The sequence below is a fragment of the Numenius arquata genome, chromosome 12 (genome assembly GCF_964106895.1).
Source record: "Numenius arquata chromosome 12, bNumArq3.hap1.1, whole genome shotgun sequence".
Lineage (NCBI taxonomy): Eukaryota > Metazoa > Chordata > Aves > Charadriiformes > Scolopacidae > Numenius > Numenius arquata.
In genome coordinates, this window is record NC_133587.1 from 44,668,905 (window position 1) to 44,806,381 (window position 137,477).

General features: G+C 57.1%; 7 protein-coding genes across 9 annotated transcripts in view; 1 reads left to right on the plus strand and 6 right to left on the minus strand.

Moving 5' to 3' along the window:
• The window catches only part of MAP4 (microtubule associated protein 4), a 157,172-nt gene extending 142,607 nt beyond the window's left edge, over nt 1–14,565 (minus strand). Inside the window, exon 1 of the mRNA XM_074157655.1 lies at nt 14,450–14,565. The gene's annotated coding sequence lies outside the window, so the exon portion shown is untranslated. The remainder of the gene's footprint in view (nt 1–14,449) is intronic.
• Nucleotides 14,566–39,964: 25,399 nt separating this feature from the next.
• Nucleotides 39,965–54,895, minus strand: CDC25A (cell division cycle 25A). Of its 2 annotated transcripts, none has more exons than XM_074157268.1 (16): nt 54,741–54,895; nt 52,016–52,101; nt 49,970–50,024; nt 49,571–49,606; nt 49,408–49,444; nt 48,940–49,041; nt 48,061–48,174; nt 46,270–46,389; nt 45,544–45,618; nt 44,762–44,914; nt 44,556–44,648; nt 44,123–44,185; nt 43,920–44,018; nt 43,099–43,229; nt 42,602–42,713; nt 39,965–40,105 (listed from the first exon to the last, which is right to left on the minus strand). In XM_074157268.1, the coding sequence occupies exons 1-16, from the start codon at nt 54,893–54,895 to the stop codon at nt 39,965–39,967; spliced, it is 1,572 nt and encodes a 523-aa protein (XP_074013369.1). The 2 variants fall into 2 exon arrangements, with proteins under 2 accessions (XP_074013369.1, XP_074013368.1); XM_074157267.1 differs by having other exon boundaries at nt 48,040–48,174.
• Nucleotides 54,896–56,579: 1,684 nt separating this feature from the next.
• On the minus strand, nt 56,580–61,774 carry LOC141471023 (E3 ubiquitin-protein ligase TRIM7-like). The gene is made up of 7 exons (XM_074157385.1): nt 61,367–61,774; nt 59,837–59,923; nt 59,226–59,456; nt 59,084–59,106; nt 58,706–58,821; nt 58,358–58,390; nt 56,580–57,276 (listed from the first exon to the last, which is right to left on the minus strand). The coding sequence occupies exons 1-7, from the start codon at nt 61,772–61,774 to the stop codon at nt 56,765–56,767; spliced, it is 1,410 nt and encodes a 469-aa protein (XP_074013486.1). The 3' UTR covers nt 56,580–56,764.
• A 3,763-nt stretch (nt 61,775–65,537) lies between these two features.
• Nucleotides 65,538–103,598, minus strand: LOC141471233 (uncharacterized). Its single transcript, XM_074157656.1, has 9 exons — nt 103,044–103,598; nt 102,812–102,944; nt 102,297–102,410; nt 101,338–101,442; nt 101,095–101,214; nt 100,280–100,953; nt 80,794–81,126; nt 66,192–66,377; nt 65,538–66,131 (listed from the first exon to the last, which is right to left on the minus strand). The coding sequence occupies exons 1-9, from the start codon at nt 103,596–103,598 to the stop codon at nt 65,538–65,540; spliced, it is 2,814 nt and encodes a 937-aa protein (XP_074013757.1).
• Nucleotides 103,599–110,964: 7,366 nt separating this feature from the next.
• LOC141471146 (uncharacterized) lies at nt 110,965–116,816 on the minus strand. The gene is made up of 5 exons (XM_074157561.1): nt 116,751–116,816; nt 115,132–115,783; nt 113,933–114,053; nt 112,075–112,143; nt 110,965–111,820 (listed from the first exon to the last, which is right to left on the minus strand). The coding sequence occupies exons 2-5, from the start codon at nt 115,495–115,497 to the stop codon at nt 111,288–111,290; spliced, it is 1,089 nt and encodes a 362-aa protein (XP_074013662.1). The 5' UTR covers nt 115,498–115,783; nt 116,751–116,816; the 3' UTR covers nt 110,965–111,287.
• A 2,261-nt stretch (nt 116,817–119,077) lies between these two features.
• LOC141471143 (uncharacterized) lies at nt 119,078–123,784 on the minus strand. The gene is made up of 6 exons (XM_074157556.1): nt 123,433–123,784; nt 123,204–123,317; nt 122,263–122,358; nt 121,275–121,391; nt 121,003–121,116; nt 119,078–120,123 (listed from the first exon to the last, which is right to left on the minus strand). The coding sequence occupies exons 1-6, from the start codon at nt 123,782–123,784 to the stop codon at nt 119,078–119,080; spliced, it is 1,839 nt and encodes a 612-aa protein (XP_074013657.1).
• A 1,560-nt stretch (nt 123,785–125,344) lies between these two features.
• Nucleotides 125,345–131,170, plus strand: LOC141471145 (zinc finger protein 777-like). 2 transcript variants are annotated; one of them, XM_074157560.1, is made up of 6 exons: nt 125,345–125,509; nt 126,155–126,281; nt 127,771–127,884; nt 128,193–128,306; nt 129,000–129,131; nt 129,650–131,170. In XM_074157560.1, the coding sequence occupies exons 1-6, from the start codon at nt 125,393–125,395 to the stop codon at nt 130,561–130,563; spliced, it is 1,518 nt and encodes a 505-aa protein (XP_074013661.1). In that variant the 5' UTR covers nt 125,345–125,392; the 3' UTR covers nt 130,564–131,170. The 2 variants fall into 2 exon arrangements, with proteins under 2 accessions (XP_074013661.1, XP_074013659.1); XM_074157558.1 differs by having other exon boundaries at nt 129,647–131,164.
• Nucleotides 131,171–137,477: the final 6,307 nt, after the last annotated feature.

Genomic DNA, 137,477 nt, shown 5'->3' on the forward strand with positions numbered 1-137,477 from the left:
GCTACTGCACAAACCCACAGAGATGATGCTTTTGCCTGACCTGTTGGAGGAGGTTTGATTTTTATTCATATGCTATGAAAGTGAAGAGTAATAAAGAATCAAAATAGCTAGTAGTGACTTCACCCTTGTTCTCTGCTGTTCATGCTAAAATATCTCCTTTTATTCCCCTCCATATATTCCATGTATTCCTCTGATCTAGGTTTATTTTTTCCTACCCCTAATCCCACTAAAAGCTTTAGGCTTGAACCTAAAGCGTTAACTGAAAAGAGAACTGCTGTGAAAGAGTCCAATATCAGTAAAGGAGAAGTGTAGTTTGTGGATACACAGCTTCCCTTCCCAGTCTGACTTCTCTTAATAACCCAGTACCTTCTTTCAATGGAATCCAAAGCTTCGGTTGCATAAATGATTAGATCTAACCATCTTTAATTTGAAACTTAAAATAATTTAAGGACAAAGCATCGTAAAGGACTTGTAGGGCATACAAAGCTACCTTTCAATTCTAATTCAATAGTATTAAAGAGTCAATATTACATATATTGTATATAAAAATACAATATACTTTCAATATATATAATTCAATATATACACTCATAAGAACTCCAGGTTATCTGTATGTGCTAAATAAGACATTAAAAATCAGAGGCTACCTCTATTTTGCTTTTCTCTGAGAATTGTTCGTATTTTATTCCTCAATCTACAAATGGTGACATTTCTTTTAAGTGATACTACATGGGTTTGCAGTTCTACAATCAGGATGCTCTAACACATGTCAACTGAGATTTCCTATTTTCCTGTACTCATTGTGTTACCCCCTTCACATTTGCAAAATTAGCTCAGCACAACGTTTGATTATTAGAATGGAGTTGTAAAAATAACTCCCAGTGAAATTTTGATTATATGTTCAAGATACGTAACTCAGACTTAATTCCCCCCCACCCCATTTCAGCATTCAATGAATTGACATCCCTTCAATTAAAAAAACCAAATAAATCAAAAGTTAAATAACTGAATACCACAAATGCTTACTGTAATAAAAAATAAAAAGAACAAACGTATTTTATTTCCATACATATTTTAAGAGCACGTTTTGCACTGTATTATTTCCTCTTCGGTTCACGTTCAACTATTTGATTACATCAGCACCTCAAAATGATGTTAGAAGAGGTGAAGCTTGCCAGAGAACTTCACTTGGGAAACATAAAGGCACAGTCAGCATATTTGGCTGCTGAAAAATAAGGCTACAGACAAATGACATACTAGAGAAAATAAACATACCCCAGACTGGAAGGAAGAAAAAGGTTTCATTTTGATCCATCTTGGGCATTTTCAGCGTTTCTACAGGAATACCACAGACAAAAAGCAGCGGAGGGTCCTTTCAAAACAAACCTGGGTTAACACAGACATTAATACATTTTGCTTTTTCCCCACAGGAAAGAACCCAGGCTGTGGGATCCAGGGAAAACACGGGGGATCTGGTCTTGGTGGAGTTTGAGGATGATCCATGGGATTTAGGTCCTACCAGCACGGGATGGAGAGCATGGCTTTCCTTAAGTCAGCCAAGCAGAACCTTTCTCTCAGTCTGTGCTCCCCCCACTCCCCACTTGCAATTTCTTTACTAGAAAGCTGACAAAGAAAAGGATTTTAGAAGACAGAGGGATGGTCTCAGCTAATGATTCCATAATGATTCCACCACTCCCCTCCCTGATCCAGAGTCCCTCCCCAGCTTTCCTGGAGCCCCTTGAGGGGAAAACAAATCAGAAACAAAATGAGCCAGAAGATAGAAAAATATCTCATTACACACCAAGACATGAATATCTGGAGTTAATAAATCTTAAATTTCTTTAAAAGGGCCTTGTACCAAAAAAACCCACAAGCAATATTCCAGTTTAAAACCAAAAAATGACAACCAATATTCCATTTTAGAATTTTAGACCCATAGGAACATCAGACTTGGAAGAGCCAGTCACAGGATGAAGTGTAAGGGGGAGAGAAAATGCAGGTGCAAGAAAGGAATTCCCTGGTCTGGGATTACTGGGAGGGGGAGGAACCACAAAACCGCATGCACAAATTAAAAAAATAACCTATTTTCACATCTTCATAAATCAAATAAGCAAAACCCATCATGGCTCTTTGAGTTTCAAACTTGGAGACACATTATGCAGCAGTTTATTGAGGAGATTCAAAGTAGTTTGGAAAGAGTTAAATCTTTTCAGAGGAATCCTAGATGCGAACTGTAAAACTTTTGTCCCTTCCGCTGCTCCGACCTGCTCCCTCCCTCACTTCATTCCTCACACTAATTCCTCTCACTTTCCAACGAGAATCCAAGTTCCTAATAGGCTCCTGAGCATATTTTCTATTCTCTGGTCTAACAGTCTGTTACCAAAATAACTTTTCTTTTCTTCCAGTGTCACTTTTGGACCATTTCCTACTCTCATTATATAAACCACAGACTTCTACTTTAAAAGGGAATCTCGTTTTTTATCACAGGAAGTCGATTCCCCGGGGGAAAAAAAAAACCAAAACATCAAGAAGTCTGCAGTGTGTTTAAATAAGACCCAGCATCAGCTGATGCCAGGCAGAGTTTGGATTTTTAGGAGCACTGTACGAAATTATGTGTGGCAATCCACCCTCAAACGGCCTTTTTAAAAGGTTTTTAATGCAAAAAGGAAAAGCACCCCACATATAATACCTCCAGAGGGGCTATAAATGGGATTTGGGGGGCAAGAAACACAAATAAGGGAGGAAAACAGCAGCACGGGTTGGATGCAAGTTCAGAGAGAAGGTCGGAGGAGCGCAGGAGGGCAGCAGAGTAGAACCTGTACCACAAACAGCTCATGGTAATGAAAAAAAAAGCCCCAAAATCAGCACTTTAGAACTAAAGGCCTTTGTCAAAGGCGTAAGGAGATTTAACATACAACGCGGCTATCGGCTGCGAGTTGACAAATTCAGCTTTTCTTGTTTAGTGCATCACAACCATTTCCTAATCCATCCTTACCTGACCGTGACTGCAGGGGATTCTGCTGGCAAAGAGGAGTTAATAAACTCCGCAGGCTGGATTAAACCGGAAAATCCTAGGGAAGTTACCATCCCCAGCAATAACCAGTACTGGATGCAGAGGAGCCTGCCAGAGTCCTGTTTAGAGACCAGTATGGACGGATGTGCCCACAGGGTGAGTCCCTTAGCAATAGCAGTGATTACTGGTAATTTGCCAAATTAAAAATATTAGCCAGGAAAAATTAATCTTGAGAGAATGACAGAATGGTTTGGGTGGGAAGGGACCTTAAAGACCACCCAGTGCCACCCCCTGCCCTGGGCAGGGACACCTCCCACCAGAACAGGTTGCTCCAAGCCCCCTCCAACCTGGCCTTGAACCCCTCCAGGGATGGGGCAGCCACAGCTTCTCTGGGCAACCTGGGCCAGGCTCTCACCACCCTCACAGCAAAGAAGTTCTGCCCCAGATCTCAGCTCAATCTCCCCTCTGCCAGTGTCAAACCCTTCCCCCTCCTCCTATGGCTCCCCTCCCTGATCCAGAGTCCCTCCCCAGCTTTCCTGGAGCCCCCTTTAGGGACTGGAAGGGGCTCTAAGGTCTCCCTGGAGCCTTCTCTTCTCCAGGCTGAACCCCCCAACTCTCTCAGTCTGTCCTCCCAGCAGAGGGGCTCCAGCCCTCCCAGCATCTCCGTGGCCTCCTCTGTCCCCACTCCAACAGTTCCACATCCTTCTGCTGTTGGTGGCCCCAGAGCTGGAGGCAGCAGCTAGATGTGGGGGAGCTTTCTGGGCTGCCAGCACACATTGTCACCTCACGTCCAATTTTTCACTCACCAGTATTCCCAAGTCATTCTCCACAGGGCTGCTCCCAATCCATTCATCCCCCAGCCTGTACCAATATTGGGGATTGCCCCGACCCAGGTACAAGACCTTGAACTTTACAAGGTTCACACAGGCAAACATTAGACACGACATTAACATCTGCCCACAGAGAAAAATTAAGAGAGGTTCGAGATCATTCTCTGCCCCTGTTCTTAACTGCCCAGGCACAAGCCAGGTCTGGTCCGGACATCATACACTCATACTAACCTGTGCTTGGGACATCAGGTCCTTTAGGGAAATCAAGCCTTATTTCGGTGTTTACCGGCTCACGGGTCACACACTCCCAATACAGGGACCAATGCAGATCAATAACTGGGCATCATCGCAAAGCGTGGGCAACGGACTGTGTTTGCCTGCACCCACCAACACAGACATGCATAAGACCTCCCAAGTTTCTTTATGTTCCCCAACTCTTTCAAAATCATATTTATTCATTCCAGGAGAGGGAAGTCTCACAGAAGCTGCCAGCAAAGGAATACAACGCATCAAAATAATAGAGAATACCATGAGTTACAAAGTTGTTATAGTTTTAAGAACAAGACGATGACTACTGATGCAAGTAAAGAACAATTTATGAATTTTTTTTTAAACACCATTAATGTTCACAGGCCTCAAGTGAATATACAGCTTCCTTTGGTTTTCAGGAACCAGACAATGCCCTGCGATACTCTTCTATATTAATATACAGGACTATTACTCCTAGGAAAACCACCATTACTTCTAAGGGGAAAACACAAGCCTAAAAATGCTAGTTTGAGGCATCTTATAGGATCTCTCCTTAAAAGTGAATTCCCAAGGTGGAAACAGTTTGGACTAAAAGCAAATAAGGTCAAGTTCCATGGGAGCAGTGCTAATGCAGATATACATCCCTATAAATCCAGGCAGTCATTCACCAATTACACCAATGCAAGCTACTAAGAGGGTCACTCCAGGACAAATATGTAATCCCCAATGTGACACTTGATCCTATTGCCCTACATGCTCTGTCCAAATCCCAACGCGCAAAAAAAAAAAAAACCAACCCAAAAAACCCCATTTTACCTAAATACCAATTAAAAAAAAAATCCAGTCCTCAGAACACAAGATGGATATATCCTTTAATTCTCATGCCGTAAACGCTTAAATAGCTTAAAATACAGTCTGAGAAAAAATACTATATATACTTTAAGCATAAAGTTATCCTGGAATAAAAGTAACACCGCAGATTATATACATTGTCGCTTCATATGTAAATGCAAATTTGTCATATAAAATATAGCTTGAGCCACCCACAGCATCCTCCAGAGCTCCCATCATCGCGGTGTCACAGAATTACCACCTGATACGTGTATTGGGTGACAAACGTTACGACATGTCATCCCAACAGCATTTAATGCCAGACTGAAACCTCCACAATGATTACTAGTTTTACAGATGCCCCGGTGATCCCCTCCCATCATTTCATCCAGGTGCGCTGGTGTAGGTGGAAGTAATCAAAGTAATCCTCCTGAAGCTGTGCATCAATAACTCACTTTATGACCTGTTACTGGATTCCTAACAAATATATTTATGTTACTACTGCATATCTAAATCACTTTAAAATCCACGACTCCTGTTAAGTGAGAAGTCCAAATTACCTAGCTCTTAATATCTAGAGCCTTTTTTTTCTTAATTGCTTTAATTCCTGACCAAGAAGAGAAAGGATTCGCTCCCACCACAGAAGTCAAAAGGAAGGAAGAGCCGATGACTCAGTTCTTTGTCTCATTCTTTGCCTCTTAAATCTGCAGAGTCTAATTCAAAGCCTCTGCTGGAACTGGCTCATAGATTTTTGTCTTCGCTTTTCCACAGTTTTGAAGTGCCCAATTACTTTCACTACTATTAATTAGTTGTCTGTGGACAGCAGGAAAAACTTTTCCGGAATTCCTTAAGACCAGTGCAGATAAGTGTAGGAGCCTCTTTAAAAAGAGCTCTGCACTTAGTAAAACTGCGATAGAGAAACAGCTCTGACAGTCAGAAGACAGAGAGAAGTAGAATCCTCAAGGCTAAAAAAAATAAATAAAACACACACAAACAAGAGGCCTGAAAAGCGATGGGGGGAACCAACAAACAAAGAAAAAAACCACAGAAGCCACCAAACCCCAAATCAACAACAACAAAAAGGAAAGTTCCAAACTGGAGATTCAGGTGTTTGGTGTTAACACCATTTCAGTCCCCTAGAAAGGGACTGAAGTGAGGACAATAATCAGGTTACAGGCAAGATTAAGCACTTGGAACTGACCTGAGCAGCGCTAACTACGCTGAAAGGTGCCTTCTGTAACTGCTGTTTGCAATAGAGTTTTCCCTCCATATTTCTAACAGATCTGGCATCATTAATAATGTCACGGAACTGCTCAAGCATCCATCAAGCCATACGTACCTACACAGGAACATGAGAACTTCCCAAGTGGATGTTGTGAGGCACTGCCAAGAGCACCTACGGGCCCAGGTGGACCTTTAGCCTAACCCATGAAGAACAGCCTTGTACCCAACAGGAGAGCTCTTCCTCTCAGTGTGCCTGAAACACACTCAAATTTAAATTACCAATAGAATTATAGAATGGTTCAGGTTGGAAGGGACCTTAAAGACCATCCAGTGCCACCCCCCTGCCCTGGGCAGGGACACCTCCCACCAGACCAGGCTGCTCCAAGCCCCCTCCAACCTGGCCTTGAACCCCTCCAGGGATGGGGCAGCCACAGCTTCTCTGGGCAACCTGGGCCAGGCTCTCACCACCCTCACAGCAAAGAAGTTCTGCCCCACATCTCAGCTCAATCTCCCCTCTTTCAGTGTCAAACCCTTCTCCCTCCTCCTATGGCTCCCCTCCCTGATCCAGAGTCCCTCCCTGTCTCTCCTGGAGCCCCTTGAGGGACTGGAAGGGGCTCCAAGGTCTCCCCGGAGCCTTCTCTTCTCCAGGCTGAACGCCCCCCAACTCTCTCAGCCTGTCCTCCCAGCAGAGGGGCTCCAGCCCTCCCAGCATCTCTGTGGTCTCCTCTGGCCCCGCTCCAACAGCTCCATGTCCTTCTGATGTTGGGGACTCCAGGGCTAGACACAGTACTCCAGGCGGGGTAAATAAAATGGTGCCAAAATTACACCACCGTTCAAGAGTACCCCACATCCTGGAGCCCACCACACATCCGAGCTCTGCCAAAAATCCAGCTTCTCAGGACAACCTGGGCCTGTGTCTCACCACCCTCACACTAAAGAATTTCTTCCTGATATCCTGATAGTAGTTAGGATCTTAGAGAATGCCTGGTACTTTCCAGAGGGCAATTAAAGGAAAACGGTCAGTAACGCACAGCTTTCAGATTTGCAGTAAGATTCCAGCACGCCTGGCAGTTCAAGCTGTTCCGATGGAAGGTACGGGGGGCTTGGGGTTGCATTTTCCACCCCAAACCTTAATCCTTTGCACTGCTTTTATCCAGCCGTGCCACCGACAGCGCTCCTCCATCCCATTCCCGCCCCCGCCGAGAAAGCCAGTTGGATGCGTGTTCTTGGCATCCCCTCTTCCAACTACTTGATTCGAACTTCCCCTTTAATAGAATGGATGCGAGTCCTAAAAATAGTTCTAGAAATCCCACCTGATCACGGACCGTTTTTCCAGCCAGGAGTTATGTTGGCATAACAGCGCGATAAAAAAAAAAAAAAAGTAATGTGAAAGAAGGCTGGAATCCAGAGCTGGTTTTGTTATAGAGGGAAAAAAAAAAAAAACCAACAGCCATAACATGGAAACAAACTCGCAGTATCACACTTTTAGAAGGACAAAAACTGCCAGATTATCTACAGCGAAGAATTCCAAGTACCACAACAAGTGACCAGCTGCGGGGGGGGGGGGGGGGAAGGAAGTAAGAACAACTAAAGCACATGCATGTTTTTCTGCCCCTTTCAGAGAATTTTAAGCATTTCACAAACATCAGTTAAACTACACGAATAAATTTGCTACAATCCTCAGTTTTGCCAGCCGAGGATTCAAAACCCCGGGAGGAGGGGTGGTGGGGGTTGAAACCCAGCACCCCCAGCACCAGAGGGTTTTCACCAACAAATCTGAATTGATCTTATATTCTAGCACTTCAGGAGCCCTAACTCAAAAGCATGTAAACATACTTTGAAATTCAGCTGATAAACACTCCCAGAGTTTTACTTTGTTTAAAGCAACTGTCAACACCCCTAAATTCGGCTGAAAAACAGCTTTTCGGGATGATGTAGCCCTAATGCAATTTTACAAAAGGAACAATGACTCACTCCCAGGCGGGAATGTGTTGGAGGGGGATGACCTCATGCTCAGAAAGAAGCTGGCTTTTTCAAAAAGATCCAACTTTATTATGTACAGTATCTCCCCAACAAGTAAAGTTTGAAAGAGGGAGAGTTTTTGCACAACAGAATTCACAGCAACCTCCCTTTTTTAGCCCTTTTTTTTTTTCCCACTTCTTATTAGTTCTTGCCAAATGCAAGCAGCCTCCTTGCAAGCAGTTCCCCCAGCCTTAATTTCAGCCTAAACCCAGTCATCCTCCCATCAAATTACCCCTCCTCCAGCCCATTTTAGCCCTGGCCCTTAAGAGGCAAGGACAGCACGGACCCAACATGCCACCCAACACGAAGAGATCATCATCAAATGCAGATGGGGGCGTTAAAATTAAAACCTTGGTAGGCACTAGATCTGAAACATTAGTGAGCTATGAGCACTCGACTGACTCGCAGGACAAGCCTACTTCATGTTCAACTGGATTCCAGACAATCTTGCTAAGGATCCTCTATCTGCGAAGGGCTGATTTTTTAAGATTTTATGTTCAGACAGCAGCTGCACGGCTTATCAAAGAACTTGCCTGTTATGACAATATAGAGCCAAGAACTGTTTGATTATATTTAAAAGCCCAGTGAGCATCCCTTAGGTCCGAGCCTGCCTTGTTCTCGGTCCGTCTTCTGCTCATACTTGCAAATACTCGGGGGAAAAAGGGGCGAAGTGTAGGTGGAGAATGGGAGTGAGTGACACAGGCTAATCAGGATTTTAATCATGCTAATGGATGTGATTAACTGCATACTTCTCCCAGAAGCTTCCTGCAGCTACACGAGTAGCTTGATAGCCAGAAAGCAGCATGAGCGAACTGCTCATCCCATTTTAATCTCCAGCTACACCATGCGTGTCACGTCATCCAGTGTGCAATGGTATACCTAATACTTAACCTCATTTCCACCCACATCACAAATCTGCCACCATCATTTTGGGCAGGGTACAAAGGCTCCAGACCTCTGTTTGTCTACGCTGAAGTCTCTTTACAAAAAAAAAAAAAAAAAAAAAAAAAAAGAAGTTACAGATCCAAGACACTGGAAATCCAACCTTGGCAAAGGAAAGCTAATCCAGAGCCTATTGCGTTACACAAACCTGCCTGAATTACACGGCTACCACTGATTTGGGTTGTTTTGAGGGTGGGTTGGGTTTTTTTGTTGCTAGCCCAAATTGCAGGGACATTGTTAGCTTTATCTCAAAGTTAGTATCTCGCTAGTCCTTGAGAGAAGTACTAATTCAGCAGCTGCCACCCTGTCGGAGGAAAATTCCTAAGAGGCCAGGCAAGGATTAAAAGAGTAATAAGAAACAGCCTTTTCTATTAGCGAGGAGGGCGGGCAGGCAGGAGAGAAATCAGACCCTTCCCTCCCCACTTCTAGGGGAGGATGCACATAAAGCAATGGATAAATAACCCACGTCATCCCCCTACCTTCCCACAGATATTCCAAGGGAAGAATGTGCATTACGGAGTTCAAATATACTGTAATTTACATATACATCCATTTTTTCATCTAGGTTGTAGACCTAACACAGTATCTCCAGTGTTTTTAGAGCAACAACTGCAGACATTCTACTCTCAAGCAAACCAAAGTTTACAAAATATGGGCTTGTCTGACAACACTCAGAGTTTAACAGCTTACTCAGAGGAGTCTAACACTAATCTTGTTTGGGAACAGATTCCAACCCATCCCACCAAACCCTTAGCACTACCCCGATATATTTTTTTAAGAGTGCTAAAACTTAAATACTAGTTAAGCAGCAGGCTAATGTCTGTCCATAACCTTCTGGGGCTAGAATTCCGAATAATTTTAAATAATTTTAATATTTAATATTTTCTAACATTTAAATTTAAGAAACTTTATTAAAAAGCCTCCCCAAAAGCAACATAAGACACTAGTGTGAGCCAGAAGTATTTCATTCTTATTGTTACCAAGTTAAAAATCTGCATAACTTCTACAGCAACCGATTTCACTGACCTTTTCTTCCCACAAGAAATTCTTTTACGTGTGCAAAATACTAAGTCACGGAGCCGGCTTCTGAGTTGTAGGAGGCTGGAGAAATTAATTCCCCACAAGGGAAACAGGGGTTCGCCTGCTGTGTGAGCCTACCTGGATGCATTATTCACAAGGGCTGTACTTTGTTCAACCCAGCTTTTACACCACCTCCTCGAGAACCTGATCCAAAGTACATCTGCCCTTGCTTCTGGGAGATGAACCCTCTGTAGATGACGGCAGCGACGATGGCTCAGGCTCGAGCTGTTCTGCCACCCATCCCGTCTGCTCTAATCACAGACCCCTGCATTTCTCTGATCTACAGGCGAGTGTAATTTAATTTGCCTTCGAGGAAAAAAAAAAAAAAAAAACTACAAGAAAATCAGTTCTACTGCACTGTTAAGACACGAGGAAGCCAGATACACAGACATTTGACTAAGCAAGAGATGGATCTATTTTAGTTGAGACAGGAAGTGTAAACACGAAGCTACAGGAAATAACTATCAGCCTTTCAGAACAATATTCACTTCAAGTTTGCCTTTGAAACTCCAGAAGCACATACACAAAACACAATTTTGCTGCCTACAATCAGACCGGCAACAACACGATGAGTAATGTGCCTTGAACTCCTCATTCGCAGAGAAGGAGACTGGAATTTTATCTCCCAATCTATGTCTGGACTAGCAAAATAAATTATTTGGGATTTTTCTGGACCAAACCAAGGTCTAGTTATACATTATTTGGCTTTTAAGTAACCATCACTTTCATTTGAATTGCAAGTAGCTCAAATTCATCTTGACAGACTTGCACCCCGTCTGACCAGTGGTTTCCCTTAGTCATAAGTTTGGCATATGTACAGACATCCAAATTCTGCTATCAGTGCTATGTGCATAGAGACTAGTGCAGTCTAAGTACCGAGCTATTAGCTGAAGATCTCAGAAGAGAGTTTAGTAAACAGGAGGGAAGCTTAAGAACGGTACACAAGAGCAAGAACAGTGCCGACAGTGATGGGTCCAAACTAGACCTGAACTCTGCAGGAATCCAAATCTCATTTAATGGCTCAGATTCATTTATTTCTAGGGAAGAGAGGTAACCACTAAAATACTACAGGGGTTGGGACCTCAAATATAATTATAGCTCCATTCGCTAGAATTAAGGCTGCGTCAGCCCTTTTACGAGCACCAGAAAGAATACGTAATTCATTTGTTTAAACTGAGTATTCATCAGACTTTGTAAAATGAGCTTCAGACTGGAAATCGAGTCATGTCCCACCTTCCACACAGCCCTACCTACTGCCCCTTCAAAAAACCAAGTTGCTTCTATTTTCATTGTATTTCTGTTGATCGGGTTGTCTTGTGCTTATGTCGTTGGGGGGAGTGGGGGGGGTGTTTAATATCATGATTGAAAGAACAGATTAAGCAATATTTTGGTATTTGAAACCTGGACTGAACTGTCAAGTGTCCCCGGGAAGGGAAACGAACGAGCACTCTAAACCCAAGTGCTTCAGAAGTAGCACTGCCATCTCTAACTGACGCTTACCAGTGCTGCAAGGCTTGGCAGACACAGATCCCAGAACTTGCTTTCAACAGTTTATGGGAACCTGTCCTGTGATTATTCACCTCCTGGTCTCCTTGCTCCGCTCTCTACGGTGCCCACAGCCAACTCCGTACAAAGCAGCGGGCCAAGGGCTAAAGCGATGCATTTGCCCACAACGCCACACCACTCACAACCTTCAAAGTTTCCCACAGACAAATTAGGCAACTTGTTAAAACAGATCTCCAGATATCCTGCAAGGGTGAGGTTCCGCCGTTCCCAGAGCCGAGCTGTGGTGTTCACCACTCCTCGGAGCCTGCCCCGGGATCGCTGGCCAGCAACATGCAAACTGACTGACAGTCATTAGCTTTTAAGAAACCATCTGATAAAGTCAGATATTAAAGCTCCAACGAGGATCCGCTGGCATAAGCATGCTACCAACAGCCTTCCCATTTGTTCTTTAAGGACAAGAGTGACTTAATCCTCTCCTAATATCATCTGAGGACTCGGGGGGGAACGAGGGGTGACCCACAAAACTGTACCCATGGCAACACTGCGCTCTAGCTGAACTTGCAGGGCTGTGATCTTCTAAACCACTGACACTTCTTTGTATTATTTGAAATTTCCCTGATGTCATCTCTGCAGAGACACATAATACAGATTTAATAATATCCACGTCCTTCAGTTTCAGAGTCAACAATCACATTCACAAACAGATCAACTATTCTGCTGTCAAGCTCATTATTTGTCACTAACGTGTAATTATTACCAAACAAAACAAAGGACACAGGATATTGCTGCTGTTGCAAAAGCAAGTCAGTTAAGCTCGATTTACAACCGAAAAACCCCATCTCTTCTAGTGTGAGAAGGGCAGAAAAAAAGATAAAAGTTAAAAAATAAAAAAGGAGTTCATGAATCCTCCAAAACACAAAAGTTTCACCAGTTCTTGTAAGGAAAAACAAACAAACAAAAAATTAAGGCACTTTTAAGATAGGCAGCTCTTTCCAGCCAGTATCACTTTTATCACAATTGTTGAATATTTTTAAGTCATGATTTATTTTTCTTTCTCAAATAAAGGAAAAGTTAATCAAGCTACAACAGTGCCTTATATGTATAATAACAGTAAAACATACACTACCAGATGGAATAATCAAGCCCTGGCAAAGAGGAAATAAGCCTTCCAGTTTTAAGGCTCCAACACAGTCCTGTCCTTTCATTTTAAAAAACAAAGCTACAGTAGCATCACCCAGAGCCCTGCGGAAAGGGGGCATGGGGAGGCACCCAGCTATTCCACAAGCTGAAACACAGACAGTGCTATTATGTTGTTCAAGAAGCTTTTCAGATACCCTGCTGAAATTGTAAGCTGGGAAGAACATGGTTCATTAAATATGGGAGTCCAGCTCTAAAAAAAAGAAAAAAAAACTTTAAAAAAAAGCTAAAATAAATGAGTTTATTTGTTAAATCCATATAGGAATCAGGAGAAAGAAATAAGAGGGAGCGACCAAGTAAGAGTTATCAAGAAGCTCAAAAAAACCCCAAAAACAAACAAAACCCCAGCATCTAAATTCGGGTTTAGTATGTTCACAGATCGTGCATTTAACACACCCCTGCAAGAGAAGTAGATTTTACAACAAAGCAGTGAGAGACACTCAGAAATAGCTTTTGGCAGCAGAACAGCATCTTCAGAACGAGAAAACTTCACCGTCCCCAGTTTAAACTTACGGGCAGCAATCCTCCATCACGCTGCAGCAAGCGCTTGTTTGACACGCTTAAAACTACAAACCCTTCCTCTTAAATCAAGTTGGCTCGTCTGGAAAGCGGGGCCAACCTACATAAACGCAGAGGGCTGCCGGAACCGCACCGATGGCGGGGAGACACTGCCATGGAGGCCTGGAGCGCGGGCATCCCACCCCGCTCGCCACACCCACGGCACCCAAGAGCCAGCCGACAACTCCGCCAGGGCTCACCCATCCCTTCCACGCTCCCCACTTACAGCACGAAGATCTTTCCCCCCCCCCCGCTCCCCGCCACACAAAGCGACGCCACCCGCCAGCCTTATAAAGCTGGGACGGAGAGCGGCCCAACACGAAGGATGGCGGGGAAGGACGGAGGAAATCACCTCATGCAAAGTTTTGAGAGGTCCCAAGAGAAGTGACGAGTCACTGCGTCGCCCTTGGCCAAAAAAACCCCCACGTTTCCTATGCGTTTTTTTTTTTGGGGGAGGGAGCCAGCTCTAAAAGAGCTCTGTTTAAAATAAAACACAAGCTGCAGCCCTCCCCAGGACCACCGCGGCCTCTTCCCCTCCCTCCCCTCCGCCCCCAATGCAACAAAGCCGCTCCCCGGCGGCTCCCCCTTGCTCCGGGATCCCCCAGGCGCAAACTCCTCCAGGCAGATGCTCTCCCGGTGCCCCGGGCCCTTCCTCCATCCCACACACACACACCCTCCCCCCCTGCCCCGCAGCTCCCCTGTCACCCACCGCGCCGCAGCCCGGCCCGCACCGGCTCCAACCGCCCCCCCGCCCCCTCCCGCTTCCCCCTCGCCCCTCACAAAAGACCCGGCAGCGCTGCCGGCCCGCTCGGCCTCCCCCCGCACCCCTCAGGCCGCCCGCCATCCCCACAAGGGCGAGGCCGGAGCCCCCCGCGCCCGGCCCGGCGCGGGCCGCCCCTCCATCGCCTCAGAGGGCGCCGCGCCCTCTCCCCGCTCCGAGCGGGGTATCCCCGCACCCTCTCCACACCCGCTGCCCCCCGCGCCCGGCGGCCCTTACCGGAGGCGGAGGGGGGCGCGGGGGGCTGCCGCCGGGACGGAGCCGCCTGCCGAGTGCCGCTCTCCCCTGCGGGCCCGGCCGGGGGAGAAGGAGGGAACGGAGCCGCCGCTGGCCTCACGCCGAGCGCACTACCCTGCTAGCGCCGCGGGCGGGCCCTCGGCCGCTCGGCCAATGGGAACGCGCCGCGCCCGCCACCCGCCAATCCCCGGCAGGGCGGGCGGTGCAGGGGCGGGGCGAGCGGCGGGAGGGACTGAGGCGGCGCTGCAGTGACAGGGCAGCGGGGTAGGGTGCGGCGCGGAGCGGAGGGGGCCATGGCGCTGGGTGGGGTGGGGCGGGGCGGGGCTGAGGGGAGGGGGCGCTGCGAGGGGAAGGGGCACGACTGAGGGGCGGTGGGGCTGAGGGGAAGGGGCTGAGGGGGAGCAGAGAAAGGTGGGGGAGTTTGGGCTGAGGGGGAGAGGGGCGTGGGGGGACATGGCTGAGGAGAGAGGAGGCTGAGGGGGCACGGCTGAGGAGAGAGGAGGCTGAGGGGTCATGGCTGAGGGGAAGCACAGAGGGGGCTGAGGGGATGTGGCTGAGGAGAGAAGGGGCCAAGGGAACATGGCCGAGGGGGATAGGGGCATGGGGGGATGTGGCTGAGGAGAGAGGGAGCTGAGGGAGCATGGCTGAGGAAAGAGGAGTCTGAGGGGATGTGGCTGAGGGGAAGCAGAGAGGGGGCTGAGGAGAGAGGGGGCCAAGAGAACATGTCTGAGGGGGATAGGGGCCTGGGGGGGACATGGATGAGGAGACGGGACCAGGGGAACATGGCTGAGGGGAAGCGGAGAGGGGAGATGGCAGCAAGGGCACTTGGAGGTGACAGGGAAGGGCCCGAGGGGATACCGTGAGGGAACATGGGGCTGAGGGAACGTGGGGCTGGGCTGGGGAGGGTGCTGGTGGGGGTGCAGGGTGCCCTTGCAGCAGTGCTTGGGAGTTGGTGCAGTCTCTGGGGGGTGGTAAGAGCAGGTCCCCTCCCCGGGCAGGGGGAGCAACGCCAGAATTAGCGTGTGTACAGCGCCGACACACAATGACGAAGGGCAAGTGGCACATTTCGGTTCCTGGCAGCAGAGCTTTGCCATCTCACCTTTGGGGACCAAGATGGTTGTTCATGTCTGTCCTGTGGTGAGGCAGCACTGCAGGGGTGTCTCCCCAGAGCAGAGGGGCAGAATCCCCCCCCCTTGCCCTGCTGGCCATGCTGCTGGGGATGCAGCCCAGGGTGCAGGGGGCTTTCTGAGCTGCCAGCACACATTGCCAGCCCATGGCCAGCTTTTTCCCTCCCCCAGTACCCCCAAGTCCTTCTCCTCAGGGCTGCTCTCCACCCCTCCATCCCCAGCCTGTGCTGGGACCGGGGGCTGCCGCCACCCTGGACCACAAGGACCCTGCACTTGGCCTGGTTGAACCTCATGAGCTTCACATGAACCCTCTTCTCCAGCCTGTCCAGGTCCCTCTGGATGGCATCCCGTCCCTCCAGAGTGTCAACCACACCACTCAGCTTGGTGGTGTTGGCAAACTTGCTGAGGGTGCACTCAATCCCCCCAACAAAGATGTTACTGGTGCCAGTATGGACCCCTGAGAGATCCCACTTGTCACTGATCTCCACCCTGACATCGAGCCGTTGACCACAACTCTTTGAGCGTGACCATCCAGCCAATTCCTCATCCACCAACTGGTCCACCCGTCAAATCCATGTTTTTTCCCTTTTAGAGACAAAGATGTTGTGTGGGACAGCATCAAGTTCTTCGCACAAGTCCGGGTAGGTGACAGCAGTCACTTTTCCCTTATCCACCAACGCCGTAACCCCATCATAGGTGGCCACCAGATTTGTCGGGCACAATTTGAAGCTGTAGCGAAGCCACGTAGCGCTCATGGCTGAAACTCCCTCAGACAGGAGAAAGGTGAGACCATCCGGTGGTGGCACAGTGACAACAACCACGCAGAAGGAATATTCAGCCTAATTTTTCACGGTTTAAACAATTACAACCCATTATGCGAATTAATCCGCGTGGGAGGGAGATCATCCCCTGCCTGTTGACAGCAAGGTCCCTGTGTGTCCCCAAGGGGCGTGTGTGTCACTCATCTGACCAGAGGGAGCTGCAGAGCTACTAAATCTCGTGAAAGTATGCGACACGTTGGCCTGCTAGATAAGAAAATCAAAGTGTGGTGACTAAATGAAAACAAAAATAGGTGTGTCTCCTATGTCTGGTCACTGGAGGGAGGAACCACCCTTTGCATCAGGCTGTGGAAGGGGGCACACCCCATCCATGGAGAGTTTAGGTTGCGGCTCCTGTCTGCCCCCCATGTCCTCCCAAACTCGAGAGTGTGGGTACGTTTCCAGGCCCAGAGCTCATAAGGGGAAGACGGGGGGGAAATCCCGTGTCCTGATGAAAGGCACATACATAACAACTGCTGGTACCATGTGCTATTTTTAAGCTCCAAGATAAAATAGCATCCTAATGGCTCTCTTCGGGAGGAGCGGGCGACGGTTTGTATTTCAGGGCTGTCCCAGCCTACCCTGGGCTTCAGATCATCATAGGCTTAAAGATTTCTCTCTTCTTGGTAACTCCCCCTCTCTTCTCCTCTGGAGCCTTTCTACCAGGTGCTTTCGAGACGGGGTAGACCCTGGTTCTGGTGCAGGACAGTAATTCCTGTGTCTGTGGAGCAGACATAGTAACGCAACAAAAAGTTGTGGGTTACACTGGTGCCGTGTTAGGGAGTGAGTCTGACCACTGGGCTGACCTGATTTTGGCTTCAAAAAGAACCTCTGGTTGTTCACCGAGCCCTGAATTTATTCCCCGAAAAGAAAAACTTAAGGGTCCAAAGCTTAACCTTTAACGACAGTGGTCACACAGGAGCAAACTCTCGGTGTTTTAAGGAGACAGAAGTGTCCGGGCTTCACGCTGTCAAGCGACAGCTTCGATAACTTGCCCTAGTCCCAGCCAGGCACACCTAACTACCCTAAATCAGAGCCCTTTAATGCCATAGGTGTGTCCATTATAAACTATATGTTGCAGCAGGCAACTCCACCATAATCCAAACATCCTTATTTCATTGCACAAGGGGCTTCCTACGCTACGAAACCTGAATTTGTAAGCCCTGGGAGTTGGGCTACCACCAGCCCAAAAGCTGTGGGTTTTTCCTTCCGCTGAAACGAAGTAAATCTGTTTCTACAGCACGTGTAGCATCACAGTCTGCCTCCCGTCACTGTCCTTCCACGCACAGATTCTTCTGGTTCTCTCGTCCCCATCTACAGCTTCCTCTTTGTAATACGTGGCATGCTCCTTGCCCATCTTCAGCTGTTATGGTTTTTTACCCTATTATGCATAACTTCTCGGTACACTGATTTCCTTTGATCCCGCCTCGCTTCAGCTGAAGCCAGCCGAATTTTTATCGCTGGCATTGGAAGGAGCAGGATGGAAGAGAGTGTTTCATAGCTCGGCTTACATCTGAAGAACAGAATAACTTGTTCCTGACTAGAAGGAAGGAAGGAAGGCAATATATAACACAAGCTGCACCTCTAGCCCCCACACAGGTGAATTCCTGTAACTCTTCAGAAACCAGGATAGAATCCCGACTGGGCTAGTTCCGAGGTGAACAACTGACTGACATGTTCTCTTAGCTGTTACTGTGCTTACAAGCTTGCCCAGAAAAAAGCGATGGCTGCTTTATTATTCTACCTGAGCTTACCATGGCTTGTGTGGGGCACTGATTAATACAAAACTTCCTTGCTTTAGTTCAAAAGCTGAAGCCTGCTCTTTGCTTTATGGGAGCAACTTTAGGCCAGACTCCGTTTGTTGCCTCCCCGCGTACTTCCCCTATGCAAAAATTCAGAGCATCTCATTTGTCTTTGTTTATCCCTCAAAAGAATATAACCTACTTCTCCACTTGCTTTTCCAGCTGCCTTTTGAGGCTCCTCGAGTCTTCTCTCACCTACATTTGGCCTGGAAGAGAGAGCAGCACGAGCCCCTCTCCTCGATTGTACGGTGGGCAAAAATCTGTGAGATGCTACAGGTGTGTCCTTGGAACAGCAAGGGGGGATTATTCTTTTTTTGGGGGGGAGGTGGAGGGAGAGAAGGTGTGTAGGCGATGGCTCTGCCCGTTCGTCAAGCCAGACAGTGAAAGTGGATGGGGGAAAGGGAAGGGGACCAGCTCATCTCCCTAACGAGGCCCATTAGCCCAGCAGGGCAGGTAAAGCAGGCCAGCAGTTGGGCTGCTCCCAGTGCAGGGCTGACTCCTATCATGTGAGTCACTTGTGAGCACCGAGAGGGAGCTGGAAAGGGAGAGCTCATTTCTGGCAAACGCTCCTTCATGGCCACTTTGATGGGAGGCAGCGCAAATTAGGGACGCTCAATAATGTGGCAGGGTTTGGCTTTGCTGATTCCAGGGCATTGACAGCAAAAGGCTTGGAGAGAAGCAGCAATGAACTGCGCAGCTTTCTTGCCCGTTTATCAACAGCTTGTCGTTCTCTCCTCGGAGCACATGACGTGATAGCCGTAAGGCGAACGCTCAACAGGAGAAGCGCTTGGGGTTTGTCCTGACCCCGCGGGGACGCTGCTCTAAGAGCTGCTTCTTGCTGAGGGGTTCGCTGTCATTCCTCTCATCTCTCACTTCAGACATGCGGCAGGGCCTTTGGAGGGGTCATTTCCAAAAACGAGTGCTCAGCGGTGGCAGCTGGTTGAACCTGAACCCTCTATAAAGAAAAAAAAACATTGAACTAGATCTGTGCAGCGTTTGAGTGGAGCAGAGAATTGCCTCAGCACTTATAGCAGCACCCACCAGACTCTCACTGCCAGGGAATTTAGGTTTCTGAATGCTTTTGAAAGTGAATGCCTGTAAGGATCTCGGAGAATTTGAATACTTTTGCAAAACTACCCTGTGACTTTCACTCCCATGCCGCGGTCTTTGTTTCACCTCCACTCCCCTATCATGAATGAGGCATGCGAGTAGGAGCCAACTAGCCAGAGTGAGACAGGACGCCGCTCCGGCGACAACAAAATCATTGTGGGTCACTGGCAGATATCCGCCAGGCAGGCAGGGCTGTTATCCTCATCAAAGCTGACTCCAGCGCAATGGAAGGCATGGAATTTTGGCCAGGGATCCCTTGCCATCCCGGAGACCTGTCAAGTCTCTCTGAGCGGTCATGGGATTTGCCTTGCAGCTGGCACACCCCGTCATCTCCTGATCTGGGATCTGGGTCCACCAGCTCTAACCTGGTGTGAGGAGGAGGAGGAGGGTGGCTGCGGTGCTGCCCTGAGGCTGGGGGAGCCACCCTCCATCGTAGGTCCTACTGTGAGCGACCCAGCGTGAGGGACGCTTCCCACCCCACAGCACATGACCCAGAGCGTGGGCTTTCTCACCCACGAAGAGGTGAACCTGCAGAGAGGCTTCTCATGACGTAGCGGCTGATATTCGCATCGGTCTTTCCCTAAGCAGAGCCTTGTCCTGGGAAATGCAGGACAACCTGACCTTCTCGAGGGCTTAACCCCGCTCCTCTGCGCCGGAGGGGGCTTTGAGGTTGGCAGAGCCGATCTCTCCTCTAGCCTGGGCCTTTGTAAACCAAGCCCAATTATTCTGAGGCGGAAAAATCGAGTCTGCGCTGTAATGACAGCATGAAATGCCCTCAGGAGTTTGCGTGTAGCCTTGAGTTACCTTTTATAAATAGGTTAACAGCTGGAGGGCCCGTGTTTGTTTAAAGGGAAAAGACATGTGTGGTACATGCCCTGTATGATATGCTCTGTCCTAAGCAATTCTGCCATTCTGTTGATTTATATCTAGAGATTAAAGGATTTGCCTTGCAATCAAATTATTCTCCTCAAACCACCAAGCGGGGCAGGGAGAGGGGGTTCTGATCGCGTTCTCCGCTCCGTGCAGCTACCCCTGCTGAAGCCACAGCCGCTTTCTCCCTTGCTGTGCGAAACACGCGGCTCACAAATTACTCCTGATGGCTTTGACGGTGATTTGCTATTTCTGTCCCGCTTCTGGTGCACAGGACACTCGGGGGACAAGAGTGGGTGAGAGGTCTTGGGGCCCCAAGGAGCTTCCAGCCCCAACTAGACGGAGCATGTAACCGGGACTGACAAAAGCCGCGTGATGAGACAGAAAACCGCTGTCCTGGGGAAAAGCGATCTGCAAAGAGTCTGGCTCCAAAAGGCCCTGCAGGTCTGCAAGAAGTTTCACGCAAGTCAGATCCCTCACCGACAAGGAGAGCGTCTCAGGGGTCAGGGCCTAGTTTATTTTCATTTTACCGTTCTCTTCCTTCCTCATATGATCAGGTAGAAGATAAGGCAGAGAGAGCAGCAGAGAGGAAAGTCCGGATCGCTCATCTAGAGGCTGGAAGGAGCAGATCTGAGGGTGGTGAGATGAAGGACGTGGGTCTCTGGAGGACTGCCGTCCCTCTGTTACGAGACGTGCCATCGTTCCTCGGGCAGGAGGAGGGAATTGTGAAAGGCGACCAAACCTCACGCCTTGGTAGCGTGGTACCTCGTCTCTGATGGGAGCTGGTGCCCGGCAATTTCCCAGGCCAAAATGGGGGTTCTCTCCCCACATTGGATCTCCTCCTGCGCTGTGATTGCTGGACTGGCTGAGGCTCTGGGACGGGAGGTTTAGTATCCTTTCCACACCACTCATTATGACTGTTCTCGGCATTCCCGGGACCCAACGGTCCACTCCCTTTCTGAGTCCTAATAAGCCGGTGGCAACACTTTCTTGTGGGAACAAGTTACACAGGGGTGATGGTACCTGTGCAAATGAATGGTTTGGAATGTGCTGCTTTCTAATTCCTTTGTTTTTGTGTGACAACAAAAAAAAAGAAGTGAAAGGTTCCTGCTGTACCTTCTCTTGGCCACTCAGTATTTTCTCTGGTTCCATCACATAATTTCTGATCTTCCTTTCTTTTTTTTTTTTTTTTTTTTTTTCTGAGGTGGCTGAGTTCTCCGGGTCTCCTCACGTGCTCTTCCCTCTTTTGGTGAATTCTCTGGAATTCTCCAACTTCCTTGCTGTGGTGGGATGAGACAGTTTTCAGTTGGGGCAGCCAGTCCGTTTGCATGAGCCCGATGAAGGACACGTGGGATGGAAAGACCGTGTGCGTGATGCTCACCCCCAGCTGTGCAGCCGCTGCTGGTCCCATTTTTGCACACTCATCAGTTCAGACGTGCAAATGAAGGGTGTGTAGCTTTCACTTATATGCTTTAGCTTTAAATATGGGCCGCACATGAAAATTGCATGAAAAAAAAATCTTTTCAGGCTAGAAGCCAGCCCTCTGTATGGATTAAAGGCGGTGTCACATTAGCATCAAGGACAGAGCTCAGCCCTTCCTAATCAAAACCTTCCTTCCCCTGCGGTTTGAACCAGTGGGGGCAGCAGAATAGTATAGAAATTACTCAGACACAGTCCAGCAGAAGGCAGAGATCTTCCTGTGCGTGACACCCAGCTCACCGCAGTGTCGCCTGGAAGCCTCCTGAGAAGTCTTTTGATGAGCCAATGGTCCACTGTCCCTGCAGCCCCTCAGCGCTAGCCAGTCGTGCTGGACTGATCAGGCAGCACAGTCATTAGCCTTTACCAGCTAACGAAGCCCGCCCAGCTTAGCAGATGTGGAGCACCGGGCTGTGGAAGATGGACCTTCCAGAACGTTCAAATGTGTGACCTCACCGAGACGAGTTTTTCAGGCGTGGGATTGGAGAGGTTTTCTGAATCTGCTCCCAAACCCTGGCTGCCAAAACAGAGTGGAGTATGTGAACCAGAGAAAATTAGCTAACTCCCGAGGCTGGGGTCAGAGAGGTGATCTCCGGGGAATTATCTCATATCCAAAACTCTATTAGGAAAAAAAAGGATGGGATGAGGGCGTAACTGCTCGAAACTGGCCCAGAGGAGAAAAGTGAAAGCTCATCACTGTGCTGCATGACACGGCTGCAGCAGAGAGCTCCTTGAATTATATATAAAGCAGAGGATGACATTAGAATTAAAAGTTGCCTGAAAATGCTGAAGGATGAAGCTCAGTCTCTCATCTAAAAATTTAATTACCATGTTGTTAAACCCGAGCTTTCTGGAAGAGACAAAGTAAACACAGTTTCTAGAAGGCTGTTTCTTCCCTTGGGCCTCCCATCACAGACCTGGAGACCCGATTGCGAAATTTCATCATCGCCAGTAGGAAAAAAAAAAAAAAAAAAAGCAAACAATATCCAAAGCTCATGCTCAAAGGCCACAAACTGCAAGATTTTTTTTCTACATGTCTTTCTGCTCTCGCTTTAAAAAGAAATGAGAACCGGGGGAAATGACAGCAGCTCTCATTACTATGGTGAGAATTCCCATTTAAATTCTTATTCATCTTCCAAAAATGAGAGACTTCAAGGAAGGGGGGGGAGGGGGGAGGGGGGAGGGAACGCACTCCAGTTGCTTGGAATAGAAATACAACTCGTTCATACAAAGCATGGAAAATAATGATAATCCGATGAAAAAAAAAAAAATCTTGGCAGACTACGAAATTCAGAAAAGGAAAGAGAGGAGAGAAAAGGCAGAAAAAGCTGTAGAAAGTCTGAACAATTGTAGAAGTGAAACCCAGCAAGAAGCCTGCAAGACACCCCCCCCCCCAATGGCATTTCATGAGAGTCATTGGGTAAAACATGCTTTAGAAGGGGGGGAGCAGGCAGGTATTTAGGGCCCAGCCCAGGACGGCTGGTGAGGACTGATTTTAAGTATTATTTTGGCATTTAATTTTTGCAGTCAAGAGGAATTATCACAGAAAAATAAATAGCATGGCAGCAGACAGGCGGTAATTAAGGAAAATTTAGACACACCTCTGTGAATCGAATGTAATTGGAAGCATTTCCCAGACAAGGATTCAGGCAACCAAATCGCCCAACTCGACTATTTTCAAGTTTTTGATAAGCTGAACAAATCACTATTAGCAGCACTTCACCGTGAAGTGGCACCGGTATTAAAGACTGCCTTTTAAGGGGAAAAAACAAACTCTGAAGAAATCAAACACACATACCTCCCTCATCTCAACTACTCCCAAATTATTTGATTTGAAGAAGGTTTGCGGCAGCTGGGAAAATTATGGGCATGAAACGCCGCAAAATAAGTGATAAAGAAATAAGCGATAAAAACTTCTATAAATAGAAGCCTTCGGTGCCAGCGTCGGTCAATAAACAGAGAATCGGACAGATAGAGTGAGCTTGGGAAAAAATGAATCCTAGAGAAGGAGGGAAAAAGATTACAAGAGAGTCGTGAAGACAGAAGATCAGAAAGCTGTGTCGCAATTAACTCGTTTAGGAGTACAGTCGAATACGTTGGCGACAGACGCCGCCAAGCAAACCTTCAGGAACATAAAGATGCCATATGAAAGTGAAGAAGATACTGGCTTGAAAGCCTGACGTGACTCAAGAGTACTTTCCTAAATTAAAAACAATCCCCAAAGGTCATTACGCGTCATCGTGAAATTCACGCTACTGTTGCCGCTTAATGTAAAATCCTCTAGTCCTCAAGTAGCCCACGTCCTGGAATCAGTGGAGCAGATCTGCAAGAAGCTGAGGAGCTGAAAATACATGGTTTTGGTTAAAGCTGAAATTTTAGGTAACAGGAGAAACTCTAGAGGCAACAGAGTTTGAGAAGCTCTGTCAGAGTAACCAGGCAAATGTCACAAGGTATTTAAGGTGTTCCACATCCCCGAGGGGTGACGTTCAGGCCATCCCCTTCAAGAGGAACGTCCACAGTCCATGAAGGAAACTACTGCGGTTGTTCTCCTGGTGGGAGGAGCCTTTGCCCTGCGCCGCGCTCAGGGACCCGTATCGTTACTCAATCGCTGCTTAAACATCTTAGCAGAAATGCTACCTAGTGAACTGCAGAGCGTGCGTGTGGTTTGTATAAACCCCAAATGAAACTGGATGAAGCAAGGACAATGTTCAGATCCTGCAAACAGAGCATTTGGAACCCTCCACAGCACTTGCTTTTAGCCAGCAGAGAACCTTCTCGTTTTAGCTGTACAAATCTCTCCTTGTAGAGGAGCTCCCTGGTTGGAATCGCGTCCCACGTGGCCATCCCTCCCATACTTTGTTAATGGGCAACTTCTGTCAGTGTCAGCCCCAAAACAGTTTTAAAACTCAATGGATTCATTTTCCTCTGTCTGAGAACAAGCTCTGCTGTCTATTGTCTCCTCCACTTGGCCACGGAGTCTTTGGAAGCGACCACAAGGGATAATGAGTTTGTCCCAACTGTCAGGAACGCACTCTGCAGAGCTTTACGTGCTGATGGAGTAGGGCTGGTCGTAACCAGCCCAAACACCTCCCTAAAACTAGTATCTAAATAAACCCATTGCTTTGGGAAAGCATCTGCTTTTGAAATAAATTATTCCAGATCCGACTATTAGCAATATTTTTGCTAAACTTGAGCTGTCGCCCTCCCAGAGCGCGATTCAATATTAGTCTGCAACAAACTCCTCGGGAAACCTGAGAAGTAAAACGTGAAGCCGCTGAGAAGAGCCAAACGACTTAAAAGTCAAATTTGCTGCCTCAGCAAATGGGAGCGGGTTTGGAGCACTGGGGGAACACGCAATTTCTTGGTTGAGAAGATGAGCCACAGCCATAATGAATGTTTTGCCAAGCCTGTATCTGGTTTCAAAATCTTCCCACAGTCATCCCAAATAAGCACTGGTGAGAGCGCAATGTTATTAGAAAAGGGAGAGAGTAAGAACAGCCTGAACATTAATGAATGAATGTAGATTTGCAAGAGAGGCTCGTTAAATCGGGGGAACTGGCTCAAAGGCTTTAAAACGGGGTCATGTCTCTTGCAAAAGCGGGGATGGGGAAAGCAGAGTGTACCCTGAGCTGGGGCTCTGTGGGTCCTCACCAGAGCTCCAAAAGCAGAGTCCTGCAGCCTCACCACTGCCACTTCCAACCTCTCCTCCTCCTGATCATAGAATCATGGAAGGGTTTGGGTGGGAAGGGACCTTAAAGACCACCCAGTGCCACCCCCTGCCCTGGGCAGGGACACCTCCCACCAGACCAGGTTGCTCCAAGCCCCCTCCAACCTGGCCTTGAACCCCTCCAGGGATGGGGCAGCCACAGCTTCTCTGGGCAACCTGGGCCAGGCTCTCACCACCCTCACAGCAAAGAAGTTCTTCCCCACATCTCAGCTCAATCTCCCCTCTTTCGGTGTCAAACCCTTCCCCCTCCTCCTATGGCTCCCCTCCCTGATCACAAGTCCCTCCCCAGCTTTCCTGGAGCCCCTTGAGGGACTGGAAGGGGCTCCAAGGTCTCCCCGGAGCCTTCTCTTCTCCAGGCTGAACCTCCCCAACTCTCTCAGCCTGTCCTCCCAGCAGAGGGGCTCCAGCCCTCCCAGCATCTCCGTGGCTTCCTCTGTCCCCACTCCAACAGGTCCATGTCCTTCTGATGTTGAGAACTCCAGACGTTGAGGACTCCAAAGCTGGACACAGTACTCCAGATGGGGTCCCATTAGAGTGTAGAGAGGTGGGATCCCCCCCTTGCCCTGCTGGCCATGCTTCAACGCACTGCTGCGCCCACCGAGCACATGGCAGCACCAGGATGTTCTTCCACGCTTCTCCGTCCATCCTGCAGCCCCCAGAGGAGACCTGCATTCCTTTTTCACAAGTGTGAGGTCTGCTCCATCTGGCATACGTCCCTCTGTCCCTGTTTGCACGTTGGGGATCTCCGGGGTTCCCACCCAGCGGGCTGATCCCTGCGGTGATGCTGGACCTGTGCCACCACCTCCAGCAGAGTCCAGAGCTACCACAGCCACAGGGGAGGGGAAACCCTCGGGGGCAGCTCTGACTCCTCCACATCAGCTGCACGGAGGCGGGAGAGGAAATTAAAATGGCAGTGAAGCGGGATACAGCATGGATGAGGAGAAGAAAAGGGCCGGTTTGGATGGAGAGCTGCTGGACTGGCTCTTCCAGGTCCTGTGGGATGGCACCGAGGCCGTGGGCTCAAAGGGAAAGCGGACAGAGGGGCCGGAGTGTGCCTGATTTCCCCTCTTTACTGGGCAAAAAAGCTGTGAGTGCAGTTATTGCACTGCCCTGTGGTAATTAAAGAAAAGAATCACTGCCTCCAAAAATGCATTCATATATTTTAGCAGAGGTTACTCTTTTTGTTTTTCTCTTTTTTCTTTTTCTTTTTCTTTTTCTTTTTCTTTTTCTTTTTCTTTTTCTTTTTCTTTTTCTTTTTCTTTTTCTTTTTCTTTTTCTTCTTTTTCTTTTTTCTTTTTCTTTTTCTTTTTCTTTTTCTTTTTCTTTTTCTTTTTCTTTTTCTTTTTCTTTTTCTTTTTCTTTTCCTTTTCCTTTTCCTTTTTTTCTTTTTCTTTTTCTTTTTCTTTTTCTTTTTCTTTTTTTAATTTTCTCTTTCTTTTCCTTTACCTTTTTTTTGTCTGGGACAGAAGCAGGCAGGCATTGCTTTTTCTCACCAGTTTTAAACCTTAATCACGAAATAGCACTGGGAAAGCAAAGGAATACTTAAAATTGGCCGGTTGGTTGCTAAAAAAAAAATTTCCTGACTTATTCACCAGCTGAAACAAACTCTGCTAGGCTTCTGGGGGGTCATATTCAGGCAGCAAACACCTCCCAGCTCCCCGTAATGTGTGTTACTGGTTTGCTGTGGGCCACTGGAACCGAGAGGAAGGGCTGGCGCTGGGGCGATGAGGGGAATGGGGACCACCTGAGCCCCCGTCCCTTCAAAACCCTGTCTTTTCATTGCAGAGACGGCGCCTGCCCAGCGAGGAAAAGCTGCAAGCAAAATATATAGTTTTTTCCTTCACTGACAAGGTCGTGTGGCAAACTCCCCGTGCGCTGCCGCGGTCGGGCTTTAGCCTGGGAGAAGAGAATCGACAACTTCACTTGGCAGCACGATGAAAGAACATCGACGTACGTACCATTTCTAAGGTTCCTCATGGGGTTAGATTAAAAGATAGGTCGGAAGAAATCTTGGAGGGATTGGGATGAAAGTGAAATTTTGTGTTTGTATGGTAAACGCGCCCAGTTATTAAAGAGTATTAGGATGCGATTTGTAACCAAATATTACAAATATGGCTATTTATTACCAAATGATCCTGTGGTAATCCCTTGGGGCTTCCCAGCCAGAATGCTCAGGCACGAAGAGTGGAGAGATAATCTCTCTTCTAGCAGTCGACGACAGACAGCCGCTTGTTCAGAGAGGAAAATCGGGCCAAAACTGAAAGAACGGTTCAAAAAAAAGGAAATCTATTGTTAAGGCACGGCTGGTGTATCAGCGACCGACTGCACAGAACCAGAAAGCGCACGGATGGGGTGCTGAGCTGTTTCGTGGCCGTTTATTTATTACTGAAAATACACTTAGCTGAAAACAATCAGCATATTTTTAAACACTAGTGTCTGTTAAAAAAAAAAATATCTTCTTTCCTGCCAGGACAGCTGAGGGGAGCTTAATAAAATATCAGAAATGACATCCTGATGTTGCGCAGAGGCAAGATCCGCAGCCTCCCCAATAGAGCTCTTTCAGCCGAGTCTTGCAGTGATTGTGTCTGGTTCTAATATTTACAGGCCATTAATTTTAAAGCGTTTAAAGTTGCTAAACAAAGAGGCAGGCATAAAATAGCTATTTTGTGCACATACATATGTATAACGATGTGCCGTGTAGGGTTGCTGCTATTGTTTCCTCATAAGGCCTTCTTGAAAACGAGCAGATGACGTTGCTCTCTGTCACCAACAAAGACCTGCGGGTGCCTGCGGCAGGTCACCGCTCCCCGCCGGCTCGGCTCGGTGTGCCGCGGGGAGGCGAGCAGCTAAAGGAACAACGAGGGGGTAAAGGGGAAGGGATTCAGGATGCTGCCAAACCCCACAGGTCTGAAAAAAGGCCAGGGCTTTCACGCCTGTGTCTATCGTCCCCACTTTGAACATCCCATATCTGGAAGTAGGGCTCAGAGTTTGCTGAAAAGTACTTTTTGCCCCCTGTGTCCAGCCAGAAATATCAAAAACATCGAGGATCATGAGTACTACCATTTTGTACAAATCATTTGTGCAAGGGGAGACCTTCTCGCTCTCTACAACTCCCTGAAAGGAGGGGGTAGCCGGGGGGGGGGTCGGTCTCTTCTCCCAAGGAACAGGCGATGGGACAAGAGGAAACGGCCTCAAGTTGCACCAGGGGGGGTTTAGGATGGAGAATGGGAAAAATTCTTACAGTGAAAGGGTTATTACACATTGGAACGGGCTGCCGAGGGAAGCAGTGGAGTCACCATCCCTGGAGGGATTGAAAAGCCGGGCAGACGTGATGCTCAGAGATATGGTTTAGTGATGGTTTTGTCAGCGTGAGGTTGATGGTTGGACTCGATGATCCGAAAGGTCCCTTCCAACCCGGACAATTCTATGATTCTATGATCTCGGCTGCTGTTATTTGAATATAGAAATTCTTCTCGGTGGAAGTTTAGTGAAACAGGAAAGTGGCCCAGGGCTTTGGTCACGGTGGGGAGAGAGAATACGGGAAATCTCTGTGTCCCTTGGACTCTTGAAGTGCTACGTACTGAAAGTCCCTGTGTCCGCAGCTCAAGCGTTTTGTTCTTTTCAACTGGAGCAGCTTCTCCTCCTCGGCTGATTAAAATGTCTCGTAATGGATGCTTCCAGCAACCTGATACCGTGACTCAACTGAAATCCAGCCCCGGATGAGCCAGCTGCCTGGAGATCTGCTGCAGAGGCAAGTTCTTGACAGGCCTGATCCGCTGGAGAGTGGAACAATGCTCGCCGCAGCGCAGAGGCAGCCCCATTGCACGGGGGACCGCAGGAAATTATGGCAAAGACCATCTCTGTTTGGAAATAACTGAGTTATTTATGAGTGGGTGGGTGCCTACATACTTTAGTCAATAGCAACAGCGTTTGAGAGAAAGAAAAGTCTATTCCGGCTGTGGCGAGGGAGGAGGGAGAGCCTCGCTTACTGCGCAGGCATCTCCCCATCACTTCCAGGAGGAAGAAAAAGCATCTGAACCCAAATTTTGCCATCAAAGTATCCAGCAAGGCAGAGAAGTTTCTGCTCGGTTCTAGCCAAAAAGCAGAGCGCGAGTGCCCAGCTGCAGAAATGGGGGAGGAAGCTGCTTTAAGGCCCGTTAACCTAATGTTTTTTTGTTTTTCTTCTCCGGCTTTCTTGTTGCATCCCCGCTAACACGCAGGAGGGTGTGAATGCGTGCCGCAGCCAGCGTTTCCTGCCGCCCGCCAGCTGCCCGTGTCTGTGAATGTTCCCTCTGCAGCCCTGGGTCAGAGCCCAGGCTCCAATCCAGCCTCGCTGGCTCTCGACGCTGCGCAAACACGCTTCTGACAAAAAGGGCTCGTGCGCCCATCTGGGGAAGAACAAGAGGCGGCACAAGAGCGTCTGGCTCCAAGTTCGGCTCAGTCTTCGTGGATATGAAAAGTCCAGGTTGCCGCAAATTCCCTGCTGGGTTCAGCTGGGCTCCGGCTCCGTGCTGCTCCGCTCGGCTCTGCCGCACCAGCCCGTGCTAAAAGGGGTCGGGGAAAGATGCTCTGTCAGGCGGAAAGAGCGCTGTCTCCACAAAGCGGCGCGTTTGAGAAGGTGAACGAGACACGGGATGAGGAGGTGAACAAGACCCGGAGGCTCGATGACTCAACCCAAGCGGCATGGTGCATCCAGACGGCTGCGCGGCGATACCCGAGGCCGGTGGTGCCAGAGCTGCTCGGGAGCTGCCGCGTGGTCTCAGCCCGTCTCAGCCCGAGCTCTGCAGGGTCCGCACACACCTCGGGGCTCCCTGCAGCCCATCCTCTCCCTCGTGCAGGCTGGAGACATCCCAAGGGCAGACCTGAGCATCCCCAGGCACAGCGTGGAGGCTTTGAGCTCGCGCGGCAGCTCAGCAGGCGGCCCGCGATGAGGACAGGGAGCGTGGAGAGATACGGCCTTCGGCTTAGGTACGGCTGCTCCGCATCTCGCGGGGCCTGAGCGTCGGCGCAGCCCGGGGTCAGCAGCTCTGCCGGCATCCAGCAAAGCCCACGCGGAAATTCCCTATGAAGCTGTTATGGTTTGAGAGAACCCGTAACAATCTATTGTCGTTAGACAATTATTCTATCACCCGATGACCCCTCCCCACCCGGAAAGGGGAATCGGGGAACACAAAGAAAACACAAGGGTTGAAATATAAATAGATTTAATAGACTAAGACTAAATAATTAACAATAATACTAAAGAACCAGTATTAATCCCGACACTGATGTAAGATAGACAGGAATGATACTCAGCCAATTCTCTCAGCAGAAGCTGTGCACTCCCAGCAGGGACAGCAAATGTGGGACACTGGGAGCGCAATGGCTTCAGGAGGAAGGGAAGGGGCAAGGAGTTATCTGGACCCGCCGCCATCAAGGGAGAGAGAAGAGCTACGCAGCAAACTCTTCTAATTTATATTGGATGTGACGTTCATGGTATGAAATACTCCTGTTGGCCAGCCCGGGTCAAATGCCCAGGCCTTGCTCCTCCTCATCCCTGCACCTGGCAAGGCTCGAAAACACTAAAACCTTGAATCCCACAGAGCCTGGCTGGCTATAAAGTAAATATTTTCACAAATTCAGACACTAGAGTCTTCTAAAAGTGCAATTTTCCCCAGCGTTAGAAGAAAAGTTAGTCCTGTGTCTCTCAACCCAGGACAGAAGTGCTGCTGGTTGTTCCTCTTCCAGTCCCACCACCCCATGAGCCAGACCCTGCACCTTCTCCCTCCTCCAGGATCCCCCCGAAACCTTCCCCTCCCAGCAGCCGCGGGGCTGCTGTCCCCGTTACGGTCCCCAACGCCGGCGTGGGCACTGCCAGCCAGCCAGCCTCAGCGCTTGGGACCGGGTCCCAGCTGCCAGGAGTTTCCCAACTTGGAGAGGGGCATCGGGGAATTGTTTTCCGTGAGCTCCAGCTGCTGTTTAACAGCCTGAAACAACAGCGCCCGAGCCCTCCAGGACTCGGCGTCTCCGCCGCAGCCTCCGTGCACGACGGCCACTTGCCCCTCTGAGCCCCGGCCATGCCGGGGCAATAACAATTGTGCCTTTGTCTCCTGGGTCTGAACGTCTTTATTTCAACCGTCGGCTGCCCCGGGCGAGAGACGGTCTCCCAGGCCACGGACACACGTTCGTTTTGCAAACAGCTGCCGCAGTTTAAGATAATACCCCGCTTCTGCCGTCCCCTTTCCGAGCGGTTGTTGCGGCTCCTGCTGCTGGTGGAGCTGGAGCTGAGAACGGTCCCATCTCTGCTTCGAACCCCACGGTGGGGCTCGTCGACGCAGCCACAAAAGGCGGGTTGAAACGACGGATCGGATCTTGCCTTGCCGTGAGTTTGGGGTGAAATCCCCTAGGAACAGGCCCCGGCTGCGGCGTGAGGTCACAGCAGGGGAGGAGCAGGGCCTTAGTGAGTGGAGAGAGCCCCAGTCCCCCCGCTCGCTGCCCCCAGGACCCCCACGGCCTCTGGTGCAGAGCTCTTGACGAAAAGCGGCTTGTGAAGGACTCCCACGGTCCCACCAGCGCAGCAGCCAGCCAGAGGGGCAGCTGGGAGCAGCTGGGAGCAGTAATACATTAAACGGCCTCAGCAGGACCCGAAAGACATCTGTGCACAGCCGTGGTGCGTGCGTGTGCGTGTGTGCACGTATGGCCCCTAGCACAAGGCTGTGATCTCCAGCGATGCTGCTGCTGCCGCTAATCAGAGAGCGACTCCGGGCAATCCTTGAAGCAGGTGATGCTGTAAGTGATGGCTCTGACCCCGAAATCTCTCCTTCCCCAGCCGAGGGAGGAACGGGTCCTGCTGGTTTCCTCCGGGAGAAGACGGAGGCGAGGAGAGAACCTCCGAGGGGTGGGAGGTGAAGCTGGAGAGGGGCTCCCTGCACCCCCTTCCCTGCAGCCGTACCCCAGTGGGCTCGGGCTGAGCCTGGCCAGACCCCAGGAAGAAGATCCTGGCCGTGCCCTTGGCATTTCACCGAAAGCCCCCCCAGCCCCCGCGCGAGGCCATCGCGGCGTGTTCTTGCTCTCACCCCCGGAGCGGTGCAGCCAGGGGAGGGCAAGGGGAGACGGCAGCGAGATGTCAGCTCCCCGCTGCCGCCAGGTTTCCCAAAATAATCCAGCAGGGCAGGGTAAGTCACCGTGGGCCGTAAGTCACTGTAAGTCACCCCAGCAGTGAGAGACGGTGCGGTCCTTCAGAAAGGATGGGCAGCTTGTCATCGGGAACATCTTGGTCTCACTGCTGTCCACAGCGGTCCTCGGAGATGGTCTGAAAGCCAAGCAGAGAGCTGAGGGGGTCTGCAGAGGGGCTGGGAGGGAGCTTGGAGGTGTGAAACGGGGATTCCTGAATGTGCTGGAGCCAGCGAGGGTGGGGAGAAGGGGAGATCCTCCACCCGTCCGTGCAGAGCACAGGCAGCTGTGGGCTCCAGGACCTGCGTGACGCCTCGTGCCGGATGCACGGAGGCTGAGCATCTTCCAGATGTAACCGGCGCAGCGCAGGGCTTTAGGGACTGGTTTCACCCCGAGGGGAGAAAGGGACAGTGAGAAGCTCTGCCAAGCTAACGCGCCCGTTCCTGCGGCCAGCCAGGCTTGCACAGGCTGAAGAGACCGCGCCGCTTCTCATTAAAAGCTCGTTATCTTCCACGGCAATTGTTTGAGAGCTCAGGGGATCCTCCGGCTGCAGGAGAGGGTGGGTTTCACGGCACGGGCCCGTTTTGGCACAGCCATTACCAGCTCAGCCGCGATGATGGACAGAACCGGGACCACCTTTTGGAGGAAGAGCTTCTCGGTGGCGTGCCGTCTCCGCACTGCGGCCAAGCCCACCGCCCCGGTTCTTTCAGGGCTCGTCCCGACCAAGGGCAGCATCTCCAGGTTGGAGCAGAAGCTCATGAGCCAGCACCACGGTGGGCAGCGGTCGGTGTCCTACGCGCTCCCTGCATTGCAGCTCCCGTTGGGATCGAGGAGGTCCGTGGTGCTTCCTTCCAAGTCCTGCCTTGATTTTTGGCCGGGTTTGCTGGGGCTAACGAGGCTGAGCAGCAGCTGTGTGCGTGGAGCTGCCTTGCACAACAGATTTCAGACTCCTTACCCAATTCCAACCGGATTTGATGGAGGGAAGAGCGAGCAGCCGGCTGGGCCGCAGATCTGGGGGACTGATGGGGATGTCACCAGTTGCTCCCAGTGTGGAGCTCGGGGCAACGCTCCTCCTTCTGCAGCAACAGGGTAACAGCCAGGGCCAAACTCAGCCCCTCTGCACCCAAACCACCTACTCTGCACCCAGGAAAGCCCCAAATGCACTTGGGGTTGCTCTGCATGGGCAGATCCCGCATCTCCTGGGACCGTGGTGGTCCCCGGGGAGTTCCTGTGAGCAGCGGGGTCCCCCCCGCCAGACCTCGCCGCACATCAAAGTGGTTAATTTGGCGGTGAGGGATGAATCCTTCTTACTGCTGCCTCCCAAAGCGTGGCTCTGCTCTCCCACCTGCGCGGGAAGGGCTGTGGTGGGTGGTGGCTGCAGCCAGAGACCTGCGTGAGCCCGGGGAGGAGGAGGCAGAGGCGAAGCCGGGCTCAACCCGGGACGAACCCGCAGCAGCACTGGCACCTGCTAATTAACAGCGTTGCTCAGTGTCACGCACGGCCGGGATTGCAGCAGCGCTGCTGTGATGATGCCGGATCATCCCTCATTAGCGCGCGGCCCCGGGGCTGTTCCCAGGGTATACACCCACAAACCCCGCGCTCCCACCGCCCCGCTGCCCTCTCCCAGGGTGAGACCCACGGCCTGGCCATCTCCTGGGACGCGGCGCCTGTGCCCAGGAAGGGGCTGCAGCTCCTTGGGGAGCCTCCACGCGGCATCAAGCCAGGGCAGCTGATCCGTGGTGGGTGGCATGGAGGCCTGAGGCCACACGGGTCGCCCTGCGGGGCTACTGCCAGCATCCCTCCAGGTGCCAGCTGCGCTTCCCAACCCACCACCAACACCGGGACTGGTTTGTGTGGGATTTGATGAGCCGTGGCACTGGGAAACCCGGTGAGGGGGTGGCGGGGATGAGCCAGGGTTGCACCTTCACGTGCAAGAGGCTTTTGCAACCACCACGGAGCTGCTTTTTAGGGCCTGATCTCGTCACCGTGGAGTAGCCGCTGTCTCCTTCCCCACCCTGCCTAATTCCTTCGGCGGAGACACCCGGGATCCAGCCACAGGGCTCCTCTGCCAGCACACACGTCCCCCGTGGGGACCAACCTTCCTGTCCCACCGCACGTGATGGCAGAAGCCACCCCACACGGCCATCACCCCAGCTCCTTCCCTGGGTCCCTCTCCTCCGGCTGAGCTTCCCCCCGTTCCCTGCCCTTCCCGGGACCCCTGAGCCGCCGTCGGGGACCCTCCTGCTCGCGTGGCGCCACGATGGCAGGGCCCTGCGGGGTCGGGGCCATGTCTCGCCTGGCACAGGGATGCGACACAGCCCACAGTCCTGGGGATTTCCCGCAGAGAGCGAAAGAGAAAGGAGGAGAGGGCCCTTGGCCGCGTTCCTCTTGGCCTCCTTCCACTTTCCTCTTTTGATGCGATTCTCCCTTTTTATGGCTCCTCGCTTGAGCCTTAAGCCCCAGCAAACATCGCCGGGGAGTTCATCCAAGAGAAACAAACCGGGGACGTGTCTCCTGCAGGGGGAAAGCAGCAACCGCCAACCGCCCCCCCCTCCCCGGGGCCAGCACGTCCTGTCTGCGGCCGCCGGGGCTGTGCCCCCAAAAGCAGAGAAAACCCCCAAAGCCGGGGATAAAGCCCCACGCCGGAGGGGAAATCTCCTCGTTCCTTAACGCTGAGCAGACGCGCTGCGCCGCCCGGCCGGGAGCCCCGGGGTGCCGCTGGCCAGGCAGGTTGGCAGCCGATTCATCAGCCCAGGGCAGCCTTAAAAGGCAGCAGCCGCTCGGGGACCTCTGCTCCGGCGTGGGCCACCAAGGAGCACGGAGGGATCCAGTGGCCCCCGGCACCGATGGCTCAGAGCCGTGGACGTGGCCGGCGACAGCAGGGACACGCAGGGTGCATCCATTGTGGTGGCCGTGCCTGGTTCCCCGTGCCCCGGGGCGGCGGCGCGGTGCCAGCCCGGCTTGCCATGGGCACGGGGAGGTGGCCACGCTGCCAGGCCGAGGGCTGGCACCCGCCCGGGGAGTTTTCTCCAGCCGACCCGACGCTTGGCGCGACAGCAGGAGATTAGCTTCGTTTCCAGCTCCGCCTGGATTTGGTGACCTCTAACAAGGACCTTCCACCCTGCGCCCCGGCTGGCAGCCTCCGCTCCTCGCTCCCACGGGAGGGAGGGTGACGGGTACCGCTTCCCGGGCCAGAGCTGCCCCGTTTGTCACCCTTACTGGGGAAACGGAGGCACTGGAAAAGAGCCGGGAGCTGGGACTGTCCCCTCACCCTCCCCACGATGCGCCCAAAGCGGAGCAGGGACCACGGGGCTTTCCACGGCAGGGTGACCCCGTGGAGCCACGGTGGCCACAAGCGAAGGCAGGGACACGACGCAGCGGGGTCACCCCACGAAGCAGAGGGTTTAGGGGACACTGGGTTGCGCTGCAGCCCCAGGAGCTCCCGTGGGAGCAGCCGCTGCCCAGCTCCGGTTCAAAGGAAAGCCAAAGGCAGCCTGGCCACGTCCCGGTACCAGCGTTTCCAGGAATTATGTGGCACTGCCACCTGTGCCCCGGCTCTCCAGGGGACAGCTCAGTCACACACATCACCAAGAACCATTGGCAAGATGAGAAGTTAATGGTTTTTTCTTAACGAAGCGGCTTCAGCCCAGCGAAGGCGTGTGAATCTCCTTGGAAAAGCTTTGCCCGCGTCAAGGTACAGCTGAGATTGTCATCAGAGGTGGCTCCTTCTGTCACGTTTGGTCCCCCAAACCCTCCAGTTTTGGGGACACAGCATCCCCCAGCCGTGGTTTATTAGGGAATTTTAGATTTGAACCGCGGCGCCCCGGCCCTCGCCAGAGCATCCTCCTTCATCCTTTCACCACGCCGAGGAGCAGGCTGAGCCATCGCACACCTCACCACGAGCCGCGATGGTTCCTCCCGGCCCCGCAGAGCCCCCCCCTGTTTTGGGGGCACAAATAACTAGAGAAAAATCCCAAAGTGGGGTTTGACGGCGGCCGGGGCTGCTGAGCGCAGGGAAGGGAGCGCAGCCGGGAACCTGCCATCGTCGGCTGGAGCAGGGACGCAGGAACAGGCTCCCAGAGGCCGGGGAAGAGTCACCCACAGAAAAGAGCGAAAGCAAAAAGAGGCGAAGACAGAGGGTTTGTTTGAAAAGCTGCAAAAGGATTTCCAGACAGGGATTTTGTCCCGGTATCACGGTATATTAGCTGTAGCTAAAAAGACCTTTTCCCTCTCGATAAAGCAGGTGGAAAGCCACGGTGAGGCAGCGCTGGAGGGACGTCCGACCCCGGATTCCCCGCTGAAGGAGCTGCCGGCCCCTTCGCCGCTCGCCTTTCCATCAGCCGCAAACCTCGCGAGACAGAAAGATCGCGCGCAGCATCCTTTTAGGCCCCGAAAGGTAAAGCAAGATGAAAGGAAAGGCGAAGCTTTGCGGCGCTCGGGAGCCGATGAAGCCGTAAGCTGCTTTCCACAGCAGTTTTACGGATGGCAGATGGAGGCAAGGAAAGAAAAAAAATAACTCCCTGGTTCCCCGCTTCGGCCTCCGGTGGATTTGAAGTCACATCGCCGTGTTTTAAAGGGAAGGTTTTAATGCTCAGCCCGTTGTTGGCCACCTGCTCCTCAACCCTCACGCTCCCTGGTGAAGGAGCCCCCTTATTGTTAACCCCCTGAACAAAAGCGGGGTGCTCCGCTGGGAAAGCGCCCGGTCCCAGCCGGGATCTTCCTCCCAAAAGGGAGCTGCAGCCCCCTGCAGCATCACCCGTGCGATGGAAGGCAATAGAAACACACTGCTTGGAAATTCAGAGGGCTGCAGCCCTGCTATTCCCAAATTAGGGAAGGGGAAAATTACAGACCCAAATCCCCACCAGCCTGGAAACAGCCCGGACTGGGATATACTGGGTTTTCCCAGTTCCGTCCACCTCTGCGTGAGGCCGTGAGCGGTTCCCACCCAGCCCCAAAAAACCAGCCTTCTTCCAACCTCCCCAACTCCTGCAGGAGCCCAACAGGAAAGTATGGCGCTTTTTTTTTTTATGGTTTAAAGTTGTCCTGGAAGCAAGGAGCAAAGGAGGCAACAGGAAAAGCAGCGATGGCCACCGTGGGTTTCTTCTGGAGCCGCGGCGGGCGATGCCGAGTTCCCCAGCGCCGAGTTGGCCAAACTGCTGGGATTTAAAGGACTTTATTCTCTGGGTCGGCAGATTTCTACGGGGGTTGGGGGCTGAGAGGGTACGGATCCTGCTTGGGAACGTCTCCCAGCCTCCACCTTCCCACCCCCAGGACTCCAACGCAGCCCCAGGTAGGAGTAAAGCCGGGGAGCCCAGTCCCATCTCTGGGGGGTGACAGGGGTATCCGAACCCCACGACGCCCTCACCATGGTCCCTTTCCTGAATATCAGGAAGTTCAGGATAACAAGGGGATTTAGGGGAGCTGTAAAGGGTTTGCTCCAGGTGAGCGACCTCAGAAGAGCATCATGGATCCACCAACAACCTCCAGCTGCTTTTTTGGAAGGTGCCGGTGAATTAAACTTTAACATAAAGCAACGATTTGCTTTACAAAGTTGCACCAAGAGACCTCCTGCGGCCGTTCCTGTCGCCAAACCCATTATTTACCGCTTGGGTTTGACTCAAGAGCTCTTTGGGTGTCACTGCCCGTCTCAGGTCTTCTCCTCCCACCTCCTGGGCACCTCCCCAGAGCTCAGACCTGCCCCCCGAGCTGGGGGAGCTTTGGTAACAGCCGTTTCCAATTTAGCATCTCATCACCTTCCCATTCAAGGTATTCAGTTTTGATGAAAACCAGCAAAACTCTGATTTATTTCTTTTTTTTCCCCTAAAGTGAGAAATAGTTCAAAGTTTAACCTTTCAATTCTGGAGAGGATTAACAACAGGTTTTAACAAACAGTTTAAAAAAAAAAAAACCAAAAAATAAACAAAAACACAAAAGACCAAAAAATCAAGTTAAAATTCCACATAAGGCAACTCCATTTTGGTATTTTTTTTTGACACAGACACGACGGCGCCCGGGTCCCGCTCGCAGGGAGCCAGCCCAGCCCTGCCAAGTGTGGGATTTCTGCTGAAGAGCCCAGAGTTCCCAACCCGTGGGGCTGTTCCCAGGCCCGGGGAGCATTAATTTCACCCAGAAATTCCTGCATGAGGAAGATGAGCTACAGCCATCATCACAGCGTCGCCGCGGCCTTACCCCCAACTCACTGGCCTTCCGTAAACTTCGTTAGTTGGGCCTTTAGTGACATCAAAATCAGCAGCAAAGCAGGTGTAGGACTGATGCTGTCGTGCCACGGAACCACGAAGGCGTAGGGCTCAGTTACAGGGTACGACTCCGGCTGAGGATGTTCCTCTTCCTTCAGGAATTAATTCCGTTCCCTGCCTTTTTCCGGCAGGAGGAGTTTCTGCTGCTTGGAGAAGTGGCCGCAGTCCGAGCCCCGGCAGCGGGAGCCGTGGCAGAACGGCCTCCCGGGAGCAGCCGGGCGATTCCCCGCAGCCGGGGGCTTTTCCAGACACATTGGGTGACAACACGACGCAGCCTCGGAGGGAGCAGGGCAGTAAATTGCTGCTTTGTCACCCGCAACCGCTGGGATCACCCCAGACGGCCTGATTCTGAATTACCCTCCGCTCCCAGTTCTCCCTACTTCCATACACCAACTCCCCGAGAGCTAAAGCAGCAGCTAAATTCAAATTATTACGGAACGAAGCAACCTAGATTAAGTGAACGAGGTGAACATGATATCTACGTACAAGAAACAATTTCCCCTTGGCTTTTCCTCTAGAGGCTTCCCACGGCCGAACACCGGAGTTGGGCGAGGTGGGAACCTCTAGCTGCAATGAGTTATTTCCCATTTTACTTCCCCACGAGGCGTTTTGCTTCCAAAACACAGGATAGGATCCAAGCTACAGCCCGAGAAAAAGAATGGATCCGCAACACCCCTTCCCCCCAACAGCAGGCTGCCCTTCAGCAGAAACAAAACTTAAGTACAACCCGGATGATTCGACCGCAGTGGTATGAGCTTCGTTTGACTGTATTTAAATAAAATAAAGCATTTAAAAAAAATAAAAATAATAATAACAGGCACTAAAATACCCTCGCACTGCTTACACCACGTACCAGCCAAGCCCCATGGAAACGGCAGCCTCTCCCCACCCTCCCCAGGCGGTTTTTGGGTGTCATGGAAGAGGAGAAGCCGTTTCCCCCGAAGCGGCAGAAGGAGAGGATGGAGAAGAGGCAGCTCCCAGGTTGCTCGGTTCCAGTTCCACACTGTTCCCAGTAAAAAAAAAAAAAACACAAAAACAAAAAACAACAGACAGGGAGAACCGGTACCCGATAACCACAAGCGAGGAAGAGGCACGGCCTTCCTCCCACTGCAGCCTCCCCCTGCACCACGGGCAGTTTCTGTGCGTTCCCTTCAATCCTCAGAGCTTCTTCAGGCGACTGTAGAGTTCCCGTTTGCTCTTCTCGCCGGCCCAGGTCCGGCTCTTGGTGCGGAACCTTTTCAAGTCTTCTTTAAAGTCCTCGTGGTGCATGGGGCGATAGCTCTGGGGCTCGCAGAAACTCTGGGGGAAGAGGAGGTGGTTTAACTTCTACACGGTAAATTCCAACAAATCCAGGCTGGGCAGAGAACAGCTGGAGAGAAGGACTTGGGGGTGCTGGGGGGGTGAAAAGCTGGGCCAGCAACATGTGCTGGAAGCCCAGAAAGCCCCCCACACCCTGGGCTGCATCCCCAGCAGGATGGGGCATGGGGGGGGCGGGGATTCTGCCCCTCTGCTCCGCTCTGGGGAGACACCCCCACACACACCCCCCGCCAGTGTTGTCTCCAGCTCTGGGGCCACCAACAGGAGAAGGACATGGAGCTGTTGGAGTGGGGCCAGAGGAGGCCACAGAGATGCTGGGAGGGCTGGAGCCCCTCTGCTGGGAGGACAGGCTGAGAGAGTTGGGGGGGTTCAGCCTGGAGAAGAGAAGGCTCCGGGGAGACCTTGGAGCCCCTTCCAGTCCCTCAAGGGGCTCCAGGAAAGCTGGGGAGGGACTCTGGATCAGGGAGGGGAGCCAGAGGAGGAGGGGGAAGGGTTTGACACTGAAAGAGGGGAGATTGAGCTGAGATCTGGGGCAGAACTTCTTTGCTGTGAGGGTGGTGAGAGCCTGGCCCAGGTTGCCCAGAGAAGCTGTGGCTGCCCCATCCCTGGAGGGGTTCAAGGCCAGGTTGGAGGGGGCTTGGAGCAACCTGCTCTGGTGGGAGGTGTCCCTGCCCAGGGCAGGGGGTGGCACTGGGTGGCCATTAAGGTCCCTTCCCACCCAAACCATCCTGTGATTCTACGAAGACAAGCAATATTCCAATTACAGCTCCTTCAGAAGCAATAACTGTTAAACAAAGTACTTTCAGCCCCGCGCACGGAGCTCTCACCCCAAACTTCCTGCCAGGCATCACCACACACAGTCAGTCCGTGCAGCGTTCAGCTGGAAACAGCACGGATGTGCAGAAATGCAGAAATACTCGTCTCTGGGGACTGGGCAGCCCCGGGCTCACACTGGAGCACTAAGAGCTGCCATCGCCTGTTCCATGCTGCCACCTTGAGGATCTCGGTCCTCCCACCTCGGCAGAGGACGGATACCCATGGCCCAAAAAAAAAAAAAACAAACCAGGCCACACAGGACCACAGAGGAGCCAGCAGGTCGGAGGGAGAGCCAAAAACCAGGACAGCATCCCCCACAGCAGCCCAAACGCTGGGACACCCCACATCCCACTGGGAGACAGCACACAGCCCCGGCCAGCAAGGGCAAATCTCCCCCATCGCTCTGAAAACACACCAAGGGACAGCACAGGAAGGTCACTGAAGAGGTACCTACTGCGCGAGGGCCTGAGGGGGACCAAAGTGATCAAAGGATCAGAGAAACACCATCCTCACACTCCAGGAATTGTTGCTGGGCAGGTTTGAGTTTCCTTTTCCAAATTAGATGCCGAAAACTCAAAGCTGGATTTTTTTCAATGTTGCTATTTTTAGTGCCGTTTGAGACTTCAGGTTCCCGTTTGTTACACGGCAATTACTGTCGAGTCTCCCCCTCTCCCAGTCCTCGCAGGCTTAAACTCCTCCAAATAACATTTTGAACTCCTGCTTGTTATAAAAGGGCAGAAAATAGTTTTATATTTTACTCACGACAGCAGAAAAGCTTTTGAGCTACAGCAGCAAGACTGCTCGGAAGCATGGAATAGGCTTAGAGAAAGGAAGGAAACCTCACTGCCGAGTTTTAACTGCTCTCAGAGAACACCATGGAATAGAGCAGGAAAAGCTACCCCAGAAAAAAATACCAAACCCCACTCTATCATTGCTTCTGAGTGTGAAAGCGCCGAGTTTAAGAGAACGTTAAGCTGGAGAGCAGCTCTGAGGGGAAAGACCTGGGAGTCCTGGGGGACAACAGGATGCCCATGAGCCAGCAATGTGCCCTGGTGGCCAAGAAGGCCAAGGGCATCCTGGGGGGCATCAAGAAGAGCGTGGCCAGCAGGTGGAGGGAGGTCATCCTGCCCTCTGCTCTGCCCTGGGGAGGCCCCATTGGAGCAGTGGGACCAGTTCTGGGCTCCCCAGTTGCAGAAGGACAGGGAACTGCTGGAGAGGGTCCAGCAAAGGGCTACAAAGGTGATGAGGGGCCTGGAGCATCTCTCTGCTGAGGAAAGGCTGAGGGAGTTGGGTCTTTTTAGTCTGGAGAAGAGAAGACTGAGGGGGATCTGATCAACGCCTATAAATACTCAAAGGGTGGGTGTCAGGAGGATGGGGCCAGTCTTTTTTCAGTGGTGCCCAGGGACAGGACAAGAGGGAATGGGCACAAACCAGAACATAAGTGCCATGTAAACATGAGGAGGAACTTCTTTGCTGTGAGGGTGGCAGAGCCCTGGAAGAGGCTGCCCAGAGAGGTGGTGGAGTCTCCTTCTCTGGAGACATTCCAAACCCGCCTGGATTTGTTCCTGTGGGACCTGCTCTGGCAGGGGGTTGGACTAGATGATCTCCAGAGGTCCCTTCCAACCTCATATCATTCTGGGATTCTGTGATTCTGTTACTTACACGGCATCTCAAGAAGAAGTCTCTGTAACCCCCCTTCAGGACGTAGAGCTCTGGGTAGTGGAGGTTGGGGTACTCATTGCCCAGCCTGTCCCGCTCCCTCACGAACCGGCACCTGGAAAGGGAAAAGATCCTCCGTTAAACCTCACATTCAACAAATAGCACTTTAAATAGCACTCACCCAAAACTTCCCATTCCTTGGATTATGGAATTAAGGCATTTCCCATCAGGAAGAGGTGGACAAGCCACACTGGCCACCAAACTGTGGCAAACTGGTTTTTCCTTGCCATCTCTAAGCATCCCAACACATCAGCCCAACTTCAGCATCGCCATTTATTGTGTCCCCTTCCCCACCAGAGGTGACAACCAATATCTCCTCATGATAAGCCAGTTATGAAGCAGGAAACCAGCACAGTAACTGGTGCCGCCCTGAAGGCTCTGCCCTCAACTGACACGGCAGCAAGTTCTTATCCCGGGGTGGGGAGCGTGGGGTGACTCACATTCGAGGCCCCCGCTCTGAAGAAAACTCGCAGTGGAAGACGATTATCACGCGTTTGTTCTCCGACGGCTGGATCGGCTTCTTCAGCAAATAGTCCTCCACATCCTCTTCCATGTGCAGGTTTACGGCGCCCTGTGAAGGCCGAGCGGCGCCCAAGCACACGGGGTGAGCAAAGGAGAGCAGTGACAAACCCTTCCAACTTCCTCACAAGCCCTTTCCTCATCTTAGTTTCCTACGGGAGCTCTGGGAACCCTCTCCAGCCGCTGGGAACGCAGCTTCAGACCCAACAGCACGTTGCAGATGGTCTAACACTGACTCTGGGTGACCCAGACCTGTCCCAGATACCACTTCAACAGCTCTAAGTCGGGGCTCCCTGGATTTCCCTCCCCATCTCGCTGTGTTAACGGGGGCGACCAGCTTGCTCAAGCAGCAAACTTCAAAATCAGTTCTATTTTGCACAGTTCTTGGAAGTCTGTGGTTTAAATGGGGTTTAATATTCTAATTTTAGCTTCCCTAGATATCAGGATGCTGGACACCCAGTGTCTTGTGTCCTCCTCTGGAACCATCTCCCTGCTTGTCCCCCAGGCCACCTCCTCTGCTTAAGGAAAAGTTCCCTCCTTTGAAGGAAAAGTCACTTTATGACACAAATGTGAGCTCAGTGTCCCAAAATTCCCCTAGTGCGTTGGTGTGACAGGATCCCAGACCCCAGTGGGACACCTCAGCAATAGCAAACCCACAGGCTCTGGGGTACACGCCAGTGAAGAGCAGCCCCACACGGTGCCCGGTGACCCCCAACTTCAGACAACTCCACACTCCTCTTACCTTGATGTGTCCCCCTTCGTACTCGTACGGGTATCTGCAATCAATTATCACGCATTCCTTGATGAAGCTCGCAAACTTCCCAGTCAGCACAGACACAATCTAAGGCGAAAAAAGAGTAATTTTCAGTCATTTCAGGATGTTTTTCTGTTGTTTCCCCCCCCTTTCCTCCCCCCTCCAGTAAAGAATTTCCCCAGAGCACGTACCATTTCGGAGTCGATGTATTTTAAATCTTGATGCTTCCCGTCAACGGTGTGGAATAAATAACCCTGTGAGACAGAGAGCGTTTAATTGAGAAAATTCCAAACACGAGCCGAGGGGGCGATAGCACAGAGTCGGGCGGTGAATTCTGTAACACAGACGCTTTGTTGACAAGAACTTCTTCAGCAAAGGCCAAGAGCTAAAACTCGGGATTCTAAAATTCAGGGACAGAGTTTTAATTGTGGCTCCTCTACTGAAGGGATTTTGTAGATCTTTTTGAGTAACCACGAATGAATTGCTTTTGTTTAACCCATGACAGCACCCTGACCACCGACACCTTTCCTGCCCATGAATATGTACTTTAGCAGTAGGAAGTGCTTTAATGGGGCTGGTTTGAGACGTATCTACCAAGAGAGGCCATCAAATCGCTTGAATTACCTTTGAGAAGTCACCAATAAGGTCTCTCTGGTCACTGTCCAAAATGCTCTCGATCTCTGCGGTGGAGGATCGTGTCTTTACCATTTTCAGGCTCTGGAGGAGCAGAGGTTAGAGATCAACGACAGCAGAGACCCTTTTCCTTTCATAAACCAGTTGCCTCTATTAGCTCCCTCTCCTGTTAGGAAATCAGATGCCAAACCACCAACCGTTGAGTCCTCAGTGGGTGTTCCAGGCAGGCTTTTCCTCTTCTTGCTTTTCCCCGGAGAATTCTCTTCCTGGGATCTCTCTATCCTTTTCTGGGGGGTTCTTCCTACGCCCCCGGGCAGAGACGAAGAGCCAAACAACCGGCAGCGTTTGGCCTATGAGGAAGGAGAGGAGTTACGAGTCGTCTAGCAAAGATTTGGAGTCTTGCTTAGTTTCTGATCTAAATTTCAGACGTATTTACACGGCACCAGCAGGACATGAATATGGTCGTCTAAATTCAGGACCCACGTTTCCAGTAACACATGTTTCTTGCTGGGCAGACCGGGTGAGCTCGGAGCACCATAAGCAAAAGGATGTGCTGGCAGAGGGCTTTATACCAATTAGCAGACAATCTATCAGCACGTTAAGGAGCTTTTGGCTGGAGTTTGAACTCCCTTCGCAGCCTGTTATCAGAAGATTGGGCTAGAGGCACTCCAGGTAGGGCTGTGCAGAAGGTATTCCAGATATGCCAAGTATCTGATAAGGGAGGTCAAGATCTTCTTGCATTTAAGAAATGTTTTTGTAAAAACAAAGCTGATGTCAATATAACAAGCATTTTTCCACCCTGACAAAGTCTTCCAGGTAAAGAGGCTCCAGAGGTAACAGAATACTGAGGGGGTGTTATGCTGTATCTTGTTTTGCTGTTGTTATGAGGGATGCAGGATCGGGGACAGTGGGATCGCTTGTCCCAGAAGTGAAAGCAGCCGCCAGAACAAAGTCCCCATCTCTCTCCCAGAACACTCACCCGATTGTCTGTCCTCCTCATGACCAGCGGTGCGGTCCAGAGGCTCGCCACATCAGATGGCATCTCCTCATCGTTCTGAGAAAAAAAAAAAAGAAATTTCATTCTCCTTTATTTCACCGTGGACAGAGACTGTAAAAATCACAGTCAGGCAAACATTCCGGTTGGATTCAGCTGTCGGAGCAGTTTGAGGAATTTAACTCAATGACAAGTCCCACACTCAATGAAATAACGGAACAAAGTCGAGCCACATTGGAGAAGACGAGTTCTATCAACTCACTGACTGATCAACAATGATGTTCCTCTGAAGCTTCAAGCATTTCAAGTTCAGTTAGAAACAGCGGCTCAAAAGCAGACATCACCTCTGGCTCTCAGAGCAAGTTTAAAACAAATAAATAAATGCCAACTGGTCAAATAATTCTAATAACACAATTCTCCTCCGCCAACAGGAACAGCGGCAATTCTTGAACTGCTGCTCGCACCTCAAGTAAATCCCGCTGTCTGCGCTCAGAAACAGCCCAGACAGACACCGAAATGCACGAGTTGACAAAGATGACCATAACTCGTCTCCCAGGATTCCCTAATACTAAACTTTTTGTGGTTTGACTCACCACGCTGACCTCTGCTACAGCTAGAACACACGTGCATCACAGACACACGTAGCTGGCAGACTATTAACATTAGACTGAGCTGATTTTGAGATGCCCATCGTATTTCCTTTGTACGTACCTTCAAATCTTGCTCGTCCAACAGCTCTAGGAATCCATCATCATCCTCACTTTCAGAGGAAGCCAGAGCAGAGTGCTGCAGGAAAGCCGGCCTCTGGTTTTCCTGTTCACCCATGGGCAACTGAGACAAGAGAGTGAGTTTTAACAACATTCCATCTCTTTGGTGGGCGCTGTAGCCACAGAGATGCTGCTGCTCCCTGCGCTGCAGAAAACACGGGGGTTGTTCCGCCACTGACTTAAGCAAACCCCAAACTGAGTCCCAGTAATTCTATCTGATCCCCACGACAGCAGAATTCTTCACCTATTTGATGCCTACAACTGCAGAGTTCTTCGTCAGCCTCGTTAAGCAATAACCCCCTCCTGTGGAGGAAGATCTCCAGCAAAGGTGCAAAGGAGAGAAATGGGTGTTGTCAACAGGAACGAGAACGGATATGAACTCTGCAGCTGAGAAGCCCATGATCAGGGGTACCAGCAGGATGAAGAACTACCAGATTCAGAGAGTGAAGTCAAGACTTGCCTCCACCCCCCAGTTCTGCTTCTGTGCAAGGACCCATCACGTTTTTTTCAGTTGTTTTTTCTAAGCAGTAGAACGTGAATAAGGTATGTGTTTTCTTCCGGAATGTCACATCTGGGCATGAAAAAAAAAACCCAGTTGCACCTACACACTTGGCTCCATTGTTCCAAATGCCTCTGCCCCCATATAAGTATCTACATTATCGATAGTGAAACTAATTTCAAAGCAGCTTCCTCTGTTCCACATCGATGCAGCATAACCTCAGCTCTGCAGTGACTCATCTTTCACACCCTACACAACGACCCATGGGTCAAACTTCTACTCGTCTCACCAGTCAAAGGTGAGGAGAGCTTTCTTATCTGGTATCTTTCTTATCTTTTTTTATTTGGCACACAAGTAAAGGTGATGAACAGCACTTCCTCAGAACCCTGATGCCATTTTTCCTCCTCCCACACGGCAGGTAAATGGAGGATTAGGAGGGCAAGTGTAGGGTCCTGCACCTGGGGAGGAATAACCCCCTGCACCAGGACAGGTTGGGGCTGACCTGCTGGAGAGCAGCTCTGAGGAGAAAGACCTGGGAGTCCTGGGGGACAACAGGATGCCCACGAGCCAGCAATGTGCCCTGGTGGCCAAGAAGGCCAATGGCATCCTGGGGGGCATCAAGAAGAGTGTGGCCAGCAGGTGGAAGGAGGTCATCCTGCCCTCTGCTCTGCCCTGGGGAGGCCACAGCTGGAGCACTGGGACCAGTTCTGGGCTCCCCAGTTGCAGAAGGACAGGGAACTGCTGGAGAGCGTCCAGCAAAGGGCTACAAAGGTGATGAGGGGCCTGGAGCATCTCTCTGCTGAGGAAAGGCTGAGGAACTTGGGTCCCTTTAGTCTGGAGAAGAGAAGACTGAGGGGGGATCTGATCAACGCCTAGAAATACTCAAAGGGTGGGTGTCAGGAGGATGGGGCCAGTCTTTTTTCAGTGGTGCCCAGGGACAGGACAAGAGGGAATGGGCACAAACCAGAACATAAGTTCCATCTCAACATGAGGAGGAACTTCTTTGCTGTGAGGGTGGCAGAGCCCCGGAAGAGGCTGCCCAGAGAGGTGGTGGAGTCTCCTTCTCTGGAGACATTCAAACCTGCCTGGACACGTTCCTGCGGGACCTGCTCTGGGTGGACCCACTCTGGCAGGGGGTTGGAGGAAATGATCTCCAGAGGTCTCTGCCAACTCCGTATCATTCTGGGATTCTGTGATTAGGTGAGAATTTGTCACAGAGAACGCTGTAGCACTTACTGGCTGAGCTGGAGATAAAGTCTGCCTTGGTCCAGGAACACCTTTTCCATCACGGGACTGGGCGTGCGCAGAACGAGAGGCTGGTTTGGTTGGCTTCTTAAACTCAAATGATTCCTGAATTAAAGAGGAGCAAAGCGATCGTTTCACCAAAATTACAAACTGCCTAAGTTACTAGGACTATTTCATAGAATCATCTAGGTTGGAAAAGACCCTTGGGATCATCGAGTCCAACCATCTACCCTACTCTACAAAGTTCTTCCCTAATTTCATCTGTTTCTTTTTTTTTTTTTTTTGAAACTACCTGACACTTTGGATTTAAGTTCTTTTGTCAGTCAACTTCTCCACAAAATAAATAATTTTTAAGGCAGCAGCTTGGCCACCTGAATTCCATCTGCTGCTCAGTGATGAGCATCTATCTCCTCCCAACACCCACCCAGAGTCCTTCCGATGGGATTTCCAGCAGCGAGACCTTTCAGACCCAGCAGGACTTTTGTGCTGCCAAGGAACCAGAGCTCCTCACGCCGGCAGTGGGGCGAGATGAGGTGGTCTATCTGAAGAGCTTTCTGGAGACACCCCTCATAGCAATCTAAAGCCGGCAGCGTGAATACAGCATCACTGCCACAGCCTAAAGGAGCCAGGTTCGGTAGCACGAAGGTCAAGCTGCACAATCAAACTCTTTCAAATTTTTATTAACCTATAATCAATTTGCAGTCTCCATAATCACTGCGGTCACACTTCCCTGCGAGTTCCCATAAGATAAGCCACATAAAACTTTATTATATCTGACCTACAGCCTGACAGAGAGTAAAAGAAGCCTTTTCCTCCCCTTCCGCTGCTGAAGAAAGGTGTTAATTCGGCAACAGAAAAGCCAACACTTACATTCTCCTTATTTTCATCCTGTTCCAACGGCTGAAAAGCATCGCCGTCCAGAGAATCACAATGGCTTCTCTTCAGAGCAGGACTGCACCCCAGGAGGCTTTGCTACAAGGGTCACACAGACGTGACAGTTCAGTATCCAGCAGTAAAGTCCTTCCACAATGACATTTTGAGCAAAACAGGGGTTAATAAAGAAGGTCTCCAACTTCAAAATTGGGGCAAACTACGTGCAGGAGTCTCTGATGTCTCAGTACAGATACCAAAACGCTTCTTCGGGACAAAGCCCCAGCACCGAAATTTCACACCAACTCAAATGAGATTTCAGGTTCACGAGCTGTAATTTTGAGAGCTTTCATTAAGTACCACAGCAGCTGCTCTTGAGGACCAAAAATTAACAGTTGTGGAATGTAGCAAACTAAAAACGACTAAATCCTTTAATATTTATATAATATCAACACCAGCCTCACTTACCGGCAGCGAATGGATTCTTCTGAAAGGCATCCGAAAGCTATAATGGAAAAGAACCAAGATTTATTTCAACAGTAACATGAGTAGAACTCACTGTTCCCTCCCAATAAAACTCCATGAGCTATGACAGTCACCAACAAAGAAATTAAAATAGAATTCTACTTACTTCAGTCTGCTGGATTCGAGAATTGCTTTCTCAAACCTAAAAGCGAGTGAGATGCCCCATAGTTAGCACCGAAGGATAATAAATACAAGGTTGATTTTTAGCGTAACTCATGAAGAGTTACGTTAAGCAAAAGCCTATGTGCTTCTTGATGACACTTGTCTGTCTTAAAAGCTATTTATAGGCAGCTTAACCCATCCTAATTTTTTAAATACTGGCTAGACGACTCCTCCCCTCCTTTCCTTAAATTCTTTTCAGCATTATTTAGACAAGAAAAGGTCGGTAAATCAGGGGTCAAGGGCATCTTGGGGATCCTTCTATCCCTGGGGATAGAAGATTAGGAAAAAAAAAAAACACAAAACATGAAATGCCCGGCATCAGGCTTAGCACATGGTTACATACGTTTCCTCCATGATATCATTTGAGGCCACGGGACCAGGTGAATCCAAGGCACAACCTGCAGAGAAGAAACAGCGTTTTTCTACCCAGTAATACCCAGGAAGCGCCAAGTATTGGCCACTGGTACCGATTTCCTCAGCAAGACCCTGAGCTCAGACAGGAAACTACTGTAGAAAATCCCATCTGCAGCCTCACCTCAGTGTAGAAGTAAATAACAATTGCAGATACTCCATACCCTTGGGTTTGGCCATAATCGTTAGTGCTTGGGGAAAAACAAGAGTAATTAAAAGAAGCATCCCTAGCCCTGCCTAGAACTTCATAAGGAACATGTTCTGCTCCCACAGGACATGAAATACTCTCAGCTTATTCTCTCACACGCACATCTCAAATAGTCCTTTCGGGTTTTTAAGCCAGGTTTTTAGTTACACCTCTTCCCAGGAAGAAATTTTGGGCTCATTAAAGAAAAACAGTAGTCAAAAGGCCTTTCTTACTGCATGTTAGTGTCTGGAAATAACAGCAAGGGCTCCATAAGCACAAACCAAGCGAAACATTCCAGCAACTCAGCATTTAAATACAGTCAAATACCAAGTTTACTGAAACACAGATTCCCTGAAGAGGTTGGGGGTTTTTTTTGGGGGGGTTGGTTGTTTTTTTTTGTGTATTATGATGGTATTCACAAGCCCCAGTGCCAGGCCAAGAGCTTACTAGAATGTTCTCTACAGCATCACGACAAGACTTGTTGCTGTTTCCGTGACTGTGATCGAAACAAACACAACTACAAAGAATTTAATTTGACTAAGGTGACGGGCAGTGGTCTCGGCAGCGCAGAAACCTGACTCAGGAGTGTTTTGTAAGCACTGAAGGGCTCCTTCAGAGATGAGAAAAAAGGGAAAAAGCCAAGAAGAAAGCAAAGATTTCGCAAGCTTGGTTATTCTATCCCGCTCTGCGGTGTCTGTGTTTGTGTTTTAGCAGTTCCTTTGAAGGTTGGAAGTCCCACGCACAGTCAGGCCAGTGCTTAAATTCAGGTGGAGACACTGATTTCCATCACTGGGCTGGAAGTATCAGAAACTTCCCTAATTCTACAAAGTTTTGGAGTAAAAGCTTATTTCATTTTCACTGATAGAGCATCTTGTCTGAAAAAAAGAAAAAAAAAAAAAAAAAAAAAAAAGAGACACTCCTGGGCATGTATCAGTACTAAGAAGCAGCTCCCCAGGTTTCAGGTAAACAATCAGCTCATTTTAACAAAAAGCCACAAAAAAACCCCTTGAAGCCATAAGATAAACCCTGCTCAAAGGCGTCGATTCGAGCGTGTGGAGCAGGTTAGCACAGTTTGGGTTAAAAGAGAGAAAACCACCCGGTGACAACTGGCTTTCATCAAAGTTATCACCCTCCAAAGGGCAGAAACTCACAGAGCTGAGGGCAGATAGGCAGCGGACCCTAACAATGAAGAATTAAACACTATCTCCCCGTTTTCCAGCCCCGACACGTAACCATAAATTCTCACAAGCCAATATCCACAAGACACCACAGAGAGGGGACGGCAGGAGCTCGATTGACCAGGGAAGCCTATCTTGGGCTATCTTTAGCAGCCTTCATCTTCAGCCCTCTCTGCTGCCAGAAAGGCTGAGATGCTCACGATAAGGCGAGCAGAACATCAAGGCAATCAGAAAAGGGCAGTGATAACCATCACACCGGGGTACAAAGCACGACAGGTCAGCAACCACATCCATCCCAAGGGAAAAGGGAAAAGTCAGCTCTGTCAGGAGTCCCCCTGTAGGAACAGAACCAGTTTTTCCTCCGTGCGAACTGCTAACATACTCCAGGACAATTAAAGCAAAATAAAAAAGAACACCCACCCAGCACCCAAACCACGAACTGCAGAGGTTTGCTGAGGGAGGGTTTGCCTGTCTCCCTCCTTTCGAGGGCGTAACGACAAGAGGTGGCTGCAGGGATTGCAGGGAGGCAGCGATAGTTCCCCATCCAAACCCTGGAAGCTAAGGATACGATGCTTTTCATTTCTTACTTATTTATCACTCAAGAAAGCCATACCTGAGTCTGTCGATTCCGATGACACCGTTCTTTGTAAACCATTAGCGTTCTTGTTTCCCAGGTCTTGCTCCGCGTTTTCATGCTGACTGTAAAGGAAGTTCAAGATTTGTTTTTTTGAACACTCGTTGAAGTGAGAAATACAATATAAGGGCGCCTGAACGTATATTAACAGCACGGGTAATCACAACCCGAAACCTCTAGCACTGGCCAAGTGGAAGGATTCCAGCCTGGCCAACCCTGGGCGCTGTTGAGCACACGGACAATCCCACCACCAGATTCCCACATTTACAAACATCCTCAGATCTAACACCTCCAGGGACTTTTGGTTTTGCTTTTTAAACCTGCACGTGCAGCGCTGATAAATTTACAAGTCAGGCTTCCAAAACAGAAAGACAGGGAGAGGGTCATTTAAGACAATAATTATCCCAGTTGTCTTTCTGGTCACCTTGCAAATTACCAAGCTTTTCTCTGTGACAAGCTTAACTGCGAGGGCTTTTTTTGAATTTTTTTTGAAATTATGATTTAGAGCCTGTCCTGAGCTTGTGCCTTCACAAATGAAGGTCCCAATAAAACAAAGTGACAGACTTTGCCATAAAACTTTAGGACTAAAACCAATTAAAATGTGCAATAGGTTACTGGTGCCTGGAATCACATTGGCACTTCCCAAACCATTCTCCAGAAAGACCTGTAACCCAGCCCTATTATCCTTCTTGGGATCCCAACTCTCCCTTTGGCAGCCACTCATTTAACTATTGTTTTGCACAGAAAAAATACCGAACTTTTAACTCAAATTCGTTTTTCTAATTAGTCAGCTCTCAAATTTTGTCTTATCAACTAAGGGGAAGGGGCTCGAGGGTAACGCCAGCCCCTGATGTGTGCGCGCAAGTACAAACACCACTCTGCGAGTGGGCAGGGACCCTCGAGGCAAGCTCTCCTGCGCGGCTACTGAGCCACATCAGACACACGCTCGTTCCATACGTGGGCAGGGATCGCAGCAGCTTCAAGACAGAGACTTATGTGTATTATGTAGCCTTACTCTAAATTACCTTAAATAAGGGGAAAACTACTTGAGAGCGGCTCCTCTGGGTTAATTAAAAAAAAACCCCACCCATGTGCAAGGTAGGGCTACAAACTCAAAGGACAGAATAATGAACACAGAAGGGACTGGTGTGGATCATTTACAGGAGTTCCAGGAATCTGAAGGAGGGAAGGATCATAAAGAAATGAGGTGATTACAGAAATGAAAATGATATAAAAGCAGCAAGCATAGGGCAAATGCCAGGAGGGCCATCAAGACCAGGGCAGGGCAAAACAGGAACTGTACAAGAGACAAACTGTAGAGGTAAGAATAATGTGATTAAAGGAGTCAGAGACGGCAAAATTGGATTGAGCAACTGCATGGCTGGAGTTACAGGGAGAGAGGAGGGGCAGAGCCCAGAGACTGGGGCACTTCCCAAATGCAAAAGAGAGGAGAGGAGCGGGGTACAAGAAGGTTAAAGGAGTTGGGTCACAGGAGACAGGCAAAGGGTGGCAGCGGGGAGCGAGAATGGAGCCAAGACGATGCAGCTAAAGTGGGATGGAAGGATGGACACAAAGGTACCAGCATGAATTTGTGGGAGAAAGCACCCAGTCCTGGGGCCAGGCAGGAAGGGGTGAGGGAGGGAGACAGATGTCCCAGAGCAGAATCAGGGGAAGATGGTGGCACAACGTGGTAGGACACCACAGGGGGGAAGATGGCCCACAGTGCAGGAGCCACCACCACATGTGGGCAGGGGACGGGGGGTGGTCTAATCTCAGGGCTCCCTAGGGAGAAAGGGACAGGAGGGAAGGGGGATATTTGGTTGGACGGGGTGAAGAGAGGGAAGCAGAGCTCTGCAAGGGTGGAGGCATCAGGAAAGGGGGGGGCTTTAGAGTCGTGGAGGCCTCAGATTTGGAAGGGCAGCATGGAGGGAGGGGGCACAGGAAGGAGTTGGGGGGGGCAGGGAGAAACAGCTCCTCGAGGCCTCACTTTTAGGGGGGAGGGTTAGAAGAGGTCCTGGAGGCTCAGTTTTAAGGGGTGGGGGGTATTTGGAAGGAAAGCATGTGGGATGAGGTCCTCAAGGCCTCATTTCGGGCTGGGGGGGAGAAGGAGATTAAGAGCTCCTCGAGGCATCAATTCGGGGCGGGGGGGGGGGGGCAGATCCACGAGGCCTCAATTTTTTTTTTTTGGGGGGGGGGGTAGATGAGGTCCCCAAGGCCTTTCTTCTGGAAGGCGCCGGGGCGGGGGGCAGGGAAGAGTTCCTCGAGGCCTTACAGTTGGGGGGCTGAGGAGGGGTGGGGTAGTAAAAGACCTCCTTGAGGCCTTGCTGGGGATGAGGGGAGAGGAACAGTTCCTCAATGCCTCACTGCGGGGGGCAGGGAGGAAAGGAGAGGAACAACTCCTCGAGGACTTGCCTTTTTTTTTTTTTTTACGGGGGGGGCGGGGAGAAAAGCTCCCCCAGGCCTCACTTGGGGTCCACGGTGGCGGGGGGAAGATGCCCTCGAAGCCTCACATGGGGAGGAGGGGGGGGTCCCGTAGGCCTCGCTTGGGGTCCGGGGTTGGGGGGAAGAGGCCCTCAAGGCCGCACACGGCGGAGGGGTCCCGTAGGCCTCGCTTGGGGTCCGGGAGCGGGGGGGAAAGGCGGAGAATGGGCCCTCTAGGCCCTTAGGAGGAAGGGGGGGAGATGCCCGGGGGCAGAAGACTGACCCTCGTCCCAGCTGCTCCATGGTGAGGCGGAGGTTGGAAACCGGCGAGAGGTCGTCGGGAAAGAGAGACTTGACGACGGCGGGTGAAGCGGGAGAAGCCGGGGAGAGAAGGAGGAGGCGACGGCGGCGGTAAGAACCGCACGGTGTGGGATCCATGGAGCCGAGCCCGCCCGCCGTCCTCCTGTCAGCGCCGCCCGCACCGTTCTGACCCCGGCCGCTACCCGTCGCCCCGCTCCGAAGCTGGCGCCAAACCCCCCCTCGGCCAATCAAAACAGGGGGCGGGCGCTTTTCCTCAACTCTCCCCGCCCACCCCACTCGTCCCGACCAGTAGGAACGGCGGCGGGCGCCTCACGCCCCGCCTCCGGCTGTTGCTAGACGTGGCTCCTGGCCAATAGAGAAGCCAGCCAATGGAGTGCCTTAGGTAGCATGGGCCCTCCGCGTTGCATGCTGGGAAATGTAGTCCCCGCCTCACAGAATCACCCCCTTTACTGCCCTAGGCCTGAGGGGAAAAAGGTAAAAACTGATAAAGGTAAAAGGGCACGAACTCAGCGGGTAACCGCGCCTCGGAGCCCTTCCCGTGTCACGTCTCCTCTAACGAGGTCTTGGTGAGAAGAAGGAATGACCAGCACCACCGGGGAAGCAGTGGCTGCTTTTGTGAGGTGGGTGACGAAGAAGGGAGCTGCACGTATCCCGGTGGCACTGGGACAGGGCTCACGGAGTGATGGCATTTATGAAATTGGAGTAGGAGAGCGACCTGAATGGGTCGCATGGTTGCGTCAGCGTGTGAGGTGCAGAAAGCAGTGCTATTAGGCCGCTCCAAATAACCTCTGCTCATGTCCTCTGCCTTCAAGAGACTGTGATATTCACCCAGGCGCTGCTATTTGCCTTAAAAATGGACACACATCCATCTTTTCAAAGGACCCATCGCCTTGCCTTCGCCCTGCCCTGTCCCCTGCCTACGGTCCAGGACAGAGGCAGCAATGGTGGTACTGGGGAAAGGAGGGGACTCCCTTGCGTGGGTCGTCCCTTGGGCCTGCACGGTTGTGGACACAGAAGGTGCAGGGAGAGAATTCCCAGCTCCAAAACACACGGTCCCATTTTACAAGTGGAAAAACAGAGTGACACAGTGAAGTGCTCGGGACAAGCAGCGTGGCTCCAGCAGGTCGTGCATCTTCTCCTCCTGACAGGGTTTGCAGATCTCTCCTGTGGAGCCCAGTACCTGGCAGATGCGCTCTGACCAACCTCCCTGTGGTGGCTTCAGAGGCCACTGTCTCCAGCTGCTCTTGGATCCAGTGTCCTCAGCCTGACGTAAAGACCTGGTCAGGGGATCCCACACCTCCAGAGCGTGAAGCATGAGCCGTGTCCCTCTGCCTGGGCCCTGCCACCCACCAGATTCACATGACACTCCCGGTTCCTGGAGTAGACAAGGTGGTGTTCGCTCCCTCTCTGACCACCCAGGATCCCCATTCACATCCTCATCACTCTTCCAGCCTGGAGAGGCTCAGGCTGTGCCCCCACTCCAGCTCTCCCTGTCCCCTCCCTGCACATTTTCCTTTCAAGCAACAGTTTTTACAGTTTTAGGTGAGCAGTTAGCACCTCTGTGGCTCCACCCTGAGCTCCTGGGTGCGGGGGTGGCTGTATCCCCACACTGCCCACAACACAGCACACCACACCCAGCCAAAGCAAAGCCGTGCAGTGCTGCTGAGGACCAGCATGGGCAACCATAGCATCTTCCCTGCCTCTCTCCTGCTTATTTGTGCGTGTCCTCAGTGCCTGCAGAGACAGGAGGGACATTGTCACTGTGAGATCTGGCCAGGATACCAGCATGCAGACACCCCCAGGCAAGGCAACACATCTTTAATGCTCCAAAGGACTCAGCAGGAGGAGATGCAGCAGAGTTCAGAGGGGATCCAGCCCAGGCAGTGCTGCAGTGAGTTCGCAACGCGATGCTGCGTCATTCCCATGCTTCTTGCCTGCTCAACTAGCCATGGGCACGGACAGGGGACTGGGAGGCAACCAACCCCATCAGGCACAGAGCTGGATGTAGGATTCTTGTGACCAGAGCCAAAAGTATGGGAAGACCTTCTCAGTGAAGGACACCTTGAACTGCAAGATCTGCATCATGTTCTCCGCATTGTAGAAGGTCACCTGGCCTGCTTCGTAGTCCAGGTGGACCCTGATTCTCCGGGGCTCTTCCTTCAGAGCCAGCGGGGTGGGGGGCATGTGGAGCACTGTGTACTGGCGATTCCAGTCCCGCCGCAGGGCCCAGATCTTCCCCATGGCCATGGTGAGCGAGTTCTTCCTCTGCACGGACTCCAAGGCCACCCCTACGGCCCAGCTGTCCCCGTCCCCTACCTCCAGCTCCCAGTAATGCCTCCCGGCCGTGAAGCCCTGGCAGCCCAGGATGCTGGGGCTGCCCGTGAATCTCTTGGGGGTGTCGAGGAGTTTTCCCCGTCCGTCTCCCAGCCGCAGAGTTTTGCGGTCCTTCGAGACGATCAGGTATGGGTTCGCGGTCTCTGGGTCCAGCGTCACCTTCACTGATGAAGGAGAGAGAAACGTCAGTCTGTCACCCACTGAGGAGTGAACCAGCACGTCTCCCTCCTCTCCCATGGGGCCGGGACGTGTCCTACAAGCACAGCAGGCACTCGTGCCCCACGAGCGCACACAAGCAGCACCCACAGCCCCCTCGGTTGCAAGGGACATGGGGCACGGGTTCTTCACTGCCACCAGGACCCATGAGCGAAGCAACGCTCCCTTGCAGCAGGACCGAGCCAGGCAGTGTCCCCACACGCAGGGGACAGACGCAATGGACTTTGCTAAACCTGCTTTGCTGCTCCTGCGCTGGGTATCACTGGGTCTAAGTGTGACGGGGCTGCAGCCAGGCTGGGTGTGGGGGAGCAACGTACCCCCTGGGTGCAAGGCAGCAGTGGTGGCAGGCCAGTCCCCGCTCCAGTGACAAGGGGGACAAGTGTCACCAGAAGGAAAAACAGCGCCGCTGAGTAGTCTCACTGCAGAGCCCCAGCCGTCAGCTCATGTGGGATGTTCTGCTGCCATCCCGCGGCCGTCCCACAAGGTCACAGAGGTGTCACCATGCAGTGCCACTACCCCAGGCTGTCTGCTAAGCCCACTCCTCCAGAGGCCCTGGCTCATGGTGGGGGAAACTGAGGCACGCTCATCCTGTGCATCAGGTCCCTCATCCCGAAAAGTGAGAGGGCAGAGACTGGGAGACCAGCCTCAGCCCAAATGGTGCCAACCAACCCCCAGCCCTGCCATGCTGCCAGGACTGCAAGGACCCCGGGCATCTGCAAAAGGATTTCTGATCTTTGCCAGCTCAAAACGTGTACGAACCCTTTGCTTAACTAGTCACAGTCTTACACATCTCAAAGAAAGAAAATAAAGTCTCCAGGGACAGGGAAGCCAAGGGCCTCGCGCTGTCCCGGCCCTCGTTTGTTGCCTGGCATGGGGACAGACCTGGATTTTTATAGCAGGCCCAGTCAAAACAAAGGCACCCGGATTTAGATATTGTGGTGCGAGTCCATCTCTACCCCAAGGACATAAGGAAAATCGTTCTGGAAAGCTTTTCTCCCTCGTTTGTGCCCAGCAGCTGCAGAAACTTACCCCTTTCCCTGTCTGCCTCTCTCAGCAGGTTCACTAGAGGAAGGAAAGGAAGACCCATCAGTCTCTGTCCTTTTGTGGCACCTTTCCTGCTCCCCATCAGGGCAACAAGCCAGACACGGAGCCTGTTCCTCAGCTCCTGGGCTCCAGCAAAGCCCATCTCGGAGACGGGTCATGTCTGGAGCAGGAAAGTTTTGCTCCCAAACCCCGAGCAGAAGCAGCAGGCTCCCAAACTCCGGTTGCAGCCGAGCCCAGGGGATGGACAGCACAGGGACAGCAGTGCCCAGAGTCCATCTGGAGCCCGGACACCAACTACACAGCAAGGTATCGCTCACCGCTTCTTTGCTTTACCTTTGAATTTGCCCACTGCACCCACCACCAACTGGCTCATCTCAGAGAGGTTCTTAACGGTCCTCTGCAGCTCCGGGGACACCGGCTCCGGGATCGGGACCTTCGCCGCCTCGCAGCTGTGGGGGGAAACAACACGGAGAGAAGCACTGACCCCAGCAGCCAGGAGGGAAACGGGAGGACAACCCCCTACAGCAACTTGGGGGAGCTGCGTCCCAGCTATTGGCATGGGAACCCCATCTTTAATGGGGGTGCAACAACCTCTGCCTCCAGAGAAATTCCAAATACTCAGCAGGGCAAAGCCACCTCCCCCGGGGCTGCTGCTGAGCATTTCCAAACCTCTGCCCATGGGAGGAGAGCAATGCCGAGCCCGTTCCGTACCTGCTCAGGGTTTTGTCAATGTCCTGGAAGAGAGAAAACACCCGGTCAGCTCTGGGACCCCCGAGAAGGACCCGCGGTCCCCAGGGCAGTGAGTCACAGTCACTCCCACTCACAGCACCCGGGTGGGTGACGCAGCCCTCACCATAAGGAATTCCACCACTGGCTGGTCACGTTTCTTCTCTATCTCCACAACCAGCGTGTCCAGCAGCGATTTCCTCTCCGAAATGCTGGAGATGTATTGGCTGCGCTCCTTGGTGAGGTCCCTGTGTGCCCGGTCGAGCTGGGCCAGCAGGAGACCCTCCTGCTCCTGCAGGAACTGCCGCAGCTCCTTGAAGGTGTCCCTCAGCCTCTGCTGCTCCGAGGCCACCTTCTCCTGCAAGGTACCCGTGCGGGGGCCACTGAGCCAGCCCATCCTCTGGGCACGGGGACCCGGCACTGGGGAGAGGCGGGGGGGCAAGGATGGTGGGGAAAAGGAGGAGAGCTTTTAGGGAGGAAAATCTGGAAGAGCGGAGGTGGGGGGAGAGAGGGCTGGCAAGTCTGGATGTTGACGGAGCCAGGATGACAGTGGAGTCTGAATGAGAGCAGGGTGGAAAAAGGAAAGACGGGATGGAGAGAGAAAGAGAGAGAGAACTGTGTTGTTACGGGAAAGGAGATAAATATATATGGGGAGAGGGAAATACAGGACGCGCCCATGAAGACGGGGGGTCAGTGGAGAGGGGGGCACGGCGTGCGCACGGGGAGGGAACCACACACCAGCAGGCCATCGCTCTGCTTTTCTCCTTGGGGCTTAAACTCTTCTTTCTCTTTTTGTAGAAAAACCAGGCTGGCCTGGAGTGTCTCCTGGGGGGGGAGGAAAAAAAAAAAAAAAGAAAAAAAAAGCATATTTGGTGATTTTGGAGCTACATTAGTGAAAAGATGTTCCAAAGAGCCCCTGTGGGGACAATACTGCTGTGCGGGGTCACTGGGGGGGGGGTTGAGCCAGCATCCACCTCCCTCCACGTGCAGCTGCTTTGGCCAGAAACATTTCTGGAATAGCTTCGTGTGGAAACCCTGAACTTTGTGGTTTGGGTTTGGTTTTCTTTTTCTTTTTTTTTTTTTTTTTTTTTTTTCTTTTTTTAATTAGGAAAAACAACTTTTGGGGTTGGAAGTGGGATTTGTGGGAAGAGGTTTGCCGTGACAGCAGCGCTGTGTCTCAGACGCACTCCATAAATTTGCTGAAGTATTAAAAAAGCCCCCCCCCGGCTCCTCCAAGCCATACCCTGCGGCAGAGCGAGCTGCTGGAGGGGGGGGACCCCAGCCTGCATCTTTTTGGGGGACACCGTGTCCCCTGCTGCCCCATCCCCGTTCCTGACTGGGGACGTTTGGGGCACCAGGGACCTTGCAGGGCCACAGAGGGGTGAGCGGCTAGACGTGGGACCCTAATCTGCAGCCAGATGGGGACCCCAAGCCATGGCCAGATTGGGACCCCCCAAGCCATGGTCAGATGAGGACCCCAAACCCGTACCCAGATGGGGACCCCACCCAGCAGCTGGATGGGGACCCAGATCTGTGGTTGGACAGGGACCCCAACCTGTGCCCCAAGGGGACCCCTGCCCATGTGCAGAGGGGACGCAGATCCTTGCCGAGAGGGGACCCCAAACTGTGTCTGGGAGGGCCCCCAGATCCATGCTCAGAGAGGACCCTGCCCTGTGCCCTGAGGGGACCCCAGCCTGAGCCCTGAGGGGACTCAGTCCCGTTCCTGGAAGGGACCCCCACATCTGTGCCCAGTGGGGACCCCAGCCCATGCCTGAAGGGAACTCCAACCTGTGCCCCAGGGGGACCCCAGTCCACGAACGGAGGAGAACCCCAACCCATGTTCAGAGGGGACACAGATCCATGCCTAGAGGGGACCCCGACCTGTGTCTGGGAGAGACCTCAGGTTTGTGCCCTGAGGGGACCCCAGCCCATGCCTGGAGGGGGCTTGGATCCACTCCCAGAGGGGATCCCAGCCCGTACCTAGAGGGAACCCCAACCTGTGCCCCGAGGGGACCCCCAAATCTGTGCCCAGAGGGGATCCAGACCTTTTCCTGGAGGGGACCCCAGCCCATACCCTGAGGGAACCCCAACCTGTGCCGGGGGGGGACCCCAGCCCATACCCGGAGGGAACCCCAACCTGTCCCTGGAGGGGAGCCCAGCCCATACCCGGCAGGTGCCCTGCCCCGTGCCCGGAGCGGGGGGACCGCAGCCGCGTCCCCACCGCACCCCCGGGATGCCCCCCAGTCCGTTCCCCGGCTCCCCCCTTACCCGGAGCTGCCGGGCGGCCTCCTCGGCGGGGCGGACGCGGTGGTCCCGGTGCGGGGCCCCCTCCCGGCACAGCGGGCACAGCGGCCGCCGGCAGCTCTCGCAGAAGAGGCCCAGCGCCTCCCCGTGGGTCGGGCAACGGGGCTGCCGGGCCTCGTCGCCCAAGGCCTCCGCCAGCCCGGCCACCGCCGCCAGCGAGTGGTTGGGCCGCAGGGAGCCGGGGGCCACGGTGGCGCGACACTGGGGACAGGCGGCGGGGCGCGGGGGGGTCCCCAGCACCGCCAGCAGGCAGGGCCGGCAGAAGCTGTGGCCGCACTCGGTGAGGACGGGCTGGGAGAAGAGCTCCAGGCAGATGGGGCAAGTGGCCTCGGCCTGCAGGTTGTCGCCCAGGGCCAGCAGGGCCCGCGCCATGCTGCCGGGGAGCGGCGTTTCCCGGAACCGGGCGGGGGGGGGGTGAAGGGGGGGGGGTGTGTTTGTGTGTGTGACTGTGCGCGGCTGTCACACAGCCGGGGAATAGAAACCACGGAAGGGTTTGGGTGGGAAGGGACCTTAAAGACCACCCAGTGCCACCCCCTGCCCTGGGCAGGGACACCTCCCACCAGACCACGTTGCTCCAAGCCCCCTCCAACCTGGCCTTGAACCCCTCCAGGGATGGGGCAGCCACAGCTTCTCTGGGCAACCTGGGCCAGGCTCTCACCACCCTCACAGCAAAGAAGTTCTGCCCCAGATCTCAGCTCAATCTCCCCTCTTTCAGTGTCAAACCCTTCTCCCTCCTCCTCTGGCTCCCCTCCCTGATCCAGAGTCCCTCCCCAGCTTTCCTGGAGCCCCTTGAGGGACTGGAAGGGGCTCTAAGGTCTCCCTGGAGCCTCCTCTTCTCCAGGCTGAACCCCCACAACTCTCTCAGCCTGTCCTCACATCAACTGTGTGCACAGGGGGTGTTGTGTGCACATGTGCAAGCGCGTGTGTACATGTAGAGCTGTGCATGTGCGTGTACATGTACCTGTGCGTGTGTTTTGGCACGTTTGTGCGGGTGTGCATCGGTGCGGGTGTGCTTTGTTGACACATGCTTGTGTGTTGACACGTGCATGTATGTGGGTATGAGTCTATGTGTGTTTGGGGTGTGCATGTCCGTGTACCTATGTGGCTGTGCACACGTCTGCACACGTGTAGCATGTGCACACAGGCACATCTGGGTGTACATGTGTCTGTGTGTGGTGCGTGGTGTGTACATGTGTGTTCGCGTGTGCAAGTGTGAGCGGTTTTGCACACGTGTGCCTGCATGTGGGTGCACATTTGTGTCTGCGTGTACATGTATGTGTATACATGTGTATGTATGTGCACGTATGGGCACGTGTGTCTGTGCAGGAGTGGGGAAGATTCCGTCAGCCGCAGCCCGGGGAGGGACAGTGTGAGTGAGTGTGAGCTCAAGTGAGCAGTTTCAGGGATTGTGTCACTGCGGCAGCTGGGACACACAGGAGCCGAGTGTAATCCAGTCCCTGAGCCGCTTCCCAGGGGCCAGTTGCCTCCCCATGTGAAATCCCACCAAGCCCAGTGGCCACGCCGGAGCAGGGGGGCTCTGGCTTCCACCCCGTCACCACCGTCAGCTCTCCCAAGATCTCCTTTGCCTTCATCCCAGCCCCAAACCACCCGGAGGGCTTTGGATGCTTAGCAAAGTGCTGCTTTGTCCCCACAAAAAGCCCCTGCTTCCCCATGGGTCTCCAGACTCCATCCCAGCGGCTGCCGTGGGGTGGGCACGATGCTTTCAGCCCACCTCACACCCAAGTGGGGATGATGGTGGCTTCTGCTCATCCCCTGTCCCCAGGGCTGCTGCCTATCGCTCTCTACAACTCCCTGAAAGGAGGGGGTAGCCAGGGGGGGTCGGTCTCTTCTCCCAAGGAACAGGCGATGGGACAAGAGGAAACGGCCTCAAGTTGCACCAGGGGTGATTTAGGATGGATATTGGGAAAAATTCCCTCCTGGAAAGGGTTGTGAAGCGTTGGAAGAGGCTGCCCAGAGCAGTGGCAGAGTTGCCATCCCTGGAGGGATTGAAAAGCCGGGCAGACGTGGTGCTGAGGGACATGGGTCAGTGGTGGGTTTGGCAGTGTTGGGCTGATGGTTGGACTCAACGATCTTAAGGGTCTTCTCCAACTTCAATGATTCTATGAGTCTATGATGTGAGCCCTCAGAGAGTCAGTCCTGCGGCAGGACGGTGCTGGGACCCCCCCAGTTAAGCGGTGTTTTAGCATTCAGCATTCCCCAAACGAACCTGCCTGCAATTAATTGGAGGGTGCCGAGAACCTGCAGACAACTTGGGGGTGGCGGTGCCGCTCATAGCACGTGCCACCCCCACATTCGTGCCCTGCGGCGCCACCACCTCTGCCGTTTTTTCGGTGCCACTGCCTCCCAGGACACCAGCCCCGTGACAGCACATTTAACCCCCGTCGGACTGCACGCTGCCAGCTGGAACCCCAAACTGCTCCCAGGGATGTTCAAGCAGCACCCCAACATCGGGAACCTCGGCTGGAGCCTGCCCTGGCAGCCCCAAAACGCTCCTCTCCATGGTGGTGACCGACTGGCAGCTCTCGGCACCCCAGCACCTTGTCTAGCACAGAAAATGCTTCAAATCACAAATTTTGGAGAGGTTCATACGCACAGAAAGCCCTGCAGCCAGGACTTTGGTTCTGCAAAGGCATTAAAGGGTCCCGACAACTTCTCCCATCATTGCTCTGTTTATTGATGCCACCGTCCAACGCGAGATCTGCCACTGCCATCCCCACAGCACCCCTCAGCCAGGGACCCCGGTGTGTGCCGGGGGGCTGGTGTCACTGCTCCGGCATCTCACCCAGCAGGAGCTGCAAGGAGGACGAGCTGGGAACGCGGAGAACCAGAGCTGCTGGAGACGGGAGCTCAAACCCACAGCGAGGAGATGGACCCGTGTCCCACCCACTGTGGGGCAAGGGACCCCAGCAGCCTGGGAGCCGGGTGGTCTCCCACGGGCGACCCCAAGCTGGCCAGGGGTTTTCTTGGAACCATCCTGGGACCGGAGTCCTGCTGTTCACACCACCCGGAAGTGTGTGGTGGATGCCACCTTCTCTCTTCAAAGAGAGAAGAACAGTTAAACCACGGCGAGGTCTTGTGCATGGGGATGTTGTGACCCCACCGCGGTGAGACCCCCCCGCGTCTCACACCGATGCCTCCGGTGCCAGCTCTTCGTGGCACCCAGGGGTGGCCGCTCGCCCGAAAGGCATTTGCCGCTGCGGGAAGGATGAAGCGCTAGAAATGAGTGTTTGGAGGAGCCTCGCTGATGGGGTCCTACCAGAAAAAGGTTCTTTTTACTGCAACTAGTATTTTATTCTATTTTATAATTCATGAGTGCATCACAGGCCCCCAGAGCCGGGCAGGCACCTACCAGCGCTTCCAATCTAGACACACACGGAGAATTTCCTCCTCATCTGGATCTATTTTATTACTCACCTCCCCCTGGCCGCCAGCTCCTTGTCCCCACGCGCTGCTGAGCGACTGTCGCCTACAGCCCGCAGAGCTGGGACGAGGCAGCATCTCTGCAGAGCTCCTGGACAAAAGAGCGACCGTGCCAGAATCAAATCAGCCTGAAGAGCAATTTTTTTTTTTTTAAAACAACAACAACAACAAAAAAAAAGCATCTTGGCAATCCTAAGTTTTGCTTATCAAATAAAAAGTTCCTCCACATTTATTAAAAAAAAATGAACAGTAGATTTTAAAAAGCAGTTAAGAGTCCTACGCCGGCAAAACACCCTGCACAGGTTTCTTTTGTTGTTGTTTGCTTTTTTTTTTGTTTTGTTTTGTTTTTTCTCCTTTCTGATGGTGAGGATTCCCCCTAAATCAGCTGCTGCTGTTAATTTTATATATATATTTAATCTTTTAATTTTGCCGCGCGTTGCTTGCTTTAATTAATTAATTTATTTCCAATCAGCCTAGCCGTCTCCACCAGACCAGCGGCGCTACCACACAAAGCTTCCTTGATGTCCATGCCCTGAGCCGGGGGTGGGGAAAGGGGATGGAGGGAGGGTGGGAGAGATGAGCGGAGGAGGAAGAGGAGGAGGAGGAGGAGGAAGAAGGCTGGAGGGAGGGATGGATGGATGGATGGATGGATGGAGGGAGGGGAGGGAGGGAGAGGAAGCCGTCGGGCAGCCCCTCACTCTCCCATGTGCGTCCTCAGGTGGTACTTGAGGGACTGCTTGTAGCGGAAGCACTTGGTGCACTCGGTGCAGGGGTAGGGCCGCTCGCCGGTGTGCGCCCGCTGGTGCTCCAGGAGGTGGTGCTTCTGGGTGAAGTTCTTGCCGCACTCGGTGCAGTGGTAGGGCCGCTCGCCCGTGTGGATGCGCTGGTGCTCCAGGAGATGGTGCTTGCGGATGAAACCCTTCCCGCAGACGGCGCAGGCGTGCGGGCGCTCCCGGGTGTGGATGCGGTAATGGTTGGTGAGCTTGGACTTCTCGCTGAAGGTCTTCTCGCACTGGCTGCACTGGTAGGGCCGCTCGCCGGTGTGAGTCCGCTGGTGCCGCAGGAGGTGGGAGGGCCGGGTGAAGTTCTTGCCGCACTGGGGGCAGAGGAAAGCCATCTCGCTCTTGCCGGCGTGGATCCTCTGGTGCATGATGAGGCTGATCTGCAAGCGGAAGCTCCTCCGGCACTCGCCGCAGGTGAAGGGCCGCTCCCCGACGTGGGTGATCTGGTGCTTGCTGAGGCTCGACTTGTGGCTGAAGCTGCTCTCGCACTCGGAGCACTTGTAGGGCTTCCCCGGAGGCGGGGGTCGTGGCTGTGGCTTGAGGCCGTGCTCGGGGCGCCGGGGGACCCCCACTCCCCGGCGCGTGTGGCTGCGCTGGTGCAGCAAGAACTGCTGCTTGTTGCGGAAGCTGAGGTCGCAGTCGTGGCACTCGTAGGGCCCTTCCTTGAGGTGGTTGCGCTGGTGGATCATGAAGTTGATCTTGAGCATGAAGCTCTTCCCGCACTCGGGGCAGATGTAGGGTCTCTCCCTCGTCCGGTTCCGCTGCTGGGCGATGGCCGGCTTCATCTCCCCGGAGTCTCTCTCGCAGGCGGGGGGTTTCCTCACCCGGGCGGCCGCCAGGCTCCTGGGCTGCGTTTTGGAGCTGCACTGTGCCTCGCAGCCCAGCCCGGCCTCGTGGCTGGGGAACGCCGGCGGCTCGGTCCTGCCCGAGAACATGGCGCACGGCTCCAGGGTGTCGGGGTCGTCCTCCTCCTCCTCTTCCTCCTCCGTCTTGATCACGATCCCGTCCTCTGGGGGGGGTGGGGTGGGGAGGGAAACCAGAACAGCATTAGGGTCACTGGGTGGGATGGGATGGGCTTTTATACACCTGGGGGTTGCTAAAGAAATATCTACATGGGCTTCTGCCGCTGATTGTCCCTGCTCTGCCTGGCCACGAGCTGGCTCTAGCCCGGAGCCCTGGGATGTGGCACGTCCCCTCGCATGGGCAAAGCGAACCCCGCACACCCCCAGACAGGGAGGACAGACAAACCGCCTCCCGGACAGGCTCCTTCGGAGGGTGCGGTGAGACCTGGCTGCCAAAAGGTTTTGCAATTTCACGATGCTGCGAGACAAGAGGGGAGGATAAAAGCACCACGGATTTGCGAGGACTCGAGCAGCCGAGTGATTTCAGAGCAGCTCCATCTGCTGTTGTTTCGCTGGGCTACAACAACGCTCCCCACACCCGGCACCGCTCGAAGGAAACACGGCATGGGGCTGCCAGGCTCCAGCTCCACTCCTGAGAAAACATGTCCAGCCTGGGACTGTCCTCTCCTTCGACCTCCACGTGACGGGGCACCGGGAGAGACCCCCCCCTCTCCTTCCCAGAAGCAACCGGTGGTGGGATGGACAGCTGCACGACAGGCTCCCCCCTTGCGTCACCCACGCCGGAGGTGACCCAGTGGTTTTGTTTGGCCAGACCAGCCCTACTGGCGACAGAGGAGGTAGGACATCGAGGAACGGCCCGTGGTGGATCCCTCGCACGTCACCCCACGCTGGACTTTGAGCCAGGCCTATGTACTTTTCTCGGAAGAGCAGCCAGGCTTTCCCTAGAAGAGGCAGCTGATGGGAGCAGGATGGATCAAAGCCCTGTCCCTCTCCCCTCCAGAGGAAGGGTCAGTGGGGAAAACCCCCATTCCCAGGTCCTCCTTCCCACCTCCTTGAAGCAAGGAAAACCCGGGGGCTATCACTGCTTGAGCACCAGCCGCCAACATCCGCACCCAGGTCAGAGGTTTCCCGCAGCTCCTGTTCATTCCCACCAGCTCCGCACGTTGGCAGAGGTGCTGGACAAGGATTGGATCCAACCCCACTGGTGGCTTGGCTGGTTTTCCTTGGAAAACCATGAGGAGACCACAGGACCCACGAGAGGAGACCACAGGACCCACCTCAAGAGCCCAAATCCATCTTTGAGAAGACCACAAGACTCAGGAGATGGAGTTGAGGAGGACCTCAAGAGCCCAACTCCATCTTTCTTGGTGTGCGTTACACCATCGCAAAGCCGTCAGAAGGCAGGGAACCCACCGCTCACAACAGTCCATCTCCCCGCTTTCCCATCTCCACCCTCAAAGCAGGTCTGGAGGACCTGGCCCATATCTGCCACCCAACCAGCAAACTTCTTCACATGAAGAACCAGTGCCATCTTCTTGTCTCTCCACTAAATAACCTTACCACACCTTTCCCTCCTGGCAGCTCCCACCCCACAGATCTCCAGCCACCCTTGTCCCCATCTCTGGACCTGCCCCGAGTGACCCTCAAGCTGGTTGATGTGTTCCTCCAGCAGAGTTGGAGAGTTCCTCCAGCAGCATGTTCCTCCAGCAGAGTCCTGAGAAGCTTACACCATTCCTCCACGACTAACACCAGGGCAGGAGTCCTCAACCAACATCCTGCCCTCTCCAACGGTGGGATTTTGGCAGTGGGGGCCCACTTGGGGCTGTCAGAAAATGCTGCCTGGGACACGTCTTCCCTTGTTCTTGTAAAACAAGGGCTTTTCCCACCCATGGAGGACTGAGCTGCTGCTTACTCCACTCTGGAGCAGGTCAGGTGCCCTCAGAGACCACGCTCTGATGTCCACCACGTGAGTGCTGCCTCCTCCTCTTGGCCTGAGGTCTCACCACAGCTGCTCTTGAGGTTTTCTGCAGCCAGAAACTCTCCTTCTGGTGCTGGTTCTGGGGGAATTTAACACTTCTCTTTCATCCAACCCTTTCACCGACCCACCACAGCCCCTCCTGAGTCCCCACAACGTGCCGCGGAGCTGTGCGCCGAGCGTCTCACCTGTGCAGCTCCCGTGGTGAACGATGACCCTCTGGATCTCGTTGAAGTCGGCTACGTATTCAGAGGAGTCACCCAGGCTGGTTCCCGGGAGGTCCCTCGGTGGGGAGACGGAGCCGTAGGGGCTCTCACAGGCTGCCTCCTCGTCCGGGCTCTGGAAGCTCCCCTCCGATTGCCCCGACATCCCATGCAGCTCAGGGTTTTCAGGACTGTCTTCAGGAAGGAGCTCCTCCGTTTTGATCACAACCCTTATACCAGCTGAAGCAAAGAGAGATTCCCACCCGCCATCATTCCCGGGAGCCAGGAGGAAGAAACCGTCAGCTCCGGATGCCGATCCCACAAGAGGGGTTTCGGTTGCTCGGCCACTTCTTCTCTCCCTTCAACCCCTGCCCTTCAGCCATCCCTGGGATCCTCCACAGGCACAGGGGTCCCTTCCAACCCAGACGATTCTCTGATTCTATGACCAGCAGAGGAGCTGGCACCGTCTCTTCCAGGACATCTCCTTATCAGCCTCCCTTAACTCAGAGCAGGAGTCTCTCTGGGACTCGGGGTCCCTGGTGCCCCAGCCCAGACCTGTCCTTGGAGAACCCCCTCCAGTACCCCAGGTCCCCACACGCAGGATGAGAACAGCCTTCCCTGCCCCAGGGGGATGCTCCAAGGATAAACCCAGGCACCAGGAGAGGCTGGAGAGGACTTTTGGAGGTGGACAGCTGACACCATCTCTTCTGGGACACCTCCTTATCAGCCCCCCTTATCTGAGAGCAGGAGTCACTCTGGGACTCGGGGTCCCCGGTGCCCCACTCCCAGCCCAGCCCTGCCCTTGTAGAACCCGCTCAATACCCCAGGTCCTCACACACAGGATGGGAACAGCCTTCCCTGCACCAGGGGGATGCCCCAAGGATAAACCCAAGCACCAGGAGAGGCTGGAGAGGACTTTTTTGGGGTGGATGGGTTGTGCTAATGGGACCTGATTCTCCTTTCCTGCCAGGCACCCCTCTGAGGACCTGCTCTGGACACAGACGTTTCCCTGGCTGATGGCCCCCAACTCACTGGGCTCCGCTTGCCCTGGTTTATCCGTTAAGCCGTACCTGGAGATCAAATCTCTCATCAGCAGCTCCTCTGAACCCAACCTACGGCTCACCTGCGGTGGCATCGGTAATGATCTCGCTCTCCTCCAAGTCCTGCTCATTCCTGACCCGCGATTCCTCCCCTTGCTCGATCTGAGACAAAACACCGGGTTTGGAAATTGCATAGTCTGTTGAGAGACAGAGGGATGGAGGGAAGGGATTACTGCACGGGGAATCCCAATATCGGCTTCCACCTCGCCCCAGCGCCCGGGGAGGGGACACGTCAAGACACTCGGGAACATCCACAAAAGATCTGCAGGTGGAAGAGCCTGGTGCTGAGCAGGGCAGGCTCCCTGGATGGCCAGAGGAGATTCCACACACAGAGGAACTACCTTGGAGCAAAAAACCCAACCCACATGTTGTTCTGGCAGGGTTTTAGAACTTCTCCGGCAAATTCCTGTCTCTCCCAAAGCCAAAAGCATTTCACCTCTGGTCCCGGCAGGGCCAGAAATTCTCCTGTGGCTTCAGGAGGAAATGCCCCAAAGGAGCGTAGGTCTGATGGCATCAGACAACTGTTCACTCTGCAAAAGTTTCCTCTAAAGGGAAAAGTTTCTTCTCAAGGTACCAGCATGGGCTGGTACCCGCTGCTGACCCAGAAGATGAAGGGAAACCCTTCCATCAGCCACAGGGAAGGTGCTGGCTTTTCACTGAGTAACTCTGGCTGGAAGGGGCCTCAGGAGGTCTCCAGCCCACCCACCCATGGGTGGCCCCCACCCAGCCAGGACAGCACTGTGCCCCAAACCCGGCCATTGCTGGAAGGATGCCCTCGCCAAGACTAGAAGCATCCTCCTGAGCTTTTAAATCTCCATTTAAAATGGGACATTTGGGTCTCCAGGGGATCCAAGAGGATGTCCAAGGAGGACTTGAAGGACGCCCATGCCTGCAGGGAGCCAGGAACCCCAGAGAACCTGCCCTTCACCAGGGCGAAGACACCCCAATATTTACCCAGGGAGATCAGCGACTCGTAGTTCCCCTTCATCACATTCTTGTACAGCTCCTTCTGCCACTCCTCCAGCTTCTCCCACTCCTTGTTGTTGAAATACACGGACACGTCGTCAAACGTCACCGGCACCTGCAACCACAAGCAGCACGGGGGGGCTCAGGTAGCCACATGGCTTCCCCGGGAGCCCAACGCCTTATCTCCGGCCACCGGCAGCGGCACCTCGCTCCCGCGGGGACACGGCCCGGCTTCAGCCATTCCACAGCCACCAACGGGTTGGTTTTTGTATTTAAAACAACTCCTGGACGGGTATTTCTATGAGATTAAAGGTCTCAGCCCAACGGCTGAATTCCCAGCGTCATTTCCTCAAACGAGCCCAAATTCCTCCTCTGATGGCATCAGACATCCCCCTTCACAGAGGAGACGGGGCTGGAGGGAGCGTAAAGGAGATAAAAATCGGGCAGCGGGGCCGGACCTCATCTCTATTGATGAGCTGACGTAAAAACCCAGCTTCAGTTACCCCAGAACTCCAGGGAAAACTCTCCCCGGGCCTGAAGGTGAGAATTTCTAAGGAGAAATTCAGGATGCGGGAGCCAGGCTGCTGCTCCCCGACTGCGCTAAGGGGGTGTCGGGGTGTGAACCTCCCCCCCCCCCCCTCCCAGCCCTCCCCAGCCACATTCCCTTTGCCGTGTCCCGCACGCTCCCACCTGCAAACTTTCTTTCAACGAGAGGGTGGCGAAGAATATCGGCGGCGGCTCCTTCCGATGATCGGCTGAGCCCGGCTGCGAGCGCAGGGAGCTCCTTCCCTCGAATCCCAGAGATTCCCCCTTCCCTGTGTCAGCCACTCCCCCCTGCACCCCCCCCGGGTCCCAAGCGGGTTCCGACCGCAGCGCCAAGGTGGGAAAAGAAACGGTGAGTGAAAAAAAGAACCACCAAATCTGCTGGGTTTCTCCCAAATGGTGGTAAAAAAAATAAATTAAAATTAAAGGAGTAGATGGCTCCTGGGTGAAGCGGAGCTGAAACCTCCGGCCTGAGCGTGGGTGGACATTCCATACGGGGGGGGACACACCGGGAAGTATCGAGGGGCAGGTCCGGGTCCTGAGCCGTCCCCGCTCACCCACCACCTCTCCCCCCCCCCCACCCCGGTCCACAAGTGTTTGGGGAGCATTTTGGGCACAGAGACCCCCCGCTCCCCCAACCCCAGGACACCGTTACCTTGGGGACCTCCCCCTTCCTGCCGGGTGGCAGCCGCAGGATCCAGAAGTTCCTGTTCTTCAGCAGGTTCTCCATGTTCTCCAGGCGCCGCTGGAGCAGCCCGTACTCCTGGATGAGGGTGCCCAGCGCCGCGCACTTGCTCTCCAGCTGGTTCCCCAGCTCCGCCGCCGTCTTCTCGCAGTCGATCAGCTTCTTCTCCGCCATCCCCGTCCGCCCTTCCAGGTCCAGCAGGCGGGTGGAATGGGAGTCCACCTTCCTCTCCACCGCCTGCACGGCCGCCACCACCGTCAGGGACAGCTCGGCCGTCTGCGTCTCCCGCTCCGAGGTACGCTCGGGGCCGGCCGCCGGCCGCCGGGGCGAGGGGCAGCGGGGCTGCAGCACCGGCTCCTGCGGGGAGAGGGGTGGGTGTCACGGCGGGGGGGACGGGGGACACCCCCGGGGCGATGGGGACCCGGGGTGGCGGCGGGGACTCGCATCCCCATGTCCCCGAAGAGCGCTGACCCCGCTAAGCCGCTTACGGTGGCGGCCCCGGGTCCCACGGGACGGGAGGTGACGCTGGGGGGGGGGGGGTGGGGTGGGGGGGTGACACGGGACAGCCGAGCCCCGTTGCCATGGGCACGGCGAGGGGACACCCGGGGCGCTGTCAGGGGCCGGGCGGTGACAAGGGGGAGGGTGGCCTGTCACCGGGGGGTGGTTGGCGAGCCGGGGGGGGGGCTGCCGAAGCCGCTCCCCGATCCGCAGGGCCCGGCCGCCGGCACGGGCAGGCCCGGGCCCTCGACGGCAGCTCGGGCGCCGCCGCCGGCGGAGGCCCGGCCCGTGCTCGCCGCGCCCCCGGGGGCCGCCCGTCCCTGCCCGTCCCGTCTCGTCCCCCCCGGGGGTGCGGCGGCCCCGTACGCTGACAGTCCCCCTCCCTTCCGCCGCCCTCCCCGCCGCGGCCCCGACGGCGCGGCCCGCCCCGACGTGCGGCCCGCGGGGCGCCGGGCCGGGCCGGACCCGCGGCGGGGAGGGAAGGGGGGGTGAGGGTGGGGGGCCTTACCTGAGCGGGAGCCCCCTCGGCCATGGCCCTTTGTTCCCTGCCCGGGGCCCCGGGGGCCGCGGCCGGGGAGGATCCAGCGCCCGTTCGCTCCTTCACCTCCGCCCGCCGCCGGGCATCGGGCTGGGCCCGGGGCGGCGCGGCGCGGCGGGGGCGGCGGCGGGGCGGGGGCGGCGGCGGCGGGGCGGGGCGCGGCCCGACCCCACCGGGGGGAAAGCGGCGGCGGGGGTGCGGGGTGTGTGTGCGTGGGGGGTGTGTGTGTGTGTGTGTGTGTGCGTGCGTGTGTGTGGCGGCGGCGGCGGCGGCGGCGGCGGCGGGGGGGGGGGGGCGGAGCGGGCGGCGAGAGACCGAGCGCGGCTGCGGGTCCCGGCTCCGCCGCTCCGCGCTCCGGCCCCGCCGCTGCCCCGCCGAGCCGGCAGGGGGCGGCCCGCCCGCCGCCGCCGCGCGCCAGCCGCCCCGGGGGCCGCGCCGGGCGGGGCCGAGCGGGGACGGAGCCGCCGCCGCAGCGCCCCCTGTCGCACCGACGGCATCACCGCCCCGCCAGCCGGCACCGTCGGGGCCCCCCCCCCCCCCCGCGGCATCCCCCCCACACCGCCCCCTTAACCGGGAACCGGGGGGAATGGGGAGGGGCTGGGGGAACTGGGGGGGCTGGGGGGGACTGGGGAGTGTCTGGGGGGACTGGGGGAACTGGAGGGGCTGGGGGGGACTGGGAGGAACTGGGGGGACTGGGGGAACTGGAGGGGCTGGGGGGGACTGGGAGGAACTGGAGGGAACTGGGGGGACTGAGGGGAACTGGAGGGGCTGGGGGGGACTGGGGAGTGTCTGGGGGAAACTGGGGGGGCTGGGGGGGACTGAGTGACTGGGAGGAACTGGAGGGAACTGGGGGGACTGGGGGAACTGGAAGGGCTCGGGGGGACTGGGGGAACTGGAAGGGCTGGGGGGGACTGAGCAGTGTCTGGGGGAAACTGGGGGGGACTGGGGGAACTGGAGGGGCTGGGGGGGACTGAGGAGTGACTGTGAGGAACTGGAGGGAACTGGGGGGACTGGGGGAACTGGAAGGGCTCGGGGGGACTGGGGGAACTGGGGGAACTGGAGGGGCTGGGGGGGACTGAGCAGTGTCTGGGGGAAACTGGGGGGGACTGGGGGAACTGGAGGAGCTGGGGGGGGACTGAGGAGTGACTGTGAGGAACTGGAGGGAACTGGGGGAACTGGCGGGGCTGGGAGGGACTGGGGAGTGTCTGGGGGAAACTGGGGGGGACTGGAGGGGCTGGGGGGGACTGAGGAGTGACTGGGAGGAACTGGAGGGAACTGGGGGAACTGGGGGGGACTGGGAGGAACTGGGGGGACTGGGGGAACTGGAGGGGCTGGGGGGACTGGGGAGTGTCTGGGGGAAACTGGGGGGGACTGGGAGAACTGGAGGGGCTGGGGGGGACTGGGAGGAACTGGAGGGAACTGGGGGAACTGGAGGGGCTGGGGGGACTGGGGAGTGTCTGGGGGAAACTGGGGGGGACTGGGGGAACTGGAGGGAACTGGGGGGACTGGGGGAACTGGAAGGGCTCGGGGGGACTGGGGGAACTGGAGGGGCTGGGGGGGACTGAGGAGTGACTGGGAGGAACTGGAGGGAACTGGGGGAACTGGCGGGGCTGGGAGGGACTGGGGAGTGTCTGGGGGAAACTGGGGGGGACTGGAGGGGCTGGGGGGGACTGAGGAGTGTCTGGGGGAAACTGGGGGGGACTGGAGGGGCTGGGGGGGACTGAGGAGGGGCTGGGAGGAACTGGAGGGAACTGGGGGAACTGGAGGGGCTGGGGGGACTGGGGAGTGTCTGGGGGAAACTTAGGGGGACTGGGGGAACTGGAGGGGCTGGAGGGGACTGGGGGGGACTGGGGGAACTGGGGGGGCTGGGGGAACTAGGGGGGACTGGAGAGCGACTGGGAGGAACTGGAGGGAACTGGGGGGACTGGGAAGGGGTGGGAGAACTGGAGGGGCTTGGGGGGACTAGGGAGTGTCTGGGGGAAACTGGGGGGGTCCGGGGGAACTGGAGGGGCTGGAGGGAACTGGGGGAACTAGGGGGGACTGGGGAGTCTCTGGGGAAAACTAGGGGTAACTGGAGGGAACTGGGGGGAGCTAGGGGGGGCTGGAGGGACGATTGGGGGGAACTGGAGGGGTTGGGGGGGACTAGGGGGGACTGGGGGTAACTGGAGGGAACTGGGGGGGACTGGGGGAACTGGAGGGAACTGTGGGTAACTAGAGGGGACTCGGGAGTGTCTGGGGGAAACTGGGGGGAAGTGGAACTGGGGGCGGGACTGGGAGAACTGGAGAGGCTGGGGGAACTGGGGGGACAACTGGGGGGACTGGGGAGAGACAGAGAACTGGAGGGGCTGGCGGTAACTGGAGGGGACTGGGGAGTGTCTAGGGGAAAGTGGGGGAACTGGAGAGGGTGGGGGGAGCTAGGGGCGACTGGAGGGGCTGGGGGAAACTGGGGGTAACTGGAGGGAACTGGGAGTGACTAGAGGGGACTGGGAAATGTCTGGGGGAAACTGGGGGAACTAGAGGGGACTGGGGAGTGTCTGGGGGAAACTGGGTGGGACTGGGGGAGCTGAAGAGGCTGAGGGAGTGAGGGGGGACTGGAGAGGGGCTGGGGGGAACTAGGGAGGACTGGGGGGACACCGGGGGGGACTGGGGAGGGACAGGGAGCTGGAGGGGCTGGGGGAACTGGAGGGGACTGGGGGAACTGGAGGGGCTGGGGCCACTGGGGGGAACTGGGGTTAACTGGGGGGGACTGGAGAGGGACTAGCGGGAACCGGGAAGGGGCTGGGGAGGAACCGGGGGGAACTGGGGAGGGGCTGAGGGAACTGGAGAGGGACTGGGGGTAACTGGAGGGGCTGGGGGGACTGAGGAGAGACTGGGGGGAACTGGGGAGGGGCTGAAGGTGACTGGGGGGAACTGGGGAAAGACTAGGGGAAACTGGGGAGAGTCTGGGGGAAACTGGAGGGGCTTGGGGCGACTGGGGGGAACGGGAGGAGACGGGGAAGGGTTGAGCGGGGGGGGGGGGGGAGGTGATGGAACGGGGAGGGGCTGCGGGGAACTGGGGTGGCCCCCGGGGTAACTGGGCCGACAGGGAGGACTGGGAAGAGACTGGGGGGAACCGGGGCTGTTGTCGGGGTAACTGCTCGGACGGGGAGGGCTGAGGGGTGCCCCGGGGGGGTGTCCCCCGGCCGCACCGTCGGGCGCCGCCATTGCCGGGGAGGGGGGGGGGGGGGGCGGAGCTGGCGCGGGCGCCCCCTGGCGGCCCCCCCCGACACCATCCCCCCCCCTCCCCTAGCGCCCGGCGGCCTCGCGCCCCGCGGGCCTTGAAATGGCGGCCGAGGACGGTGTCGCCATGGAAACCGACGGGCATCCCCCCCATGCCGCCCCCCCACCGGGCCGAACCCCCCCCCCCCCCGAAACCACGGGCACCGGGAGGGGAGGAGTCCGGGGGGGCGGCACTGCCCGCCGGAACGGACCGTCCCCTCCTGTTCCATCCCCATCCCATCCCCATCCCATCATACCCCCATCCCATCCCTATCCCCTCCCCGTCCCCATCCCATCCCATTCCCGTCCCCCATCCCATCATATCCCCATCCCATCCCCATCCCATTCCCGTCCCCATCCCATCATATCCCCATCCCATCCCCGTCCCCCATCCCATCCCCATCCCATCCCTGTCCCCATCCCATCACATCCCCATCCCATCCCCATCACATCCCATTCCCGTCCCCATCCCCGTCCACCATCCCCATCCCCGTCTCCATCCCATCCCATCCCTTTCCCCATCACATCCCCATCCCATCCCCATCCCATTCCCGTCCCCCATCCCATCCCCATCCCATCCCTGTCCCCATCCCATCACATCCCCATCCCATCCCCATCACATCCCATTCCCGTCCCCATCCCCGTCCCCCATCCCCATCCCATCCCATCCCATCCCTTTCCCCATCACATCCCCATCCCATCCCCATCCCATTCCCGTCCCCATCCCATCGCAATCCCCGTCCCCCATCCCCATCCCTGTCTCCATCCCATCCCATCCCTTTCCCCATCCCATCCCCATCCACATCTCCATCCTGTCCATCCCCATCCCCATCCTATCTCCATTCCCATCCCCACCCCATCCCATCCCATTCCCATCCCACCCCAGCAGGCCCCCCTGGGTGGCAGGACCCCCCTGGCACATGGCCTCCCCCCCCGCCCCCGGTCATGACCTCAGGGACCCCCTGCACGGGGTGACAATGGGGGGAAGTTGGTGACACCACACACAGGGAAGGGCAGGAAACCCTTTGGATTGCGGAAAAAGGGAGGGGAAGAGGGGGGACACGGGGACGAGGCCACATCCCGTCACCGCCGTGATGCCAGAAAGGGGGGGGGGGGAGTCCCCACAAGCACAGGGGTGCGACAGCAGGCGGGGACCCAAATTAGGGACCCCCGGTGGGGGTGACACCCACGGGGGAGGGGACACGGGAGCAGCTCTGGGATGGGGGGTGTCACCGTCCCAGTGCTCATAGATCCTGGTGAAACTGGGGAGACTGGGATCCAGGGCCAGCTACTGGGATGTGTGGAGATGTGTATCCACGTGAGTGTATTTATCACCTGCGTTTATTTCCCACTAGAGGCATCGGCATCAGCCGGAGCGGGATCGGGATGCGGCCCCTGGTGCTGTTCCTGTGAGGCCGGAGTTGTATCCACATATGTATGTATTTATCCTGCCCCGTCACCCCTTTGCCCCCCTCCCGTCAGCCCCCCAGGGCCACCCGGTTGAGCCCTGCCAGCCCCATGTCCCCAGGGCCACCCGGTTGAGCCCTGCCAGCCCCCCAGGGCCACCTGGGCCAGCCCCATGTCCCCAAGACCACCCGGACCAGCCCTGCCAGCCCCCCAGGGCCACCCGGGCCAGTTCCACAGCCCCAGGGCCACCCGATTGAGCCCTGCCAGCCCCCCAGGGCCACCCAGTTGAGCCCTACAAGCCCCTCAGGGTCACCCAGGCCAGCCCCATGTCCCCAGGGCCACCTGGCTGAGCCCTACCAGCCCCCCAGGGCCACCTGGGCCAGCTCCATGTCCCCAGGGCCACCCAGTTGAGCCCTGCCAGCCCCCCAGGGCTACCTGGGCCAGCCCCATATCCCCAAGACCACCCGGACCAGCCCTGCCAGCCCCCCAGGGCCACCCGGGCCAGTCCCACAGCCCCAGGGCCACCCAGTTCAGCCCTGCCAGGCCCCCAGGGTCACCTGGGCCAGCTCCATGTCCCCAGGGCCACCCAGTTGAGCCCTGCCAGCCCCCCAGGGCCACCCAGGCCAGCCCCATGTCCCCAGGGCCACCTGGTTGAGCCCTGCCAGCCCTCTAGGGCCACCTGGGCCAGCTCCATGTCCCCAGGGCCACCCAGTTCAGTCTTACCAGCCCCCCAGGGCCACCTGGTTGAGCCCTGCCAGCCCCCCAGGGCCACCCGGGCCAGCCCCATGTCCCCAGGGCCACCTGGTTGAGCCCTGCCAGCCGCCCAGGGCCACCTGGGCCAGCCCCATATCCCCAAGACCACCTGGACCAGCCCTGCCAGCCCCCCAGGGCCACCCCGTTGAACCCCGCCAGCCGTCACTGCCGTCCCCGGGACGCAGGGAGACAAAAGGCCGCGCTGCCCTTGTGGGGCCAGGACCTGGCAGCAAGAGTTTTTATTTGGCAGCCCCGGTACAAAGAGCTCGGCTACGTGTGAAGCGAGGAAGCGGCGAGTCAAATCCTCCCGGGGGCAACGGGCACCAAACGAGCCCGGCCCCGTCCGCTGGGTCACCGTGGGGCCGGGCCACCCTCTCCTGGGTGACACAGGAGAGGCGAATGCACACCGGGACCCTCGGCAGAGCACACCGGGACCCTTCTCGCCCGCAGTCGGTGCCGGGGGGCGAGTCCACCACGTCCCAGCTTCTCCCAGCACGGGACTGTCCCGGATTTACCCCACAGCGGAGCCCGGCAACCCCTGGGCGGTCGCTGCAGCTCTATTTCGGAACGTGACATTATTCTCCCATAAAACCCACGTTTCTCCAGCCGCAGCGGAGAAAAAGCATAAAAACACGAATCCCCACGGCCGGACACCGGCTGAGCAGCCTCGTTTGCCGGACCCGGCTCCCCGGCACGGACTTGAGCAGAGCCCGCTGGGTTTGTGGGCTTCACCAGTTCTGCAAATTACCTGGAAAAGGCTAATTAACCACCAGGCGGGTGCGTCACAGCGGGGAGAGGGGGGGACGAGCAAGGACGAAAGAGGGCGAAGGGGAGCGGGGCTGCCATCACTCACCCGACACGGGCTTTTCGGAATGGAAAACACTGTATTGACGGACTTTACAAAAAAAAAAAAATATATATATAATAATATAATAATTATTACAAAACACGATCACGAACCAGCAGCCGACGATAAAAACACAGCGGAAGAGACACCACTTAAAACAGCCACCTCAGGAACAACACCGATTAGCGCCGAGAAGTCAATCCAATATTTACACAGACGGCTGAAAAAACCTCCGGTCAGTTATCTCAGACATTTAAAGTGTTTTAGATCAACTGGTGGAATATAGTGCCACACGTTTCCTTGTAGTATAATAATAATAATAATTAATAATTAATAATAATAATATAATACTACTTCTAGATTAACTAAAAACCAAACAGCTCTTTACAGGGGTTAGGAGAAGTTGCTTTCACTCGTCTGACTTACCTGAGTGTGAGACCGAACCCAGTTAAAAAAAAATGATAATAAAATCGCCTTCATTGACAGGAGTTGGTGTGACGGACCAGCGGCTCCGTTCCCTCGGGCCACAGGGAAAACCACGGCCCGACTGGTGCCAGTAACGTCCTTCCAAGGAATAAAGACGCGTCCTCCTCGGGTGAGCGACCCGACCGCGTCTCCACGCGCTGCCCTTCCCCGACTCCTCCTGCTCCAATGTCCTCAGCCCTTTCCTTTTCCTCCTGCACCTACTTTTTCTCACCTCGCTCTTCGCTGCTCTCTCTCCTCTCTGCTTTTTCTTTTTGCCTTCCATAAATCCTGCGCCGTGCCCCTAAACCACACGGCCTCGCCTCAATCTTCCCTTCATCCCAGCCCCGGCCTCGCGGCACCGAGGAGGGGGTTTTGCCGTCGGAAGGTGCGGCAACGCGAGGGGATTATCCGGGAATGGCACCTTCCTCCCTTCCCTCCCTCGTGCTTCCAGCCTCCTCGTCGGGTGAAAGGAGTTGGGGGAAAACAAAAAAGAAAAGCGAAAGCTCGTCACTCCTGAATATGCACAAAGATTGGTGGGGAAATGCCTGCTAAATACGGCCCCCCCCCGCCCCCGCCCCCTGGAGAATCGCTGGGGATTACTCTCTACAGGCAAAATCCAAACCTGCGTAGGGGGGACGATGAGTACAAGGCCCTACGCCGCTCCGTAGAAGTCTCACGTCACCCCGCGGGGGTCGAAGAGGTGGCCTGGGCCGTCCCACCAAGAGTTTTTGTTTTGTTTGTTTGTTGTTTTGTTGGTTTTTGTTTGTTTTTTTTTTTTTTTAAGAGGAAATTTCCTTTGATGCTTCAACAAAGCGGGGCTTCGTAGCATGACCGCGTGGGATTAGCTTGCCATGACACGAGTTCACCTCCCGTCGCGCTGCACGTCCAACCTGCTCGACCCTCACCGTCGCCGCCAGCCCTTTCCGTCCCCCCCGGCCTTTCCCCCCTCATCACGCCCCCGGGGGGCAGCGCTACTGCTTAGTTTCTTTTTTCACGCAGAAATGGCCGGTTTGAGTTGCCGACTCCAGGTTGTGCTGCGACTCCTCCATGGGCCGGGGGTTGCGGGAGTGGATTTTCTGGTGGCAATTGAGCGACTCCTTGTAGCGGAAGTGCTTGCCGCAGACGGGACACTGGTAAGGGGTCTCTCCGGTGTGGACCCGCCAGTGTTTGAGGAGGTGGTCCCGTCGGATGAAGCTCTTCCCGCACTCGGTGCACTGGTAGGGCCTCTCGCCGGTGTGGATGCGCTGGTGGCGGATGGCTTTGGAGAGGTCTCGGAAGTCCTTCCCGCAGTAGGTGCAGGTCAGGGGCCCGTCACCTTTCCCCGTGTGGAGCTTCTGGTGGAGGATAAGGCTGACCTCCAGGCTGAAGCTCTCCTTGCACTGGGAGCAGGTGTAGGGTCTCTCCACCATGTTGTTCACCTGCCTGACGAAGCCGTACTTGAAAGCGGAGCTTTTCTCCCCGTCGGGGCGCTTGGAGCCCGGTTTGGAGCGAGAGGACCCTTGGCCTTTCGCAGAGCTGCTTTTGGATTTCTGCCTGAAGCTTTCTGCGTGCTCCAGGGAAGTGCAGGCCTCCTCGCTGGCGTGCGCTTTCTGATGGGCGGCGAAGAGCTCCTTGTCCAGGAAGCTCTCCCCACACTCGCAGCAGATGTAGGGCCCCTCTACCGCCGCCACGTCCTCGGGAACGTCCTTCTTGGCCAAGTCTCTCCCGCGGCGAGAGGAACGCCTCAGCCCGTTGCCCGTGGGGGTTCTCTGCTGCGAGGTGGATCCGCTCCGGCTCTTGCCGCTTGGCTTCATCTCTTCCTCTGGGCTGGAGAAAACCTCTTCCCACTTGCCTGCCAAAGAGCCAGGAAGCTCCAGGCTTTCGGGACCTTCCTCATCACACTGCTGTTCATCTGGCGGAGCAGAGACAGTCATGTCATTTCTCTGAGAAAAGAAACTGCCTCGTTAATTTTAGACTGCAGTTCTCTGGGGTCTCTGCTTTGCGCGCTCAAGAGACTCTACAGGACGGCAAGTCCCGTCTGGGAGCTGCACACGCAGTACTGGGGTATCAACAAAGCCAGGGTAATTTGACTTAGAATCACAGGATCATTGAGGTTGGAAAAGGCCTTTCAGATCATCCAGTCCAACCATCAGCCCAGCACTGCCAAGACCCACCACTGACCCATGTCCCTCAGCACCACGTCTGCCCGGCTTTTCAATCCCTCCAGGGATGGTGACTTCACCACTGCCCTGGGCAGCCTCTTCCAATCCCTTCAACCCTTTCCAGGAAGGAATTTTTCCCAATATCCATCCTGAACCTCCCCTGGTGCAACTTGAGGCCATTTCCTCTTGTCCCATCGCCTGTTCCTTGGGAGAAGAGACCGACCCCCCCTGGCTACACCCTCCTTTCAGGGAGTTGTAGAGAGCGAGAAGGTCTCCCCTCAGCCTCCTTTTCTCCAGGCTGAACGCCCCCAGCTCCCTCAGCCGCTCCTCACAAGTTCTCCAGACCCTTCTCCTTGGTCTCCAGACCCCTCGCCAGCTCCATTGCTCCTCTCTGGACACGCTCCAGCCCCTCAAAGTCCTTCCTCTAGTGAGGGACCCAAAACTGGACACAGCACTTGAGGTGGGGCCTCATCAGTGCCAAGTACAGGGGGACCATCACTGCCCCAGTCCTGCTGGCCACACTGTTCCTGATACAGGCCAGGATGCTGTTGGCCTTCTTGGCCACCTGGGCACACTGCTGGCTCGTATTCCACCAGTTGTTGACCAACACCCCCAGGTCCTTTTCCACCAGGCAGCTCCAGCCACTCTTCCCCCAGCCTGGAGCATCCATGGGGTTGGAGTGACCTAAGGGCAGGACCCAGCACTTGTCCCTGTTGAACCTCAGACCATTGTCCTTGTCCCATCGATCCAGCCTGTCCAGATCCCTCTGCAGAGCCTTCCTACCCTCCAGCAGATCCAACGCTCCCGCCCAACCTGGTGTTGTCTACAAACTTACTGAGGCTGCACTCGATCCCCTCGTCCAGATCATTGATAAAGGCTTCTTGGGAAACCTCAGACAGTACAATGGTGAGATCTCTACATACAGCTAGACAAAGGGAAAAAGTGGCTTCCTTAGCAGGAGGTGAAGCAGAACAGGTCTTTGAGAACATGTGGTTTAGGATAAAGGCAAAAAAACCCCAAAAAAAACCTGAAGGAAGGGGAATAAAACCTCTTTTCCTTCTGCGCTCGTACAGTGCCTGGGGCTGAAGGGTCTCCCGTGGAATAACGGGTAACTCAAAGCAACCACCAAGGACCCCGGCAAAGGGAGGATGAAAAGAGCTCAGAGGATGTGGGGATATGGAGAAAAGGGCTGAAAAACCGCAGGTTTCTGCAGAGTGCGAAGAGGTAACGCTGCGCTGAGCACCTGCGTGCCCAGAGAAGACGGCTCGGCGCTCCCTGTCACATCTGCTTGTCACCCTGTCACACATCTCAACGCGGGGCTTGAAAAGGGGCCGCTGTGTTTGCATCAGGCTGGAATTCTGCAAAAAGCATCAGCCAGAAGAGTTGAGCTGGTTCTGGGCATGAAGGCAGAAAAGCCAAAGGCACATCCCAGCAAGGGATGCTTTACGTGTCCCCAAGACTTCAGAGCAGGGAGGTGACAAGGACACGCTCTGTGCTGCCCCACGAGAAGCCTCGCATTTGGCTGACGGAGAAAGCTGTGAAAAATACCGCTTTACGTGTTCGTCAAAGAGACTTTTAAGGACGTTGCTGCTCACGCCAGGGAAGTTTTCCTGCGCTACACACGCTCTCACTCATCTCCGCTTCAAGGCTGACCAAACACGCTGCCTCACCGAGCGATGCCACACCGCAGAGGTGATCTGCGCCACCCCCTACCCAGCCCCGAGCTGCTTTTCCTGCCCGCTGCTCGCCCACTGCGGCTGCTTCTGCACGCGGGCCGTCCATCTGCCTCGGCTGCCCTCCAGCTCCCACGCTGGCCCTTCAGGCGAGCCTGGCAGAGTCCTCCGCGGAGGCAGGACCTCACCCCGGGCAATCTTGGCAACCCCAGCAAGTGCCAAGAGCCCAGAGCTGGCCTCTCTCTCCCCCTCTGCGCTTCTAACTCACATGTACTAGGGACCTCCATGCTTTCCTCTTCTTCAGAGCCCTCGTGGCTTTCAGCCAGAGTCTCTTCGTATTTACTCCAGGAGCTGTCATCCGGACCAGGAAAGGAAAATTCTGCACAGGAGAAAGAAGGAGAGGAGTTGACGCTCACTCCTTCCAGCTGCTTCACGGAGGATTTCGGGAGAGATGGCTGCATCAGGTAAGAGCCAATTCGGGAGGCAACGTCACCCCTGTCCCCAAGGACAGAGCGGCAAAACTCAGCAGGAGAGGCAGGTGGAAGAACGCAGGCGGGCGGTGGCAGCCATGCATCTGCTTTCCACCTCCCCACCCAGCCCTAGGAACCTCGAGGCTCACCGGTGCTGGGGTCTGTAGGGGTTTCTCCTCCCTCAGAGTCCTCCTGATCCTCCGCGTTGGGGTCCTCTCCTTGCTCGATCCGCGACAGGAGGTCAGGCTTCGAAATGGCAGCATCTGGGCGTTAAAAAAAACAGAGGATCAGAACCTTTCCTTCGCCCTCGCAGGGGGGGAGAGAGAGAGACTCTCAAACCTTCGCCCACCAACCTTCCTTTCGCTGCTGGGGATGACGGGTAACGGAAAGAGAGGCTTAGGAAGATGCTCTCACACATCTGCACCGCTCACCTTGTCTGGGCCCTTGGGGACATGAGCGGACTGCAGGAGCACACTCTGCTCAGGTGAGGAGCACCTCCCAGCCTGCAGCGTGAGGAGGAGAATAAGAAAATGCATCTGTGCTTACCTCCGGGGCTTCCTTTCTTCTCCTCTCTGCTAAGGTCCGCGGATCCATTACAAATGGGGACTTCAGCCTCGGGGACAGCACCAGAGCTGTCACAGCCAGCGGCAGAGCAGGGGAAGTGCCCTCCCCATGCGGTTCCCTCCAGCCAGGACCGCTCCATCCTACTCGTCCGAGTCACAGGCTGCTCGCGGGTTTTGGTGGGGGAAAGGGGGGACAATCACAATCTCTCCTCGGGTGGAGAGCGGTAAAACTTCATTTCCAAACAAGTGTGAGCCTCTGGGTATCAATTTCCACCGCTGCCCTAGTGGATCCATTTTGCCTTATACGAGGGCCAAACCCCTAAAAACCTCATTACTCAAAGGAAACCTTCAGATGAAGCACAGATACATTTTTCTAAGCTCCAGGCTCAGATCCACAGATCCCTTCAGACTATGTTCCTGCGCCTCTAGTGTAGGGCACAGGATTGGTTTTTAACCAGGAGAATGGCGGGGCAGTATTTATCCTTCACCTTTTTCCCTTGCAGGCGGGGACTGCAGAAGACCTCTGTCCAAAAAAGAAAAATAAATAAAGGAAGAAAGGGGAGGGGAAAAAAAAAGGGATAAAAGGCCTGGATTGGCCAGAGTTGGACAGCCGGGTGGCAGATGAGGCTGCACACCAGTGGCCTCACGCAGGGAGGAGTTGTTTGTCTACCAGGGACTGCCTCTGCGCTCCCACCCACCGCACGGGGACAATCCAGCCAAGGCAAGGTCACTTCTCAGAACACACGTAGGTGCTCGTGACGGCAACAGGTCCCCCGGAGGGGAATCCCTGCAGCCGGGACTGGAAGGAACGAGCAGAGCACGTTTGTTTAGCCCTGAACGCGCTGCCCTGAGCCGCTGGAGGGGGAAGCGGAAGGCAGAGCCCGCTTTTGCCCCCTGCTTCTCCCCAGCGCTACAGGAGCAATAACTTGCGCAAGAAACGGTCCCTGGGAGGAGGCTGGGGTCAGACAGAGCATCGAGGCTGACAAACCTCGCTCTCCTCCCTTACGAAAGGCAGCTGAAGGAGTGACCACCCACGGGAAGGGCTGGAAGGAACCTCAGGGGCAGGGCACCCCTCTGCTGCCCTAAGCGGCGAGCGGGCTGATGCACCCAGCGCAGTGGATGTGTGGACCTTTGCGTGACAAAGAAACTCCCCCTCTCCCCCCATCTTTACTCGGGCGTGAGGCTCCTCTCGCTTCCCTTCCTCCTCACGACCCAGGCGCTTGCTCGGCTCCTACCGGCCACAGGGAGACGCGGCCACCGCGGCGATGCCGGGGACGTCCGTCCAACCCTAAACCGAACCGCTGAGGACTGACCAAATTTGCCAGGGCTGCCACCAAAATTTCCCAGACCAGCACACACCATCTGCCCTCCCCGACCCCACTGGGCACGGCGGCGCTTCCATCCGCCAGGCCCCGGGAAAACCCGGCACATCAGAAGCCTCAGAGGAAACCCCAGCTTGTCTTTACCCATCGAGATGACGGCCTCATAGTTGCCTTTCATGATATGCCTATAAAGCTCCTTCTGCCACTCGTTCAAGCTCTTCCACTCCTCCTCAGAGAAGTTAAACGAAGCGTCGTTGAACACCACGGGGACCTGCAAGGAGAAGCATCACACGCTCAAGACGTTTTGCTTCTTGTTGAGTCAAAAACCTGGGGATGTTTTCTCGTTCAAACTCCTCAAGCATCGCGCAGGACAGTCCCACGCAGCAACACCTGCTCCTCCCCAGGCACCTCGCTCGGCCCCGTGCCTGGCTGCAAGGGACAGGACGGGATCCTCCCTCGTCACCTGCCTGTCCCCAGCCCCCTGCCCAGCCTCCTCACACTGCGGGCGACATCTCACACACGGCACCCGACGCAGCCTCTTTTCCCACTTCATTTTGGAGGCAGTTTTGCTGCCGTTGCCTCTAAAGAGGAACTGTGCCCTACTCAGCCACCGCAGCTGCCCTGAAAGGGGGCCATGAGTGCGGAGTATGAGATGGGAGCAGAGGACCGTTACCTTGGGGACCTCCCCCTTCGCCCCCGGGGGCAGCCGCAGGATCCAGAAGTTCCTGTTCTTCAGGAGGTTCTCCATGTTCTCCAGCCTCTTCTGCAGCTGCCCGTACTCCTGGATGAGGGTGCCCAGCGCCGTCCACTTGCTCTCCAGCTGGTTCCCGAACTCCACCGCCGTCTTTTCGCAGCCGATCAGCTTGGTCTCCGCCATCCTCATCCTCCCCTCCAGGTTCATCAGCTGGGCGGCCTGGGCGTCCACCTTCCTGTCCACGGCCTGGATCTCGGTGACCAGCGTCAGGGAGATCTCGGCGGCCGGGAGCTCGGCCTCCCCGGCGGGGCCCTGCTCCGGGGCGGCCAAGGGCTGCTCCAGGGCCAGCTCCTGGGACTCCATCTCCCACTCCAGCTCCTGCAGGGGGTGACAGAGACGGCGCCGTGGGCTCCGCCGACCGAGCGAGGGGTTGAACGGGGGGCTCCGTGAGGGGCCGGGCCGGGCCCGCACCGCCGCCGCCGGGAGACGGGGAGACGGGGCCTGGCCGGGGGGCGTCGGCCGGCTGGGAGGGGTGGCGGCAGCGCTTACCTGAGCGGGGGCCCAGTCGGCCATGGCCCTGCGAGTCGCGGCGGGCGAGGAGGGGAGCGGCGGCGGAAGGGAACGGGCGGCGGCGGAAGGGAGCGGGCCCGGCGCCTCCTCAGCAGCGGCGGGGCAGAGCGGCCATGCCGAGAGCGCGGGGCAGGCTGGGAGCTGCCGGCGGGGAGGGGAGGGGGGACACACGACAGAGGGAGAGGGAGCGGCACAGCGCCGCCTAGCGGCGGGCGGACCGCACAGCGCCAGCGGGCCTGCCGCTGATTGGTCGGGGGCGCTGCCAATCTGCTGGCGGCGGGCCAATAGCAGGGCGGGATCCCTCCCTCCCTCCCTCCCTCCCTCCTCTCCGCCGGTGGCCGCGGGGGGGGGGGGCGCGCGGAGCGGGGGCGGGGCCGCGGCGGCACCGGGACCCACCGGACGGGAGGGGACAGGGCCCGGCCCGGGGACGGGGCCCACCGGGGTTCGGCCGTGCCCCGGTACCGGCTGCCCGCCATCCACAGGCGGCCCCGCCGCCGCCCCCGTCTCCCTCTTCCCCGGCTCCGCCGTGCGCCGTCATCCCGGTGCGGCGCATCGTTCAACCGTCGCCGTTTCCCCCCCCCCCCCCCCCCCGCAGGTGAGGCCTCGCCGGGAGCGGCACCGGCACCGGGAGCGGCACCGGGAACGGCACCGGGAGTTGTACGGGCAGCAGCACCGGGAGCAGCACCGGGAGCAGCCGCCGCGTCCCCCGAGGACCGTCCCGGTGCCATGAAGGAGGACCGTGAGCGCCCCGTCGCCCCGGGTGAGGGATGCGGGTCCAGCCCCGCTTGTGGCCCGGCTGTGAGTGAGGCCGGTGTCACCGGTGTCACCGGCGGTTGGCGGGAGCAGCCCAGCCCCGTCGCAACCGGCCGCCGTGCGGTGGCATCACCGGCCGTCCCTCCTCTTGTCTCCGTGACAGGTTACGGTGTCACCAAGCCCGACATCCTGGCCGAGGTGGAGCGAGGGGAGATGGAGGCGGCGGTGGAGCGCTACGGGGAGCACCGGAGCCCCCGGCCGCGTACGGCGCCCACCGGCCCCCCCCAGGGTGAGCGGGACACGGGTGGGACCGGGGGACGGGGGATCCCGCCGAACCGGAGGGCTCGGTCCCGCGGGATCCCCGGTGCGGGGGTGGCTCCCCAACACGCTCCTGTCTCTGCAGGGACGGAGGTGAAGAGCGAGGAGGGGGTGTCCCCGCCGCCCGCGTCCCCCCCTTCCCACCACACCGGCCCCGGCTGCAGCTACTGCGGCGTCCCCGAGCCAGAACCGAATCCTGGTGCCAGTAACGGGGGGTTCATGGCCCCGCCGCCCACCCTGCAGAGCCGCTGCCGCCGCTCGGCCGAGCCGCCGCTCGAGTGCACCGAGTGCGGCCGCGGCTTCGGGCAGAAACCGGACCTGGTGCGGCACCGGCAGGCGCACGGCGGGGACCGCGGCTACGCCTGCGGCCGCTGCGGCAGGGCCTTCGCCGAGCCGGTGGGTCTGGGGGTGACGGGCAGCCCCTGCCGCCCCCCTCCCTGCGCCGGCCGCTCCCCGGGGACGGCGGAGGCGGGATCGGCGGCCCCCCGGAAGGAGCGGAAGGAGCTGTCGCTGACGGAGAAGGTGCGGGTGCTGGAGATGCTGGAGGGCCCCAAGGTGTCGCAGAGCGAGCTGGCCAAGCGCTTCGGGGTGTCGCAGCCCCAGATCTGCCGCATCATCAAGAACAAGGAGCGGATCCTGAGCGAGTGGCACCGCAACGGCGACCCGGAGCGCAAACGCAAGCGGGAAGGGAAGGACGCGGCCCTCGAGGCCGCCCTGCTGCGCTGGGTGGAGGGCGCCCGCGCCGCCGACCTGCCCGACACCGGCTCCCTCCTCCATCTCAAAGCCAAACACCTCGCCGAGGCGCTGGGCCGGCCCGACCCGCAGCCCGGCGGCGGCTGGTTGGCCCGTTTCGGGGCTCGCCACGTCAAGAAGCCGCCAGCGGAGAAAGGGGACGCGGAGCAGCCCACGGCCGAGCGCTGGGCCGGCGCGGTGCTGCCCGGCCTCCTCCGCAGCTACGCGCCCTCCGAGATCTACGTCTGCGGGGAGACGGGGGTCCCGCTCCCCACCGGCTCCCCCGGGAAGGGCGAGAGGGCCGGTGACCGGCTGACGCTGCTGCTCTGCGCCAATGCCGACGGCTCGGAGAAGGTCCCGCTGCGGGCGGTGGGGGAGAGCCCCCGGCCACGTTGCCTTCAGGGCGTCAACCTGGGGCAGATGCCCTGGAGCTACCGGGCCGGCGGCGGCGTGGCCGGCGTGACGGCCCCCCTCTTCGCCGAGTGGCTACAGGAGTTCAACGAGGGGATGCGGCGGCGGGGGAAGAGCGTCCTCCTCCTCCTCGCCAAGCAGGAGGCGCACCCCTACCTCCAGCTCTCCAACGTCAGGATGGTCTTCGTCCCGCCGGCCACCGCCTTGGACGGCGGCATCGCCAACGACCTCAAGGGCCACTACCGGCGCCGGTGCCTGAGGTGGCCACCGGCGGAGCGCGGCGCGGGGCAGCCCACCCTCCTGGATGCCCTGCACATGCTGGCACAAGCCTGGGGCGACGTGCGCCCGGGGCTCATCGCCAGCTGCTTCCGTGCCGCCGGCTTCAGCCCCGATGCCGGCGCCGAGGCCCCGACCCTCACCCTGGCGTCCAGCCTGCTCGGCCAGGAGGAGCTGGGACGTGATGGGGAGCCGACGGACGGGGATGAGGGGACATCGGAGGGCGAGGAGGCGGGAGAGCTGGTGCAGCCCTGCCCCTCGGAGCGGGAGGTTTGGGGGAGCCTGGCCACGCTGCGGCGGTACCTGGAGTGCCGGGCCACCTCGCCAGACCTCTTCCAAGCCTTCTATGAGCTGGAGGACGCCGTGCACATGGTGATGGCCGGCGCCGGGCCAGCCCTCGTGGGGGACACCCCTCCCAAGCAGTGAGCAGAGCAGCCAGACCCGTGCCGGGGACCGGAGCTCATCGGGGCCGTCACCGGACTGGCCTGGCCACCGTCCCCGGCGGTGGTGCCGGCTGAGTTGTGCCGTGGGGTTTGCTGTGGGTCCCGCGTGGCGTGGGGGCAAAGCGGGTGCCCGGCGGGGAGCACCGTGCCTGGGGGCTGCGGAGCCACCACCGCTTTGGATGTCACCCCTCGGGGCAGAGCCGGGGGCTGGCGGTGGCAGCGCCGGGGACACGATGCCGCTGCCGAAACCTTCTCCCAGGGGGTGGCTTCTGCAGCCCACGGGAGCCCCCGTGGAGGTGATTTGCCCTGAGTGGGGTGGGTTGTGTCTGCTGGGGAGGGGGGGGGGGCAGTGGCTTCCCGTGGGGGTTTTGGGGGACCGGGTGCCAGCGGCTGCTGTCACCGCGTGGTGCCCGGAGGTTTGCAACGGGCATTAAAAAGGCAGAATTCAGCAAAGCTGGTGGTGGTTGTCGGGGTTTAACATCACTTCAAGCCCTGCCGTGAGCCCCCCAGGGATGGGGGTTCATGGGGCTCCCCTGGGGGTGCAGGGACAGTGAGTACCGGGGGACGGGAGGGGGCATCGGGGTGCAAGGGACGCCCGGGGTGTGCAGGAACACACGGGGGTGCAGGGATGGGGTGCAGTGGGGGGGGGGTTTGCCCCGAGGGATGCACAATCAGGGGGACACAGGGCTCCATGTGGAGGTCGGGGACAGTGAGTGCTGGGGGGGGGGGGGTGTGGACATCGGGGTGCAAAGGAAGAGGGGTACAAGGGGCACCCAGGGGGTGCAGGGAAGTACCCACAATCATGGATGTGCAGGGGCAGTGAAGTACTGGGGGGGGGGCCTCGGGGTGCACAGCACATGGGGGTGCAGGGATGGGGTGCATCGGGGGGGTGCCCACCAGGATGCACACTCACGGGGCTCCCGCAGCCCCTGGGGGGGTGCAGGGCCGGGTTTCACTGGGGGCAGGGGGTGGTCCCCATGGGGGTGCACGCAGGGTCTGGGGGGCTGCAGGGTCGGGGTGCACCAGGAGGGGTGTCCCTACGGGGATGCACACGCACGGGGGTGCACGCAGCACCCGGGGGGGGTGTGTGTGCAAGGTCGGGGTGCAGCAGTGGGGAGAGGGTGTCCCCACGGGGATGCACGATCATGGGGGTGCACGCAACACCCAGGGGGGTGCAGGGCCGAGTTTCACCGGGAGGGGGGACCCCACGGGGATACACAATCACGGGGGTGCAAGTAGACTCCAGGGAGGTGCAGAGGCGGGCTGCACTGGGGGGGGGGGTCCCCCATGGGGATGCACAATTGTGGGGGCGCACGCAGCACCCGGGGGGGGGGGGGTTATGCAGGGTCAGCTTGCAGCGGGAGGGGGGTTCCCACGGGGATGCACAATCACGGGGGTGCACGGGGCACAAGGAGGTGCAGAGACACTCAGGGGTGTAGGGATGGGGTGCACCGGGGGGTGCCCACCGGGATGCACACCCACGGGGGTGCACCCAGCACCCGGGGCGGGGGGGGGAGTATACAGGACCGGGTTGCACCGGGAGGGGGGTTCCCGTGGGGATGCACAATCACGGGGGTGCACGGGACTCCCTCGGGGGTGCAGCAGCAGTGCGTACCGGGGGAGGGGGGGGGGGACACACATCGGGGTGCACGACACACGGGGGTGCAGGGGGTGCACCCAGCACCCGGGGGGGTGTGCAGGGCCGAGTGTCACCGGGGCGGGTGGGTGGTTCCCACGGGTGGGGGGGTATGGGGGGGTGGTGTGTGTGGGGGGGGGGGTGTGTGTGTGGGGGGGGGGTGTGTGGGGGGGTGTGTGTGTGTGTGGATGTTCCGCGCGTTTCCCGCCCCCCCCCCCCCCCCCGCCCCGACCCCCGGGACGGAGCCGCTGTTCCGCGGCGGGGCCGCCAGGGGGAGCCCGCGGACGGGCGGAGCGCGCGCGCAGGGCCCCGCGCCGCCCCGCGCCGCCGCCGCCGCTCGGAGGCGGAGGAAATGAAGGCGAGTTCCGCCGAGGCGGGAGCCATTACCCGCCGCCGCCGCCGCCGCCGCCGCCGGAGCTGAGCCCCCCCTCCCCCCCCCTCCCCTTTTCCCCTCCCCCTTCCCAGCCCGGCCCCGACGCCGCCGGTCCCCGTTCTTCCCCCCCCCCCCCCCTTCCCTTTTCCCCCCCTCTTCCCCCTCCCCGCCCCCCCCCCACCCCCAGCCCCTTCACACGCCCGTCCCGGCACAGGTAGGCGCCGCCGCCCTGCCCCCGGGGGGTGTCGAGGGGAGGGGGGGGAGGTGGGAAAAGGCCCGCGGCCGGGACCGGTGCCTGCCCCCCGGCCACCCCCCCCCCCCCATCCCCGGGGGCAGGCACCGGCCCCTTTGTCCCCGGTGCCCGGCGGAAGCGCGAACAAAAGCCGCCCGCTTGAAGGCCCCGGCCGTGCCCTGGGGGGTGGGTGGGGGGGCAACCGGTAGATGGTTGCCCCCGCTCCCCCCCCCCCCCCGCCCCCACAGCTCCCCGGGCCGGGGCACCGCTGAGGCGGGGGGAGAGGCCGTGGCAGCGGGGAGAGGGTGGTTGGGGGTCTGAGGTGCTCGGCCGAGGCCCTGAGGTGGCCGCCGGAGGGGTCTCGGTGGGGCCTGGGGATGCTGAGGGCGGTTGAGGACCCTGCCGTGGTGCTGGGGGGCTGAGGGGGTCGGCGGGGACGAGGCCTGCGCCGTGGCACTTGGGGTACACCATGGGCGAGAGCCTTGCCCGGAGTCCGTGACATGGCCCTCAGGTGGTCACCGTGGCCGGGGTCTTTGAAGCACTTGCTGGGGCCAAAGCATTCACCATGGGAGCTTGAGGTGTTCACCATGGCCAAGGCCTTTGCCAAGGTCTTCACCGTGGTTCTGAGGCACTCATCAGGACCTTCAGGTCTTCACCATGGCCAAGGTCTTTGCCATGGCCCTAGGGCCCTTACCGGGACCTTGAGGTGTTCACCGTGGCCAAGGTCTTCACCATGGCCTTGAAGCACTTGCCACAGTCTTGGTCTTTGCTATGGCCTGGAGGCCGTTGTGAGAGCTTGAAGTGTTCACCATGGCCAAGACTTTCACCATGGCCTTGAAGCACTCGCCATGGCCATGGTCTTTGCCGTGGCCCTGAGGTCCTCACTGGGAGCTTGAGGTGTTCACCGTGACAAAGGCCTTTGCCATCACCTTGAAGCACTTGCTGTGGTCTTTGCCGTGGCTCCAAGACTCTCAGTGGGAGCTTGAGCATTCATCATGGCCAAGGCCTTTGCCAAGGTCTTCATCACGGGCTTGAAGTGCTCACCATGGCCAAGATCTTCCCTAACGTCTTCGCCTTGGCCTTGAGGTGCTTGCCATGGCCAAGGACTTTGCCGTGGCCCAAGGTCCTCACCAGGAACCTGAGGTGCTTCCTGGGGCCCCAAGGGTCTCACCATGGCCATGACCCTTGCCAAGGCCTGCATCGTGGCCAGGGTCTTCACCATTGCCTTGAGATGTTCACCATGGCCAAGACCCTTGCTGTGGTGCTCACTGTGACCCAGAGGTGATGGCTGTAGCCCTGAAGTTGCCGCTGTGGCCCCTGGGGTGCTTGCCATGCAACCAGAGGTGCTTCCCATCGTTGCCAATGTGGCCAGGAGGCCCTCGCTGTGGCCTTGAGGTGCTCCCCATCGCCCTCAGCCTGGCCCTGAGGCACTCGCCATGGCTCTGAGGTGTGTGCCATGGCCCCAATGGGCTCACCATGACCACCACCCTCTCCGCGGCCCCCATGGTAGCTGGCTGGGGGCCCCCGGGTGCCTCTGGTTGGAGAGGGCCGGGGGCCCTCGCCGTCAGCCCGCGCTGCCGCCACCCACCGCTGCCCTTTCCTTTTCTCCCCTCCCAGGTGCTCTCGAGCCGGGGCGAGGGGATGAGGTGCCCCCCTGCCGCGTGGTGTGCCGAAGCGGCTCTTTAGATCCTCCCCGGCCCAAGCCTCCCCTGCCATGGATGCCTCGGGGGCTCTTGCTTCGGCTCCCTCCTCCGCGGCTCCCTCGGGCTCCCGCAGCCCCATGTTCCCCCCAGGAGCTGACAGAGAGGAGTGGGGACCGAGGTTCAATTGTGCCCCTTCCACCTCTGCCGCAGCCTCGCAGGCGATGCCAGCGTCTGGCCGGAAGAGGAAGGCCAACTTCTCCAATGACGAGACTGAGACGCTGGTCTGGAATGTGGTCCGGCATTTCAGCGCCCTGTATGGGTCTGAAGCCCTGCGGGCTCACCCCGTGCGGCGGAAGCAGCTCTGGACCCAAATCCAAAGCCGCGTCAACTTCCTGGGCTACACCGAGCGCTCCATCGACGACCTCAAGCACAAGTGGCGCGACCTGCGGCTGGACGTCAAGAAAAAGATCACCTCCAAGAAGCACCTGCCCATGAACCGGGCCGGCGGGCCGCTCCACAAGCCGCGCCTCACGCCCCTGGAGAAGATGGTGGCTTCCACCTTCTTGCAGGCCAGCCACGACTCGGAACCCGAAATCATCTTGGACCCAGGTCAGTCGCGGTGGTTCTCTGGGAGAGTTTGGAGTAGCGGAGTCCCCCTGCTGCCGTGTGTCCCCCACCTGCGCTCTCCGAGTGATGTCCGGCCTGGTCGTGTCACCGGGCTGTGGGTTTTTCCCCCCCCGAGCTGCGGGGTCTGCCGAGCGCTTGTGGTCTGTGGTAGCCATCGTGGCATGGATCATGGAAGGAGACTTCGGGGTTTGGCTCTCCTGCGTGGTTTGTCTTGGGATCGCAGTGTCCGGCAGCGCCGTGGTCCTGTCCTACCTGAGTAGTAAAACCACCGGGGTTGGAAACTGCGTGCGCTGGAATATAAAACCCACCGTGGAAATGACCCGGGATCAACAGGAACACCTCAGACTTTGCAAGAGCGGGTCTTTTTGGTGGTTTGGGTTTTTTTTTTTCCTTACTTTCTTTGGATTTGATCCAGTGCCTGGCCTTGCTGGATACCGTCTAAAGGCAGCTGGTAAAAGATGGGATGGGATTTTATTTCCCCCGTTCCTTTTGGGGTCACTGTCCCCCCTGGTTCGCTGAGGTCAGGGGGAGCGGGAGCAGCTGCCTCAGTGTGAAATCACGCTGCGGGGTCTCACACCCGGGTGCCCTGCGTGGCCGGGGGCAGCTGGAGGGTCCCTGGACAGGGCAGGTCTTCTCGACGGGGCTGTGCCTCTGACCCCTGCAGAGCAAACCTGTGTCTCGGCCTCCCGCAGAGCCCTCTTGCTGGTCCTGCTCTTGGCTAACGCCTCTTCAGCTCAAATGCCCCGGAGATGCTCGGGGGGAAGATGTTGGCGTAAGACCCAACACAGGTCTTGCAGGGCCCGTGGGTACAGCTGGGCTTTGTTACTGACCAGGAGGCAAATATTCCCCCTCTTGCCCTTTAATTTCCACAAAGGGAATGTGTCCGGCTTCTTTGTGTCCCCAGAGGACACCAGGGATAGTTGTTCCTGCTCCTTCCTCTGCTCTTTGATTTCAGCTGAGTCCACCGGGTCTCCTTGGGGACGGGTGGGCGACGTGGGTCTTGTTTCACTCGGTTCAGGCTCCGGGTTGTCTCTGAACCAGACGCCCCTCTTGCTGCGGAGCAGAAGGTCTCTGGGCTGGAGAAAGGATTCCTTGTGGGATGTTTAGGGGATGCCAACCCTCTTGGGGCTGGGCGACTTCAGGATGGTGTTGGGGGGGACTGAGGGTGAGCGATCAGGCCTTCCAGGAGGAGCGTCTGCGCCTCGGTGCACCCGTGTCCCCCCACGCAGCATTGTTCCCCTCCAGAGTCCCGTGGGACCTCTCTGGGGAGCCCTGGCCACCCTTCCACAGGGGCACATGAGCCACCGGTGCCGTTGCCGCGGCGGCTGAGGCTGGATTCTCTCCGTTTCCCACAGATCTGTTCTTCCCCGGCGCGACCAAACAGTCCTTCATGCACCTGCAGCCCGGCGTCAGCCACCCCAGCATCTACATCGACACCAACGGGCAGCCCTCGTCCCTGCCGGACGTGGAGGGCTCGGCCGTGCCCCGGCTGGCGGTGCAGAGCCCCGACCCCTCCGTCGTCTGCGAGTACAGCCGAGGGGAAGGGCAGAGCAGTTCGGGTAAGGGGACAGGCCACGGCGGCGGAGGGAGGGAGGGAGGGATGGATGGATGGATGGATGGATGGATGGATGGATGGATGGATGGATGAGAGGTCCCCTGGGAGCGTGGCAGCCGGGAAAAGGTTGCAGTGGTGGGTTTGCACCGAGACCCTGGTCCCGGCAGGGCTGGGTGCAGCCCTGGGCATGGCGCTGGGGGCGGCACTGTGGGGGACACCCCGATCGGAGACGCTTCCCTGGAGTCCCAAAGGGCTGCGGGTGCGTAAGGGGGAACCCGGAGCACAGTTTTGTAACCGTCGAGGGTTGTTTGGTGGCAGGAGAAGGCGGCAAATCCAAGGGAAGGCAAAGGCTGTGGCCGTCCCAGTGTCACACAGGGGCAGGGGGGACTCGCTGTGGGGGTCCCAGGGGGTGCACGAGGCAGGCAGGGGTGAGGGCTGCACAGACAGGGCACGTTGGCCTGCTGTGCCCCGCCATGAGGGGGACATTGTGTGTTGGGGAGGGACAGGGGACCAGGACGGCGGCTGGGACTCACCGGAGGGCTTCTCTTCTCTTCCAGCCGAGTCAGGACCGGAGCTGCGGACCCCGGACATGTCAGCCATATCCCCGTCCCTGCGAAACGAGTCCCTCGTCTCCTACGCCTCCATGTCAGAGGAGGAGGAACGGGAAGGCCGGGAAGTGGAGAGGGGCCACGGCGGGGCCGTGGGGATGCAGCCGGGGCCCGAGGCGCCCATGTCTGCCGAGGAAGACATAAAACTGTCCCGCCAGGCCATGCTCATCCGCCGCTGCAGCTCCCAGGGCTCCGTCACCTCCCTGCCCGAGGACCCTCTCAACCCCGTGGACGCTCACTCGGACTGGGCCCACGAGGGGGTGTCCGACCTGCCCCCCCTGGGCCGCGGCCTCGACTCCTCACACCCCGAGGAGCAAGCCGGGGGTCCGGGCCCGGAGATGGGTGCTTTACCCAGGGTACTGATGGGGCCCACCTGGGAGAAGCCGACGGCGGAGGAGGAGCCCCCGGCCCGCTCCCCGCTTCACGGCGGCGCCCTGACCGAGGAATCGCTGCCCTCCTCCGCATCCCCCCCGGGGGACGCCCCCGCCGCCCCCGGTCCCCCCCGCGGCCTGGGCTGCTCCCGCCTGCGGGAAGACCGGCGGGAGAGCTGGAGGACTAACATCCATCACCTGCTGGACCTGGAGGAGCAGTGGGACCAGCTGTACCACCAGGAGCTGGCCATGTGGCAGGAGGAACGGGCCACCCAACGCGAGGAGAGGGCCCGCGACCGCGAGCTCCAGTTCCGCCTGCTGGGCGTCCTGACGGACATCCGCGACGAGCTGCGCTACCTACGCCAGGAACGGGCCAGCGCCCGGCAGAGCCAGGCGCCGCCGGCCGAGCCCCGGCCGGACCCCAGCCCCCTCCTGGAGCAGCCCAAAGCCGAGCCCAGCTTCCCCGAACCCCAAGCCGGGACCCCCAACTGGGGAGAGACCGCCGTCCCCAGCCGAAGCCCCTTCGGAAACCGGGGCCGGGGTCGGCGTCGGGGTCGGCCACGCGGTTCTGCCTCCAGACACAGACGACTCTTCCTCACCAACAGCTAGGGACGGGCAGGGACGCTGTCCCACGAAAGGACATGGTGGGCTTGTGGCCTTCCGGGGGCTCCGGCCCCACGGTGGGTGCCCGGTCACGGACAGAGAGGCGTGGGGCAACGGCGCGCGTGGTGCGGCCGCCGGTGACATTGCCACCTACGAGCGCAGGGGGACGCGGGTGGCTGGCGCCGCGCACGCTTGCCGTGCACCGGGAGCACGCCGGGCACCCACGCCCGCCCCCCGGGGAGGATGGCGGCGTTGCACACGCGTGTGCAAGGCAGGGGCCCGTGAGTGTGGCTGGCCGGGCATACGTGAGCGAGCGGGGAGCCGTGTGACAGCGCTAGTGGAGTAGGATTACTACCTTTTGGGGGGGGGTGTGGGGTGGGGAGTTAGGAACACTTAGTCGCTGACGTGCGAACCATTTTATGCAAATCATTTAATGACCTAATTTGCATATAACCATAAACTTCTGTTAAAAAACAAAAAAAAAATCCCCCAAAAAACAGAAAAGCCATCTCGTGTGTGTGGAATCCTCGGGAGGGGGGGACCTGCTGTCCCCCACACTGCCACCCGTGGTGCTCGGGGTTGGGGGGGGGGTGACAAGACCCAGGTCCCCTCCCTACAGCAGCGTTTCGGGGGGGGGGGGGGGGGTCCTGTCCCCTCTTGTCACCTCGGTCCCTGCTCGCTTGTGCCGAGCGCTGCTGTGTCATGCCGTGGTTCCTTCACCGATAAAATTCATTTGGCTGTCCCCAAGGAGGGTGCAGGGTCCCCAAGGAGGGTGCAGGGTCCCCAAGCGCCGTGCAGGGTCTTGGGCAGCCTGCAGGGTCCCTGGCATCACGTATGGTCCCTTGGGCAGTGTCCAAGGGACACCTGGGTCCCCGGGGAGTGTCCAAGGTCCCCAGCCAGCGTGTAGTGTCCCCAGGCATTGTGCAGGGTCCCCAAGGAGTGCGCAGTGTCCCCAAAGACTGTATGTGGTCCTTTGGGCAGTGTGCAGGGTCCCCAGGGCATGTGTAGGGTCCCCAGGGAGGGTGCAGTGTCCCCAAGGAGTGCGGTGTCCCCCAACAGCATGCAGGGTCCCCAGGGAGGGTGTAGTGTCCCCAGGAAGGGTGCAGTGTCCCCCAGCAGCATGCAGGGTCCCCAGGGAGCTCCAGCCCCTCACACCCTGCCCCTTCCTTGGGCTGCACATACCTCCCCCCCCATGGGGGTGATGGCACAGCTCAAAAGCCCACCCTGGGCTGATGTTATTCCCCCCCCTCCCCTCAACCCACAGCATGTGGGGGACCCGTGGCCACCTCCCTGCTTGGTGGCAGCTCCCAGGTGGGACGGGACAGTGGGACAGGACCAGTGCCAGCCGTGGGGCAGATGATGTGGCACTTGCTGGGTCACCGGCTCCACTCGGGGCCTTCACTGGGGGTGACCGTGTCCCTCGGGGGGTGGGTGAGGGGGGGGTACAGTGACACCCAGCTCGGGGGTGCCTGGGGAAGGGGCTGTGGTTAAAAAAAGCCGGGAGAAATAACTTATAGCCCCAAATCAAGGGTGGGAGGGAGCAGGGACCGGTTTGGTGACAATGGCCGCATCCTGCTGCCGTTTTGGGGAAAAGGCAGGAAAAATGAGAAATGTTGGGGATCGCAGTGGCTGGGAAGGGTTTGAGAAATGGGGGAGGGAGGGGCTACAGCTGCCCAGGGAGTCCCGGGAGACCTCCATCACCACAGGGAGCGCAGCCCCATCCCTGCACCCCTGGTTGGCGTGTGCACATATATATGCACACGCGTGTCCTGGAGTGTCGTTGCTGCAGGGTTTGACCCGTGGGTGTAGCCACGTGTGGGGGGGGGGTGTCTCTGAGGGGACAAGGCCACCGCAGCTGGTGACACCGGCACACCCCCCCCACCCCCCCCCCCCCCTCGTGACACTCGGGGGGGGGGGAGGGGGGGGCAAAGGCACTGCAGCCCAGCACGACTTTATTCTGAATCGCATCGTCCATACAAAACTACACCCCTCCCCCCCTCTCCCCCCCCCCCAAAAAGCACTGTACAGAGCGGGATGGTGCGGGGGGGGGGGGGGGGTGGGGTGGTAAAAATAAGCAGTAGGGGCTGGAGAGCAGAGCAGCAGGCTGGGGTTGTTGGGGGGGGAACAGCAGCGGGGAGGGGGGGGGTTGCGGTGGTGGTGGTTGGGGGGGGACGGGACTGCTCCCCATCCTGTGCGGTGAGATTGTCTGCTGGGGGGGAGGGGGGGAGCAATTGGGGGAGGGGGGAGCAAAGAGTGTCCGTCCATGGTGGGAGCCAGCCCTGGGTGGGGGGATCTGCCAGGGCATGCCCCCCCCCCCCAGGTCTCCCCATGCCCCCCACCCCGTCTGGGCACCTGTTATTTGGTAGGAAGCTGCATGGCCGGCGCCTGTTCCCCCCCCCCCCCCCATCCCGGGCTGTGGGGGGGTGGGGGTGTCAGTCCATAGTGGGGCTGGGGGTGGGGAGGGTGGTGGGATGGGGGGGGCATCCCCCTAATCCCCAGGGGGCATAATGCCGGGTGGGGGCAAGGGGGGGGGCCCCGCCTCGGCCCCGTGGACCCTCTGGTGGTCCTTGAGGGATTCCTTGTAGCGGAAGCTGCGGCCGCAGGCCGGGCACTGGTAGGGCCGCTCGCCGGTGTGGATGCGCTGGTGCTTGAGCAGATTCTGCTTACGGATGAAGCTCTTTCCGCAGGCGGCGCAGGCGAAGGGCCGCTCGCCCGTGTGGAGCCGCTGGTGGTTCTGCAGGTGCTCCTTGCGGCTGTAGCACTTGCCGCACTCGCCGCACTTGTAGGGCCGCTCGCCCCGGTGGATCATCTGGTGCCGCACCAGCCCCGAGTGGCAGTTGAAGCTCTTGCCGCACTCGGCGCAGGGGTACGGCCGCTCGGCCGCGTGGCTCCGCTGGTGGATCCGCAGGCTCTTCTTCCCGCTGAAGCTCTTCCCGCATTCGGAGCAACCGTGAGGGCGCTCCTCGGCGGGGACCGGGGTGGCGGTGGGGACCCCCGGCGCCTCGGCCCCCGGTTCTGAGCCTGGGGCTTTGCCCAGTCTGTGCTGTGCCGGCAGAGCCGCCGCCGTCGTCATCCCCGCCGCCTGTCCCTCGGGGTTCCCGAAGCCGGCGCCGGGGAAGAGCAGCTCCCCGGAGCCACCCGGCAAACCCACCTCCTCGGGGGGCTCGGCGTGGGGGCACCGCTCCTCCGTCTTCACCAGAAGCCCCTCGCCGGCTGTAGGGGAGGGAAATGCTCTGGTCAGCGCTTCCCAGGGGACCGGGGATGTCCCCGAGCCACAGCCCAGCCTGGGTGGGTGTTTTTGCGCCCCCCCCAGCCCCATCCCAACCCTCCGAGGCCGGGCTCAGCATCGCTCACCGGGACCGGGACCCGTCAGCATCTCCCTCTCCGGCAGCTCCCAGGGCTCGCGGACGCAGGGCTCTTCCTCCTGCTTGATCCACGACAAGAAGTCGTGCGCCGTGATCAGGGCATCCGCGCCTGCGGGGAAAGGACGGGGACAGGGACTCAGCCCGGGGGGGGGGCCGCATCCTGCCCCGGGTGGGCTGAAGTGGGGAGTAACAGCTCCCCCCGCGTTGGGCATGGTGCCGGGCTGACCTGCGCAGGGGTCCGACGGCATCCCCCGCTCCTCTGGGAACTGCTGCTCCCCCACGAAGGCCACCTCCTGCTTGATCCGGGACAGGATGTCGGAGGTGGAGATCAGCGACTCTGTTCACAAGGAGAGACTTGGCCGGTGGCTGGGCTGCGGCCACTCACCGCCACCCCACGACCAATGTGCCTCGGGGTGCGGGACCCCCGGGCTATGGCCATGAGGGACATCCCCATCCCACATCAAACACCCCCAGGGGACATGTGGGGACAGGTCACTGTGGGACAGCTCGTGGGGACGGGTCACCTTCGGACAGCCCAGGGGATGGATGACCATGAGACAGTCCATGGGGATGGGTCACCTTGGGAGAGTCCATAGGGATGGGCGACCATGGCACAGTACATGGGGACAGGTCACCTTGGGAGAGTCCATAAGGATGGGTGACCATAGGACAGCTTGTGGGGATGGGTCACCTTGGGAGAGCCCATAGGGATGGGTGACCATGGAACAGTCCATGGGGATGGGTGACCATGGGGATGGGTCACCTTGGGACAGCTCATGGGAATACTGACCACGGCACAGCCCATGGGGATGGATGGGTGACCATGGAATAGCCCATGGGAACAGGTGACCATGGCACAGCCCATGGACATGGGTGACAATGGCACAGCCGATGGGGACAGGTAACCATGGGAGAGCCCATGTGTTCTGACACAGCATGGTGGCACAGGGGGACACATGGATCTCCCAGTGACAGATGCCCAAGACCCCGGCACATGACTCCTGGGGAATTTTCCGGGGTCACTCATGGTGGCCCCCCTGTCACACAGTGAAGCACAGAGTCTGGCCAGGGCTTGCAAACTGGGTCCTGGGGAGCTTGGACCACTGGGGAAGGAGGTGGGACACCCCTGGGGTGGGGGGAACACGAGGCGGGAGGCAGCGGGGATGGGAGGGGACCCGGCCGGTGTCTCACCCGCACAGGCGTCCGGCGGCAGCTCCCTCTGCTCCAGCTCCCTCTGCTCGGGGACGCAGGGACCCTCCCCGCGCTCACCACGGGGCTGCGCCTCGCTCCTGGAGACGGCACCGTCTGTGGGGGGGGGGGGAGAGAGACAGCGGGGCTGGCACCAGCGGGGGGGCTGTAGTCACCCGACCCTCCCCATCACCGAGAGGTGGGGAGGTCGCAGGGGGGGACACACTGGCATCTCTCCTAATGCCTAAATTTGGGAGGCCCGTGCGGCGCAGGTGCTCAGTTCTCTCGATTTTGGGGGACGAGGACCCTCTCCAGCCCCCCCCCACCCCGGACTTGGTGGCACGGGTCGTCCTATGCAGTGACATCGGCACGGGCACATGGCTTCCCTACGGAACGGGAAGTCCCATGTGCCACCACCGACCACTGGTAGGGGACCAGGGCACCCACATCCGTGACCCTCTGGGGGAGACGCAGCCATCACCTTGTGTCCTGCCGGGGAAAAGGGGGCAAAAAGGGACATTTACCCAGGGAGAGCAAAGCCTCATAGTTCTCCTTCACCAGGTTATTGTACAGCTCTTTCTGCCACTCCTCCAAATTCTTCCACTCCTCCGCCGAGAAGTAGACGGCAATGTCAACAAACGTCACCGGCACCTGCAGGGACAAGCCCCCAGAAACTCAGCGGCACCCACTCCCCAGGGGAGCCGGGGGTCCTCCCCGTCCGACCCACACCACCCCCTCGGAAGCCATTACCTTGGGGACCTCGCCCCGGGGACCGGGTGGCAGCCGCAGCACCCAGAAGTTCCTGTTCTTCAGGAGGTTCTCCACGTTCTCCAGGCGCCGCTGGAGCAGCCCGTACTCCTGGATGAGGGTGCCCAGCACGGCCCACTTGCTCTCCAGCTGGTTTCCAAACTCCATGGTGGTCTTCTCGCAGTCCAGGAGCTTCTTCTCGGCCGTGCCGGACCGACCCTCCAGGCTGAGCAGGCGGGTGGCGAGGAGGTCGATCTTCCTCTCCATGGCCTGCACGGTGGCCACCACGGTCCAGAGGGAGGCCTCGGCCGAGTGGAGCTGCGCCTCCCGCACGTGAGCCCGCTCCGGCAGCAGCGGCGGCTGCAGCGGCATCAGGTGGGGGGCTTCCACGTTCCACTCCTGCACCTGGAGCGTGGGGAGGGCACGGGTGATAGGGGGTCCACAGTCACCTCCCTCCCGGGTCACGTCCAGAGCCCTGGTCCCACAGCAGGCACCGGTGTCCCCCCCGTTCAGGAGCTTTTTGGCACCAGTGGGGGCATGCCCTACGGCTGCCACCATGGCCACCCCGTGCCATTGACTCAGCCGGGTGGGATTTGGTCCCTGGAGCTGTCAGTGGGGGATGGGGCCGGGGGGGGGGGGAGCAGGAGCAGCTGGGGGCATGGGGCAGCCTGGACCAGGGGTGCCTGGGGACCTCCCAGGGCTGGAGCCTGCATGGAGCATCCCGGGGGCACGAGGGCATCCTGGGGACATCCCGGGTCAGTGGTCCCTGGCCACATCCCAAGAGCACGGGGACATCCTGGGTCAGTGGTACCCATGGCATCCCAAGTCAGCGGTGCCCGGCCACATCCCGGGGACATGGGGACATCCTGGGTCAAAGGTTCCTGTGGACATCCCAGGGGCACTAAGGCATCCCAGGAGTATGGGGACATCGCAGGTCAGAGGTGCCCAGGGACATCGTGGTGACACAATGACACCCCAGGTCAGCAGTCCCTGGCCACATCCCGGGGACAGGGGGACATCCCGGGTCAGTGGTGCCCGACCACATCCTGGAGACTTGGGGACACCTCGGGTCAGCTAGTGCCTGGCCACATCCCGAGGACAGGGGGACATCCCGGGTCAGTGGTACCCAGGGACATCGGGGGTCAGTGGCGCCTGGCCACATCCTGGAGACACAGGGACATCCCGGGTCAGGGGTGCCCGGGGACATCCTGGTTCACCGATGCCCAGCCACATCCCGGGGACACGGGGACATCCCAGGTGAGCGGTACCCAGGGACACCCCGGGTCAGTGGTGCCCGACCACATCCTGGAGACATGGGGACACCTCAGGTCAGCTAGTGCCTGGCCACATCCCGAGGACAGGGGGACATCCAGGGTCAGTGGTGCCCGGCCACATCCCGGGGACATCCCGGGTGAGCGGTACCCAGGGACACCCCGGCTCAGAGGTTCCCGGGGACATGCTGGTTCACCGGTGCCCGGCCACATCCCGGGAACACGGGGACATCCCGGGTCGGGTCCCGGGGGGCTGCCCGGGGCTGGCGGGCGCATGGGGGTCGCGGGGGTTCCGCGGGCGACGGATACCGGGGCGGAGGGGGGGGGGGAGGGGGACGGCGGGGGGAGGGGGGGGTGTCCCGGCCGGTTGCCGACGGTCCGAACCGGGGCGGGCGGGGCGGCTCCGCCTCCGGTGGCGGTGCCGGTGGCCCCGGAGGGGTCCGAGCCGCGCTTACCTGGGCGGGCGCCCACTCGGCCATGGCCCCGCGGTGCTGGGCCGGGCCCCGGCTGGGAGCGGGCCGCGGCGGGGAGAGCGCGGAGCGGAGCGGGGCCGCGCTGCCGCCCGCCGCCGCGCCGGGGCCGGGGCCGGTAACGGGAGCGGGGCCGGTAACGGGAGCGGGACCGCTGTCGGTGGCTGCGCGCTGCGGGCCGGGCCCCGCCGCCCCGCCGAGGAGCCAGGGGCAGCCGGGGAATTGCATCCGCCTCCTCCGGGCTTGGCGGCGGCGGCGGGAGGGGGGGAGCGAGCGGCGCCGAGCGCGGAGCACTGCCGCCTACCGGCACCGGGGCCGCCCGCCACCGGCACCGGCCTCAGCACCGGCACGGGAGTCAGTACCGGCACGGGCACCGGCACGGGAGTCAGTACTGGCACGGGCACTGGCACCGGCATCGCCGTCAGTACCGGCACGGGAGCCAGTACTGGCACGGGCACTGGCACCGGCATCGCCGTCAGTACCGGCACGGGAGTCAGTACCGGCACGGGCAGCGGCACGGGAGTCAGTACTGGCACCGGCATCGCCATCAGTACCAGCACGGGCACCGGCACTGGCATTGCCGTCAGTACCGGCACGGGAGTCAGTACCAGCACGGGCACGGGCACCGGCATTGCCATCAGTACCGGCACGGGCACCGGCACGGGAGTCAGTACTGGCACGGGCACCGGCACCGGCATTGCCGTCAGTACCGGCACGGGAGTCAGTACTGGCATGGGCACCGGCTCGGCAGCGGCACCAGTGTCAGTACTGGCAGTGGCACCAGCGTCAGCATCAGTAGCGGCACCAGCACCACCACTGGCATGGGTGCCACTACCAACACGGGCACCAGCACCGACACAGGCACCGGCATGGGCACCAGCACTGGCATCAGCACTGGCACAGGCACTGGCATGGGCACCAGCACTGGCACCAGCACCAGCAGCAGTACCATCACTGGCATGGGCACCAGTACCGGCACGGCCACCGGCATCAGCACTGGCACTGGCACCAGCACTGGTACCGAGCCCCAGGACCAGTATCTGCACCAGTGCCAGCGCTGGTATCGGCATTGACATCAGCACTGGCACCAAGCCCTGGCACTGGCATCAGCATCAACGGCATCAGTATCGACACTAGAATTTGCACAGGCATCGGCACCGGTGTAGCCATGGGCATCGGTATTAGCACTGGCACCAGCATCAGCACTGGCACTGGCGCCAGTTCGAAGCCCCAGGACCAGTATCACCATCAGGACCAGTGTCGGCACTGGTATCAGCATTGGCATCAGCACTGGCACCAAGCCCTGGCACTGGCACCGGCACCAACAGCATCAGTATCGACATGGGCATTGGCACTGGTGTCATCACGGCATCGGCATTGGCACCAGCACTGGCACCAGCATCAGCACCAGCATCGGCACTGGTACCAAGCCCCAGCACCAGTATCAGCATCAGCACTGGCACCAGTATCGGTGTCAGGACCAGTGTCGGCGCTGGTATCAGCATTGGCATCAGCACGGGCACCAAGCCCTGCCATCGGCACCAGTATTGGCACTGACGCTGGCACCGACATCCTCACCAGCATCCCCACCAGCACCAGCACCAAGCCCCAGCCGCAGTATCAGCCCTGGATCCAGTATCAGCCCTGGATCCAGCCCCAGCCCCGATCCCAGTGGGTGCCCTGAGCCCGAAGCCCCCGGGCTGCCCCGCTCAGCCCCCCAGGGTGACAGCCCCACAGGTGGTGGGTCAGGGCTGGGGACGGGTGTGTGTCCCCCAATCCTTGAGGCTGTGCTGCTGGGACCCCCCTGCCCTCCCTCCAGCAAACACCGGGTGACACCGGGGGGTCCAGGAGCCGGGACGGTGGCTCAGCCGGACACGGACCCGGAGCAGGGACGGCCGCAGCCTCGGGGCAGAGCGGGCGGTGGGATGAGAAGGGTTAACGGGCTGAGCCGGCGTCACGGGAGCCCGAGCAGCCATTTCGCTGGAGGATGCCATCGCCTCCCGCCCCCGCGTCCCCTCCAGCGCCGTGTCCCCCAGCAGGGGCACCCCTAATCCCCCCCAGCCCCTGCCCCGTGGCCCAGCGTCCCCACAGCCAAGCCCACCTGGTGAGCTGGCACCCACGGGTGCCCGGGGCAGGAGGAGGGTGTCCCCTGGGACCAAGGGTCCCATGGTGATGTCCCAAGGGTCTGGGGAGCTCCCAAAGCTGGGGGAAGCGAGACCCCAAAGGGACCCCCAGCTTTAGGGGAGCTCCTTCTCCTTGTGCAATTAAGGGAGCGGGCGGGAAACGATGGTTTTCGGCAAAATAAAATTAAAAACCAGCTCGGGATTGCAGAAGTGCCACCATCCAGCACTGTCCCCTCTACCCTGGTCCCCAGGGACCAGGATTCCTCGGCATCCCCTCACCCAGACCTCCGGCACGACGGCAGGGGACCGGAAGGGTTCCAAGGGACTGGGAGGGTACAGGGGCCGGTGTGTGACAATGGGGACCCCCAGACAGACACAGCAGGGTCACATAAACCCCGTTTCTTTGGGAAAACAGCAAAACCCAGCAGTTTACCGGGTTTTATTTTTTTTTCACTCCCCGCCATCCCCTCATCCCCAGCAGCTCCGGGAGGGAAGGAGCTAGCTCCTGCCGGGAGGGGACGGGGACCGGCCACTGTCCCACCTTCTCACCGATCCAGGAGGCAGGTCCTTGCTCGTGGGGGAGCAGTCACGGTGACGAACACACGCAAAAATGACACCTCCATGAAGAGGGGACAGCAGGGACCCACGCGGCCGGCAATGGGTTTGGCCATAAAAAAAAAATCAAAGCTTTTCCATAAAACCTGCTCCGAGCTGGTGGGGATCGGTGACCGGCGGTGACCAGGGTACGAAACTGAGCCCTTGGGTCTGCTGCTGGTCCCGGGGGGCTGCCAAAACCCCTCCCCGCTTGCAGGGGGTCTGTCCCTCTTGCACCCCCCTCCCAGTCTCCCCTGCCCTGTTCAAGGACACCCACCAGGCAAGGCCACCGCCGCGGAGAGGACACGGGACCTCAATCGCTCCCCAGACGCCACAGGAGGGTTGGGGCACCCAGAACCCCACGGCCGGGGCAGGGAGTCCCTCGTTTGGTCCTCTCCTCCCACGAGACCTCTCATTTCTCGTCGTTTTGGTGGGATTTGAGGTTACGGCTGCTCCTGCGCTGTGTAAAACTGAAGGTTGAATCAAGAGCATGGACAACAGGTTGCCCACGGGCCAGCGATGTGCCCCGGTGGCCAAGGTGGCCAATGGTCTCCTGGGAGGCATCAAGAAGACGGGGTAAAAAGAGAGAGAGAAGAGACAAGCGCAGAGAAACTTGAAAAAGAAATCACCTTTTATCGATATTAACCTCTTAATTTGCAAACTGAAATTTGCAGACCCCTCTTAATTTGCCAACTGAAGGGAAGGGGGCGGGAGAGGGCACCTCGGAGGACAATCCGAAAAGCAGAATTAAACCAGAAAGGGCAGAAAAGCCTCAAGTGCTGCATCCCGACCTCGTTTCTACCACTCAGAGAACGTAAGGGCTCTTAAAACTGAAAAATGGCTTATTTTCAGACGTGATTCCGTCCCTGCTGCTGACAGGGGGGGAGCTTTACATTTGCAGACTAAACATGACCTAAAGTTTTATAAAAATAAAAGCAACAAATGCGTTGGAAATCTTCTTTAAAGAAAACCCGTCTTGCTAAAGATCTGGCTTTTATTTTTTTTTTTTCTCCCTCCGGCCACACAAACCCAGGAGTTTATGCCGTGGCTTGGATTTCCCAACGCACGAATGTTATTTCTCAAGGCGAATCGAGGAATTTTCAGCGTAGGTTTCTTATTAATTAACGTAGTCTACGAAAAACTCTTCCTCTCCCTGCTACGAGAGAATTAAGAGAGTTTCCCAGCGAGGAATGGAGAGAATTTGGTGATTCCTGGGCGTGTTCCAGTGAAAAAGACCCGATTTTTACCCCATTTCAGGCAAGTTCGTTCCGTTTTCCTTCAGCCTGAGCTTTGGGCTGGGATAACGCTTCATCTCGCGGCGCTTTCTGACGCTGGGCATAAATCTTCAATGTTTTGCGTTTAAGAGTTATTTTTCCATGGAGACTGGAAACGCGACGTTTAAATACAGCGTCAGAAACAGCTATTTTTGAAGTTTCTAACAGCGACACGTGGAGGGAACGATTACTCCCGCACATAAATGATTTGTTTAATGGCTCTGGGTGGAGCCGAGGCAAAATTCCTGCCAGTGGAGGGGGGAGGAGGGTCTGTATTAGAGACAAAATCAAGGAAAATTATCTTTTTCTAAAGCTGGATCTCTGTATTAACATCTCTGCGCTTTTTACACGCCCAGCAGAGAGCAGCTCACTGAGCGGGTGCGGAGAGACGCTGGGAGAAGTTGCATTTCTCTCCGTGTTTCGTGTGAGCGGGTCAGGATATTGGGAAAAATCCGCCCCTCGCACCGGAGCCCTTCTGCTTAGAGGAGATGGAAAATTGATAGGAATTACAGGAATTGAAAAGTTTTCACTGAATCAAAGATACAGCCTCTCTTTTCCTTTCTTCTGGCACCCATTTCCCAGGACACGAGTCACCTCAGTAGGGTCTGACTCTAGATTTCATTATTTATTTTATTATCAGTCTTATCACCGAAGCTCTTCAACATTTTTTTCCTTAATTTTGCTGTTTAAGGTTCGCTTGGCGGAATCTTTCGAGGCAGAACTTCCCGCACGAGGTCTTTCACCCAGGATTTATTCTCAGCAGCTCTGGAAGGAACGGCTCCCGGCACAAAAACCACACAGTGGGATTCAGCCCCGAAGTTCCAGGTGTTCAGCTCTTTCCCGGAGGGAAGCACAGATTCAGCAGAATAGATTTTTTTACAGGATTTTCTCCACAAGGAATCACAGCACTCCAAGGAATTCTCATTCAGGAGGGCACAGCGTACGTATGACCACCAAGGCATTAAGCTGTGCAGGAGAAGAATAAGAGAAAAGCTTCCCCTGGGGCAATTAAGAAAAGGAAATAACAAGAAGCCGGTGATACAAGAGTTTTCTGGAAGTTATTCCCATATTTGGGATGGGCAAGGATGCCTTGGGGCCAAGTGGATCCTCTCAGTCCCCTTCAGAAGCTGTGAAACTCCACCACAGCACCAGTGGGTTCTCCCTCTACTGCTCCTCATGGGAAACTGAGGACTTTGATTGTGCTCAGGGGCTCCCAGCAAAGCTCGAGCTGGAGGTAACGTGACTTTTTAAACCTTTGAACTCAACTGGAATAAGCAAAAATGCTGAATATCCCCAGCCTGCGGAGAGAAGATGCGTAATCTACAAACGCTGTCTCTGCAGGACTCCCCTCCCGTCTGTTGATCTCAGCCCCGAAGCTGAAGCCACTGCTTTAATGTCACTTATACTTTGCACATATATTAAGAACAGACCCGGAGGTACAACAGACAGGAGGTACGTGCCCTGGGGGAGCGGGGCCAGAGGAGGCCACGGAGATGCTGGGAGGGCTGGAGCCCCTCTGCTGGGAGGACAGGCTGAGAGAGTTGGGGGGGTTCAGCCTGGAGAAGAGAAGGCTCCGGGGAGACCTTGGAGCCCCTTCCAGTCCCTCAAGGGGCTCCAGGAGAGACGGGGAGGGACTCTGGATCAGGGAGGGGAGCCATAGGAGGAGGGAGAAGGGTTTGACACTGAAAGAGGGGAGATCGAGATGAGATGTGGGGAAGAACTTCTTTGCTGTGAGGGTGGTGAGAGCCTGGCCCAGGTTGCCCAGAGAAGCTGTGGCTGCCCCATCCCTGGAGGGGTTCAAGGCCAGGTTGGAGGGGGCTTGGAGCAACCTGGTCTGGTGGGAGGTGTCCCTGCCCAGGGCAGGGGGTGGCACTGGGTGGTCTTTAAGGTCTCTTCCCACCCAAACCATTCTGTGGTTCTATAGTTTCCATGTGACAGGGCTTTCCCTGCCACCACTGCTGTCCTACAACTGTAACCTCTGAACTAATGTGGGGTTTTTTTTCAGTTGTTATTTTTACATCAAACCCAACCATTCGCCTTATCCTACCCTCTTAGAAGCTCCGTTCCCTGCTCACAGCTCTGCAGACAATCCTGTGCTGATCGTGACATTTTCTCTGTCTTCTCATACTCAAAAAAGAAAACCTCCCAGCATTTGTCTGCATTAATAGAGACAGTCTCTAGCACGTGCCGTTCAGTGCGCCAGAAGATCTTTTTAATAATGCTTTCGGTACAGTCAGCACCGCTCTACACAACTCCTCCTCCCAGATATGAGTCATCTTGCCGCTAATTAAAATCAGCTTCTAATCAATGACTGTTAGGCTGGCACCAACCCCATGCTTTTCACGCTCAAACCGGATTCAGCCTCATTAAATTGTCTTATCTTAAAGCTTCACCTACAATCCCTGTGTGACCACGAGGCATCATCTCTGGACGGAGAAGGATTTTTTTTTTTTTTTGATAAATGAATGGGAAAAAGAAAAAATAATCTCTCCCAGGAAAGCTTTTGGCACAAGGGTTATGTGGATACATTATGAGTTCGCAAGTGATTAGTGAGTCTGGGTTTTTCCACGAAAGTTTTGTCACATTCCGTACACTTGTAGGGCCTCTCCCCTGTGTGAGTTCTCCGGTGGCGGATCAGGTCGGCGTGGCGAGCAAAGCTCTTGCCGCAGTCTGTGCATATGTAGGACGAGGCCTGACTCTTTTTGGTGTGACTTTGCCGATGTTTCAGAAGGCCGATTTTCAATTTAAAAGTCTTCCGACACTCTGTGCACAGATAGAGTCTTTCCCCCGTACGGGTTTGCTGATAAAAAAGGATCTCTTTGGATTCACCCGGTTCTCCTTCCCCGATAGAGCTGTTAGCTCCTCCGCTTCCCGTTGGATTTCCCAGATCTGCTGCCAAATTCTGACGACTCTCGCATGCTACCCCCTCGACTGAAATTTGGTGAGTGGGGTCTCGGGATCCTCCTGAGAATGATCCACACGATTCCGTGTTTTCCACACTCTTGGGGTGACCCCGCGCCTGGGCTCTTATGGCAGCACCACCGCAGCCTGGAAGAGAAACATTCCAAACTCTCCCTTTATCCGATGCGGGACAACATCAAATCTCCAAAGAACAACAATTCCCGATTCACCATACATCCGTACAAATAAACCAAGTTTGGGGTAAAAAAAAAAAAATATATAAAAAAAAAATCAGGGATGCAGTAGAACACCACCCCCCACCCCCCTCTAATCCTACGAGCCCGTGTGGTTTCATCATGTTGCCAAATTAATTTCTGATGAGCCTTGGGGCCACCACACACCTGTGGGGATCTCCCTTTCCTCAAAATCCGCTTCTCTCGGCTGGACGCTGCTTTTGGGAGGAGGACAGTCTGCGCAAGGAACAGAACATGGAAATGGTGGTTATTATTTTCCTCTGATACTTTTTTCCTCCATTATTACAAAGATATTTCCTCACCTACTTTCATTGTATTGATGTAGACAAAGGATACCTTGCACAAAGACCGGAGCCGAAGGCAGCTCTTTGTCAACGTTTTCACTTTCCGAGCCCTGTAGGTTATTTATGCCCTTTTTCTGTAACATGACTCATTTTTGTTAATTTACACTGAGAATACTGCCTTCTCAAAGAAGAACAATTTTCTAGTTGTTCCCAGAACTGTAAGAAAAGACTTTATGACGCCATTTTCCAGCAAATACCTGCAGAACCCACTCTCTCTTTGACTCTGGGGAAAGGTCCAAGGAGGAGGTAACAGCAAAAAAAAAAATAAAAAATTGAGAGAGGGTGGCTGGGAAGCAGGCGAGCAATATTTAACTTCCAATTTTTTTTTAAATATTCCGGAAATTATACCCAAAAGGTTGAAAAGTTTAGAAGCGGAAGGTCTCGAATTAATTACAGCCATAAAAGTGCAATTCAGCTGTCTGGGGCTGTGCATTTTAACTGCCTTTTTGCTTCATGAACTGATTTTCCCCCAGCTAATCCCTCCTCACACACAGCATGGGCTTTTTTAACAGATCAGAGCTTTACAAAAAAGAATAAATAAAAATAGAGGCAGCTGTCTGCAGACTCCAGCTTTTCTACTGTGAAAACCAGAAGGTATGGAAAGAATAATAATAATAAAAAAAAGTGGAATTACAGCATCTTATTATTTCATGTAATTTCAACTTTGACAGTGCAGAAGGAGCAACAGAATGAGGTTAGGCCAAATCAGCATTTCTTAAACAGAACTGAAGAGCGTCACAAAACTAGAATAAGCAACAACGGAGGCTCCCAGGGTTCTCAGCATTTCTGTTCCTCCAGCCCAGAGGACAAGCAAACGCATTTTTAGCCCCAAATTACAGCAGGTTCTTCTATCAATCCAAGGAATTACCTGAAAGCTAAGGAGCCAGTGAGGGCTCACTTCTTCAAATTTAACAAAAAACAAACAAACAATGACTTCAAACAAATGTATAGTTGGGCACTTAAAACTAACCAGTAAGATGTCTGCATTTTCTTCAATTTTCTTTATTTCTCTTCTTCCTCTCCTTGGAGTGAGAGGTGGGGGAGAGCATCTGTCATCTTGTCCTTGGCCAATGCGGCCCAAGACACGACAATCATTCACATTACTTAACTATTTCTTCATCAAAATAGTTCAACACCCTTTCGTGAATCACGAAAGCCAACACACATCAGGATTTGGGGGATGATGAAAATACTCACAACTTAACTACAATTAACGAGGCCACAGGATTTGTGATACCATCAGTCATTACAGCTCCTGAAGTCGTGCATCTAAACCTTCCCTCTCTCCTTTTTCTTTGTTTTAGTCGGCACGTGCATCACCAGGGGCAGGCCAGAGATCCCAAACCTCTCTCCCAGGGCAGAGCCTGTCGCTCTCAATTAAATCTACCCATATCCCGCAGACATGGTCTCACCTACAGCCACAGACTGAGCGTCTGACTCCAACAGAGCCTTTTTAAAGAGTTTTTCTAACTCTCTTCCATTAGAAGAGAGACTGTCCTTCAGTCTTTAACGGAAAGATTGTGGAGCTTTTCTTCTCTGACAAAAATTCCCAAGCATCTAAAGATCAACCCACTAGAAATCAAAGGGTTTGAGGAGTGACTCTTAGGCCAGAAACAGCGCCGACCCGTGAGCCTTTGGCAAGAAAAGCAGCGGAAACTCACCTTTACCCAAGGTGGTTAAAGATTCATCATTCTCCTTTATCGCTTTCTTGTAAAGCTCTTTCTGCCGCTCTTCCAGGTCCGTCCCCTCACGTACTGCAGTGTCATCAAACATCCCAGGAACCTAAAAGAAAGCGTCCCATCATCAGTGCCATTGGAGAGGTGGAGATTCCTCAAAAACCTTCTTTTTCCAAACAGTATTAAACAAGGGGCCACCAGCCAACTGTTCCTGGCAATGCCCGTCTTACATAGAACCAACGTGCTAATTAAGGGCTTTACATACAAATCCTCTGTTGTTATTTCTGTGCATAGCTCAGGTGAGTAAAATTACTCACCAATAATGTGACTCAACTGAAACAATGACTTTCTATAGCGACTGGGTCAAAAATTAGTCTTAAAAAAATTTAAATATATGTGGTCGCCATTGATATCCAGCCCCAGCAGGGGGGCTTTTCACTTTTTCTTTTCACTGAAAACCAGAAAATACTCCAGAATGTATATTAAATAAGCCCTGAGGCGGTGCCAGAGCCTGTTAGATCCAGCTGTGAGAGCTCTTCCCTAATAATAAAAGTTAACACAAACAAAAAATTAAGCCCTAAAAATACAGAGAGATGAACACTGCATTTTTTTTTGTACATACACATGCTGTGAACATACTTTGTACCTGTGCTTTTTATCTATAGAGTACCATGTTTGTATGTTCTTGCCTCTGCAAATGCTTTGATTCGCCTTTCGACCTAACGCATGTCTCACTATTTTGGGCGTTTTGCAGCTCGCACCACGTACAAACCCGATTGTACAAATCCGCTGCCAAGAGAAACAACTAATTCTCATTAATTTGTGGCCAGACGGGGTCACCACCCAAATTAAATGCACAGGGGAGAAGGTTGAGCCTTTGCCTCAGCCCCAAACACCAAAACCGTGGGCACTGCGCCCCCCACACATCATTTGGGGGACTCTAAAGGACATTTTTCCGAGCATGAGGACCCTCACGTACAAACACAGGTCTGCAGGGAGCGAACCCCTTTTACAGCAGGAACTGGGACTGCATTTCCAACAAACAGCAGGTTTCCCCCCGCCAACATCTAGGCACAAAATTGGAATTTGAGCAGAGAGAGCACCAAAATGCCTTTAATTTCTCCCAGTACAAGCAAATCTTTTAATTCAAGGGAAGCAAACGCAATAGCAAACGTCTTAATTACCCTTGAGTGCTCGGGATTCCGGATTCGTTTTCGGGTTTTATTACTTATGCCACCACAGAAAGTCCGAGGTGTTCCCACGAGCCAGCTCCCGTCTTCACCCAAAAGGAATTTTTTGGGAACAGCTTCTTTCAGCAGCCGCCGGTTTTTTCTCATTTTCAAAGGGTCGATTTCAAAAGAACTGTCCTCAAAATGCTTCGAGCACAGTCGCTGGTGCTTGGACGGCGTTCCCATGTCCCGGCCCATGTTGTGAATCCACTGCTTCAGGAGGGGCTTGTTTTGTAAAGGGAAGCCATAGAAAGTCACGCTGCTGTTCTTGTACACCCCGCTGGTGGCGTTCTGACAGTTCAGCGCCGAGCAATAAACCATCGTCGGGTGAGAAACAGGAACAAATCCAAAAATAACGTGCCGGGAGGAGGATTTAAATAGTTTTTAAGCACCTTTAGCGTTAAACGGGCCTAAGCTTGTCAAGAAAAAAAACATGTTTTTGAAGGACAGAAAGAGCTGAGGTCAGGAAGAAGGGAAATCTGGCATTGAACTTCACTGCCGGAGACGGGGAGCTCACCACAGCTGACGTCTGCAGCACACGGAGAGGAGGAGGCAGGTCCCCTTCCACAGCACACGGCTTCCCCACTTCAAAGCAACAGCATACAATCTGGAAGGCAAAAGCCTTTAAAATCAGCTCAATGGACCTTTAGCATGCACATTTACATTTAAAGTAACTCCCACTATGTAAACGTATATATACATGCCGTTAATTTGTGTATCCATGAGGAATCCTCCCACGCTCCACAACAAAGCTTATTATACTGTTATTCAGAAGGCAGCAATAAAGCGCAATAGCCAAATAAGTTCCAAAAAAATGAATCAGAGAATCGTCTGGGTTGGAAGGGACCTTTCGGATCATCGAGTCCAACCATCAACCCAGCCACCACAAACCCATGAACCAAACCCACCACTGACCCGTGTCCCTCAGCACCACATCTGCCCAGCTTTTAAATCCCTCCAGGGATGGTGGCTCCACCACTGCCCTGGGCAGCCTCTTCCAACCCTTTCCAGGAAGAAATTTTTCCAGTTATCCATCCTAAACTTCCCCTGGTGCAACTTGAGGCTGTTTCCTCTTGTCTAATCACCTGTTCCTTGGGAGGAGAGACCAAGTCCCCCTCACTACAACCTCCCTGTAGAGAAAGGGCTCTGCAGAGGACACGGGGAACGCTTCTGGAAACAAACACAGCCCAGGCCTAACACTGGCAACCACTCCCACCATCACACTGCGCTTCTGGGAACATCTATGGTCCATGACCCATCCTGGTATCGGACGCAGGAGGAAACCAGGCACCTCTGGCCCAGGGCACACCACCGAATTGCAGCCCTGCTGTAAACCCCACTCACAACCCGTTCCCTTGCACCGCCGAGGCAGGAGGAGCTCGGTAATTCGCTCAGGGCCGATAGCCGAGCTCGGGGCACACAGGCCTCCCCCGACCCCGGGGGACAGCCACAGGCCTCCCCCGCGGCCCGGGCCACCCATGGAGGCCGTTCCCCGCCCCACAGCACCGAGGGAGCAGCCAGGCCTCCCCTCACGGGCACTGCTGACCCCTCCCCGGGTACCGCCGGCCGCTCACCAGCCCCGCCGCGCCGCCATCTTTCCTCCGCAACGCCAAGCTCCACCCCTCGCCCCGGCACCAGCCAATATGGGGAGCCGGCCGGCCCACCTCTCCATGCCATTGGCCGGCCGCCTCTCGCCCGGCCCTCCCATTGGCGCGCGCTGACGGAGGCCAGCCAATCACCACGGGCAAGTGCGGCGCGGCCTCCGCGAGGAGGGAGAGGGGGTTGGGTCGGCACGTTCATTCCCATTGGCCGACACGCGAAGAAGCGGGGCGCTGATTGGAAGAAGGCGAGCGTGACGTCACGGGCAGGGAGGCGGGGATTGCGAGCTCGGCGCCTTCCCGTTGTCATGGCAACGGCGGAGCCGCGCCGTTGCCGAGCGTGAGGCGCTTCCCGCCGCGGCGGGGCCCGGGCGGCGGAGCGGGGCCGAGGGGCGGCGGCGAAACCACCCGGCCGCTCCCGGGAAACGGCTCCGCGTCCGGCCACGCCCGCGGGAGGACGGGGAGAAGGCCCAGGGCCTCCTCAGGGAGGACCGGCAGCGGGACGGGCCCTGCGGGAGCAGAACCCAGAGGGGGGCCACGGAGATGCTGGGAGGGCTGGAGCCCCTCTGCTGGGAGGACAGGCTGAGAGAGTTGGGGGGGTTCAGCCTGGAGAAGAGAAGGCTCCGGGGAGACCTTGGAGCCCCTTCCAGTCCCTCAAGGGGCTCCAGGAAAGCTGGGGAGGGACTCTGGATCAGGGAGGGGAGCCATAGGACGAGGAGGAAGGGTTTGACACTGAAGGAGGGGAGATTGAGCTGAGATGTGGGGCAGAACTTCTTTGCTGTGAGGGTGGTGAGAGCCTGGCCCAGGTTGCCCAGAGAAGCTGTGGCTGCCCCATCCCTGGAGGGGTTCAAGGTCAGGTTGGAGGGGGCTTGGAGCAACGTGGTCTGGTGGGAGGTGTCCCTGCCCAGGGCAGTGGGGTGGCACTGGATGGTCTTCAAGGTCCCTTCCCACCCAAACCACTCTAGGATTCCCCCTTCTCCATTGTCAGTTATTTCCACAAAGCTTTGCCTTGAAAACGGAAGTTTGGGGGATGGCAGACCCAGAGTTTCTCCCTCTTCCTTCGACCTTGCTCATCTTTTCTCCCCCAACCACCCCATAGAACGACACATAGCATTTTTTTAACAATATTAATATTTTTTTAAAAAAGAGAACCTTCCATTCAACAGAAAAACATCCGAACAAAACTTAGGCAGAAACATGCACGTAAAAAAGGCTGTTTAACAAAATTTGTCGCAGCTGTCTGACAGTGAAGGAGCCCTGAACCAAAACGGGCTCTTGCCTGACTCAGCCAAAGCTGCTGCTTCTGGTTTTTTTTTTTCCATGAGGCTCAACGCCATCGATAAGAAGGTGACAGACGATATATCCAGAGTCTTTTATCACTAAAAGGAACGAACCGTGTCCTTGCAGCCTCACAGCAACACGTCAGACTCTCAGCAGCGCTCTCCCCCTTAGGAGACACTGACTGTGAGCAAAAATACAGTTTCCTGAAGGAGAACGTTTAATGAGCGCATCCGAATGTTCTGTTTCCATAGGATTCGGAAAATGAAACAAACAGAGAAGACCTGTAACCGGGTGGTAAATTAAATGCAACACAACTTTAAATGAAAACCGTATTCCAGGTTCCCCGAGCGTTTTACAACTCCAGGTGAGGACCCCAGCCCTCGAGAACCCTTTCTGGGGGCTCCCTGCTGCTGAACCCCAGGAGCTCCGTCATTTAACTGCGGGAAGGAGCTGCCTCTTGGGCTCTGCTCCCCTCTGTCTGGTTGCCGCTTCCCGAAGAGGCTTCTTTCAAACAGCCACAGGGTCAAGACTTCAGCATTTCACCCAAAGTGGTTCGTTTCCTGACACTTGTTTAGTGGACAATTAGTAACTTTAACTCACTTGTTTGCAGCCCAGTGCCTGGACTCTGGACTCCCAGCAGCCTGGGGACAAAACTTCAGGTATTTTTCCAGCCTGAAGCGTTACAAACTGTTCCGCCTGCTGATGTGATTCCTCTCCCACGTGGATTCACGGCCGGCAGTAACTCTGAGCACCGCAGACTCCCTGCACAGCTCCAGCACATCCCCAACGGCTACAGGCAGCGGGGAAAGCTGTGAAACAGCTCCGCCGACTATTTCAACGTGGTCTGTGGAAAATACCCCCCCCCCAACCTTCTCCCTTTGCCTGGGAGGGGGCTCAGGATGGCTGTTCGACAGCCTCCTCCTCCTGCCACAGCCCAGCACGGAGCTGGGAGATGCTGCCACGGCCCAGCAAGGGTGACGGCCAAAGGGGGGCTTGCAAAACCCCCGTCCAGATGGGATTTTCTATACAGAGTGCATGACAGACCCCCGGATCTCGGCGCAGGGCCAACCCGCCAGCGTCAGGTGTGTTTCTTCCACGTGACTTTCCTGATGCTTCATGAAACTCCTTCTGAGCACAAACCTTTTTCTGCAGAGGGGGCACTGGAAGAGCCCCTCTCCCGAGTGCTGGCGCTGGTGTTTTAAAAGATAATCCTTTCTCCTGTAGCTTTTGTCACACTCGGAGCACTTGTACGGCCTCTCTCCCGTGTGAGTCATCTGGTGCCTAACGAGCCACGAATGGCAAACGAAGCTTTTCCCGCAGTCGCTGCAAATGTAGGACTTGCCCCGGCCCTGGCTTTGCCCCTGGCTTGCAGGGCTGCCCCTGGGGGCCAAGTGCTGCCTGCATCTGCCGCAGGCCTCCGACTTCTCCTGCGGGTGCTCCCAGCAGGGGCTGGCTAACGAGTTATCCGCTGGGAAGTTCTCCTCGCTCTCCGCAGATGGCTGCTCCTCTCCCACGAGGCCGTTGTGGTCACGAAGCCGGGTTCCACACACGGGGTTTTGTCCCCGCTCGGTGCAGGCCACCCCGGTGGGCAGCGCCTCGCAGGAGGCAGCAGCAGCCGCCTGCCCTTGGGGGGTCATTTCTTTCTCACCGGGAGCGCAGAGCTGCGAGTGAAGCAGATGGAACATCCTATCACTAAGACTCTTCTCACACGTAGGGCCTGGAAACATGTCCCCTTCTCGGGCTCCCTGGGGAGTCGGAAGATGTTCCTGCTGGCTGGAGTTTCTCTCACATTTGTTGTACGCGCACACTCTCTTGCCGACACTGTTTTCCTGAGTGCTAAAAAAATCTAAGTGCTCACCAAACCCTCGGTCATACCGAGCGTCACCCCCAAGGCCGTTCCCGGTGGTGTTTGTTTCCATCATTTCTGAGTTCCACTGACTATCCCATGTCACTCCGGGGGTAGGATCCTTAGAAAACTTCTCTCCAGGTCTTGCCGGTACCTCCGGATCACATGCTGTGCTTTCAAAGCAATCTGCCGGAGGGTCCCTCTTTGGGTTTTCATCGTGTGCTGAAACAAACAGATTTCAGAGCCTTTCAATTAAGGAAGCCTCTTAGGAGCATCCCCCCGAATCTACAGCCATGTCGTGCTCACGGACAGAGAAAGTAAATAAGATGGGAGGTTTTAATACTGAGGGGGAGAGCATGTACCAGGGTTCCACCGAAACAAAATCTCCGGGAAAACAGAAGATCTTTTTGCAATTTTTTTTTTTTAAATCTACACCCCAAAAAAATCACTAATGCAATGTCTTATCTTCACCCTCTCATTCGTGTGTTTGAAGTGTGAGATCCAAGGACCCTGCCAGAGGCAAGTTTATCCCTTGTCTCACTCTATATTAACTCCACCACGTGTGCAGGAATGTTTAAATAACTCCCATGAAGTGAAGGAATTCCAGGCTCCCAACCGATTTCTACACAAAATATTCCTCTGCACCCTCTCCTCAGTTACCCATTTGAGAGCTACGCTGAGGGGTGCCGGGCTGTGGCCCAAGAGATCGTATTTGGAATCATTTTTGGTTGGAAAAGACCTTTAAGATCATCAAGTCCAACCATCAACCAGGCACTGCCAAAGCCACCACTGACCCATGTCCCTCAGCACCACGTCTGCCCGGCATTGAAATCCCTCCAGGGATGGTGACTCCACCACTGCCCTGGGCAGCCTCTTCCAACGCTCGACAACCCTTAAATGACAGTTTTAGGCCAGATGAAGGAGGAAAAAACCTCTTCAGCTGACGGAACCTGAACGTTTTGTGAGCAAATATCAGACCGAGGTTTGTTCCAGTTCTTTCATGGCTTTACATTATAAGGTTCTGGCATTTAACATAGTACGAAAAAATGCTCTAAATTCGATTTCCTGTCCCAGAAATCTCAGCTGAAGCCCAGGACTGACCTGTACTTGCATCTGTAGGGATTTCTTCTTTCTCCACGCCCTGTCGTTCAGGGCAGCGCGGCTCCTCCTCTTGTTTAATCCACGATAAAACATCCGTGGTGTAACTCTGAAACCCTGCTCATTGGGGAGAATCGACACAACTGAGAAACATGGGAGAAAGATGCAAAACGCCGAAGATTCGGGAATTCTCTAAGATAAGAAAAGTGCTAACAAAGCCTCAGGAAAGACATGAAGAGCCACCAGAGGGGCAGTTTTTGCCGGGGAATCCTCACCTGTGTCAGGGTCTCGGGGGGGTTCCTCGCCCCCCGCGCCTGGCAGCTCCCTGGCAAACGCCTCCTTCCCTTTCTTGGTCTGACGCGATGCCTCGGGCTCACAAAACCCTTGCTCGGCTAAAGAAGAAAATTCAAGACAGGCATATCATAAGAGCGTGAGCTCAGGATTCCACAAGGGTGAAACCCGTTCTTATGCGTTCTTTTTTTTTTTGTTTTCCCCCAAGCCAAGCTCCTGTAAGCCCAATTTCTAAACAAAACCCCATGGCAAGGCCTAAAAATCCCAGTTTGCTACATACACTGGAAGCCGAGCAAAATGACAGCGGAGCCCACAGACAGAGCTGCTGCTTTTTGTGAAGACTAAGGACAGCCAAGCTCCAAAGCAGAGTGATTTATCTGTAACGCAAAAACTTGGGTACCACCAAGTGGGAAGGCAAGAAACAGGTCTCCGGGCTGCAACAGCACGACCAAGGAGTCGCTGCGCTCGTTTGTGCGCAGAAAAACCACCGAAGGAAGGGGGCGGGGGGGGAGGCAATGTGAAGCCTCTGGATTTGCAGGAGAAGAGGCACCGAAGCCTCTGGATGTGCAGGAGGAGAGGCATCACAGGTTGTGAGAGAAGTTAACCCATCGGCCCCAAAAAGTGACTCAGGGCCCACTTTGCACGATAAATTTAACCAGCTTAGAGCTGTCAACTTGAGGAAAGTGAAGTCAGGAATTTAAGGGAGGATGGGACATTTCCTATTCCTCACTGCACTGCTGGGATGAAAACCAGCCACGTACTCTGCAAACTCCACAACGGACACGAAAAAGGAAAGACGAAACATCAGCCCTTACCCATCAGGCCTGACGGCGAGTCTGTTCAAAACTTGTGAGCTTTTTATAAAAGGTTTGGAATATATGAAAAGCGGTGGGAAAACAACAAAAAAACCCCCAACACCTTGGAATTTAATCCCTCTATTTCATTTTCTCTCCCAGGTATGCAGTTACTCACCCAGGCAGGGCTCCTCAGGAGCTTCTCCAGCCTCCCCCTCCTGCTGATCTGCAGCGCACAACTCTTCCTCTTGCTTAATGTGGATTATGCTGTCTTCTGTTAACAGGAAACGACATTGTTTTAATTCCATACACAAAATTAATTCCAGTTCCCATCCCCTCCCAGGCGCAGCGGCTCTGTTCTAGCTCACATTCTAGAGAAAACCTTACTTTAGTTCCTGTTCTCGCTGACCAAGGCCTCTTAAACAGACCTAAAATATTTGTCACAAAACCCTCAGCAGGTGTTTGAGCTTCAGAAAGGTGCAAGAGTTTCATGCACATGTAACGTCCGCTTTGTTGCGGCGCCCATTAGCAAATGAAAATACGTTCTACGTGGTTCCAGGAGAGGAGAACATCCCTTGAATTCTCCTTCTGGAGTTTTGTTCCTCTTTTGGCTCTGCCCGAGTTATGCTTTTCAGTCGTGAAAGTGCACCACTTCTAACCCATCGGAAAAGCACCAGTGAGAATTATGAATGAAAACTATAAAAAGAAAAAAACAACCCAAAAAAGGTCTGTGAAATAAGTAAGGAAAAACAGACGGGCTAATGCTCTGCACGCTACCTTTATACCTCCGTAACACAATCCATGAGTTACAGGAAAACTTTGCGCGTGTGTAAAAAAAACTATGTTTGTGCAGAGAGAATACAAAGTCCTCTTGACAGAGGCCTTCAGGGTGGAAAAACCGACGGTCTAACGGCTGCAGGTTTGACACGGGCAACTCGGTGACCGGGAAAAGAGAAAAAAAAAGGTGGTTTGACATGTTTTGGGAGATACCCAACAGCCAAGCGGGGAAGACCACCACGTTCCACACCGCAAGCGCTGTGGAGAGAGGCTGACGTCCCCAAGAGACCCCCGCTGCTGGCTTTTTGGTGGTCCACGTCTTGCCAGCCCGAAACCACTCACCAGTGCCGTTTTCCTCAGGGTCACCTCTCCCATCCCCGTCCTCGCAGCTCGGAGCAGGCGGCTGGTTCCCACCTTCCGACCGGGCTTGGGCATCACCTCGGGGAGGGTCCGGCTCTGCGGGAGGCGCGAGGTGAGGCACGGCCGGGGGTCCCGCCGCACGGGGGAACCGTCGGGGGGACCAGCGGGGACCCCTGGGCCACCCGCCCAACCTCGAGGCCACGGCCCTTACCGAGGGCGAGCAGCATGCGGTAGTCGCTCCTCATGAGAGCTCGGTGCAAGGCCCGCTGCCAGCCCCGCAGCGCCCGCCGCTCCGGCTCGCCGAACTGCACCCACACCTCCTCCGGCCTCACCGACACCCGAGGCCGCACCGCCTCCCGCCCGCCGCCGCCGCCCGCTCCGCGCCTCCCCGGCATCCGAAGGGCCCCGCCGCCGCCGCTCTCCAGCCGCCGCTCCAGCGCCTGCAGCCGGCCGCGCAGGGCCAACGCGGCCCGCAGCTGCCGCTCCGCCCGAGCCAGGCGGGCTTCCAGGCGGAGCAACCGCGCAGCCACCGCCTCGGCTCGCCCGACCCGGGGACCGGCCATGGCCGCAAACACCGGCACCGGTCCCGCTCCCGGTCCCGCTCCCGGCCGCCGCCGCCGCCGCGCCCGCCCGGCCCCGCAGCGCCCCCTGTGGCCGCCCCGCGACACGCGCTGCGGCGCCCCCCGGCGGCAGGGCCTGGGGAAGGCGGGACGGGGCGGCAGCGGTGAGAGGGAGGCCGGAGGGGACCGGGGCCGCAGGGCCGGGGGGGACCGAGGGTCCTCTGAGCCGGGAGGGATCGGGGTCCCCGCTGAGCCATCAAGGACCGGGGGCCCCTCTGAGGCGGGAGGGATCGGGGATCCGCGGGGCCGGGAGTGACCAGGGTCTCCTCGGGTTGTGAGGGACCAGGGGTGGTCTCAGAGCCGGGAGGAAGCGGGGGGTCCTCTGAGCCAGGAGGGACTGGGTGTCCCCTCAGAGCCGTGAGGGATCGGGGGTCCCCTCAGAGCCATCAGAGACCGGGGTCCCCTTAGATGTATGAGGGACCAGGATCCTCTCAGAGCCGTGAGGGATCGGGGGTCCCCTCAGAGCCATCAGGGACCAGGGGTCCACTCAGAGCCATGAGGTATTGGGGTCCCCTTAGATCTGTGAGGGACTGGGGTCCCCTCAGAGCTGGGAGGGACCGGGGTTCCCACTGAGCCATGAGGGACTGGGGTCCCCTCAGAGCCAGCAGGGACCCTCTCAGAACCACGAGGTATTAGGGTCCCCTTAGGTCTGTGAGGGACTGTCTAGGTCCCCTCAGAGCCATCAGGGACCGCGGATCCTCTCAGAGCCATTAGGGGCCAATCTTTCCTCAGAGCTATGGGAGCTCAGGATCCCCTCAGAGCCATGAAAGTTCGGGGTCCCCTCAGAGCTGTGAGGGGTTGGGGTCCCCTCAAACCCATGAAGCCTGAGGGTCCCCTCAGAGCCGTGAGGGACCACGGACCTTCTCAGAGCAGTGAGGTGCTGGTGTCCCCTCAGAAACATCAGGGACCAGGGTCCCCTCAGAGCCGTGAGGGACCCGCGTCCCCTCAGAGCTATGGGAGCTCAGGATCCCCTCAGAGCCATGAAAGTTTGGGGTCCCCTCAGAGCCGTAAGGGACCGGGGATCCCCTCTAAACCACCAGGGACCAGGGGTCCCCTCAGAGCCGTTAAGGGACCGGGGATCCTCTCAGAGCTGTGGAGGATCGGGGTCCCCTGGGACCTGTGACCCGACCCTCCCGGGACCCCACCGCACCGGGACCGGCTCTCCCTTCCCGCCCAGAACCGCGGCACACCGGGACCGACCCTTCCCGGTACCCCCGGCCCCGCTCACCGCCGCCGGTCCGGGAGCCGCCAGGGGGCGCCCCACTCCCGCTGGCCACGAAGCCCCCCGGCGCCGGGGGTGATCGACAGTTGTCAATCACCGAGAAGCAGTTGATTTGAAGGAGTTCCCCCGTTTTTCCGCGGGTGTCACCCGTCCCCATTTTTTCCCCCCTCAATTCCCGGTGGCCACCGGGGAAGGCCCCTCCCGGCGCCACCCCGGGCGCGGCGCCTCCAGGCCGGCAGGGGGCGCTGTGGGAGGGGGGCGGCGGCGGAGGGGGCGGGACCACGGAGGGGACCACGGCGGGGACCGTGGCGGGGACCGCGGGGGCGGCCATGGACCTCGCCGTGGTGCCCTCCATGGCCGCCCGCCTGCGGGAGCTGGAGCGGCGGCTGGAACGGGCGGAGGAGGCGCTGCGGGACCGGCCCCCCTGGGGGCTGCTAGGCCTCGAGGTACGGAGCGGGCCGGGGGGCCGCGGGATCGGTTATGGGGGGCGAGGGGTGAGGCAGGGGGGTCAGTTATGGGGCCATTGTGGGGCTGAGGGTGAGCCTGTGGGCAACTTAGGGGGCTGTTGGGGGTGGGGGCTGAGGGCTGGGAGTGGTCTTGGGGGGGATCACTTGGGGGCTGTGGTGTTTTTAGGGGCTGGGGTGAGCCTGTAGGACCTCTTAAGGGGCTCTTGGAGGGCAGCTGGAAGTGGGCTTGGAGGGCTACTTATGGGGCTATTGTGGGGCTGAGGGGTGGTTTAGGGGCTGGTGGTGGGCCCTGGGGCCCCTTAGGGAGCTGGAAGTGGACCTGGGGGGTCACTTCCAGGGCAGTTGTGGGGCTGAGGGTTGTCTGGGGGCTGACAATGAACCACGGGGCCACTTAGGGGGCTGTTGGGGGCTGGAAGTGGGCTTGGAGAGTCACTTATGGGGCCACTGAGGGGCTGAGGGTGGCTTGGGGGGCTGTGGGTGAGCCTGTGGTGCCACTTAGGGGGCTGTTGGAAGGTTGAGGGGGCTGAGAGTGCACCTGGGGGTCCCTTATAGGGCCATCGAGGGGCTGGGAGCTGTTTTGGGGAGGAGCTGCCCCCTCCTTCAGCCCAGCCCCTCTGCTCCCAGGTGCCGGTGACATTCGAGGACATCACGGTGCGCTTCAGCAGGGAGGAGTGGGAGATCCTGGACGAGGAGCAGACGGAGCTCTACAGGACCGTGATGGAGGACAACTACGAGACACTGGTGTCCTTGTGTAGGCTCCGTTTGCGCTGGTTTGGCAGCTGGTGCTGCCCAGGGAGCTCTCTCTGGGGGTGGCTTTTCTGCCTCTTTGGCGTTTCGCTGGGATCTCCAGCGCTCAAACCATCTGCTCGACTCCCTGCTGTCCTTTCTGGCAGCGGTCAGGGGTTGGTGGGATGGTGATGGGGTGATGAGAGCTCGGTGTCTTCTTCTCGTGGGGAACAGGTACATTGAACTCCCTGGGTTGTCATTGCAGATGTTCCCTCTGTCCTTCCGTTCCACCGCAGACATTCTCTCTTCATTCCCTTCCACCACGGATGTTCCCTCTTTCCTTCCTTCCACTGCAGATGTTCCCTCTTCCTTTCCTTCCACCACGGACATTCTCTATTCCTTCCCTTCCACCACAGATGTTCCCTCTTTCCTTCCTTCCACTGCAGATGTTCCCTCTTCCTTTCCTTCCACCACGGACATTCCCTATTCCTTTCCTTCCACCACGGACATTCCCTCTTCCTTCCTTCCACCGCCAATGTTCCCTCTTCCTTCCTTCCACTGCGGACATTCCTTCTTTCTTCTTCCTTCCCATCCATCACGGACATTCCTTCTTCCTTCCCATCCATCGTGGACGTTTTCCCTCTTCCTTCCCGCCCATTGCCGACTTTCCCTCTTCCTTTTTTCCACCACAGATGTTCCCTCTTCCTTCCCATCCACCACAGACGTTCTCTCTTCAATTATTCTCTCACCCAGTGAGTGCTTCCCACCCAGAAAGAGAAATCAGGGTAAACCAAGGAAACACAAGGGTTGAAATATAAATAGATTCAACAGAATAAGACTAAATAATTAGCATTAATAACGCTAAAGAACCAATATTGATCCCAATACCATTATAAATAGACAAGGATTATCCTCAGCCCGTTCCATCAGCAGGGACAGCCCATGGGGACCGTGCGAGTGCTGCGGCTTCGGGAGGAAGGGAAGGGCTCAGGGCTCTGGCACCGAGGCAAGGAGTTCTCAGGATGGCAGCCATCGAGGGAGAGAGAGAGAGAGAGAACTCAGCAAACTTTCTAATTTCTATGGAATCTGACGTTTATGGTATGAAACAACCCTGTTGGCAGCCTGGGGCAGGTGCCCAGGTCTCGCTGCTCCTTGTCCCCGCACCCGGGGAGCTCAAAAACACCAAGACCTTGAAACCCACACACCAGAGCTGGCTGTAAAGTAAATATTGTCACAAATTCAGACACTGGAGTTTCCTAAAATTGCGCTTTTCCCAAGCAATAGAAGAGAGCTTGCTGAAAAGTAAAATTACTGAAAGAGGAATTAATCCTGTGTGGTTCAGACCAGGAGGAAGGTGAATTTCTGGGGCGTTTCTGTTGCAGGGATGGATTTTCTTGCAGTTGTTGCTGGGACAGGGGGTTGTCAGACATGGGGACTGTGTTTCCAGGCTGTGGGTGCAGCCGCAAAAGCGCTGTCAACGTCTTTCCTCTGATGTCTGTCTTGCTCCGTAACAGACTGTGACCTCTCCAAGCCTGGGCTCTTATCTTGGATAGGAAGAGGAGAAGAGCTGTGCCCGCCAGCGGAGTCCCACCTGGAGGGAGCAGATCTGTTTCCAGAGCCCACCGAAGGTGCATGACGCTGAGTTTTTTCCGTGCCAGAATCCTGGCTCCTGGCCACTTACCGGGATGATCGTAGTCCCTGCCCTCAGCCGCAGGGACCGCGGTATCTCCCGGGATGGCTGTGGACGGTCTGTGCTGGGAGAGGACATGGAGAACGTGTGGTGGGACGCATGGAGAGCCTGGAAACCCTCCCCTGACCCAGCAGCTGTGGGGATCCTGGTGCCCTGTTGGGCTTGGGGTGGGGGAGACCCCTGCGCTCCCCTCCTCTGAGCTCCCAGCTGGCTGCCAGTAAAGCACAGTGCGGTTCTCCTCCCCAGAGCCCCTAAGCGATGATGGTCTGCTGGAGATGAAGACAAAGGAGTCTCCTGAGGGGAACTGTAGGGACCCGGAGGACAGCAGGAGCCTGATGGTCACATCAACCTGCAGTGCATGTGAGTCCTGGGTCCTGGGCCCCTGTCTGGTTGTCATCATTGTCAGCAATGTGCCCTTGTGGCCAAGAAGGCCAATGGTCTCCTGGGAGGCATCAGGAAGAGTGTGGCCAGCCGGTGGAGGGAGGTCATCCTCCCCCTCTGCTCTTCCCTGGGGAGGCCCCATCTGGAGCAGTGGGACCAGTTCTGGGTTCCCCAGTTCCAGAAGGACAGGGAACTGCTGGAGAGAGTCCAGCGGAGGCTGCGAGGATGATGAGGGGCCTGGAGCATCTCTCAAGGCTGAGGGACTTGGGTCTTTTTAGCCTGGAGAAGAGCTGACTGAGAGGGGATCTCATTGATGCTGAGCAATATCTAAAGGGTGGGTCTCAGGAGGATGGGGCCAGTCTTTTTTCAGCGGTGCCCAGGGACAGGACAAGAGGGAACGGGCACAAACTGGAACATAAGAAGTACCATCTCAACATGAGGAGGAACTTCTATGCTGTGAGGGTGGCAGAGCCCTGGAAGAGGCTGCCCAGGGAGGTGGTGGAGTCTTCTTCTCTGGAGACATTCCGAACCCACCTGGACTTGTTCCTGTGGGACCTGCTCTGGGTGGACCTGCTCTGGCAGGGGGGTGGAGGAGGTGATCTCCAGAGGGTCCCTTGCAACCCCCACCGTTCTGTGATTCTGTGATCGTCATCGCTCCTCTTGCCTTCACAGATGTCCCTCACGAAGCCACTTCTGTGCCAGCCGATCTCAGCCAGCCCACCCCATCCCCTTCCTGCCCTCCCTCCGCAGGCTCTCGCGAAGCGGTGAATCTGAACCAGTCTCCATCGCCTCCCCCCGCAGCAGGTACTGGGACAGAGCCCTTCGGTCCCTCCTTGGCGGGGGCTGGTGGCCTCCGAGGGCCACCGGCACGCTCAGAGAGCGGCAGGAGGTTTCCCCAGGGCTCTCTCTGTGCCTGGGGATTTCAGGACAGGGTTTTACACAAGTCAAATGGGCCAAGAAAAGGTTTTGGCAGTAAATCCTGCTGCCAGCCTTGAAACCGTAAAGGCTGAGGCATGGCGTGGCGTCAGCCAGCCCACCCAGTTGGTTTGCTTCAAAGGATGAGCCCCGGTTTTTCTGTTAGGGTCCCCTCCATCCTACCCTAGGTGACATTTGTCATCTCACAACGCCCTTGGGGTGTCTGCCGGGATGAGCTGTAGCAGTCCGGGTGTGAAAACACCCAGCTGGAGGAGAAGCGAGGCTGAGATTGTTCCCGGCTGCTGGCTGGGGACGGGGTGGGAGGGAGGAAAACCCCTTTCTCTTCATGCCTTGTCCTCAAATCCGAGTGGAAGAGCGATGTTTGGGTCCTGAAACATTTCCAGCAGATGCCGAGGTTGGGATCCCCATGGAAGTGCCGCAGGAGGAGGTCGCAGCGGAGGAGCTGGCGGTGCCCGAAACGCCCCCGAAAAGTCTGAAAGAGCAGGATGTGAAGGATTCAGGGAATGGTGGGCAGGGTCCAGCGGCAGATGTTCCCGAAGAGCTGGGAAAGGCGGCCATCCCAGATGCCTGCAGAGACACGGCACAGGCAGATCCCGGCTGCGCTGTCACCGAGCCGGGAGAGCCCGTGAAGGGCTCCTTCGCCAGCCGGACTGTGGTCTCCCAGCGAAATTCCACCCGGGAGAAGTTCTACTCCTGCCCCATCTGCCAGAAAACCTTTCTGCTGAAGATCAACCTTCTCATCCACCAGCGGAGCCACAGAAACTGGGAGCCTTACATCTGCACCTACTGCAACCACAGCTTTGTGTCCAAGAAAAAAATCCGGCGGCACCTCCGGGCTCGGGTGGTCAAAGGTTTCTGCCAACCCTCGGAGGCGGAGGAGTGCTCCAAGCGGGCGCCGTGCCCGGACCCCCAGCCCCGAGCCCCCAGCAGGGGCTGCGGCAGGGTGTGGAGCAAGCCCAGCCCCAACAGATACCCGCTGTCACCTGGAAACGTCACCTACACCTGCAAGGAATGCATGGAGAACTTTACCAGCGAGAGCTTCCTCATCCTCCACCAGCATCGCCACACCAACCGCCACCTCATCCACTGTCCCTGCTGCAGCAGGACCTTCACCTGGGGCTCGGACTTTGTCCGCCACCACCGCACCCACACCGGCGAGCGACCCTACCAGTGCAGCATCTGCCAGAAGACTTTCAAGCGTTACTGCCACCTCAACATCCACCAGGGGGTCCACGGTGGACAACAGGACAGGCCCTACCCCTGCAGGAACCGGCTGCGGATGCTGGCGGCACCCATTTAACCACCGACGGGGACATGGGAAGCGGGAAGTGTGGCAGGAGAAGGGGGGTGGGAAGCCGGGAAGTGGCGTCCTGGGGACGGAAGGACGCTGTTGGACCTTCTCTTGGCTGTGGACGTGTACAGGTTGGATGAAAGCTGAGCGCAGGATGGAGGGTGCCCGGCCCTGCCCATGCAAGGGTCCAAGCCGGGGCACCGATGCCGGCTTAGTGCGTCCCTGTGGGCACATCCCTTCTCCTACGTGGACTGTTGTCCCTGCAGGCTGGGCTTCTGCGGAGACACTCTCTGGCCGGGTCTTTGTTCCGAGAGCTCGGAGCAATGTGGAGCGGAGGAAGCTCTGGCACCGTCTGAGTGATCCCCAGACGGACACACAGCTCCGGCTCGGTGACACAGAGCGGTCGCTCAGGCTGCCGATCCCCTGGGCACCGCTCCTGCTTTCCTCCAAAAACATTTACCGCTCCTGATAATCCAACCCAAAACGGTACCCGGCGCCCGAGCTGCTCAGGCCCGGCTCTAGATTTGGACATTGGACAAATCTGTTCTGATCTGCAAATTCCCTCTTTCTGTAATTCCTGTTTCCTGTGAAAATACCCAGTGTTTTGTTTCCCGCCCGCGCTCTTGTTCCTCCTCCTGCGTCCTGGGTCGTCACCGCACAAAGGCGTTACCACCGGACAAGCCAGAGCCTCAGCGCAACAGGCAGCGGTTGCTCTACAGGGATTGTCTAAGCGTGTCCATGGGACAAGGGTCGCCCCTTGTTCCTGAGTCCTGGTGGGACGCTGGGAAGAGATGGGACACCGGGAGCGGGTGGGATGCCAGGAAGAGATGGGACACTGGGAGTTGATGGGATACCAGGAGCGGGTGGAACGCCAGGAAGAGATGGGACACTGGGAAGAGATGGGACACCAGAAGCGGGTGGGATGCCAGGAAGAGATGGGACACTGGGAGCTGGTGGGACGCTGGGAGTTGATGGGACACCAGGAGCGGGTGGGATGCCAGGAAGAGATGGGACACTGGGAAGAGATGGGACACCGGGAAGAGATGGGACACCAGGAGCGGGTGGGATGCCAGGAAGAGATGGGACACTGGGAAGAGATGGGACACCGGGAAGAGATGGGACACCAGGAGCGGGTGGGATGCCAGGAAGAGATGGGACACTGGGAGCTGGTGGGACGCTGGGAAGAGATGAGACACTGGGAAGAGATGGGACACCAGGAGCGGGTGGGATGCCAGGAAGAGATGAGACACTGGGAGTTGGTGGGACACTGGGAGTTGATGGGATACCAGGAGCGGGTGGGATGCTGGGAAGAAATGGGACACCAGGAACAGATGGGGCACCAGGATTGGGTGGGATACTGGGAATGGATGAACACCAACAGTGGGTGGGACACCGGGAAGAGATGGGACACCAGGAGTGAGTGGGATACTGGGAAGAGATGGGACACCAGGAAGAGATGGGACACTGTGAGTGGGGTGGGTGGAATGCCAGGAAGAGATGGGACACCGGGAGCAGATGGGACACCGGGAAGAGATGGGACACCGGGAACGGATAGGACACCGGGAAGAGATGGGACACCGGGAAGAGATGGGACACCAGGAGCAGGACCGGGCGCTGCCGCGATGGCCCCATCCCTTCTCTGCCGAGCGCCGGTAGATGCTGTGAAATGGAGATGCTCGGTACCTTCCCTCGGTACCGGGGGGTACCGGCGTGGGGAGGGGAGTGTGTGTGTGTGGGGGGGAGGGTGTCCGGGCTGGAACGCGCGGCGGTGCCGGTGCGGGGAGGGGGGGGGGGGGGCGGTGCGGGGGGGCGGCGCGGTGTGTCGGTGCGTCCGCCAGGGGGCGCTGTGTCGGGGCGGCGGCGGCGGCGGCGCGGGCGGCCATGGCCCGTTGGGGCCCGGCGCAGGTACCGGGGGCGAGGACGGGGGGGGGGGGGGGGGCGGCGGGTCCCCTCACACACACACACACACACACACACACACACACCCCACCCCCCTCAGCCTCCGTTCACCGGGAGCAGGGAACGGCGGGGACAAACACCCCCACCCCCGGTGGAACCACCCTCACCCCCGTCTCCTCCTCCCCGCCCGCAGGAGCCCGAGTGGGGGCCCGAGGCCTGGCAGCCGGTGCCGCCGCAGCCCCTCGGTCCCCTCCCCGGCCAAGGGGAGAAGGCGGCGGCGGCGGCGGCGGCGGTGCCCGAGATCTCTCTGTGGACGGTGGTGGCGGCGGTGCAGGCGGTGGAGAGGAAGGTGGAATCGCAGGCCCGGCGGCTGCTCAGCCTGGAAGGGAGAGCGGAGACGGCGGAGAAGAAAGTGTCCGGGCTGGAGAAAGCCGTCCTGGATTTCGGCAACCGGTTGGAACGGAAATGGGCCGCTTTGGCCGCCCTGGTGCAGGAGAACACCCGGCGGCTGGAGCACGTCGAGCGGCAGCTCCAGCACCGCGGCCCGTGGGCAGCCGGGACGGGACCGGGCGCCGGCGGGGACGAGGCCAAGGTAACGTGGGACGGGCCCCGGGTAACGGGGATGTGCCCACGGTGACAGGGATGAGCCCAGGGTAAGGGGAACGAGCCCACGGTGACAAATGGGGACCAGCTCCAGCTAACAGGGACTTGCCCAAGGTGACAGGGACGAGCCCAGAGTAACGGAGATGTGCCCACGGTGACAGGGACAAGCCCAGGGTAATGGGAACGAGCCCATGGTGACAAATGGGGACCAGCTCCAGCTAACAGGGACTTGCCCAAGGTGACAGGGACGAGCCCAGAGTAACGGGGATGTGCCCACGGTGACAAACGGGGACAACCCCCGGCTAATGGGATGTGCCCAAGGTGACAGGGATGAACCTTGGGTTACAGGGATGAACCTTGGCTAACAGGGACTTGCCCAAGGTGACAGGGACAAGACCAGAGTAACGGGGATGTGCCCATGGTGGCAAACAGGGACAAGCCCTGGCTAATGGGATGTGGCCAAATTGACAGGGATGAGCCCAAAGTAACAGGGATGTGCCCATGGTGGCAAACAGGGACAAGCCCCAGCTAATGGGATGTGCCCAAGGTGATAGGGATGAGCCTTGGGTTGTAGGGACATGCCCAAGGTGACGGGGATGTGCCCATGGTGACGAAAGGGGACAAGCCCCAGCTAATGGGGACATGCCCAAGGTGACGGGGATGAGCCTTGGGTAATGGCGATGAGCTGCAGCTGATGGGATTTGCCCAAAGTGACAGGGACAGGCCCAAAGTAACTGGGATGTGCCCACGGTGACAAACGGGGATGAACCCCAGGTAACAGGAATGTGCCCAAGGTGATAGGGATGAGCCTTGGGTTGTAGGGACATGCCCACGGTGATGGGGACGTGCCCACGGTGATGGGGACATGGCCAAGGTGACGGGGATGTGCCCATGGTGACAAAAGGGGACAAGCCCCGGCTAACGGGGATGTGTCCAAGGTGATGAGGACGAGCCCCAGCTAATGGGGACGTGCCCGAGGTGACAGGGAGAAGCCCCAGATAACGGGGACGTGCCCGAGGTGACAGGGACAAGCCCCAGATAACGAGCGCACACCCAAGGTGACAAACGGGGACCAGCCCCAGCCACCAGGGCTGTCCCCAAGGTGATGGGATGAGCCCGAGGTAACGGGGGACGTGCCCAAGGTGATGAAGGGGGACCGGCCCCAGCCGACGGGGATGTCCCCAAGGTGCCTCCTGCCCTTTCAGGTGCCAGCGGCGTGCGAGGACGACGTGGCCAGTTTGCCGGAGCCGGAGTGGGGCAGCTCGGAGAGCCGGCAGAAGGAGCTCTACAGGACGGTGACGAAGGGGACTTGCGAGGCTGCCGTGTCCCTTGGTGAGGATCGGTCTCTGCTGACGTGCGGGACGCGTTGTCATCCCCCCCCCCCCGGGATGAATCCAGCTTGCGACGGCTCGCAGGCTGCTGTGTCGTCCAGGTGTTGGGAGGAGAACAGGCGGCGAGAGGTGACAACTTTACGCGGTGAAGGTTCGGTGCCCCTCGGTTGTGGGTGACAGTTGTGTCCCCGTGAGCGGGAGCACGGCGGGAGTCCCGGGACTCCCCGAAGCGTCTGCGGGAATGGAGGAGACCCCCGACAGCGCGTGGTGGGGATTTCGGGTGACGTCCCCGTGCTGTGTCCAACAACCGGCCTTCCTGCAACCCGTTTTTTTTGGGCAGGACACGGGCCGTGCAGCCAGCGCCTGCAGGGGTTTGCTGCAAACAGCCCCAGATTTTAGCACTAATTGTTTTGGGCTGAAATTTGAAAGGCTGGGTGCGCTTCTTGGGGTAACTGAAGTCATTTGCCTGGTTGGCCGACACCACCCTCCTTGCTCTGACGGTCCTGGGAACCCCCGAGCCGCTGCTCTGGGAGCCCAGGACCCCTCGGGGCACCCCACAATTCCCGCTGTGTGAGAGCAGCCCTTTATTGAGAGGGGGCTGGTGCTGGTCCCCACTTCAGCGGTTCCTTCCGCTGCTTCCTCCTTCCCAGGGCCCGGAGAAGCCGGTTCCAAACCCTCTCTGCTGCCGCCACCCGAGGATGGGGAGGATTTGGGTCTGAGGAGCCAGGGGCTGCTGGAGAAGGGAGGTGAGTCACAGGGAACACTGAGAACGAGCACTATCGACACACCCGGGCAGGGCAGGGTCTGTCCCTGCCGCTGCTGCCTCCCCACAAAGGCAGGGAGGGTTGGATCCTGTCCCCCCCGGCACCCCCGGGGGGTCAGCAGAGCCCATCACATCCCTGCTAGGAGTGTTTCCAGCCCAGCCACGGGGCCAGGAGCTGTCGGGAATTTAAGCCGAGCGATTGGGGCCTCCTTAAAACTTTTCCGACCGAATCTTTTAAGCCCAGAAGAGCCCCCGCGCCAAAAAGAGCAGAAAATGGGGAGACCCGGGGCAGGGCTTAGCGTGAGGGTGGCTCTGCAGCTGCACACCCCCCGACAGACCCTCTCTCCTGCTCCTGGAAGGCTTTGCTGGGATCCTTTTCCCCAAATTCACCCAAATTCACAGAGTTCCTCCCAGGACTCATCGGCCTCAGTTTTGCTTTCAGGTTTCCTCAGTTTGGGTTTTTTTTTTTTTTTAACAAGTATTGCATTGCCCGTCCAGAAAATGTCCCTGGGGTCCGACAAGTTACCCCCAAGAGGTCCCAACGCCCCCTCCGCCTCGTGTCCTCCCGCTTTGCTCTCGGTAAAAACCTTCCTGCTCCCTTTCTAAGGGCACGTTTGGTGGTTGGTCTCACCAACGCGCCCCAGGGGAAGCTCAGCTCCTGCTGGGAATGAATTCCGTTCCCTGCCAGGAACGAATTGCTCTGTCTCTCGGCAGGTGAGAAGATCGTGATCAAGACCGAAGAGCAGCAGCCGCAGGAGGAAGGAGCTGAAATCCTGGCCCTGCCGCAGGTGAGGCTGGAGGAGGAGGAGGTTCCCCCCAGCCAGGAGCAGCCGCTGCCCTGGCAGAGCCACGGCGCTTTGGAGGAGGAGAAGGCAGCAGGAGAGGCCCTAGGGGACTTCTGCCACCACGGGGCTGCCCAGCCCGAATTCAAGCCCGTGGTGGTGCCGGTGGAAGCCCACCCTGCCCCAGGCTTGCCTTTCCCGGCAGAGCACGTGCTTGGCGTGGGGACGGACCAGCCCTTCGCCCTGCCCCAGGGAATGCCGCTGGGAGAAGACACCGCCATGGAGACGGCCTCCTCTTCCTTGGAGCTCCGTCCCTGCGCCGCCGGGGAAGACCCCCATGCCCTCCCCTCGGGCTGGAAGAGCGTCCGGCTGAAACGCAACCTCCTGAGCCACCAGGCGAGGAAGAGCAACGGCTCCTTCATCTGCCCGGCCTGCGGCAAGAGCCTGGCCCACCACGCCGCCCTGCTGCGGCACCAGCGCCTCCACACCGGCGAGCGGCCCTTCCAGTGCCCGGCCTGCGGCAAGAGCTTCAACGAGAAGTCCAACCTCAACAAACACTACCGCATCCACACCGGCGAGCGGCCCTACCGCTGCCCGGCTTGCGGCAAGGGCTTCATCCAGAAGCACCACCTCCAGAAGCACCAGCGCATCCACGGGGTGCAGCTGAGGGGTGGGTGGCCAAACCGGCCGGCCCGGGCTAGCGCCGCCGGGGAACGGCTGTACCGCTGCATCGAGTGCACCGAGAGCTTCCCCCAAAAAGCCTCTCTGGAGGAGCACCAGCGCCGGCACACCCAGCAGCGGCCCTTCCAGTGCAACGGCTGCACCAAGAGTTTCCGCCACCGGCAGTCCCTGAACCACCACCAAAAAGTCCACGCCGTGGCCAGCTCGCCTGGCGTCAGCTTGCCCGTCGTCCCTGAGCGGGAGAACAGCCCCTGCAAAGCTTTCACCCAGGATAATCCGTAGCCTGAGGGCTGGAGAAGGGAAGGGGCTGGTGGCACCACCATGGGGTTGGTGGCACCCCCGTGGGGCTGGTGGCACCACTGTTGGGCTTGTAGCACCGCCACGGGGCTGGTGGCATCACCACGGGGCTTGTGGTACTGCCATGGGGCTGGTGGCAACCCCATGGGGCTCATGGCATCACCACGGGGCTGGTGGCACTGCTGTGGGGCTCATGGCACCACCACGGGGCTGGTGGCACCACCGTGGGGGCTCATGGCACCACTGCAGGGCTGGTGGCACCATCATGGGGCTCCCCACTGGAGGAGGAAGAGGAGGATGGAGGCAGGCTGATGGGCAGGGAATCGCGCTGGGAGGTAAAAGACTGGACCAAGAGGCAACCAAGAAGGTTCGGCAACCGGGGCTGAGCCGGGTTTTGCCGCTGCCCCATGGAAGGAGGAATCTGGCCCCAGAGCAGCTGCGTCGGGTCCGGTGGAGCCGTCAAACTCAGGGTTATTTAAACAACTACCAGCGTGGAGGGGGCGTGGGGTGGCCCCGGAAGGGGCTGTTGTGGCCAGGCGGCGGCCGGTGTCATCGTGTTGTCCCCCC

Bases quoted from the DNA above. Each gene is read 5' to 3' on its own strand.
- CDC25A (XM_074157267.1), bottom strand. From the start codon at position 54,895: ATGGATCCCACACCGTGCGGTTCTTACCGCCGCCGTCGCCTCCTCCTT. The intron at 50,025-52,015 runs GTATGGCTTTCT...TCTTCTCTGCAG, and splicing joins ATCGGAATCGACAGACTCAG to GTTGTGCCTTGGATTCACCT. The intron at 44,915-45,543 runs GTGAGTGTTCTG...CCTTCCTCATAG, and splicing joins TGAGGAGGACAGACAATCGG to GCCAAACGCTGCCGGTTGTT.
- LOC141471023 (XM_074157385.1), bottom strand. From the start codon at position 61,774: ATGGCGCGGGCCCTGCTGGCCCTGGGCGACAACCTGCAGGCCGAGGCC. The intron at 59,457-59,836 runs GTGTGTGGTTCC...GGTACCTTGCAG, and splicing joins AGCAGAGCGATGGCCTGCTG to GAGAAGGTGGCCTCGGAGCA. The intron at 58,822-59,083 runs GTACGGAACGGG...TTCCCCCCACAG, and splicing joins ATTGACAAAACCCTGAGCAG to CTGCGAGGCGGCGAAGGTCC.
- LOC141471233 (XM_074157656.1), bottom strand. From the start codon at position 103,598: ATGGTGGCAGCCGTAGGGCATGCCCCCACTGGTGCCAAAAAGCTCCTG. The intron at 102,945-103,043 runs GTAATGGCTTCC...TTGTCCCTGCAG, and splicing joins CCCGGGGCGAGGTCCCCAAG to GTGCCGGTGACGTTTGTTGA. The intron at 101,443-102,296 runs GTGAGACACCGG...CCTTGTGAACAG, and splicing joins GCCGCCGGACGCCTGTGCGG to AGTCGCTGATCTCCACCTCC.
- LOC141471146 (XM_074157561.1), bottom strand. From the start codon at position 115,497: ATGGTTTATTGCTCGGCGCTGAACTGTCAGAACGCCACCAGCGGGGTG. The intron at 114,054-115,131 runs GTAATTAAGACG...GCTTTCTTTTAG, and splicing joins GGAATCCCGAGCACTCAAGG to GTTCCTGGGATGTTTGATGA. The intron at 112,144-113,932 runs GTGAGTTTCCGC...TTCCTTGCGCAG, and splicing joins TTTAACCACCTTGGGTAAAG to ACTGTCCTCCTCCCAAAAGC.
- LOC141471143 (XM_074157556.1), bottom strand. From the start codon at position 123,784: ATGGCCGGTCCCCGGGTCGGGCGAGCCGAGGCGGTGGCTGCGCGGTTG. The intron at 121,117-121,274 runs GTGAGGATTCCC...CCCAATGAGCAG, and splicing joins CCCCCGAGACCCTGACACAG to GGTTTCAGAGTTACACCACG. The intron at 120,124-121,002 runs GTCAGTCCTGGG...TGTTTGTTTCAG, and splicing joins CCCTACAGATGCAAGTACAG to CACACGATGAAAACCCAAAG.
- LOC141471145 (XM_074157558.1), top strand. From the start codon at position 125,393: ATGGACCTCGCCGTGGTGCCCTCCATGGCCGCCCGCCTGCGGGAGCTG. The intron at 125,510-126,154 runs GTACGGAGCGGG...CTCTGCTCCCAG, and splicing joins GGGGGCTGCTAGGCCTCGAG to GTGCCGGTGACATTCGAGGA. The intron at 126,282-127,770 runs GTAGGCTCCGTT...GCTCCGTAACAG, and splicing joins CGAGACACTGGTGTCCTTGT to ACTGTGACCTCTCCAAGCCT.